The following is a 105,833-nucleotide window of genomic DNA, read 5'->3' on the forward strand; positions in this document are numbered from 1 at the left end:
TGTTAAGCAGCCCCAGTGAAGGAGGCACATCATCAGTGCAACTCCGCTGCCTCTCGGCAGACCCGCCCAGCCCAAAAGAGGTGAAGCAGCCAGCTAGAAAGGCTGAGTAGAAGTGATAAAGCACGCACAGGCCCAGAAGGCAAAAGATGGCCAATGTGAGTGGGGAAAGCCAGATCCACATTGGTCCCCTGGCTGTCCAGCCCAGCAGAGATGGGGGGAGGCATGCAATCCCAGCTGGGCTTGGGCAGCCATGGCACTGATGGGGATCCAGCTTTCCCCGCTCACAGTGGCTGCCTTTTCCCTGTTGGGAATGGGCGTGCTTTGCCTCCTTCGGGCTGGGCAGGTCTGGTGTTCCAGGTGGCAATGGCAGAAGCCTAATGGACCTGCGCAAGCTGCTGGCAGCCTCAGTGGTGCTGAGGTGCATCGGGTGCACAAGGGGAACATGCTCCATGTGTGGGCCAAGGACAAGATATGCAAAGGGACCAAGGAGATGACCAGCGGCGACCTGCTCTCCAAATGCAAGCAAAATAGACGGGATAGGGTAGGTAGGCCGATGGTGTCTGGCAGCAGCTGCCCCACATCATCCTTACCTTATCTTGGCCCTCATCAGCAGAGATGGGTGGCACAAGTGGGGCTGGTAGTGCGCATTACGTGCTTCTCCCCCATCTCTGCCCTCTGCCAGTGCTGATGCCATCATGCCTGTTTCTTGGAGGGCTACTTGTGGAGTCCCTGCTGCTGGACACCTCCTCCCCTGCACACACACTCCTAAAAGGCTGGTAAGTGTGGCTGTCCTGGAAATGGTAAGAGGCTGGCCCACATCACTTCAGCCCAGCCCATCACATCCCAGCAGGTGAGCATGTGCACAGGAGGAGGAGGGAGCACAAGGCACTTCGGCCTGGCACACGCCATCCCAGCAGGCATACATGTGTACAGGAGAAGGCGGGTGCACATACACATACACACATACCAACTGCCTCCTCCTGTGCACATGCATGACTGCCGTGATGGCATGCGCCAGGCCTGTGCGCGTGTGTGCCCACTGCCTATTTTGCTCCTGTGCACCTGCCAGGATGGGCTGAAGTGATGTGGGCCGGTCCCTTATCATTTCCAGGATGGCCATGCAGGCTGGATCCTACCACATCGCAGGCCTTGACTTTGACACCCCTGCCCTTAGTTTTATTCTAATAAGCAGACCCTGCATTTAGAGCCAGAAGAGATAAGGGGATATAGCAGCATATCACTTTGAGCTTGACCTCCTTTAAAGGCCTGACCTGGGCAGTGAATTAATCACTGAAAGGCCCAAATAAAAAAATCCATCTTTAAAAAGTTTTCGCTTGAACAGTACCAAGAAGGATATACTTTAATAACCATAAAGTAATACTAGAGTTATATAAGTAAATAAATGCATTAATATAACCTACCATAAGATCAAACTCTCCATTTTGGCCGGCAAAGAGCTGCAGGATGCCGTCCAGGCTGAAAACAGGGTGCAGGGATCACAGCAGGGTACTTCAGGAAGTGTCCATCCCATCTCCCCCCTCTGCTCCCCGTTCCACCACCACCCCACTCCCACCAGCCTGCAGAGAACTACAATGCTGATCCGGCCCTCAAAGAAATCCAGTTTGACACCCCTGCTCTAGATAGTAAAGGCAGGGCAGAGGGGGAGTACTCTCACACTTGCCAGCCTCTGTCTAAATCAGAGAGAGAGAGAGAGAGAGAGAGAGAGAGAGAGAGAGAGAGAGGGAGGGAGGGAGGGAGGGAGGGAGGGAGATTTGTGCACTCACCTTGGGTGAGGGATGGGTCCTCACTCACCCATGGGACCCTGTGATATAGAGGTGGTATTCAGCAGGTTCTGACCAGTTCTGGAGAACTGGTGACAGGAATTTTGAGTAGTTCGGAGAACCGGCAAATACCACCTCTGACTGGCCCCTCCCCCATCTAGAATAGAATAGAATTCTTTTATTGGCCAAGTGTGATTGGACACACAAGGAATTTGTCTTGGTGCAAATGCTCTCAGTATACATAAAAGAAAAGATACATTCGTCAAGAGTCAAGAATCATAAGGTACAATAATAATAGTAGTAGTAGTAATAATTACTACTAGTAATAGTAGTAATAGTAATAATAGTCACAGGGTACACTAAGCAATCAAATCATACTAGGAAACAGTCAGTATAAATCGTAAGGATACAAGCAACAAAGTTACAGTCATGCAGTCACAAGTGGGAGGGGATGGGCGATAAGGAGTGATGAGAAGTTTAATAGTAATAGTAATGCAGACTTTGTAAATAATTGGACAGTGTCGAGGGAATTATTTGTTTAGCAGAGTGATGGCATTCGGGAAAAATCTTATTGTGTCTAGTTGTTCGGGTGTGCAGTGCTCTATAGCATCATTTTGAGGAAAGGAGTTGAAACATGTCCAGGATGTGAGGGGTCTGTAAATATTTTCACAGCCCTCTTTTTGACTCATGCAGTATACAGGTACTTGATTGAAGGCAGGTTGGTAGTAATTGTTTTTACTGCAGTCCTAATTATTCTCTGAAGTCTGTGTCTGTCCTGTTGGGTTGCAGAAACCAGACAGTTATAGAGGTACAGATGACAGACTCAATAATTCCTCTGTAGAACTGCAGCTCAGCAGAAAATACATAAAAGAAAAGATACAGAGGAATACTTATGTATTCCTCTGTAGATCAGCAGCTCTTTGGGCAGTTTGAGCTTTCTGAGTTGGCGCAGAAAGAACATTCTTTGTTGTGCTTTTTTGATGACGTTTTTGATGTTAGGTGTCCATCTTAGGTCTTGTGATATGATAGAACCTAGAAATTTGAAGGTCTGTACTGTTGATACTGTGTTGTCTAGTATTGTAAGAGGTGGTAGTATGGGAGGATTTCTTCTAAAGTCTACCACCATTTCTACGGTTTTGAGTGTGTTCAGTTCCAGATTGTTCCAGTTACACCATGAGGCAAGCTGTACAACCTCCTGTCTGTATGCGGATTTGTCATCTTGAATGAGACCAATCACTGTTGTGTCATCTGCAAACTTCAGTATTTTAACAGATGGATCGTTTGAGATGCAGTCATTGGTGTATAGGAAGAAGAGAAGTGGAGAAAGCACACAGCCTTGGGGAGCCCCTGTGCTAATTGTACAGGTATCAGATGTGATTCTGCCTAGCTTCACTTGCTGCTTCCTGTCTGTTAGGAAGCTTATGATCCACTTACAAGTGTGTTCAGGTACCGCTAACTGGTTTAATTTAGTTAGAAGAATGTCTGGAATGATGGTATTGAATGCTGAACTGAAGTCTACAAAGAGGACTCTTGCATAGGAATTTGGAGATTCAATTCTATTCTCTGCTTCCCAAGTCCCTCCCCCAGGAGTGGGGTGGGAATGAAAATTTTCAGGGGAGTATCCTTCCCCTGCCATGCACACCAAGCTATGCCCACCAAGCCACACCCACAGAACCAGTAGTAAAAAAAATTTGATTCCCACCACTGCCGCGATACTTATTATACTATCCCTTCAATCTCTGACTGGATTTTGGCTCATTTCATCTCTAAGGATTGGCTGAAAAAGTTACCTCTCTTCTGCATATGGAAGGGAATGCCTTTGCAGAAATGGAGATCAAGTCAACAGCAGTTTCTGAAAGCATTGCATAGCTTCAATAGTTTGTCAGCTCAAATTGGAGTCAATATGTGTTAACACTTCAAGATAGACCAGACCAGGAAATCAAAGTTCTAAATGTTAATACTTTTACTATAAGGTTAAGTAGCATAATTTTCCAAGTCTGAATATGTTTGCCCACACCCTCCCTTTCTCTCCTTTAGGACTAGGGAATATCAGTTCTAAGATGCTTTTTTCAAATTACATTTCTGCTTGGATCCAAATTGGCAGCAGAGAGTTTCTGCATAGCTTTGCTGTCATCCTGTATCTACCAAGCTTGCCCACAGCTCACTTCTAGCATCTGTTGTTGAGGTAATTCCCTGTTAGGAGAATGAGCGCATACAGGGAGACGTATTTGAGAGTAGTGTTTGAATAATACACACACAGCACACAGATACACTGTACAGTAAATGTAGGGTTTTACTTTCAATAAAGGTTTAAGCAAAGTTCAAAATAGGCAGTCCAAAGTCATTCACAGGTTAAATCAGTCAGTTTTCCATCCAGGGATAATCCAGTAACAAAGTCCAGTGTCAAAAACAGTTCAGTATCAGACTTACATCAAATCCAGTAATATCAGTCAATTAGAAGAAATGGAGGAACGGCAATACTTTCCAACAGAAGGAAACAGATACTCACTCAGACACACTCTCTTCTGAGACTAAGACTAAGACAAACCAGGTATCTGGCTCCATCTTATGGCCATTTGAGTAACCACACCCAATTGTAGTTTTTAGCATGCTCTTAAAGAGACAGTATTAAAATGTCTATCCTGGTTTATATATTTCCATCCCAAATAGCTGTTAGGTTACTTACATTCCTAACAGCTGTTTCAGGCAAAAAGTGTTTGGTGCCTATGGGATGTTTACAAATGGATCCATCTGCTCCATTTCCAAGCATCCCATAGGTGCCCAAACATCTTTGCCCAGACCGAGAACTTACGCGGACCGGAAACTTCATTTCCTTGCAAAAGGGGTGCTTAAAAATGGAGCGGATAGCTTTTCACTTCTCCAGGTGAAAAGTGTTCTGGTGGGAGCAGAAAGGAGTTGGGGGGGGGAGCAGGAGAAAGGCGCCACAAACACTTTTCACGCTCGGAATGAAAGTTCCTGGGGTCCATGATCTTGTGAGAGTTCAGGCACCCAGCCTCTGCAAAAAAGGATAGGTGCCTGAACATGTGTGACATTATGGCACCTATCAACTGTTTTCCATCAACTCTCCTCTCCCTCAGGCACAGAAACCACAGCAGAGAGGAGATACAGATCTTGTAAGGTAAGTGAGTCCAGTGGCAGGATGGGAGGGAATTGTGGGGAGCAGGAGCAGTGGGAATAGGGTGAATGTTGCAGACCTCTGCAGTTGTTCGTAAGGGTGAACAACTGCCATGGTACTGTAACATTCGTAATTTCAGGGCTTGCTCGTAAACACTAGGGGGCGCTTATCTTATAAGTTCGAACAGGCACTAAATGAACACTTGTAACTTGGGAATTACCTGTAACTACATTCCTGAAGGCAGCCTTCTTTTAGAGTGAGGTTGTGTCCATGGCTGGCTGGGGAATTCTGAGAGTTGAAGTCCGCAAGTCTTAAAGTTGCTAAGATTGGAGACCTCTGGTCTAAGACTTCTGTGACTAGAAGTAGGGAGATCTGTTGGGAGTTAGGCAAGGGCACATCTTCAGCAAGGTGTCCCTAGATATGGAATTAACAATTCCTTGTGAGAATGATCTGAGCCTATCCCTCAAGTGGATATTTTTGTAATATCCTAAAAAGTGTGAGAGTTGAGAGTCACAAGTGCTTTGAGAGAGAAGCAAAATGGGATAATATAACTGATTAAAAATTTGGCACACGTGGCAACAATATCCACAAAACAGCCTTTCACTTCAGCAGAAAGAAGAGCAATTGGTATGTTGCTGACCAGTGAGAAATGTTAATTCAGTTTTCTTCCAGGATCATGCACAGTTTCTAAAAATACCATTGTTGAAAATCTTAAAAACTTTGGTGAAAAGACAGTATTAGTCAAATATTTTTTTAAAATAATGAGGTACCAAAATATCACTCCAGCTTTATTTAAATTCTACTTAGATATTTCAAAACATTTTTTATCTTTCAGAGAAAGAAAAACTCATTGAAACATGAAGGACACATCTCTGTTGCTTCTTTATGGGAACAGCACCTGACTTTAATGGATTTATCAAAGCTACAAACCAGTCCTCAGCCTTGGAAGACAACCTTAGCAATTAGAAATTCTATCCAAATTCTTTATGAGCAAGAACCTTAAATGTGCACTTCAACTATCCTGGCTAACCAGTTTTATATTCATGAATCTCTTTCTGTCACATTTATACTCTCCAGCTGAAATTGAGAGGCAGCACAAAAATGGTAAGGATCTACATCTTTATATCTGTTTTTCCATTATATGAAAAAAAAAATGGAATGAACTTTCCACCAACACCTTAACAATGTCTGAGGACTATATAGCAACACATTAGCAACTACCAGTAGTGTGGATGTGAAAAGAGTAGGTGGATGCAGTAAAAGTCAAATATTACTAAATCTCATGATAAATTATATAACAGGGCCTCCTACTTGATGTTGTGATCATTATTTATAATAAATGAAAGCTTACATTGTGGAGGGGGAAAAATCTACTTTAAAAGATAAGTCAAAAATCCATGAAAAGATTAGCCTCTAAGGCATTAGAGGATGAGTATAAAGGACTTGAAAAAGAGCTACAGATGTATTCTTTTCTTATTATATCTACAAAATGATTCTAGGATAGATTTGGGATGATAATAAAACAAATTAAGTAAAATATGATTATTTTGTAAAACATGAATGAATAAAAGTATAGTCAAATGATTAATAATGATATTAATGTATTTAATATTTGATTGAAAATACAAGATTATATACAATGTAATTGTAATTGAATACTACGAAATGGAAGCACAAAACAATCTGTAAACCAACCGGCACATTGTATGTATGTATGTATGTATGTATGTATGTATGTATGTATGTATGTATGGCATTCAGCTTTGTTTGGGTATTTTCCCACGTCATTGTAGTTGTGCTTTTAAAGTTGTAGCAACGTTTCGGCAGAATCTCATCTGCCATCATCAAGCTTCTGTATAGTATATATGGAAGATGACTTGATGTTTTTATGTTTTGTTTGTTTATGTTTGTTTTAAAAACCAATAAAAATTAAAAAAAAAGATAAGTCAAAAATCCTTTGGGAGAGGAAATTCAGCTTCATGTAATAGAAACAACTTTGATTTATCTCAGAATGTAGTCAGTGCATCCTGTAGTCAGAATGTAGTCATTATGTACTTTATTGCATTAAATGTCATTATTTAATTCATTAGAACTAATTTATTAAAAACTATAAAGAAAGTTTTTAGGTGTTTTTAGCTCCATGAGTTTTTGAATGAAAAACCCTTATTCTAATAAATTAGAATGTCTTAACTATTTTTCTTAATCCGTGTTGGATTGATTTAATAAAAACAACGAAATAAGCTTTAGTTTTATTAAATTAAGTAATACAATATGAATTTTAAGGAAAAAAATGACTGGGATATCTGAAAGAATGCTTATTCAAAGCTAGTCATGGATCTTTTGTAGCTGGAACTGTAATTTGGAGTAGGACCAGTCATATCATTTATTCAACTTTTGTTCCTTTTGATTTCAAATTCACATATTGTCATTATGATGCTAAATAATAGTGACTGCTCCTAATTAAACATGTACTGTTTAACACTAAGAGCAATTCTATAGCCACCAGTAATATTTTCCATCCATACAGAATATGTGGATTAGTTTATCAGTGCCTAACTTCTCTTTTACGGATTGTTCCTTTCTCATTGATCCCTGCACCTCTCCTTTCCTTTCCCAGATATTAGCAAACATTGATGCTTTCATCCCCTCCATTTTCCCATTATTTTCTTTGAAATGTAGGCTCCTCCTTTCTTCTTCCAACTTGTATCATTGCTGTGATGTTTCAATGATCAAAGTCAACAAACTGTCCTTTCTAAACTCCTCTGTAGAATCACAGAAACGTTGTACCAAGGGAAAACTGAGAGTGGAGTTGAAAAATACACAAGGAAAATGAAGGTGTAGGTTTAGTTATGGATGAAAGGGATGAAAAGTATGGCAATATTTATTATTAAATATTTATTAGCATCTCCTGGTTGCTGTGGGAAAATAAAGAAATACAAAAATGTAAAGTAAAATAAAAGTAGAAATATGCAGGCTAGCAATAGTTGCATGTTACATTTCTGTGATAGGTGATAATGGAAGAATCATGGATGAGTTTTAAGATAATCTGAGCATTATTCCCAATGAATAAGATAAAAGGTGAAGAATTATTTTTTTAGGTAGCAGTAACTGATGGCAGGACTAAGATATTGTGCATTTTGAATGCAAGAATGAATGAAAATGGTGATCATAAAATAAGCATTTGCTTAAGAAAAATATGTTTCAGATGCATGCTTTACTTATTAGCTTATTTATGCTTAACATATAAAAAAGAATGAATCAAGAAACATGATTAACATAAATACTTATGGTGAAAGATTACGATTATTAATGAACTCAGAATGATCAGAGTTCCAAACAGGAGCCTTGGGAAAAAATAAACATGGAAGAGAAATAAATAAATAAAAGAAATGGAATCAAAGTAGATTGAGAGAAACAATGGCTCCTGTATGAAATATTATTAGAATACAAGTTATTTCCCCAAAAGAATCACTAGAAAACAAAAGAAAAAAGCTACCTTTATCTCATATCCTTAATTTCTTTTGCTTATTATTTTTTATCCAGAATTTTATATTTGTTTCAAACAATTCCAATTAGACTTGGAAAAGACTACTTTGAAGATTTAAATAAAATTGTGTTGAATTATATATGGCAAGGTAAGAAAGCGAGAATAAAGTTAAAACTTTTGCAAGATGCTAGAATTAGAGGAGGATTTGGTTTGCCTAATTGGGAATTGTACTACCAAGCTACAAATCTGATGTGGGTTAAGGAATGGATAACACTAAGAAATGCTAGATTGGTGACATTAGAAGGACATGATCTGTTGTTGGGGTGGCATGCTTTTTTATGGTACAAAGGAACTAAAACACAGGGGTATTTTAGAAGACATTATATACGGGAGTCTTTGTGGTTAAACTGGGAGAAGGTTAAAAGACAATGTTATTTGAAAATTCCAGTCTGGTTATCGACTATTGAAGCATTTTCGTATCCTATAATATACAAAAAGTGCTTCACACCATATTGATTATATGTATGTATGTCTGTGCGCGTATACACACACCTATATACATGCATGCATGCATGCATACATACATACATACATACATACATACATACATAATGTCTTACAATATTAGATACTGAATACTGTGTATAGTTTTGGTTTTGTTAACTTAATGTCACTATTATTTAGTCCTTGTAATTTACTAAAAGTCTGACCTGCTGAATTTTCTATTTTATTTTATGCAGATTTTAAAAAGCAAGTAATGGAGTAAAAAAAAAAGTAACTCTATCTTACATCACCTGAAGGAAACAAATTTTCAACCATCAGTTCAAGTAACAGCATTGACAGCGGTAATAAGCTACAATCTAACATGGTATATGCAATTCCACCAATTTCAAAGAAACATATACCTCTAGGCAGTTTGCATTTTAATTAAAGTGAGAAGAGAAAGGCACAGCAATAGAACAGATCTGGAAAAGAAGCAGTCTGGTTACATTTAAGAGACAAAACAGTGCCACAAACAGAAAAATAAAAATAAGGCAAGATAGTCAAATTAATTATATTCTGTTCTTGGATTCATCGTAATTTGCCAAAGCTACTCTGACTAGGGCTGTGCCATGCAGTTATAGTACATGATATTGACTTCATTTGCAAAAGAAGAAGTTGTTGCTGGGGAGGGGGTGGAGGATTCTGCCCTCCATCGGCAGCTAGGAATCCTAGAATCACCCTGTTGAAAAACACAAAGAACTGCATCTTTGTGACTTGTTTTCTTCATTTCTATCTTGCACCAAATCATACTACATGGAAAGTGAAAACAACACTGGACTGACCTATTTCTACTTTCATCCCTTTTCAACCATCCCAGAGGTGAGATTGTTGATGTTTGTTTTTTTCCTAGTTTTGTTCCTGCTCAGTCTTTTGGTGAATCCTGCTGTCTTACTCGGTGTGCACAATGAACGCTCCCTCCACACACCCATGTATTTCTTCTTGTCGAGCTTGGCCATGCTGGAAATAGTCTATTCTTTTGTCCTTGCTCCCCTTACCCTAGCCAACCTCCTCTCTGCAAAGAAACCCTCCATCTCCTTGCCTGGGTGTGGCACCCAGATGTTTTTCTTCATCTTCTTGGGAAGCAGTGACTGTTTCTTGCTATCCGTCATGGCTTATGACCGCTATGTGGCCATCTGCCAACCTCTGCGCTATTCAAGCATTATGAGCTGGAAGGTGTGCACTGCCCTTGTAGCTGGGACCTTCACCATATGCTGCTTGTTTGGCATGCAGATCACTATCTTGATATTACGCCTCCCATTCTGTGGCAACCATGAAATCAATCACTTTTTCTGTGACTTCCCGGCTGTCCTAAAACTAGCCTGTGGAGATACTCATGCTCATCATGCCACATTCTTCATCATCTGTGCCATTGTCATGGTTATTCCATTTCTCCTAATTTTGATCTCTTACATCTTCATAGTGAGGGCCATCTTGCGAATTAGCACCACTTCTGGTCGGCAACGGGCTTTCTCTACTTGTTCCTCTCACTTGATGCTTGTCATTATGCAGTACGCCTGTGCCAGCGTAACATACCTGCGGCCTGGCTCCAGGTACTCATCACAGGAAGGTCAGGTGGTGTCTATATGCTATACCTTTGGCACACCCGTGTTAAACCCCCTGATCTATACCATGCGGAACAGGGAGTTAAAAGATGCACTGACCAAAATCCTGAGAAAGTATCTGCTGTGCAAATGAAGGGTGTAGCAATCCCAACTAGCACCACCGTGTGGTAGAAATACAATGCAAGATGTTGCAAAAGAACACAACGTATGGGACTGAAATACTTATTCAAGTTTTATAAACATAATATTTCCACTGATATTTCACAAGCATTCTGACTTATTGATCAAAATGGAATTTTAGTTTCTTCTAGGAAAAGTAAGAAATGTTGCTTACTGAAGCTAATGGGTCGTCTGTGGAGCTTGTTTTATATGTAGAAGTCAACATTTTATTTCCAGGTGGCAGTTTGAGAAGCATGCCAAAATGTTATTGCTTGCAGTAGATATTAACTGTCTTTTCTCCTTTTGTCATCAAATTCTGAAGAAAATAAGTGGGCCCCCCCCCCCCCCTAAAATGGATAGGAGACCAAAAAATACATGCTTGAAAAAGCAGCTCTCTGTATTGAGTCTGGAATCCACATTACGTATCTGATATTAGCACAATTGAGAAAGTCCAGAAATATTTCACAAGAAGAGTTCTCCACTCCTCTACTCGTGTAGAATACCTTATGCCACCAGACTTGAAATTCTAGAACTAGAAAACCTTGAATTACGCCGTCTTCGGTCTGACTTAAGCATGGTATATAAAATCATACATTGCAATGTCCTACCTGTCAGTGAATACTTCAGCTTCAACCATAACAACACAAGAGCACACAATAGATACAAACTCAAAGTAAACACCAAACTTGATTGCAGGAAATACGACTTCAGCAATAGAGTGGTCAATGTCTGGAATACTCTACCTGACTCTGTAGTTTCTTCCCAAACCCCAAAACTTTAACCTTAGACTGTCTACTATTGACCTCACCCCTTTCCTAAGAGGTCTGTAGGGGCGTGTAAGCGCACCAACGTGCCTACGTCCCTGTCCTATTGTTTCTCTTATTCTTTTATTTTTCATATATGTACCCATTTCATGTATTCACAACTATGTATACTCTTATACTTATTATCTTGTAAACAATTGGCAAATCAAATAAATAAATAAAATAAATAAATAAAATATAGAGAAACAGGGCAAAGGTATAAGAATTGAAAGTATAAGCCTGTTTAGAGATAATGGGTGAAAACTTAATTGTAAAAGGAATTCTGCAAAGGTACATAAGATAGTATTGTTATATTACAAATAGAAATAATTTTTGAAAATATGCTTAAAATGATGGATAAAATATTTATTGTAATCTAGTGGAATGTTTGTTAATAAACAAATGAAATAAAGTGAACGAGAGAATTAAATTAGGAAAGGATGGGAACATTTTAATTATTATTAATGATTTATAAAATATAAGTGAAGAGAAATATGGGAAAAAAATTAATTATGGAAAGTTTATAAGTGTTCCCAAGGAAGTATGATATTTAATTGAAAAGAAAGGTTAAAGATGTTAAGATTTTAATGAATTTTAATGATAGAATTGAATTGAAATGGAATGAGTGTTTTATTTACATATATAATCTTTTTTTAAGAATATAGTGTGTATTTTAAGAATGTACCAAGCAGAATTCAATTGGAAGTTATGTATTATATTGAATGTTATAATCTTAAAGGTATACATTGAAGCTTAAATAAGAGTTGAATGGATAAAATTAAAAGATATAAAGGTATCATACTCCAATTAGTAACTACAGGAGAAAATTTGTTTAATGAGAAAAAATAACATAAAATTGAAACAGGACAGACAAAAGTATAAATATAATGATTTGAATTGAGATAATCAAAATAAAGTTGAGAAAATTAAAAGAGGGGAAAAACTGTGTAGAAAATGTAAAACAGTAATAAGATATGGAATAGAACACAAAAATGAGCATGAAATTGAGTTTGTGTCTGTATAAAGAAGTATAACCAGGGACCATGCTATTTTCAAAAAAAGATGTTTTATTTGTATTATGTTCTTTTTGTGAAAACCCAAATAAAATTTTCAAAAAAAAAAAAGAAGAAAAGCAGCTGTCTAAAAACTGAGCAGACAATAGGGCCCACTGAGAATCAGTTTGTAGATTTGTTAATTGAAAAAAAAATTAAAAATTTCAATTACCACTAAAATTAATGTTTTTAACTGGATGTATTGTTATGTTATTGTTTTTTAATGAGATTTAGTACCAGTGTATAATTTTCTGCACTATATGCTTATATTTTGGCTTTTTCTGAAAATTTAACATTGTTTGAAAACTTTACTTATCTCTGCTTTTTGCAGAATCCTAAACCTTCCTGAATGGAGCTGGAAAAAAATTAAATCAGGAAGCTTTGAAAGCAATCTATTAGTTGATTTACTTCAAAAATCAGTATTAAAGATAGTGACAGTAGGTTTCCCTTTTATTAGTACATTTGAATCTCAGCTTTTAACTCTTTCTCAATTCTTTGCACTAAGTAAGGTAAAGGCAAAGGTACCCCTCACACATGCATGCTAGTCGTTTCCAGCTCTAGGGGGCGGTGCTCATCTCCGTTACAAAGCTGAAGAGCCAGTGCTGTCCGAAAACGTCTCCAGGGTCATGTAGCCAGCATGACTAAATTCCAAAGGCGCACAGAACGCTGTTATCTTCCCACCAAAGTGGTCCCTATTTTTCTACTTGCATTTTTACATGCTTTCGAACTGCTAGGTTGGCAGAAGCTGGGACAAGTAACGTGAGCTTACTCTGTTACGCGGCGCTAGGGATTCAAACTGCTGAACTGCTGACCTTTCTGATTGACAAGCTCAGCGTCTTAGCTACTGAGCCACCGCGTCCCTCTGCACTAAATAAGCACTGCCTTTTTTTTCTGTTCCTAAGCAAAGATAGCATCCCTTAACCAGAGCTACCTCTGGGTCTACCAAAGACTGCTTCCCGAAGAAGCTGAACCTGACTATCAAGCTAGTTATTATTTAATCCAGTGTTTCTCAGTTTTGGCTGGCATCAACTCCCAGAATTTCCAGCATGGGGAATTCTGAGGGTTGAAATCCCCACTTTTTAGAACATAGAATCATAAGGGTGGAAGGGATCTCAGAGGTCTTCTAGTCCAGGAGACATTATACCGGCAATCCCCAACCTTTCCAGCTTTGCAGACAACCGAGGGGTGGAGGGAGACGGAGTGGTTATGTGTGAGTTGCAGGCAAATGCTCATGCAGCTTCATTTGTATGAGCAGCAAGCACATGTGCAAGCCACTTGCACAAATTGAGCTTCGTGTATGCCCTTGCTTGCTACTGATGCAGGTAGAGCTGTAGTGGGCCACGGCCTGGGTGTTGGGGACCCCTGCCTTACACCATCCCACTCCAATGGTTGTTCACTCTATTTTTGAAAACCTCCAGAGCTGGACCACCCACAACTCCAGGAGGCAAGCTGTTCCACTGATGGTTCTCAGTGTCAGAAAATGTCTCCTGAGTTCTAGGTTTAATTTAATAAGTTTTTGCCATTTTTTTGATCCTGCCTTCTCGTGCTTTGCAAAAAAAAGTCAATCCCCTCTTCTCTGTGATAACCCCTCAAATATTGGAAGACAGTTATCATGTTCCCCCCTCAATCCTTCTCTCCAATAGGCTAGACATTCCTAGCTTCCTCAATCATTCATTGTACAATTTAGACCTCCAGACCTTTTTATCATCTTTGTTGCTCTTCTCTGCACACAGTGCCATTTTTGTATGATGGTGATCAGAACTGAATGAAATGTTCCAAGTGTGGCCTCACTAATGCGGTGTAAAATGGCATTATCACTTCTCGTGTTCTTGATGCTATCCCTCTATTCACGCAGCCCAAGACTGCACTGGCTTTTTGGGCAGCGGCAGCACATTGCTGGCTCAAACTTATGTGGTCGTCTTAAAAATAATCTCAAAGTCACCAAGGTTGAGAAACACAGGTTTAATCCGTTGAATAATTTTGCACTGTTACAGCCATAGAGCTGGACGTGTATTTTCAGGATTTTCAAGCCCATCTATCAAATAACTGGAGTAGCAGTCTAATTTGAAAGAGGTTCAGGCAAGGCCCAATCTTTAAGTGGAAGGATTGTTAGGCTTCTAACCGAGAAAGCCAGAAATCTTGCAGGTAGAGATTTAAGGACACTGCTTTCTAATAAACATGTTTATTGCAAGGACTAAGGGAGCCATTAAAAAGAAATCCAGCCAGGATCATGTAACATACAAGTCAGGTAATTTTATTTATGTGTAACATTTATATGTTTATATGCCCATCTTGTACTGAGCTCCGGGCGGATTGCAATCAACAAATTTCATGTGCCTTTTACTCCTGCCCCTGAGGCACAATGGTAGCCTTATTGTCTTGAATTGGAGGAGGGGAGCCTTATTCTTGTAATGGTCTCAGGCTGTTTGCTTCTTGCTAGAGCTGGCCCTCACTTTGTGTGCTGAAGGACTCTCCTGAGCTCTCCTTCTGGCACCCAATTAGCACCACCTGCCTTGTGGCTAGATAGCATTTACTACTCTGCCTTGAATCTGCCACTTAGGGAGTTGCCTTAATCCTGATCAGTGAGAAGGTTAACCTAGGGATTCAGTGGTGGGATTCAAATTTTTTTTATTACAGGTTCTGTGAGCGTGGCTTGGTGGGTGTGGCATGGCTTGGTGGGCGTGGCAGGGGAAGGATACTGTAAAATCTCCATTCCCACCGTACTCCTGGGGGAAGGTTACTGCAAAATCCCCATTCCCTCCCCACCCCACTAACCTGCTTTCCAGCTCTGTTCTCCTGTGCAGGGGAACAAAAGAAGACCCACCTGATTGGCTGGGACTCGGGAGGCAGAGAATAGATGGGGGCGGGGCCAGTCAGAGGTGGCATTTGCCAATTCTCTGAACTATTCAAAATTTCCGCTACCGGTTCTCCAGAACTGGTCAGAACCTGCTGAATAAAAAAATCTGGAACAGACAGCAGCCTACTAAAACATTCCATTTTTGTCCCTGATTATATATGGTCATATTTTTTTTTTTACTTACTGTTGTCAGATTTTCTATTATATTCTATTTCTATGACTTCTCAAAGGTTTGAATGGACACAGATTTTTAAATTACAATTGTAGCACTGTCTTAGATCCCGAACTGAGTGTACTTTAGATTGGGGCTGTTGCAGAGGAATAACCTAATAGATAGAAAGTGATAGAAAACAACTGGCAGGATAAGAATACACATTATTAGAATTCAGGATATTTGGGCTGAGATCAGGGAGACCCAAAGTGAAGCTGCACTTGACATGGAATTCACTGGGTGACTTTGGCCTATTTTTATCTCAGTCCAATGAGGGGAAAATAAAGTGTGGAGAGATTCTGCCGTGTACCCTCAAGTTTCCTCAAAAAAGATAGGGTATAAGTATACAGATAGGTCTAGAATTACCGCATTCTTTCTTAGCATGTTTCCTAAAAAATCCAGCTGGAGAAACTGTTCATGTCAGGCAGGCGTTTAGAAGGCTGAATTACTCTTGAAAGAGTCCGTATGGTTCATAAGCGGGAAGGAATATTTAACCACAAATGTGCTAGACAATCATGAATAAGCCACTATGGCTCATCTCCCAGGCCGAGGGAGACAATATGAGCCTGTCTTGTGAGGCTACTGCATGATGGAATGCTAAATCTGATCCCGCCCAAATGCTAAAAACAAGTTTATGCTTAATAGTCCTAAAAAAGCTAAAAGGGAAAAGCATAGCTGTACCATTTCAGAGGGGCTATCAGTGTTGATTGGCAGGGAAATGGATAGGATCGCAGGCAGCTAAGATGGCTTTTCTACCCTGCAACTGTACAAAGTCTATTTGTCAGCTAGCAATGGAATGCTGATCTTCAGGATTCCAAGGATCACTCTTGGAAGTAGGCAGTTCTCTCTAATACAATGGATTTTTTCTTTATGTAGTGTTTGAGGTGGCGGGGAGGGAGGATTTTAAATAAGGCAGGGGTGTCAAACTCATTTTCATTGAGGGCCGCATCAGGGTTGTGTTTAACCTCGGGGGGACTGGGGGGGCACGACCAAGGGTGTGTGACTTACTCGACATCCACATGCGCAGGGGTGGGATTCAAATTTCTTAAGAACCGGTTCTGTGGGTGTGGCCTAATTTGTGGGTGTGACTTGGTGGTCACGTAACTGGCTGGGCATGGCCTGTATGTAAATATTGTAAATATTTATGTAAAGATTGAATTTTTTATAAAAAAAGAGCAACTTTTACCCAAAATCAGGCAAAGCAGCCAGGCAGATTGAGTTGTTCACAGAATCACAGATTCACTCAGAGAGCTACCTTTCTGCAATCTGCTGCCTGAGTCTGCACTGAAAAATAGAAGCTTCAGTCCCAAGGAAGGTTCAGCTTTGCTTTTAGATTAGCTAGAAAGCAAGAAATCCAACAATTTCCTGCTTTTGAGCTTATCTAAATCTCCTGGCACAGCTGATAGTCGGAATAGCTGATGGTCAAGGGAAAAAAGGAAAAATAGCAACTTACCAAAAATTAGGTGAAAGCACAATGCAGGCAAGTTGGATGGCGCGCAGGCCAGGTAAGGAGTGAGTGGGTGGGGAGGGGCCAACCAGTGGCGCGATTTGCCAGTTCTCCGAACTGTGCAGAATTGTAACAACCGGTTCTATAGAACTGGTCCAACCAGGTAGAATCCCACCCCTGCATCAAGCTCCATTTTTGCTGGCATAGGGCTACAGGAGGCCATCACAGTCAAAAACAGAGCTTGGAAGGACTATGTGTGGCCCTCCTGAGCTCCATTTTTGCTGGAAGAAGCACCACAGGCCGGTCCTTCACTGTTTCCAGGGTGGCTCCACAGGCCAGATCTACTGTAAGCACCCTGAGCCTTGAGTTTGATACCCCTGCTCTAAAGTTTTCATCTTTCAAGAGTAGGGAGGTCTTTCCCAATTCCTGGAAAGAAAAGATGGCACTAGGGAACACAAATTGGAAAAATGTTTGCTGGGAGAACACAGAAGACTTTACTTTAAGGAAAGTGCTTTTCAAATAGGGTATACATGTTGTCCTCGACTTACAACAGTTCATTTAGTGATCATTCAAAGTTACTACTGCACTGAAAAAAGTGACATGACTATTTTTCACACTTATGACCATTGCAGCATCCCCAGGGTCATGTGATCAAAATTCAGATGCTTGGCGACTGACTCATATTTATGACAATTGCAGCATCCGGGAATCCTGTGATTCCCCTTTTGTAACCTTCTGACAAGCAAAGTCAATGGAGAAGCCAGATTCACTTAACAGCCATGTTACTAACTTAGCAACCACAGCGATTCACTTGACTATAGCAAGAAAGGTCATAGAATGGAGCAAAATTCACTTAACAAATGTTTCACTTAGCAACAGAAATGTCAGGCTCAGTTGTGGTCGTAAGTTGAGGACTACCTGTAAATTTAAAGGAGCCAGGCAAGATTGTGATGGACAATATGCCACTTCTACTTGTGGCAAATTTCAGAGATGCTAGCACTTATCCAGAATTCATTTTCCTTGGAAGAAGGTAATTGGAGGTTTTGACACACCTGTGGAATTATAGACATTCCAAGAGAATTCTATTCTCAACCCATTACATTTTTACAAGAATTCATGTGATTCCGCAGAAAGCAGTTTCTTATTTTTCTTTTCTATCTCTAGTATACATTTCTAGTTCCAGCTATAAACAGACCCTAGTGATACCTTTTGTTGAATCTTAGAAAGGGAAGAATTCAGAGGTGGGTATTCAGCAGGTTCTGACCAGTTCCAGAGAACCGGTAGCAGAAATTTTGAGTAGTTTGGAAAACCAGCAAATATCACCTCTGACTGGATATTTTACAGTATCCTTCCCCTGCCACACCAGCAAGCTACGCCCTCAGAACCAGTAGTAAAAAAATTTGAATCCCACTACTGGAAGGATTAGTATCCATTTTCTCACTGGCTGCTTCAGCTCCTATTGATCCCAGTTGATTGCTCATGTATTTTTGACCATCTGTTGTCATTTCTTTAATCCTCATAACAACAATCCTGAGTGATCAGGTTGATTTGGGAGAGCGAAGGCCTGGTGTAAATTCAACCAGTGAACATTCATGGGGGATAAACAACTTGAATACGTTGCCAGTATAACATCAACATTACGCCACACTGTTCCTTTTCTAACCGCTGAAACATAATCACGAGTATCCATGACTTAGCACAAACAGGAGTATCGGCTTTTAAGAGATAGAATTTTAAATTAGATATCATTTAGATGACTTTATTCAGAGAAAACTTTAGCTCCGAAGAATTAAAAGAAACCTTGAAAGATCACACATAATCCCACTTTACATTCATACAAGAATGAACCAATGCATACAGGTAGTCCTCAACTTACGACCACAATTGAGCCCAAAATTTATGTTGCTAAGTGAAACATTTGTTAAGCAAGTTTGCTCCATTTTATGACTTTTCCTGCCACATTCACTGCAGTTCTTAAATTAGTAACGTAGTTATTAAGCGGAGGAGTAATACCTCCTTTAAAAACCTTGTTCCAACAGAACCGACTGGTAGCACCTCGTAAGGGCCCCTTTCCAGAGTTACAGGAGAAGATGGTCAACAGTTTTGAAGGCAGAAGTGGGCTTTATGCTCCAATGGCAGATAAAATGGTAGAACCATCTTCTAGGAGAAAGGAAACTCTGATTTCAAACCTCCATTGCCTTGTGGCTATATCTATTATTGGAAAAGGCTTTTTAGGAGTAGTTTGTCGTGTACCACTGAATCAAAGGCTTTACAGAAGTCTATGTAGATTGCGTCTATTGCTTTGCCCTGGTCGAGTTCTAGGACCAACTCTCTTCATACTCTACATAAACGACCTCTGTGATCATATTAAGAGCAATTGCGTTCTCTTCGCTGATGATGTAAAGCTGTTCAATACCACAGACAATACTGCTACCCTACAAAAAGATCTTGACTATGTATCTGAATGGTCAAACAAATGGCAACTTCAAATCTCAACAAATAAATGCTCTGTCTTACATATTGGCAAAAAAATCAGAAAATAAAATACAAGCTGAATAGTCAAGATCTTGTTGATGACCCAAGCTCTGTAAAGGACCTTGGAATACTCACCTCTAATGATCTAAGTGCTAGAGCCCACTGCAACTACATAGCCAAAAGGCATTAAGAGTTGTTAACCTAATCCTACGTAGCTTTTTCTCTGGTAATATCACACTACTAACCAGAGCATACAAAACATTTGCTAGACCAATACTCGAATACAGTTCATCAGTCTGGAACCCTCATTACGTATCTGATATTAGCACAATTGAGAAAGTCCAGAAATATTTCACAAGAAGAGTTCTCCACTCTTCTACTCGTTGTAGAATACCTTATGCCACCAGACTTGAAATTCTAGAACTAGAAAACCTTGAATTACGCCGTCTTCGGTCTGACTTAAGCATGGTATATAAAATCATACATTGCAATGTCCTACCTGTCAATGAATACTTCAGCTTCAACCATAACAACACAAGAGCACACAATAGATACAAACTCAAAGTAAACCGCACCAAACTTGATTGCAGGAAATACGACTTCAGCAATAGAGTGGTCAATGTCTGGAATACTCTACCCGACTCTGTAGTCTCTTCCCCAAACCCCAAAAACTTTAACCTTAGACTGTCTACTATTGACCTCACCCCTTTCCTAAGAGGTCTGTAGGGGCGTGCATAAGCGCACCAACGTGCCTACCGTCCCTGTCCTATTGTTTCTCTTATTCTTCTTTATTTTTCTTATATGTACCCATTTCATGTATTCACAACTATGTATACACTTATACTTATTATCTTGTAAACAATTGGCAAATCAAATAAATAAATAAATAAATAAAAGGCTTCAGGAGTCAACCTTGAGGCAAAATCAGGAGCCAGAGTCCTGGAAGCAGTTCATGACTGTGTACAATCATGTTCTGGTAACTCCTGTGATGCAGCTGGAACTAATCGTATCAGCTCTGCTGTTCCATTAGACTATTTCAGTGACATGAAGAAGGGGGATCTGCTGCTTGGGTAACACTTTATCCTCCATATTAAATTACCCTGGAGAGGACACTCCAGCTTTGCATATAGCATTGAAACAACATGGAAAGTGGCAGTTACCGGTTTCATGGCACAATACCATAGCCTCTTGAGATTGAAGGATGTCAATTCATTATTAAGTGAATCTGGTTTCCCCGTTGACTTTGCTTGTCAGAAGGGGATAACAAGACTCCCGGATGCTGCAACTGTCATAAATCTGAGACAATTGTCAAGCATCTGAATATAAATCACATAACCATGGGGATGCTGCAATGGTCCCAAGTGTGAAAAATGCTTCACAAATCACTTTTTTCAGTGCTGTTGTAACTTTGAACAGTCACTAAATGTACTGTTCTAAGTCAAGGATTACCTTATTTACACAAATAGCTGTCAGTAACTTTAGAGTTGCTGGTGGATTTTACTCAAGGAAAGATTGTGTCACGAGGGGAAAAAAATTTGAGGAAAATTCAAGACAAACAAAAAGAAACACTTTCATATACAGTACATATAGAGCAGGGGTGTCAAACTTGTGTCATCACAGCATTGTCACATGACCAGTGGTGGGATTCAAATTTTTTTACTACCAATTTTGAGGGTGTGGCTTGGTGGGCGTGACAGGGGAAGGATACTGTAAAATCTCCAGTCAGAGGTAGTATTTGGTGGTTCTCCAAACGACTCAAAATTTCCGCTACCAATTCTCCAGAACTGGTCAGAACCTGCTGAATACCACCTCTGCACATGACGTATCATGACTCCCCCCCCTTCACTAAAACGGGTGTGGGCATGGCCAGTACATGACACATTTGGCCTGCAGGCCGCAAGTTTGACAGCCCTGATTTACAGCATAGTTAAGTTTTGAACTTTGTTGTTTTCACATTTTGATAACTGGAAATGGAAGCCAATTGGATTGAAATAGAAACCAACACATGGTGGACTTTAATTAAAGAATTGTGACAGTTAAAGAGCTGGTGGTAAGGTGGTAGCAACTGTGCACTTACAAATTAAGTGGGGTGCTTAGTGTAACATGTCCTTGAGAATTTTGTTGGATACTATTACTGATACCCTGAACACTGAAGTCCAGCTTATGGGTTTCCCATAACTTTTCCACTGGTGAGAATGATGTTGGAGTCTTCATTCATTGCTGCAGCTGCTAACAAAGAAAGAAAGAAAGTCATGAAGTTGGAAGCAACTTTGATTGCCCTTATTAAAAACTGAATAGCAAAAAAAAAATGGATTGGATATTGTTACTTTCAAATGTATTTATTTATTACTCAAATTTATATGCCACCCACCTCATAGAAAGTGACTTTGGGCATCATACACCAATCCAATAAAAACAGTAAATAAATATGACAATCATAGCTAAAACCATTATATAATAATTATTACAAAGAATTAGAAATTATAAAAGCAGAGCTAAAACAGGAGAAGAAAATAATAAATGGGAGGATGTTAATAATAAGGGAGCCACCTCATGAGTTTACCTGTCCCCTAAGATGTTGGGAGGCCAACCTTATCTCTGGGGACAGAAAATTCCATAATATGGGCACCACAGCAGAAAAGGCCCCACTGCCTAGAATAAATCTCTTATATTTTTATAAATAACATTGGGTTTCTTTTCATGAGGGAAAGTTATAAACCCACATTACTTTAAGTGGGACACAATCTGCTTATGTCTTATAAATGAGACAATATCTTATGATGAAATAACTGAACAGTCAAAGTGATAAATACCAAATGTATAATGCTGAAAAAGGAAGCAAAAACTATCAAGAAGCTTTCTGTAATTCAAACAGTTTAAAATTACTCAACTGTCACAGAGAAGAGGGGATTAACATTCTCCAAAGCACCAGAGGCAGGACAAGAAGTATGTGCCACAGTGGCGCAGGGGTTAGAATGGAGTACTGCAGGCTACTTCTGCCGCCTGCCTGCAATTTGGCAATTCAAATCTCACCAGGCTCAAGGTTGACTCAGCCTTTCATCCTTCTGAGGTGGGTAAAATGAAGACCCAAAATTGTTGGGGGCAATATGCTGACTCTGTAAACTGCTTAGAGAGGGCTGTAAAGTGGTATATAAGTCTAAGTGCTATTGCTATTGCTACTGGGTGAAAGTTTGTCAAGGAGAGATCCTACCTAGAAGTAAGGAGAAATTTCCTGACAGTGAAAACAATTAAACATTGGAAGAGCTTCCTTCCTAGAGTTATGGCTGTTTCATCACTGGAAGTTTTCAAATAAAGATTGTTCTGTTTCCATATAGGAGAAACTTCACCAATGATTACAGAATTCTGAGTGGGATTCAGAGGTTTCCCAAGGCCGAATTTGATATAACTTTTTTTGGAGGTTAAGGGGAGATAAACTATCTTACAAGTTTGGTATTTCATCTCATGATTACTCCTCTCATCATGAGTCATCTCATGATGACTCTGTCTGTAGGCTCCCCATTTCTTTAAGCAAGGAGAAATTCCAGAACTGGATTCAGTTTTAGACTCCAGGGGGATAGAAAAAGGTTATTGGGCTGGTGTCCCTTTCTCCCTCTTTTAAAAAATATTTTCCCATACACGATTACCCATGGTCCAATTTGATGTGCTGTATCTGATGTATGTATAGTTTTGGTATACTTAAATCATATACAGTTTTTGCTACTCGCCCATATTTTCATGGGAAGGTTGCAAGCTGGATGATTTTAGTATGTACTTATATATAGCATTATTCACTCTTCTTTTTCTAGATGGCTGCTTCTTGCCCTCCCATGACATCTCTCAGCCAAAGAGCAAATACGCTACAGGTAGTCCTTGACTTATTGAGCCCAAATTTCCATTGCTAAGTGAATTTTGCCCTATTTTATGACTTTTCTTGCCACACTCTGTTAAGTGAATTGCTCCAGTTAAGTTAGCAACACAAATCTGGCTTCCCCATCCACTTTGCTTGTCATAAGTTCACAAAATGGGATCTCATGACCCCAGAAACTGTCATAAATATCAATCCAGGGTTAAACATCTGAATTATGATCATGTGACCATGGGGATCCTGCAAGAGTTGTAAGTGTGAAAAACGAGAAGTCACTTTTTTTCAGTGCTGTTATAACTTTGAATGGTCACTAAACAAACAAGGATTACCTGTATCTCCATTCTGGCAAATTTCTTAAGAAGTTCTGCTGTTTCTCCTATTGCAGAGAGAAACATTGGCCTAGCCCTAGACAGTCCTCAGTCAGAAAGGCAGCTGGTGCAATTCTTCTCACCTTTGGGCTCCACAAATTACTACATGGGTGGGTAGTTCAAAAGCCCAAGGGGAACAGTTGCGTTCCGTCTTCTCTTGACCCATTTCTGCCTTCGGACCTTTAGGCCTGTCCGATGACCTTTCTCAACACTGGTTCTCTTTTAAAAACTTCCCAGATACTCACCTTTTTGGCTTGTTCCTGCAAGGTTGTTGTTTCTTCTTCTCCTCCTCCTCCTCCTCCTCCTCCTCCTCCTCTTCTTCTCCTTCTCCCTCCGTTAAAAGCCACGAAGCCAAACCGCACCTAGCAGATGTTCAGCCGTGTCCTCACTTGGTCACGGTGTGAGTTCAGGGACTTGCCGGTCGGCTTGTTACTGCTACAAAACAACCCAATCTGGAACATAAGGAAGTCGCGGGAGTCATACAAGCGTGTCGTCAATGCTCTCCTGTCGACAGAGCCTCTAGGTGCGGGCTGCTGTCTCTTTAAAAGAGCTTTCTGCCCAGGTGAAGGGGGCGGAGCCTCCTCTCTCCCACTCCCTCTTTTCCTTCCCTCCGCGTCTGTCACCGAGGATTAGCAGCTGCAGCTCGCTCAGCGCCGGAGGATCAGGCTCTCCCGGGGAGCGAGAGCCAGATTGAGATTGCGCGGGGTGGGCTGGGGATGCCGGCATGTATGTTCGCCCTCCCGCCCTGGTGCAACTCGGACGCTCATCTTAGAGAGTGAGCAAAGGAGGCGAAAGAGGAGGAAGCTCAGCTTTGGGCTTCGCGCTGGGATTCCACTTCCTGGAGGGGCCCTCCCGGTGCACAGGTCTCCTGGGTTCCCTGCTTGACCGAGGGACAGAAGCCGCACCCGACCACAATGAAGGACCGGCTGGAGCAGCTGAAAGCGGTGAGTATCGACCACCCGGTCACTGGATCTCCCACCCGGAGGACCTGCAGGGAGATTCGGGAGAAAGAAGGACCTGGAATGGAAACCCCCTTTAATTCTGCGGGCTTTTTACTTCCTAAACATACACCAGATCCGGCAGCGAGAATTCATTGACACAGAGGGTGGAGGGGAAAGGCAGCTGGATGCGCCTGTAGAGTCATTTTTGGGAGAGGGGAGAATATAATTCAGGGACAGTACAGGTAATCCTCAATTTACGGCCATAATGGAGCCCAAAATTTATGTGGTTAAGTGAGACATTTGTGAAGTGAATGTTGACCCATTTTATGACCTTTCTTGCCTCAGTTGTTAAGTGAATCACTGCAGTTGATAAGTTAGTAACCTGGTTGTTAAGCAAGTCTGGCTTCCCTGTTGACTTTGCTAGTCAGAAGGTCCCAAAAGGGTCTTGGGATATAGCAACGGTCATAAATACAAACCGATTGCCAAGCACCTGAATTTTGATAGTGGGGATGATTGTGGTGATACCAGAAAGGTGGTAACTGTGAAAAACAATCGTAAGTCACTTTTTTCCAGTTGTAAGTGTTGTAAGTCGAGGACTACCTGTATTGCACCACTTCTGAGGTAAAAGGAAGCTGAGAGCATATCTGTCTGTCTGTTGATGTCTCCATTAAAAATAGCAAAGGGGTTGTAAGCCTGTTAGGTTTTAAACTTGCTAGAAAAATGAAGGAAGAAGGCGTGGGAAGAGGAAACACGCTGGGCTGAAGATGGGCAATCAGGCCAATTCTGAATGAAGGCCAACACTCCTTAGCACCCAGGGTGTGCGGTACAACCTGCAGGGCACGCAAATCCTGAGGTGGGGGGCACTACTGTTATCAACCACCTGCTGTATTTCTGAGTTGATGAGAAGAGGGACCTGGTTGTAGCAGTGTAGTCCCATTAGTAACAAGCTTAATTCAAGTAGTTGGAGAAGGAGTGGCAACGTAATGCCTTGGTAGCCTTTAGAAGCTTGAGGAGAGTTAATAGAGGAGTGGCACCCATTTTTTTCCATGCCTGAAGAACATAAATAGAATCTGCAGCTTCCTCCTATTTGATTTCCCTCCTTGTGACACTCAGGTTTTATCTAGTAAATGTAGCCTTGCGGCTAAACTATGAGCCTGGGGAACAAAGCTGTACTGAGATGTCATGAGAGGGTTAGGCATATCATGAGCTTAGGTTCCTACTTTATTTTATCTCTTACATTGACTTATTGAATGACTTGCAGCTGCCGAAGGTCACACAATTTAGACAGTCTTTTCTTAAAGGTCCTTTAGAGCATAAGGAACGAGTGTTTTGTTAAAACGCGGTGCAACTAACCATTTTACAGTTTCCATTTTTAAACTGAGCATTTGCAAAAAATAAATGCATCTGGTTTGTAAGACAAGTTTGCTTGTAATTCTCATTAAGTACATCATTCTTGTGTAAGCTACCTGTTCTTAGCAAGGAGTGATATTATAAGGCTGGTCATTCAGCTCAGGTCATTGGCACAAGGACAGCTTCTTATTGGCTGCACTGCCAAAAGATATTCAGTATGTGTGCCAGGCTTTGCAGAGGCCTAGCTATTTTAACCTTCTGGGAAGGCCTTTTGTACTGTTAAATTCCTAGGTAGGCTGGTTATTTTCTAAGAATAAAGTTATATGTGATCTGTACTTGCTGGGATACAGAATTAGCCATTTCCTGGCACACAGAGTACTGCTTGTCTCATGGAATGAACCAGTTGCTTAATGCTGCAACAGACGTTGTGATTCTGTCACTGGAAGTAGGAAGTAAATTAGGATTATTACAAGCATGGCTTAATTTATAGAAGAAGAGATGTTCAGGTCATTTTGTGAATTTGCACTGTTTTTTTTACACGTGCAAAGCAGCAGTTTGCATAATCATGATTTATTAAAGAAACTACAATTTTTTTAATTCATCCCATATATTTAGCCAGAAAGGATTGTTTACATGTCACAGAAGCTGGATTTACATGTATGATAAAACCCAAGGAAGCAAACCATATTTCGGCTTGGTATGGTGTACACATTCCAATCCTGTGTTAAAGAAAAGGCTGCATCATAGGAAAGAGAGTGCTGGCGAGGTTACTTGGTAGGTGCTACCAACATGCATTTCTTTTACATTTCACATGATCTGAGATTAAGTTCTGACCATGTGACTGCAGATAATCTGCAGGAGATGAAAATAGGAAGGCAAAAAACCGACAGGAGAAATAATGCTGGCTAACAGAAAAAGAACCTGCAACACTCAGGCGTTCTGGCCAGTTATGAAGAATGCTGAAAATTTTAGTTCAGCAATATCTAGAAACCAAAGGCTTCCAACTTTAGACTTTGTGTGGGGTCATCTTAGTTTTTGAGTTGAGTTGGCTTGATAGCTTTCCTTGGGTGAGCTTAATTTATTATGGTAAATCAAATTTGCTGTAGTCTTTTTCATCAGGCTTGTTTTCCAGTTCAGCTGATAACATATTAAATAAAACTGTCAAACAGCTGAAGTTAGAATTCAGATTTTAGAGGAAGACATACAAAAGAAGACCAGTAACAGTTACCCATTGTAGAAATTAGCAATAATAAGAATTCTCCAGCTTTGATAATGCAACAACTAACTCTCTGGCAGAGACATATAATGTGTTGTCCCAAAATAACATTTGCAGCCTTAAAACTCTGGGTTCATTTTTCAAAGCTTCTCCAAAAATTGTAACCATCTGTAATTCTTCATGTGATAAAAGAGGAGATTATTAATTATGCTGGGAATAATCCTATTCCCATAACTAAAAAGACTTGCTTTGGTCCACTTTTAATAGTGGCACAGCATTAAACCACAATAGTGCTTCTTAAAAAGACTAAGTACCCTTGTTATAATGAATGAGAAATCCTGGTTTAAAATCTATGAAATGTTATGAAATCAAATAATTAATTACTTTTAATTAAACTGTTTTAGTCTGCCTTTTGCCTTGAAGATTTGCTATTCTTGCTGAATTATATTGATTTGGGGATGGGTAATCTAATTTCTTGGGTGAGTGATATATGATTGCTATTAAAATAGACATTAGATCTATGCCTACTTATTGTTTAGCTTGTAATCTTGTTTCTCCTCAGAGCAACCAAAGTATTGTAAGCATTTACTCAGCTTTCAACATAATGCGCTACAATGAATCTTCTGCTTACTGAAAAAGTGTGAAACAAAAGTATCTGTTGTCAAACAAAGTTCCTTTTTCAAAACAAATTGTGCTGTTTGCTTATAAAGATTATTTTTATAATAAAGTGGAATAATTATATTTTTTACAAATTTTAAACTAGTACCAATTCTGCAGAAATTCTGCATTTGCTTATAAAGATTATTTTTATAATAAAGTGGAATAATTATATTTTTTTACAAATTTTAAACTAGGCAACCTGAATTCTGCAGAAATTCTGCACATTTGCATTTTGTTTTCAATATGTGTAATTCATTTTTCCTGCTCAAGTCATTGAGCAATATAACCGACTGTGCTGCATATTAAAACCCTGACATTAGGAAAAGCAACTGAATTTCCTTCTGGTAAAACCTCCCAGGCATTTCAATAAATGTTTTTTTTTAACATACAGATTTTAAAAAGTAAAATAATGAATAGTCACCTATTTTGCCCTTGAACAGAATTTTGGAGCAAATATAGTGGTAATCTTTTGATTGGGAGCAAGTAAATTATTTTTCTCTTTCTCATTCTCTTTAATCTTAAATGTTTGTGAGTATGTGAGTGTTTTGAATTGTACTAAATTGTAATGGTAACCCTATGAGCCATAATACCTGGAATTTTGATTCCTTATACTTTCCATAAATTCTTCTTTCTGGATAGATCTGTGAAGGAATGAGGGACTTATGAATCTTTTATTTCAAGAGTCCCACCCCTGGTCCACAGACTGCTACTGGCCAATGGCCTGTTCTCTATGCCTCTATCTTGCTTTGCCTGGCACAAAAGTTAATCCAGTGGGGGAAATCGCCTTTTGTTTTCTCCTGCTGAATTTGAAGGGGGTGAACTCTGCACTTTCCTGCATTTGGAGGGTCCAAAGTCAATGGAACATTTTGAGGGAATGGACTACAATTATGATGACCTTGCACAAATGAACTACTACTTTCTCTGCCCAGCTTCAGAAAGAGCCTGGCAAAGGACAGAAAGGAGTGACAGATTTAATCAGGATTATAAAACTATCAATCAGGAGAAGAGAAGATAAAATGCTCGGGAGAGAGAAGGGGATTAATTTTATTTTTATTTCTCTGTGAACTTAAATTCCAAACAGGCAGTGATTTTATGGAGGACTACAATTAGGGAGGGAGTTTCTGGACAATAGTTGATGACATCCCCCCGCCCCCCTTCTTGATGGAAAAGGTTCCAGGTGGAGGGGGAACAGTCAGGAAGAGAAACATTCCAACATGGAGTTTTTTCCTGCTTCCTTGGCACAACTGCATATAACATTCCTTGAGTGTTATATCCATGACAGAAGCAGAAGCCTATGTCCTGCGGTGGTTTTGATTGTGGTCTCATCTGAGTGAGAACCTTGACTCTAGAGGGTATTCCTTCAAATATCAGAGGAAAAACCACATTGTTGAATGCTGTTTCTGTGTTTGGGGACCTGGGGTGGTTTGGATAAAGATTTAGTCTCACTATCTGGGCCACATAATTTTCTCTTTGTGTAATAGTTCATAGAATAACAGAGTAGGAAGGGATCTTGGAGGTCATCTAGTCCAACCCCCTGCTCGAGCAGGAGAGTTCATTTGTGCACTGTCTCCACAAGCAGGTAAATCTTTCACTATGTAATCTGAAATGTGAAATGATGTGCCCATAAACATGCTTTTTCTTCTTTTTAAAGGGAAAGTAAAATGGTTTTGGAGCACATATTACTATTCTGAATATATAGCTGTATCCCCCTCCCTCATATTTAGTTCCTGAAGAGGATGTATACAGCTTGAACTCTACAATTTGGATGTCCATTATAAGAGGATAGCTTAAATTTCCCCATCTCTTTACAATTTAGTAACACAACAAGGTTAGATGTGAAAAGTCCATTTCTTTCTTACATGAGAGCTGTAGATTTAATTGGAGGCTAATTAATTAATCTGACCCAATACCCAATTCAGAATATACAAACTGAGAACTAACCCACTAGCTTTGTTTAAATTATTTCAAGTTACCTGCTATTCTCTAAGACTGCCCCCACCACACAGACAAACAAGTCACCAGAATATAAACTGATAGCAAACCACACTCCTTACTAGCACTGATGTCGTTACCTAGTTTGGGTAATGAAATGTCTGCAAGAAAATAAGCAAGCTCAGAGAGCACCAAGGACCCCTCATGTCAACTCTGAGCTACAAATATTCTCCTTTACTTTTACCTGCTATTTACCATTATCCTTTTTATTGAAGACAGTTCTTGATTGACCACAGCCCAAGATTCATCCATCTAATACATCACTGTCAACAATAAAATCTTAATATATTTACAGTATTCTGACTTCTGGGCATGGAAAAGACACTGTTACTATGTTTTAGGTATTTTTCTCTGCTTGTAATCAGAAGCTCTATACTTCTGCTAGAGTTCAAAACTTATATTTTAAGAGTGAAATACTGTGCAACTATAATAATTATATTTACAACATAAAGAAGTATGTTCCTGATATGGCCCTTAATATCAGATCTGGAACTTATGTGAATTCCTTTTTCCCTTCAGTGCCCCCTCTCACCCTCACCCTTGCATGAGTGAAATCTTTCCTTTTAGAAATTATTTCAATCCTAAAATCATGAGAATATCTGATTTTCTGTGTAAAAAAGCAAAGCTCCTTAAACTTAAAACTCCATTCTTGGGGAAAAATAATCAGACAGAATGTAATGGCTTCTTATAATTTTTTTAGAGGAAATTTTTCTTTAAAAAAAATACCTGCCAACTAACAGGTGAAGTTTGTTCTATCAAGTGGAGTTTGGTTTTACTGCTTTGGCTCATCGGTGATACCACATGGATTCAAAAAAAATTCTATGAATCAAACAAAAAATACAGAACTTGTTATACCTCCAGGCAGAGTTTTGAATCATTTGATTGGTTATCCAAAGAAAACACTTCAGAATAAGATTTAGAAATAGAGAGAAGGCATTTCTTTTGACTTTGATTCTTCAACCTATGATAAATTCCATCTCTGAATTTAAACCTTTATCCTTTCTTCATTGGAATGTGTGTACCTTGCAAGTTTCCCACAAAATGAGCAAGTTACATTTTTATTAGACTAAACTACAAGTTACTTAAAAACGGAGCTGAAACTACAAAGGAAAGAATGAGTCAGATGGACAGGGGTGTCACTGCTCAAAACAAATTTATTTTTCAACATATTTAGAAATCTCTCTTTAAAAAACTGCTCCTCTCTTTAAAAAAAACTAACTATTAAAAGCAAAATAAACAAAGCTTCTTGGTGGATCTACCTATAATTAAAAGGCAGGTTTCAAACCTGCATTAGGAGGAAAATAATATCAGACTCATGATGTTTTAAAGAGATCTAGAAAATAAAAAAAAAGATAATTGGCACTGCTGGAAGCACCCTTTCATTTCCAAGGTCACCTTTTCTTTGGATAAAACTTAAAATGAAACAAAATCAATTCTGATAAATTTTACTGTAATTGTGTTGTCCTTTTCAAAAAAGTTCTTGCATCATTTGTGGTTATTGTCCTATTAATTTAAACCATAGGTTTAGAAAAATATAGCATCTGTACTATTCACAATAGATGGAAGTGCTAAACTGACTCTAACTGACCTCAACAGGAGTTGGACCAAGTTAAAATTATATTTGGATGGGAGACTATCAGGAAATCCCAAGTTTGCAGATTAGACTGGGACCTCCCCGCCCCCACCCCCAAAAAAACAACCCCAAAAGTGGCAATGGCAATTGGTTTCCATCAACTACCAAAAACTACATGAAACTCCAGGAAATGGGCTTGATTTGAGAGCATCTGTTTTCATTTTTTTTCCTCACCGGCTGTCAACAGGTTCTCTTCAGAGATACAGGTCACTCCAGACAGCTGAGCTTCTGGCATATATACTCTTCTCCTACTCAGGGAGTAGGGAAGAGTGCTCTGTACACACCAAGAAGTTCTTTTCTTTCTTTCTTTCTTTCTTTCTTTCTTTCTTTCTTTCTTTCTTTCTTTCTTTCTTTCTTTCTTTCTTTCTTTCTTTCTTTCTTTCTTTCTTTCTTTCTTTCTTTCTTTCTTTCTTTCTTTCTTTCTTTCTATCCTGCCTTTATTATTTTTGTAAATAAGGCAATGAACCTTGGTGGGATTCAAATAATTTAACAACCGGTTCTCTGCCCTAATGATTTCTTCCAACAACCAGTTCACCAAACTTCTCAGAAACTTAACAACCAGTTCTCTCGAACTGGTGCGAACTGGCTGAATCCCACCACTGCAATGAACACACCTACTACCTTCTCCTCCTATTTCCCCCACAACAGCCCTGTGAAGTGAGTTGGGCTGACTACCCAAAGTCACCCATCTGGCTTTCATGCTTAAGGCAGAACTAGAACTCACATTCCCCTGGTTTCTACTCTGGTGCCTTTACCACTAGACTAGACTATATTTTAAATTATTTTTGAAGGGATCGTGACAGCAAATGGTTAAAGCAGGTTTCACAAGAGTTAGTCTTTTTATTTACTGATACCACTGCAGTTCAGCACATGTAAAAGTTCCTACATGACAAATCTAATTACAGGTTCTTGCTGCAACAGTTCTGTAGCATACAGAATCTTTGTGCTATACTGTAGAAGTCAGCTTGCAAATAGACTAAAGGAACAGTTTGGATGTATGGTGTGGAAGCAAGGGAAACAAGAGTTACAGACTTTTTTATTTGCTTGCATAGCAACTCTGTGAGACAGTGAGTTGCTCTAAATCACATGGTTTGTCCATTCATCTAAGCAGGAACTTGACCTTTGAGCCCCCACTCTAACATCTGCTATTACGAAAGTTTGTCAGAATGTGTACTGCCAGTAACAGAACCAAATCTTTTGGGTAAATAGATAGATAGATACAGACAAATCCTTTATCTCTCAGCATATTCATTTATAGAGAAAATACAGGCACAATTAAATAGCATACATGTCCCTGTCAGATAACAGAATGCAGGCTGTTCCTTGTGGTTTCCTGAATTAAAAACTGTAGATGTACTTCCTTAAAAATATTTTTTTTAAAGTTGGGTTGTATGTAGAGAGTGTATGGACAGCTATTGCTGTGTGAACTGAAAAATGTGGAAGCTGAAACAGGGATAATCAGCATGAACTGGTAAACGAGGGTGCTGCTTCTTCCCAACTTCCTCTGAATGGGGAACTGGCTAGATAGCTGTTTGAGTAAGTAATGTTTGACAGAGTGTAGTGAGAGCAAAGGACTTCTGGATGTATGTCATGGATGAAGGCTGCAAGGAACCTATGCCTAAAGTCTCTGGATCATGACAGTACAGTATATTGTTTGAAAGGGTACAGAAGATTTTATAGGATTGTAAGATTTACGATCCTATAAGAACAGATGACAAATTATTTTACTTATTTAAAAATCTTAATCACCTAATAGCCAAAGGTCCCTGGACACTTTGCAATAAAACACACTGAACAATACAGTTTGAATAAAAACATCTACAATAATGTCAAATAAAATGGAAAATGGAATATCATATAGACTAGATAGAAGCAAGACAGTATCATCTAAAACCACGGGAATTAAAAATAATTAAACTACAGTTAAAAGGCAATTAAAAAGCCTGGGGAAATAGGTCTTCAACTGGTACTTGTCAGCCCCATTAAATAGACCAGACAATGAAATCAACTTCCCAGCGTGTCTACAACTATTTTTATTGAGACTTGTTAGAATAACAATGACATACAACTCTGATTTTTCTGTACCTCCCTCTAGTTTAGTGAATTAGGGTGGTGTCTATCTCAGCTGTTTCTGAATGTTACATGGATGTTCTGGATTTTAAAAATACCTTAGCCCAGAGGTCTCCAACCTTGACAACTTTAAGACTTGTGGACTTCAACTCCCAGAATTCCTCAGCCAGCAAAGCCAGCAAAGGAATTCTGGGAGTTGAAGTCCACAAGTCTTAAAGTTGTCAAGGTTGGAGACCCCTGCCTTAGCCCACCTTACTTGGGTCTGCTGATTTATTTATTTTTATTCATTTATTTTATTTTGTCAAGCGATTATAAGATCTTCCTCAAGATCATTTTCCTTATTCTCTAGACTAGAATGAGACCAATGCTGGCATTAGGCAAAATACTCCTGCATCCTTATTATTGTCGTGTCAGTTGAATCTTTGTTTCTTTTTGGAGCTATTTTCTTTCCTGTTGATACCTTCTTTACTGAAAGTAAGCTTTCTTTGCACAGTGTAAATTTAAATGTTGCTAAAGAAAATGCTCTATGATGATTGGCATCAAATAATTATCTTACAAGTCTTACCTTTCTTTCTAGAATCATAGGAATGCTTTGTACAACTTGATAGACAATAGCTAGGCTGAAATATTGTGTAAGGCATAGTATGGAATCATGATTTATTACAGTGGTGGGCAACCTGTAGCCATTGGGGCATATGCCCAGCATGGCCAGAATTTAGTGGTAAACTGATCTAATATTAGCATTGCAATATTTTGTGCTTTTGTTTCAAAATTAATGGGAGGATTGGGAGCAGGGGGATTTCAGGACAGCAAAGTACTCCCATTTACTTAACACCATGAAAAATAGCTATCATTTTAATGAAATGCATAATTAAATTTGGTTTTAGGAAACTACAGATAGTAAACTGCAACTGTCATACCAGGAATTCACAGTAATGACAACTTCATTCCACCCAGTGTGCTATGGATGGATTTGAGAGGTGGTAAATGCCAAAATTAATGTTAACTCTCAGGAAAGTTCATGAGTAAAAGTATGGATTAAAACTCATTATCCTTTTCAGGAAGTTCTTGTTTTAACCAGCTGTGGCACCTGTGTCATAACACTTGAAACTGATGGGAATTTCCATATAAATGTGGTTAGGTTTGTAACTGTAAGCATGAAGATGCAGCCAGCAGTTGTTTGTGCACATCAACAGCAAATTTGTACACAAGCAAAAGAATAAAGGAACCTCTAGGTGAAGGATGCATTTTGATCCAAAACTTTTCAGAAGCCTTCTTTGAGGAAAACTTTCGGATGGTAGTTGTCAGCTTGATGTGTAAATGGTTAGCTTTGTGTTTCCTCTCTTAACTTGTATGCAGTGACTAGAAATTTTAAACAGTATAGACTATGGATCCTGGTTCTGCCTGCTATCTCCCTTAAACAGAATGGGATCAAATGGCTGTGTGGGAAGAACCCAGCTTTAGAAAATTTGAGTTTGAAAATGGATCTCTGCAGAAAAAAAAAATTCCCCCAATTTTCCTCAATGCATCCCTATGGAAGAGGCAGTTAGGCAGTAACTTAACATGTTGCTGACTGTTCCAGTCTAAGACATTTCCCATCAGATGACCTGGAGCTGCACATATGCAGTCTGCCTGTGCTTCCCAGTATACATCAATAAATGAAATCACAACATGTCATTTCGTTATTCAGAAGAAAATAGAAACACTCCCACTGCTGGATCTTGACAGACTAGAACACTGGGCTGTATCTAACAAAATGAAATTCAATGTAGAGAAAAGTAAAGTCCTACACAGGCAAGAAAAACCAAAAGTACACATATAGACTGTGTGAAACCAGGCTCAATAGCAGTAACTGTGAGAGGGATCTTGGAGTCTTAGTGGACAACCAGATAAATATGAGCCAGCAATGTGCAGCCGCCGCCAAAAAAGCTAATGCAATCCTAAATTGCATTAATAGAGGGATACAATCAAGATCACGGGAAGTACTAATATCACTCTATAAAGCCTTAGTAAGACCACACTGCGTCCAGTTTTGTTCACCACATTATAAAAAAGATGATGAGACTCTAGAAAAAGTACAGAGAAGAGCAACTAGGATGATTAGGGGACTAGAGGCTAAAACATACAACGAACTGTTGCAGGAACTGGGCTTGGCTAGTCTAGTAAAGAGAAGGACCAGGGGAGACATGATAGTGCTCTTCCAATATTTGAGAGGCTGCCACAGGGAGGAAGGGGTCAAGCTATTTTCTAAAGCACCTGTAGGCCAGACAAGGAATAATGAATGGAAACTGAACAAGGAGAGATTTAACCTGGAAATAAGGAGAAACTTTCTGACAGTGAGAACAATCAACCAATGGAACAGCTTGCCCTTGGAAGTTGTGGGAGCGCCATCACTTGAGACTTTCAAGAAGAGATTAGACTGCCATTTGTCAGAAATGGTGTAGGGTCTCCGGCTTGGGTGGGGGGTTTGGACTAGATGACCTACAACAGTGATCCCCAACCTTTTTGACGCCGCGGCCCGGTACCGGCATCAGCTGGGCGCCGCGGCCCGGTACCGGCATCAACTGGGCGCCGCCATCTTTTTTTGACGAAAAAGTGGCGGCACCAGCGCTTCCGGTGAGCTTTTTCGGGTAGAAATGGCTTTCTACCTGGAAAAGCTCACTGGAAGCGCTGGCGCCGCCATCTTTTTTTGATGAAAAAGTTCTTCCGGTGAGCTTTCTACCCGGAAAAGCTCACCGGAAGCACTTTTTTACCAAAAAAAGATGGCGGCGCCCAGCAACCAGTGGCCCGGTAAGACTTGTTCCGCGGACCGGTACCGGTCCGCGGACTGGCGGTTGGGGACCCCTGACCTACAAGGTCCTTTCCAACTCTGATTATCTGTTATCTGCTGGTAAAGTGGTTGGAACAATTCCAGCAGTTGTACACTACAGTTGTACCCCTTTATTTTACAAATTTATTTTACAAAATAAATTTGGGAATTGGGAAATGTGGGTTGAGATACAGGAGCAAATAATTTCACTTTTTATTTTGATCATTATATTCCTGAAAGGAAAGGTGCTTTTTGCCCTCTCTAGCATGTTTAGGATGTGAGATATCCGAGGAATACGAGTGGGCAGGATTGCACTTCCACTGAACCTATTTTTCAATATCCTAATCATGGAATGCAGGAAGACTAGGGTTAGGGCTATACATGTTTTTAAATAACTCCATTGTTCCTGTACCAAATGATTTCCCCAAAGGTAGAAACATTACTCTGCCCCACAGAACAGAGTTTAAACCGAGAGCTCTACCTTTTGAATCTGTGTGACATTAAAAGTCAACTGTCTGATTACAGCTTAATAACAAAGATGGAAAATATCGGATACATTAAAAGCAACGCATCCCTTGAAGAATGTTTTTTTTTAATTAGCCTATTTTTAGAAACACAGAATAACTTGAGTGCTTAGTGTAATAATGGAAATATCCAGTACTTCCAGTTCTTATTTCCCATTGTCAGTGTTTCTCAACTTTAGCTCCCCCAGCTTGCTCATTGTTGTTTCTTTGATCATTGTCCTGTTCAGCATTCTGGCTGGGAGAATACTGGGAGCTGAAGTCCTCACATCTGAAAGCTTGGAAAATATTCACATTGTTCTGTTCAACCTTCCATCTTGCAACCCAGCATGTTGTGCTCTTTTCTTCCAGCTCTATGTCCTAATGTGTCCTAATGTGCAGACTGGTTAAATATGTGTTTAGCATTGCCTGGTAACAGGGAGAGGTCTGCAGTTTGTACCAAATAAACTCAATTTCAAGAGTTGGCATAGAAAGTTTTGCTATTAATGGCAGCATCTCAGACGTGGAATGTTAGACATTTATCAGTACTTTTGACCTTCAAAAAAAAAGGTGGAGGAGACTAGAAAACATTGAAGGATGTACTAAAATGTGAACCTGTAAAGCTGAATAAAAATATTGACTGCAAACCAATGTGACTGCATTGGTTTGCAGCATCTCCCCCCCCCACCCCCCGCCCCCCAAGATTTAAATACACTGGTGTCTCAGTAGAACTTCTGTATATTTGCTAGAAAAAAATCAGTAAATATAGTCTGTAACAATCATTAGCTGAGACATGGCTACTTAGTAGCTCCAAAGGAGGAACAGAAGATATGAAGAATATTTCAAGTTAATAGATAGAAGTGTTCCAAATCTTTTTCCCTGCATTTTTTTGTAGTTTTGGGAATACAGATGTTCATTTTAGCTGTTCTGCTGATTTTTTCTCATGCCAAAGTATAATCCACCTTTTCTCAATGATCTTTTCTGGTATTATAAACTTGGGATCAGTGCTCCATCTGGTTAAAGATATTGTCTTGGTGTTGCTTCCAGGCAGGAGAATGCATTCCCTTAAACATTGTGCTTGGCCTCACTCCTGCATTTTAGGAAAAGTAAAACCTTTTATTTGAAGCAGATTAGTTTGAATTAGTAGTCATTTAAAACATTTTAAATAAGATTTTAATCATGTAAGTTGCATGTTGTTGGCTATCTTGATTACAATCTAGGTAGAAACGTGGATATCAGTTGTGAATGACAACAGCCTTGCTATTTCTGTAAGCTTGACTGAATACAACAAACCAAAAAATCAATTCAAGAGGAAAGTTAAAACTATTTCTATTGATTGAGATCAGCTATAATAACAGAACCTTGGAAATCTGATTATGTTCTCTCCTTTTATTATTTATAGTTCAATGAATTAGGGAGATATCTGCCAGAGCCACTTCCTAATGTTATCTGACTATTGTGGACTTATAACTTATGTTATATTTCTTGTCAACTTGGCAAGAAAGCTTGCATATTTCTTCCAAGATCATCTTCTTTACAGGCTGTATAATACAGTTTTATTGATTTACTCAGGATAAATATATTTATTATGTGCACTTAATCTGTTACCAACTTGCTCTTTAGACCAAAGAATTCAAGAAGAGGGATGGTGTTGAAATACAGGAAGTCCTCAGCTTATGACTTAGTTGCTTAGCAAATAGAGTTATGACAGACCTCCCCAGAGTAACTTACAACCTGGTTTTGAAGTTCCAGATACAGATACAGATAATCAGAGTTGGAAGGGACCTTGTAGGTCATCTAGTCCAACCCCCCACCCAAGCAGGAGACCCTATACCATTTCTGACAAATGGCACTCCAATCTCTTCTTGAAAGTCTCAAGTGATGATGCTCCCACAACTTCCGAGGACAAAGTGTTCCACTGGTTGATTGTTCTCACTGTCAGAAAGTTTATCCTTATTTCCAGCTTAAATCTCTCCTTGTTCAGTTTCCATCCATTATTCCTTGTCTGGCCTACAGGTGCTTTAGAAAATAGCTTGACCTCTTCCTCCGTGTGGCAGCCCCTCAAATATTGGAAGACTGCTGTCATGTCTCCCCTGGTCCTTCTCTTCACTAGACTAGCCAAGCCCAGTTCCTGCAACTGTTCGTTGTATGTTTTAGCCTCCAGTCCCCTAATCATCCTGGTTGCTCTTCTCTGTACTTTTTCTAAAGTCTCAACATCTTTTTTATAATGTGGTGACCAAAACTGGATGCAGTACCCTAGGTGTGGTCTTACTAAGGCTTTATAGAGTAGTATTAGTACTTCCCTTGATCTTGACTGTATCCCTCTGTTAATACAATTTAGGATTGCATTAGCTTTTTTGGCTGCTGCTGCACACTGCTGGCTCATATTTAACTGGTTGTCCACTAAGACTCCAAGATCTGTGTCCCCCCCCAGCAATCATGTGATCATATTTTGGATGCTTGGCAGCCACCTACTTTTACAGTAGCATCCCTTGTGACCACGATTTAACATGGTTTTGCCTGAAACCAGCATTTACTTCTGGTTTCCAGAAAAATGCCATTTGGGTACAATGCATTCACTTAATCATGGTATTTGCTTAATGACCACCACAGGAAAGGTCATAAAATTGAGTGTGGTTGCATGATGACCTGCTTAATGACCAATATGACTATAATTCCAGGCTCAATTACTGCTGTAATTTAAGGACCCTCTGTATGTGATTTCTGTACTCGGCAATGGATTAATAACATATTCACAGAAGGACGTTCTGGTGGTTTTTCAATCCTACTGTTTAGCTCCTCAAAGAAAATAATTCAGTGACATGTAAGAAACATCATCCTCCCTTGAGTTTCTGGTGCAATGGATGGAGCCCAGGTATCTGTTTTCAGTACTAGGGATGAATCACTGTTGACAATTGCAACCTCTCCACACCCCATGCCCTTAGAGCAAAGGAAAATAGCAGTTTGTGTCTCTGCCAATGTTGACATACACACCTTCTACTTTTATGACTGGGAATGCCTTAAGAAGAATGCCCTTAGAAATGGGAAATCCTGTGCAATCCAGTCCAGTAACTACTAGAAGACATACACATTTAGAAACTGAAATTAATGTGCACGGAATGGTTTCCTTTTTTATGTGCTTGCACATCTGCATTGTTTTAACATTCTGCATGTTTAGTATTTAATATTTACTACAAATGTGACTGCATATATAGACCAAAATGGTTCCGTAGGCAATCTCATTTTAGTGGATTCTAAAATCCCTCAAGTGTCTGCATGTTGCCAGAATTGCCATCCTCCTTTACCCAACCTGGGGCATTCCTCTCTGTGCAAATCCTCTCTGTGCAACCCCCAAGCACCACCCACCCATTCATTAGCTTAAAGGCTTTCTTTGTCGAGCATGTTGGTGTAATGCAATTAGATAAGGACAGCAGCCATCTGGTCTGATTTTTCTCAGGCTGAGGAACGCAGGGTGCAAAGGCTGAGTTGGGGCATTTTCTCCTTTCCCACCCTGTTGAGAGCATGGGGCACTGGTGAAGCTCAGAAAGGGATGAGACTCTGTTAGCCTTTCTGTGTTGTAAAAAAACGTATGTTAGAGGAATAAGAATACTGAGAATCTCTGTGGTGCCACGTCGTAAAATAAATGTAGATTAAGATGAAGGAGAAAATGGAAGAAAGTTTTTAGCCCCTCTCACATCAGCTTTGTAAGAAATGCTCGAAGAGGGACAAATTCTCCAAAGGGGGAAGGTGATTATATGAGGTTGTTAGTGTATTCCTAAAAGTGGTGAGAGCAAACAAGTATCCTCCTCTAACCGCAGTCTGCTAATGCTGCTTGTTCAGTGTGAGGCACATTCAGGACTAGATGGGAGATTAGCTGTGCTCCTTTTGAGCCAGATGACTCAGTGACTGTTCAACTAATATAACCTCTGACCTCCATTTTGTAAGACTCTAAAAACATTTCATTGCAGAAACCAGACTTCTGCTGCTCGGAGAGAAGACTTTTTATGCCTGTCTAGATTATTACATTTCTCTCCTTCCTTTTTTCTGTAAAAGATGCCGGGAAAAGGGAACTATTCAGCTTGCTTGTTCTTGGATTCTTTCAGCATTGGATAGTCATGGGTGAGATGACATCTTGTCTTTCCCTTCTATTTCCTGGTAAATAGCACAGAACGGGTGTGGTTTTAGTGGTGCCAAATTACAAACTCCATGAGAAGGGTCATTGGTTAATATCTTTCCCCTCTTTACCTTACATTCCTGCTGTACTAATATTTTCTCTCTGCAAAACTCTCCAAAACAGCATGGATTATTTTATTTTTATCATGAAGTGAGATTTGATGGCAAGTCCAGTTGCAATATTACTAAAAACCCATTTCAACAGAGATAAAATGGTACATGATGAATTAAGTGAGATAAGAGGTTGGATGTGAAATATTTAATTTTTGGTCACTGACGCCTAACTGAAGAGATCCTGTTTTGTTTTTTTTAAACTTTATTTACAAGAATTAAAAACATTACAAATTTAAAAGTACAAAACCAATAGTGTATACATAACACATTCCTCTTTACAATTTGATATCAAATTTGATACGTCCTAATAGTCATTACTGATACTTCTCACATTTCCATTTACTATCACATCTTAATCACTAAGTAACTCACAATGCTCTACTAATCTTCTCGTTGGTTTACAACTATTTATTAATTAATAATACATTCATACTTTTTAAAATAATAAATAAAAAGATATAGTGAATATATAATGCTAATAATAATGTAGAAGAAAAAAGGATTTAACACCTTTGTTATTCTTATACATTTCATATAGACAGCTGAATATAATTTGTTTTTTGGGTTCATTTACATGTTTTCCCTTTACAGTCTACCTAGTTGTACCATTTATCCCATATCCTATAATAATTTGTGTCCTCCTTCCCATTGATTTTGAGTGTGAGCCTCTCCAATTGGGCACACTCATACATTTTTTGAATAGTAATATGTATTGGTGGTACATTTGGATTCTTCCAGTATTGTGCTAATGAAATCCGTGCCGCTGTCAATAAGTGGATGGTCAGATATCTTACTTTAGGGGTATAATCCCCTTTAATCATTCCCAACAGGAACAGTTCCAGTTTCCAGCCCACATTTCTTCTATCCACTCTTTTATTTTTAACCAATATTTCTTTGTCTCAGGACAGGTCCATCATAAGTGAAAGTAAGTACCAAATTTCCCTTTGCATTTCCAACAGCATGGGTTTGCTGTCAGAAATATTTTGGCCAGTCTAGAGGGTGCCAGATGCCATCTATACATCATTTTGTACAGATTCTCCTTATGTGCCACTGATTTAGTTAATATGAGATATTTTGCCAAATTTCTTCCCAGTCATCCAGATCTATACTATAACCAATTTTTTTCCCCAAGCTAACATAGGTCCTTTCACGATTCTCTTGGCCATTTCATGTTCTAATACGTAATTATATAATTTAGAAATCAACCCTTTCTCAGGACTTGAAAGTATTTTGTCTAAATGCGTATCTTTTACCTCAATTCCATATACCTTTACGTCTTTATTATATCTCAATTTTACTTGGAAATATGACCAATTATCAATAACTATCCCTAGTGCTTCAAGTTCCTGTATCATTTTAATTCTTCCCTCTTTAGCTAATATTTGATGGTACTTCAGTTTTTTACTGATATCCATTGTATTTAAGTGGAACATTGCCTCCATTGTTGAAAACCACCTTGGAACTTTGGTATAATGATTTTTTCTAATATCAGCCCATATTTTAATTAACAACTTTCGGAATACATGTCTAGTAAAGTATAGATTGTTTTGGCTATTCAGGTTCCACAAAAATGTGTGCCACCCTAATTGTAAGTCGTGGCCCTCCAATTTTAAAATTCTATTGTTCCTCAGATTAATCCAATCTTTTATCCATACTAATGCCGCCGCTTTATAATAGATCTCCCAGGCAGGGAGTCCAAATCCACCTCTGCTTTTGTTATCTTGTAAATATATTTTTTTATTCTCATTTTTTTCTTTGCCCAGATAAATTTCATCACAATTTTATCTAATTCTTTAAAGAATTTTTCATCCAACAATATCAGAATTGTTTGAAACAGATATAGTATTTTGGGTAAAACATTCATTTTGATTGTTACTATTCTGCCTAATAATGAAATTTGCATCTTATTCCAATTTTCCAAATCCTTTTCATTCTGTTTTAGTAATTTGGTGTAGTTGTCCTCCCACAGATTTAATGTTCTAGCTCTTAACCAGATGCCTAAATATTTGATCTTATTTACAATTTGTAATCCCATCTTTTCTTCCAATTTTTTTTTGTTTACTATTTGATAAATTTTTAACAAGCATTTTAGTTTTTTCCTTATTAATTTTTAATCCTGCTAGTTTACCGAATTTATCTATTTCATTTAGCAAAGTTGGTCCTGAGTCTATTGGATCTTCTATAACAAAAACCATATCATCTGCAAAGGCCTGTAATTTATACACTTGAATTTTAATTTTGGTTCCTTTAATTTCTTTATTTGATCTAATTCTATCCAACAGAGTTTCTAAAATTGTTATGAAAAGCAGAGGTGAAAGAGGGCATACCTGTCTGACACCCTTCCTTATCTTTAATGATTTAGTAATTTCTCCATTTAATAATACGTTAACCTTTTGTGTAGCATAAATTGCATTTAACATTTTTACAAAATTACCTCCAAAGTCCATCAAGTTAATCTGCTTCTTCATAAAGTCCCAATTTAAGTTATCAAAAGCCTTTTGCGCATCCAAGAAGACCAAGGCCACTTAGTTTCCTGGATGTTTTTCATAATATTCTAATATGTCTATTATTATTCTTGTATTATATCTAAGCTGCCTCGTGGGAAGAAAACCATTTTGATCCGAATGAATTTTGTTACTAAGTACTTTCTTTAATCTTTCCGCCACTATCGCCATAAAATTTTTATAATCTGACTTCCGGTTTGTCGGCTTCGCGAGCGGCAGGGATTCACGATACTGCGCGATCCCTGCTGCGCTAGCCGTTTTTGGTGCTCCGATCCGGACGGGTTCGGAGCTAAGGCTGCCCTGCAGGGGTGGCTGAAGATAGGGGGGATCCGGAGAGGGGTTTGGGGGTGTTGCAGACCCCCTCCCCGACCGGCAGAACCCCCTTTTCCCAAGACGGTGCAGCGGCGGTCTGTAATGGCCGCCACAAAGAAGCCGGCAGCTGGGTAAGAATGTGCAGGAGGAAGAGGAGAAAGCCTTTTGAGAGTGAAAGTTTTCTTGGTTGACCCAGGACTCTAAGACATATTTAACACAATTCCTGGAAATTATGGCTTTCTGAATGATTCTTTCCAGAAGAGAAAAAAAGCGGCAATTTTGAGGTGCTGAAAGGAAAGTTTACTCTCCTTCCCTACGGAATCAACAAGTGGATACTGAGAAACCTGTTTTTTTCAGGTAAAAACCAGCTTTATGTGATAAGTGGGAAGGGAGAGGACAAAAAATATATTTATATGTTAAGATTTTGTTGGAGGAGATGCCTTAAGGATTTGAAGACTGAATTATATTCTAACAAGGCTTTAACATACAGATTTGGACTTTCTTTTTTTTGATTGATACTACCCCAGGAAGAGAAAGTGAGAATTTTGTCTTGGCTTGGATTGATTGAGGACTTTGGGATTGTTCTATTTTTTTTGAAATATCTTGGTTGGTGCAAGAAGAAAGAGGGGGAAAAAAAGAAAAGAAAAGATTTATAATGGCTTTTTTTGCTGAGGAACTGAGAAAAGAATATGAGCAAACAAAAACAGATGGCAAAGATGGTGTGAAAGAAGCCTTCCTTTTTTTAGAAATGGCGCTTGCTAACTATCAACAAACACTACAACAGATGGAGGCAGCAGCAGCAGCAGCAGAAGAAGAAGAAGAAGAAGCCATCTTTAATGAATTTCAAAATTTAACTAAGAAAGAAGGAAGAAAAAAAGGAAGGAAAATGAAGGACTTAAGATTTAAAAAAACACTCAAGAAAGAGAAAAATAAGGTGCAAAATCAATATAATGATAGTAAACAAAAGAAAAAAGGAATGCAACGAGAGAGGGAAGCCAGTAAGGCAGAGGCTAGGAGAAGGGGGGGTAGAAAGGTCTGCTGGGGGAAGAAAGAAAGGGAAAAGGTGGAGAAAAGCCACAAAGTTTTGAAATTAGATGGGAAAAGAGGAATCTTTTTTAGGGACAAAGGGTAAAGTACAATTTCTTTAAAAAAGATTTTGCAAGGTACATAAGATGGTATTGTAGTATTTGTATCAGAAATAGAAAATTAGAATGGTTTAAGAGTTAATAAGAGATTAAAATGTTGAAATGTTTAGTAATGATTGATTTTAAAATTTAATAAAATATTAAAGGGAATGTTTAGAATATTGAGTTTTAATTAAAGAGTTTAATATGACTATGGTATTGATGTTATTATAAAATTATTATTGTAGCATTTGTCTTTGGAAAAGGCAATGGGAATGTTATAAGATTCAATATTTAGATCTATTATTTAACTATGTATTTAATCATTTTGGATTTGTTATTTTTCTTTTATTTAAAATAAAAAATTAATAGATAGAATGTACCAAGCAGAATCAGATTGGGTATTAGGTGTTATTTTAAATGTTAATCTAATTAATTTAGGGGGAAGATAGAAAGGCATCATACTCTGATTAGTGATTTCAGGAGAAATTCTTTTTTTTAATTATAAGGAATGAGACAGAGGGATAATAAAGAATGGACAAAAGATACAAATATAATGACTCAAATTAAGATGGATTAAATAAGATAGAATTAAGAAGAGTGAAATGTGTGGAGAAGCTAATATAGAAGACATAGAATGGTAAATAAAATAGGTAATGACATGTAAGATGAGCATGAATATAATTGAAGTCCATGTAGAGAGAGGTACCTGGGGCCAAGTTACTTTCCTAAAAGATTTTTTATATGTTTGTGTGTTGTGTGTTTATGTTTCTGGGAGAATTAATAAAACCTTGCAGAAATATAGAATGAGAATAATGGTAATCAAGTCAGAAAGAAATAGATGAAATAATAATAGTGAAATTGAATAAGAGTAAAGAGAAGTAAAGAGAAATTGGATAAGAGGTATTTGTATGCTCATATGGAAATGGTTTAAAATAGAATTATATTGTATAAAATAAGGTTTTATTTGACTTGTAAAATTTACAATGGAAAAAGGTTTAAGTATGTACTGGTTAATGATGATTTGTTTGTCTTTAAAATTAATAAAATTTGTTTAAAAAAAAAATATAATCTGAATTTAAAAGAGATATTGGTCTATAATTCTTTATTTGGTTGCCATCTGCATCCTCTTTTGGAATCAATGTTATGTAAGCTTCCTTCCGTGATTCTGGAATTTTAGCTTCCAGTAATACTTCATTGCAGATCTCTAATAGCATATTCTCTAGTGTGGCACCTGTCTCTTTATATAATTCATTTGATAACCCATCTGGACCTGGCGTTTTGTTTCTTTTTTGTTTTTGAATCACCGCCTTTAGTTCATCTAAAGTTATTACTTTATTAAGCAGCTCTTTTTTATCATCCGATAAAGGGTACAGAATTCCTTCTTTCAAATATTCTTCTATTTTATTTAAATCAACTTCCTCTTGTTTATAAAGATCCTCAAAATATTTCTCTTGCGATTTCCTTTTTTTTCTCCAGATCCATCTCTATTATTCCATTTTTATTCTCTAATTGATATATCGTTCTTTTCTGATTTTCTTTTCTTAATTTATATGCCAGCCACCTATTGGATTTATTTGAATGCTCAAAATAATTTTGTTTTGTATATAATAATTTTTAATTAATTCCTCTTGATCTAAAATATTCATTTCATGTTTAACTAGCACTAATTCATTTCTGATTTGCTCATCCCCCGGGGTTTCCATTTGCTTATTTTCCATTTTCTCTATTCTTTTTATTAGAGCTTTCCACTTTCCCTCTCTTTCTTTATTTCCATTTGCCGTAAAAGCTATCGATATTCCCCTTAAATATGTCTTCATAGTATCCCATAGATTCTGCAATAAGGTATCCTGTTTCTTATTAAATTTTAAAAAACTGGTCAGTTCTTCCCTAATTTTTTGAATATATTCTTCCTCCTTCAATAATTGAGAATTGAGTGTCCATCTACCTTTTTTTATAGAAGCCATTTTTCCATATTATCTGTACCGGATTGTGATCTGCCCACGTATTAGCCAAAATCTTGATATCCTGAATCTCCTTGCATAACTCACAATTTACCCAAGCCATAGCTATCCTGGACCATGATTTGTGTGGGCTGGAGTAGAAAGTGAACTGTGATATTCCTGGGTTTCTCTTCCTCCACACATCCACAAGTTCTAATTCTTCAAGCATTTCTAGAAATTTCTTAGGCAATGTATTCCGTTTCTTATATTGTCTTTGTTCACAGGCATAATCTTGACTATTGTTTGTTATTGCATTGTAATCTCCTATAATACAAATTCTTGAGTTACCAAATTCTATTAATTTCTCATATAAAGTTTTGTAAAATTCACTTTGATTTTTATTGGGGGCATATATCCCCACTAATAATGTCTTTTTATTTTGTATTACCATCTCTACCATTACTATTCTTCCCAATTCACCTTTATAAACCAATTTTGAGGCTATGTCCTCTTTTATATATAGTACTACCTCTCTTTTTTTCTCTTCCGCCAATGCTGAATACATTTTCCCCGGTTTTTTATTTACTAAATATCCTTGATCGCGTGTCTTAATATGAACCTCTTGGATACAAATCATATCAGCTCTTTATTTTTCTAACTTAAAAAAAAAACTATTTTTCTTTTAACTGGATCATTTAACCCATTAATATTTATAGATATTAAATTCACTCCTTTATCCATTTCCCTTCTTACTTCTATCCCTCAGTATTTTTGCTCGTCGTTTGACTTCTAGTCCTCACTCCTATTTCTTCTCTTCCAAGTATCTCTTCACCTCCTTCCCTCTCCTTCTCCTTCTCCCTCCCCCTGCTTCTAAGTTGTAACTCTTCTTGATTCGAGGTCTCATGATCATCTTTGCTGCTCGATTCTTCCTCTGTTCCTCCTATTTGATCAAAAAATTATTGAGCTTTAGTCAGACTATCTATTCTCACCCTTTTCTCCTTCCATATTACTAAAATGCCCTCTGGGATAATCCATCTAAAAGGTATGGTTTTTTTATTTAAATAATTCATGAGAAATCAATAATCTCTCCTCTGCTCGTGAATTCTTCTCAGGATCTGTTTCAGAACAATCACTTCTCTGTCTTTATATTTTATTCCTTCATCTCTTGTAATTCTATAAATTATATCTTTCACTCACCTCCTTGCAAATCTAATATGCACTTCTCGGGGTAGTCTGTGCCGTCTTGTGTAGCTCGTGTACACTCTATATACGTCGTCCAGCTCATTCACCATCTCATTCTTGTCTCTATTCAAAAGCTTTGCCAATATCTCCGCCATCACCAATGCTAAATTCTCACCCCTCTCTTCCTCTACGTTCTGGAACCTTAGATAATAGGAGGCCTTATCCATCTCGAGATGAGTCAGCGTCTCATTTATCTCTTTATTCTGTTCCATAATTTTTTGTTCCATGCCTTCCAACTTCTTTTCCATTTGAGCAGCTAATTTTTCAATCTCTTTAATCTTCTCTTCATTTATTTTAATCAATTCCTGTATCTGGCCTATCTTTCCATCCAAATTCTTAACTTCGCTTCTCGTTTCTCCTAACTCATTTTTAAATTCTTCTTTCATTGTTTCTCTTTTTGCTTTACTTTTCGTATGATTTTTAGACATTGACTCCTGCATTGCCTACATTGTGCTTTGAATAGTTAATAACGTAGTTTGAACCGATTGCGTATTGGTTTGGGTTGTGGATTTTTCTGGTGCCAACATCCCTTCAATCGTTATTTGGGTTGATGTTACTGTGGGGGTAGATGGTGTTACTGTTGATGACATTTTTCTTCCTGTTTTTGTAATAGTGCTAGTTGTACTCGTCATATCTTTGATAATTCTTTGTTGTTCCTTCACTATCCTAAATATATTTTCCCAGATTATATTGCCAACTACCATCAACCTTATCCATATTTTACGATTTAATTTTCTCAGTTATCTAATATTTTATTTTAAACTACTGTTTGCTTAATCTAATTTCCTAACACCGTCAGATTTAGGGAATTATAATCAATTAATAATTATGTATTCAAAATTCCAAACCCACCTATTACTCTAGATATTCCCTTCACCTTGTATTAATACAATACCTAGTCTTAATAAGTTCAATAACTCATCAGTTCTTAAATTGTCTAACAGATAAAGGAAAAAAGAAAAAAAAGAAAAAAATCACTCAGCTGTACTTAGATATATAGCAATAATATAACCTCAGTCACTTCTTTAAGTTAATTACTGTATTTCAGCTAATATTTCCCTAGATATATAATAAAAGTTTAAAATTCAAATTAATACCTTTTATATTCCAGTAAATCACAGTATCCAATATAAGGGGGATATGAGAAAGAGAGGTAGGGAACAATCAATTAACTCATTGTTATATTAATCAGTATATTAAGTTCATTAATCTATATTCAATCAATATATATGTAAAATAAAGAAGAGAAAAAAACTATAGAATATAATCCAAAGGGATTAAATATCACTTACTCAAGTTAAATCAATCTTATTTTCTTGTTACTTGAATGTATACTATAAATAAATACAAAGTGAGTCTATGTCACTTCAATCAGTTCCAAGAGAAAAATAGAAAAAAAGAAAAAGAAGAAAAAAAGACACTGGACGAGAGGAGGATTTACAGTCTCCTACTTTCCTGTCATTGCCTTGATATTCCGGTTATATCCAATAATAAATTGAGGTCTCAGTTCTCAGTTCTATCAGTCACTTCCACTGCCTTCCTCCACTCTCCTGGAATTGCCAGTTTCAATGGCCACCACCGCAAGTTGCACTGTCACTCCTCAACTCAGTTTCAAAGTTTCAGAGTTCTTGTCCATCCACAAAGTACTCGTCGCGATCTGTTCATATGGCTAGAAGTAAAACATTTTTTCGCCAACTGTAATCGCTCTTCTCTCCTTTTCACTTTCCTATTTAGAAATGAGTTTTACTTTATCCAGAACTGGGGGTAGGCAACTCAGTCCTGCCGCCATTTTCAGCTTTCCCCCTTTCACATTGGAATTTCAAACTTTCACCACTTACTTTCCCAAATTATCCACTAGTTATAATCCAACACAATTTTGCCTCCAATATCTTTCCTGGACTCAAATTCGATATCTTCTCTCCGTTTCCTTCTTAAGTTTGTTTCGTCGCATTTTCGGGCCAGCCTCAACAAGCTGCCCTGAGCTTCGGGCTACCTTCTTTGCCTCCGTGGTTGCAGGTCCTGGTTGGGCTCTGAGAGTTCTCCCTCACTTGGGTGATCCCGCCAGGATCTTATCCCACCTCAAACGGTCGCCCACGAACAAAAACCAGAGCAGAGTTCTCCTACATTGCCATGCCGCAACGTCACCCGAGATCCTGTTTTTAATATACTTCTTGCATTTAAAAAAAAGTACAGGTAGGAAATGTTTCTTCCTTGTTCCTTTCTTTGGGCCTTCAGTCTTCTGTACACACATTATTTTTGGCATGTAGGCAAGAAAAATATATGTATTTCTCAAATTTATTTTGTCATACAAATGGAAACATTTTAAAGTGGAATGAATTATCTGAAAAGAAGTTTGCCTCCTGGAGGAAGATTTGACAAACCCTCTCTTTCCAGTAGTAACATGGAAACTTAGCCTAACTAGGCCACAATACGTAACTATATTTGATTGATTTTTGGACCTGACTGGCAAGCAATCATCACCGTAAATTACCAGGAATGTTTATATTTATATTCCCAATAATTGAATAGTCATTGAGGTGTGCCTGCTCGTCACTATAGTACTGTATCTCTCACATATTTCTGAAGGCCTGCAGACACCCAAACAGGTTTTGTATTATCATCACTTAGTGCTTAGCTAATAAATTGCTGGGCATAGAAGATGCTTTATGTTCTCATTGGATATGGTGCTCATAGAGAAGTGAGAAGTGAGAGCAATGAATACAGAAAGGCAAAAAGGAGAGTGTGACTTGAGAAGTAGCTGAAGTGTTACACTAGGTTGAATATTGTTCTCAAGATATTGGTTTCTGTAAAAAGGACATGTAATCTTCTCCTCCAGCATCTCCCTGAAGAAGAATCATTCCAATAATACAAGCAAAGAAAGAAAGCCCATTATCAGACAAAGACATTTTGATAATTAGCAATATCTCTGGTAGCTTGTGCTTGGGCCCAAGTATCAATCTTTTCATTTTGCCTTCTTGCCATTTTAGATGCTGTTCTTTGCACTTAGTTCTTTTTCTCCAGCTTGTATACACATTTCTGCTTGGAATAAAGGACCAACATTTTTTTCAAGACTATAATTCTATATTGGAAGTTCCACTTTGCCTGGCCTTTGAAAGTTCTTGGCTTTGTGCCATTTGAATTCCCAGTCAACTGATTTGTGACTTAAGATCTTTTGACCCAAGAGCCTGGCATCCTTTTGCAACTTTTCTACCTAAGACAGCATAAATTGCTGTAAAGATGGAGATTGTTTGGTTAATATTCCTCAATGAACAACATGAATAATGAATAACAAACATGAATAACAATCACAAGATTGCAACCCAGGCACCGAAATGGGCATATCCTTTGATATTTGAAGTGTGACAAAATCAGATATAGCAGATGTATTGCCATTGCATGAAGAACAAAAGAGACTAAGAAATTGGAGCAGTGATAACGGACATTTTGAGAAAAGACTAAAATCTTTTACCCATCATCTTTCCACCAATAGATTGGGATTCATATTTTGCTATCTTTTTTATTCACTTATTTTTCTTTCTCTGAATAGTTAAAAATGAATGTTTAATGGTGTTTTGAATGTTTGTAAATCATGTAGAATATTGTATTGAGATGATACTACGTTAAGGTTGAAAATAAATAAAAATCCCATAGATTAGGGGTGTCAAACTCACAGCCTGTGGGCTAGATGTGTCACCTGCTGGCCCTGCTCCCGCCCAGTTTAGTTTAGTTTACTTTATTGTCATTGCACCTCATATAATGAAATCAAGCACCATCTTCAGTGCACATCATGACCATGACCATGAAAATAAACACAAACACACATCCTTCACCCTCCACACATTGAACTGAAAACCCCCGACACCGCACCAACACTGCACTATACAGCAGAATTCAAAAGAGCTACTGCCCTTGGATGGAAGCTGTTTTTCAGCCTATTTGTGCTTGTTTTTAATATTCTGTACCATCTATCAGATGGTAATTGTTCAAAAAAAGGGTTCCCAGGATGAGATGGATCTTTGAGAATGTTTTGAACTTTCTTAAGGCAGCGGGAGCTATAAAGCTTTTCCAAAGAGGGAAGAGGGCAACCAATGATCTTCTGGGCAATGACATTAACCCTCTGGAGTACTTTCCTATCTGCCACTGTGCAATTGGCAATCCATACAGAGGTGCAGTAAGTTAAAATGCTCTCTATGGTGCAGCGGTAGAAGGTCACCAGCACTTTTTCATTCAGTTGTTGTTTTCTGAGAAGTCTCAGGTAGTATAAACTCTGCTGGGCCCTTTTGACCAGTGCTGCAGTGTGAGCATCCCAGGCCAGGTCCTCTTTTATGGTAACACCCAGAAACTTAAACTGGCCACTTGCTCCACTCGGTCTCCATTGATAAGCAAGGGCTGATTTTCTGATCTGTTCCTTCTTTAATCCACTATAAGCTCCTTGGTCTTATTGGTGTTGAGGACCACACCACGAAAGCAACCACTCCACCTCATCTCGGTGGGTAGACTCATCCCCCCCGGAGATGAGTCCCACCACTGTTGTATCATTTGCAAATTTAGCAATAGTATTACTAGCATGAGTGGGAATGCAGTCATGAACATAAGGAGTATAGAGTAAGGGACTCAACACGCAACCCTGTGGTGTACCAGTGTTAAGAATAAGGGCTGAAGAGGTATGATTACCTAATCTGACCTTCTGTGAGCGGCCAGACAGGAAATCCATAATCCAAATAGCGAAGGGGGGAAAAGTCCCAGTACATTACGTGACACCGCCGTACGACACGAGTTTGACACCCCTGCCATAGATGATCTGCCTTCTCTAATTTTAGCTAATGAAAAACCTGGCCTCAAAGTACTTGTGAATAAATTATAAGGAATTGTGTTTTTACCACTTGGGCTTTTTCCTCTCTTAGAATGCAAAATGCAAAATTGGAGGACTGAAAAGCAAAATACATGTGAAAACTAATTCTGTAAAATGAGAAAATATGTTCAGAAGGAAATGCCCAAGTTTGTCTTTATCCCAACTTGATATTTGAACATCAAAACACATGGACTTGGAGTACTGCTCTGGGCAATTCCCCATCCCCCAAAAGAAAAAGAAAAAGCTTTCCTTTAAATGAGCCTTTTACAGTTGTTTAAATTAAGACTATTTCTTAATTGAGCAGATTAAGATCAAATGAACTTTCTTCCCCAATTGGTCATTCGTTTTTGTGTGCATGTTTAAGGAAATGAAAGCCACAGTAAATGCCACCACCCCTTGCTTCTACATTTTAACTGTGAAAGAAGAGCTAACGTATGTTAGCACAGGGCAAAAGAAGGGGTGATTATGGGTACAGAATGGATAAAAACTGGGGATGCAAGGGAAATAAACCCAAATCCAATTTCCAAACATCTCTTCAGCTTGATTACTGCATTGTCCAGATTGGTGTGGTGCTTTTCGCTTTGTTTTTTCATGCAGAGGCCTGGATCCCCCTTTTCTCAGACAGCACCAACGTAGATAGTGGGGTTGTAGCTACTGTTCCAATCCAGTGGTAGGATTCAAATTTTTTTACTACTGGTTCTGTGGGCGTGGTTTATTTGGTGGGCGTGGCTTAGGGGCTCATGACTGGGTGGGTGTGTCTTGGTGGCCATGTGACTGGGGTGGTCATATGACTGTGGGCATGGCTTGGTGGTTGTATGACTGGGTGTGGCCAACTCAATGTCACTCACGTCAAGGGGTGCCTCGCCTGGACCCTCCCCTCTCAGCCATTCCTTGTCACACCCAGCCTCAACATATCTATAGTTCTGTAAAAATGTTGTTCACCTTTTGTTGACTTTATTATCTATGTACTATAGATGTACTTTCATGGACCACTGAAAGGAGGAAATGGCTCACATGCTTTGCCCAAGAAGGTGATAGGCAACAGGCTTTTAGGGGGCTGCCAGAAAGAGGTGGGGGCATGTATTTTCCAAAGCACCAGAAAAATGGAAACTGAACAGAGAGAGAAGCATCCTAAAAGTAAGGAGAAACTTCCCGACAGTGAGAACAATTAACCAGTGGAACTGCTTGCCACCAGAAGTTCTGGGTGCTCCAACACTGGAAGCTTTTAACAAAAGACTGGACAGTCATTCCTCTGAAATGGTATAGAGTTCCCCCCAAGGTCCCTTCTAAGTGCTATTCTGTTATTCTGACACCTTTCCCAGGACCTCTATTCAGATTTTGGTACCCTCAGTTTTCCTGCCTGAGCAGGAGGTTGGACTAGAAGACCTCCATAGTCCCTTTCAACTCTGTTAAACGCACCTGTATTTATGCTCTGGACTATTGACATGTAAACCCTGAAAAATACTTGGGCAAAAGAAAGGCAGTAAAATCACTCTAGGTGAGGGACAGTGCAAAATATTAATATACACTGCTCAAAAAATTAAAGAACACAAAAATAAGACATCCTAGATCTGAATGAATGAAATATTCTTATTAAATACTTTGTTCATTACATAGTTGAATGTGCTGACAACAAAATCACACAAAAATTATCAATGGAAATCAAATTTAGCAACCCATGGAGGTCTGGATTTGGAGTTACACTCAAAATTAAAGTGGAAAAAAACACTACAGGCTGATCCAACTTTGATGTAATGTCCTTAAAACATGTCAAAATGAGGCTCAGTTGTGTGTGTGGCCTCCACGTGCCTGTATGACCTCCCTACAATGCCTGGGCATGCTCCTGATGAGGTGGCGGATAGTCTCCTGAGGGATCTCCTCCCACACGTGGACTAAAGCATCCCCCAACTCCTGCACAGTCTGTGGTGCAACGTGGCATTGGTGGATGGAGTGAGACATGATGTTCCAGATGTGCTCAATTGGATTCAGGTCTGGGGAACAGGCGGGCCAGTCCATAGCATCAATGCCTTCATCTTGCAGGAACTGCTGACACACTCCAGCCACATGAGGTCTAGCATTGTCTTGCATTAGGAGGAACCCAGGGCCAACTGCACCAGCATATGGTCTCACAAGGGGTCGGAGGATCTCATCTTGGTACCTAATGGCAGTCAGGCTACCTCTGGCGAGCACATGGAGGGCTGTGCGGCCCCCTAAAGAAATGCCACCCCACACCATTACTGACCCACTGACAAACCGGTCATGCTGGAGGATGTTGCAGACAGCAGAATGTTCTCCACGGCGTCTCCAGATCCTGTCACGTCTGTTACCTGTGCTCAGTGTGAACCTGCTTTCATCTGTGAAGAGCAAAGGGCGCCAGTGGCAAATTTGCCAATCTTGGTGTTCTCTGGCAAATGCCAAATGTCCTGCACGGTGTTGGGATGTAAGCACAACCCCCACCTGTGGACGTTGGGCCCTCATGGAGTCTGTTTCTGACTGTTTGAACAGCCACATGCACATTTGTGACCCACTGGAGGTCATTTTGCAGGGCTCTGGCAGTGCTCCTCCTGTCCCTCCTTGCACAAAGGCAGAGGTAGCGGTCCTGATGCTGGGTTGTTGCCCTCCTACGGCCTCCACGTCTCCTGATGTACTGGCCTGTCTCCTGGTAGCGCCTCCATGCTCTGGACACTACGCTGATAGACACAGCAAACCTTCTTGCCATAGCTCGCATTGATGTGCCATCCTGGATGAGCTGCACTACCTGAGCCACTTGTGTGGGTTGTAGACTCCATCTCATGCTACCACTAGAGTGAAAGTATCACCAGCATTCAAAAGTGACCAAACCATCAGCCAGAAAGCATAGGAACTGAGAAGTGGTCTGTGGTCACCACCTGCAGAACCACTCCTTTATTGGGGATGTCTTGCTAACTGCCTCTGCTTTCCACCTGTTGTCTATTCCATTTGCAGAACAGCATGTGAAATTGATTGTCAATCAGTGTTGCTACCTAAGTGGACAGTTTGATTTCACAGAAGTGTGATTGACTTGGAGTTACATTGTGTTGTTTAAGTGTTCCCTTTATTTTTTTGAGCAGTGTATGATAAATAATGGAACAATTAAAAATAATAGCACAGAGTTTTCTCTCTCCCCCTTCCTTTTTTTCTTTCTCTCTTTTTCTTTCTCCCCTTCCTCTTTCTTTCTTTCTCTCTTTCTCTCCCTTCCTCTTTCTTGCTCTTTCTTTCTTTCTCTTTGTTTCCCTTCCTTTTGCTCTTCTTTCTTTCTTTCTTTCTTTCTTTCTTTCTTTCTTTCTTTCTTTCTTTCTTTCTTTCTTTCTTTCTTACTTTCTTTCTTTCTTTCTTTCTTTCTTTCTTTCTTTCTTTCTTTCTTTCTTTCTCTTTCTTTCTTTCTTTCTTTCTTTCTTTCTTTCTTTCTTTCTTTCTTTCTTTGTCCCTTCCTCTTTCTTTCTTGCTCTTCCTTTTTCTCTCTTTCTTTCTCTCCCTTACTCTTTCTTGCCCTTTCTTTCTCTCTTTCTCTCCCTTCCTCTTTCTTGCTCTTCCTTCCTTCCTATTTTTCTTTCTTTCTCTTTTTTCCTCTTTCTTTCTTTCTCTCCCTTCCTTTTTCTTCCTTCCTCTTTCTTCCTTTCTTGCTCTTTCCTTCTTGCCCTTCCTCCCTTCCTTTCTTCCTCCCTTCCTTGACTCACATACACATATCTTTTCTGAGAAGAACTTATTGGGCAAACTCCAGAGCAGTGAGTGGCAGGACAATGAAGAAAGCAGCAGCCCTGGAACATCCATCCGCTCTCCCTTTCGAAGCACATGGGCAGCAGCGGTGGTGGGTGGGGGTGCCCCAAAAGGCAGGGAGAAAGCAAATGGAAAGGCGAAAAAGCCCCACCAACTCTTCGGACCTCTTAGTCCGAAGAGGTCCTCGGACCTCAATAAAGTATTAAGAATAAAAGGACTATTTGGAGGAAAGTGTGCAGAGGCAGAAACCAGAGAGAGTGGGATTTTTTGTTCCAGCTGTTCTATGTCAAGATCCTTTTCTTGATTTGGCTTTTGTGTTCCCATTTTAGTAATTTCAATTTTGTTATTTTCCATACTTTCAAAATCTATAACGTCTATGTCTATGTAAAAAAAAATAAGAGTTTTCTCACCATATACTAAACATACATTTATCTATTGAAATCTCTATTCTTTCTGAGATGTTAGATATTAATATTTCAGTCCAGTTTAAAAAAAACTCTTTAAAATAACACAAGGTTATACTGTAGCCAACTTAATCATTTTAATTCTTTGGTGCCTGGTTCTTTAGTTCCCTCTAGTGTCTATTTGCAATCTGTATACAACTTCAGTTTTTAACAGGTTTAATTCCATTTCAATTATTTTCATATTATTTATTATTTAATTACATATTTGCTTTACAAGTCTTATAGCAAAAATAATCAATATTCCAAATCTCTCCGGATTCCCAATCTGTTTAAAACCCCTTTTTTGTCTTTGGCCAATTGCATATTATTTTAAATTTTTAAGTCTCTGTTTAAAATTTATTTAATCTGAAGAAAGTGAAAGTCACTATGTGTCAAATTAAGCTTGCTGTTTTGAAGGTCTCTAATATCCATAAGGTGGTTAAATTGAACATTTCCAAATGTTTGGAAAGTGAGTTCGGCTGGGTTTATGTCCTTATGAAAGGCCTCACCTCACCACTGTGGAGAAGAAAGATGTTGTCTCCCCTAGCTTCTGGTGTTGACACCGACAAGAGACAGTTTTATGATTTCCTCATGAGGAGTTGCCATTCAGAACACTTCTGAGGATCTCCCAAATCTGTTCTGTCAGTCAGCCATAACTCACACTGGAAGCAGCTTCATTGTCTTTTTATATTTTCACTAAGTGGATATCTTTCTGTGGTTTAAAAATTAATATACTTGATTATTGTCATTCTGTCAATGTGAATACCACCAATATAGGTTCTGCATTTTTCCTTCACCAGGCCAGATTTAGGGAATCAAGAACCATATGATTCTAATTGGTGTTATTTGGCTCTTTACAGAAGCAAGGCGATGATGAAGCCGAAGATGAATTGGAAATTGCTATTGACAACACTGCTTTCATGGACGAATTCTTTTCAGAGGTAAACACTGCTGAGAAAAGAAAAAGCAGCTCTGAAATTAAAGTTGGGGCTTCAGAGTAATAAAATTGTGGAACACTGACATTTATTTAACTGTGCTGTGAAAGCTGTTGATGGAGGAAATGCAAACATTTCAGAGACCAGACTAATGCTGGAGCCATGGGCCGCAACTAATTTTTTATTTATTTATTTATTTTATTTTGTCAAGCGATTGATTATAAGATAACAGATATAAACATAGTTATGAATACATGAAATGGATACATATAAGAAAAATAAAAAGAAACAATAGGACAGGGACGGTAGGGGGCTTATGCACGCCCGCTACAGACCTCTTAGGAAAGGGGTGAGGTCAATAGTAGACAGTCTAAGGTTAAAGTTTTTGGGGTTTGGGGAAGAAACCACAGATCCACTTAATCCACTTAATCTTCCAGGGGCCACAAAAGGTCATCACAAAAAGCAATGTGGTGATGTGATCAAGAATGGCCCCCAAATTGCCTTTTTTTTCAGCTTGGGAAGCAGTTTATGAATTTTTTAAGGGTGGAGATATAAACATTTTGATTCTCAGTGTGTTCCTCTTCCCCTTTCTACTGCTAATTTTGGCTAACAGCCTCGGTTCCAGTAGTCCTGATTAAAAAAGAGATAGCCAATTCCAGCTTCTTAAGCACATTGGGCAAAGGCCAGATTTTTCCCTTGTAGCATGTTTATCCTGGTGTTTTTTTTTGCTAAAAGTCTCCAGAATGGAGTCCATACATTTAATGTAGTGAGAATCAGAGAGTGTAAGGCCTTCTCCACAGGTTTTCAACCCATTTAATTTTCCTGGGAGAAAAATTAAAGAAAGAATTGAACTTGGATACCAATTCTTAAATTTCAATTGCAGATCTTATATAATGTCCCGCTGGTTATAGTTCAGGAAGAAGAGACTTGGGAGAGCTATTTTATATTGATCAGACTTGGTGGAATGTTCCTGATTCCCATCTCATTTTTTATTTTGCTAAATGGAAAGGCTGTGGTCAATGTAAATAGCCATCTTATATTTCCCTGCTGTTGGAAGATCAGCAAGGGGCAGACAGACAGAGATAGGTGGCAGGAAGCAACAAAGGAAGCAGTGCAACTTCCATCACTTGCTATTTTCTTTAACCCAGTATTTAAAAAGGAGGTGCTGGGCAAAAGAAACTACAGTCACAGCTGCTGTTACCTTCCTTATCTCCAGTGACATGAAATAAAAAGTAGAACCTGGAATCTTTGACAAAAGAAAAAAATGACTGTGTCTGGTATGGCCTATCAAAGTTTTAAGCTTAAAAAAGGATTACTGGAGGGCCCTCATGGTCCACGAGCACCATTTTCCCCTCCATATCAACTGCTAATAGTAGGTCTGCAGCAGAGGTGGTATTCAGCAGGTTCTGACCAGTTCTGGAGAACTGGTAGCGGAAATTTTGAGTAGTTTGGAGAACCGGCAAATACCACCTCTGACTGGAGATTTTACAGTATCCTTCCCCTGCCACGCCCACCAAGCCATGCCCACAGAACCGTTAGTAAAAAAAAAATTGAATCCCACCACTGGTCTGCAGTTACCTATGACAAAGGAAACAACATCTCCTTTCCTTGAGTAGTTGTTGAGGAGGATAATTATGATAGGATGAAGTTATTAAGAAAATATTGGAATATGCAGAAATGAGTAGATTGACATTTGAAATTAGAGAACAAGAAGATAAACAATTTTATGAAGTTTGGGATCTTTTTTATCAATGGTTGGATAATACAATATAATAATAAAATATTTAGAGATCTAGGAAATAATGAATATACATTTTTTGGGGGGGGGTTGATAATACTTTTATAATACTTTATTAAGATAGATTTGGTATGATTTTATGATTTGTTGGGAAAAAAATTAACTAAACTATAGTTATCTCGCTTAAGTATGAATTAGTTAAATTATAGTCAAATGATTGTTTAATAATGATATTAGGATATATAATTGTTGATTGATAATATGAGTTATTATGTAATATAATTATTATAATGACTATGAAATGAATGCACAAAAAGGAGTGGTAAACCAACCGATACACTGTCTGTAAATTTATGAAGGATGATGATGTTTTTATGTTATGTTTTATGTTTTATGTGTTTTTTGGTTTGTTGTTAAAATCAATAAAACTTTAAAAAAAAAATTATGATAGGATGAGGCAAACTGTTGTAATGTTATAAGCAGTGAAGAGTGTAGGTCTGATTTTGCATTAGTGTTCATGGAGCAATAAAGAGTGAAAATATTGCGTTTAAGCATAAATGCCATTTGTATATGAGTGTGGAGTATATATATATATGTGTCTAGATTGGCAACCAGGGAAACTGATTCTACTGATAAGATCAAAATACCTTATAAGAGAGCACCTTTCTGTTGTATGAATCAAAAGCAAAGCTCACACATTTACTGACATTGCTGAAAATAATAAAACACTTCCACTGAATATTATTTTTTTCAGCTTCGTAGAGGGGATGGTGGGAGTAGATAGAAGATGAATTGTACTTTTGTTTGATGCAGAAGAAGGGGAAAGGTCTGCCTTGTTTTGTAAAATTTTCCTTTCAAGTCACTACCTGCAGAATGAGACAGGAACGTCATGCAATTGCCTCCAATGATAAGAAAGCCCTCTCCACCACATGCAGGATGGTCACGGCTGTTGCTATTGCTATGTTTCTATATGAATTCCTGTAATGAAAATGAGCTTTGAGCTTTGGACTGACTTAATGGAATCTGGTCTTCCCTTCTTGGCCTCTGGCAGTGATTCCTTCTCAGCATCTTTTCATAATTTGCAGATTGAAGAGACTCGGCAGAATATTGACAAAGTTTCAAAGAATGTAGAAGAGGCAAAAAAGCTGTACAGCATTATCCTGTCTGCTCCTATCCCTGAACCAAGTGAGTAGGATGCAGTGTTCATAAACTTTTGTTTGAAAATTCTGAGCTTAAACCCTTCGCCCCATTTAAAAAAAAAATTATCTCTATATCAGATAGAAGAAGAAAGATGGTTGCAGCTTCTGGAAGAGGCTAAAACTTTCCCCTTTTTAATACATGAGTGGATTCATCCATATTGGGGGTGCTGTTGCTGTTGTGTGTAGTGCAGTGAAGAAAATATCTTTACTGCTATTCTCCTACTAGAGGAAATCTATTTGTGTTCTGCAGAGACAAAGGATGATCTGGAGCAGCTGACAGCAGAAATCAAGAAAACGGCTAATGCTGTTCGAAACAAGCTTAAAAGTAAGAGATCTCTCCTGGGAACAGGCTGGGTTTATTTTATTTGTACAGTATTACTTAAACAATTACTAAATTTTATTTGTGTTGCTTAAATGTTGGTTGCTTACTTAATTGCCTTTACATGCCAGAGTCCTGTGAGCATATTATGAATTCTGTAGACACCTTCCCCAGTCTCTCTGTCCTCTGGATGTGTGGAGTTGAAAGCCAACCCCAATGAAGGATGCCCAGCTTCTGGAAAAGTTTTGTGGCCATTACATGAAGGGAGGGTACTATTCTCTTTAAGTACCAAAACCAAATCCATGCTCAAAGCTAAGAAATCACCATTAGGTTTGTTCTTCCTACCTGAACAACCTACCGCTCCAAAAGCTAACAAGTGACTTAAGATTTACAAGAATATAGAACTGGGTTTAATTAGAAGTCATTGTAAGCTTCTATTCTTCCCAGTTTAGATCTGCATTTTGTTTCCTTTGTTTTGAAATATCACAAATTCAGTCAATCTACACTAAAATTGGATTTTTTTCTTAAGCTTTCTTTGCTTTTCCCTCTGCAATTAGGTGTGTTGAAAAACTGAATATTTATTTATTTATGGCACAAAGAGAATGATTTTTATCCATGCCTATATCCCTATCTAGATATCTTTAAACTATTTTTAAAATTTTCTAATAACCTCTCATTGATAAAACAATCCCAACCTGGGGATACAACCATGAAAACAATTTAGATAAAAACATTTTGCTGTATAAACTTTCTACAAAATTCCCACATCTTAAAACGCTTAAATTAGTTTTAAATCCTGGTGAAGCAGGCCAGAATAAACAGAGTATCAACAGAATCAATGGAAGCTCCTTAAATACAAACCAAAGAAGAAATTAACTCTGCAGAATATAGCCAGAATTCTTTTCGGACTATGATATCTCCTCATTTTTCTTGGCTGCACAGGTATGGAGCAGAATATTGAGCAGGATGCGGCTCGATCATCAGCTGACTTGCGGATACGGAAGTCTCAGGTAAGTGGAGCTTTATGATGGTTGGATTAAAATGACTTCACCAGCTATTATCATGGACTTAAGTGAATGATACAGAATGATATGGATGAGACAGAACTGTATGTTTGAATATAGCAATAGTGAATTGCTATTGCTGAAGCCCTTGTCTGCTATGTACATAACCCTGTTTTCCAGTTGGAATTATGAGGATTAGCTCGTTCAGATTCCTAGGCATATTTCATGAGAAGCTCTAGGGTTTAACTGTTTCAATGTCCAAATTAAGCACTGAAACACAGCTCTAATTAAAAGGGAAATAAAGGAAAGTAATGGTTTAAATGTAGTAGGTGAATTACCAGACATAGCAGGTGAATTTCTTTTAATTTTGAACGATTGTGGGATTGGAGCTGTTTTTAATGCTTTGACAAAATGTAGTGATTTTAAATACCTTGAAAGCAGTTTTGGGGAACAAACAGAAATAGTGATTTTTCATGTTTTTCAAAATAAAAGGAAAAAATTAGTTAGCTAAAAGATATTTAGTAACTATTTTAGACACAAATTAAGGCATATTTAAACTTTTTATTTTTCTTATCACCAGCATTCAGTTCTTTCCCGAAAATTTGTGGAGGTGATGACTAAATACAACGAGGCACAGGTTGACTTCCGGGAACGGAGTAAAGGGAGGATCCAACGGCAGCTTGAGATCAGTAAGGCCTTTTCTGTTTGCCTTAGACATCACCTGAGTAATGTAAGATCTTGAAATCTTGGAAGAGAAATGATTCTGCCTTGGTTTTCAAAATTGAACTCTTCTGACAGAGGCATTGCACGGATTTGGGGTCTTCCAGAATATTCTTGTTGAATTCTTTTTATGATGTTTCCAGTCCTGGGAGTCAAAATACACACCCTTTGCAAGGGTCCAAGTTGAGAAAATGGCTCTGCACCATTTATTTGATACTGGCCATTCATCTCTCATGACATTTCAGTGGCATTGAATTTGGATACTCTCTTCAATATTGCTGGACAGGTATTAGCAAAAGAATGCCATGCAAACTTCATCTCAAGACTTAATTTTACTTACCTCCATCCTAAGCTCTGAGTTTTGAAAATCAGTTGGTCATTGCTCATGTTTTAAACCTGCCCTACTGTTTTAGCCTTAAGAAATAGGAATAGTTTTAAAATGAAAATTGAAATCCTGAAGATGCTGACTTGATAATATTAGTATATTATGTAAACCAGGAAAGTGGATGGATTCAGTTATAGTAGCAACAGATGCATCATTGGAAGACCTGAAGGTTTGGGTTTGGACAGACCATTATAGCAATAGCAATAACACTTCGACTTATATATAGCTTCACAGTGCTTTTATAGCCCTCTCTAAGTGGTTTACAGAGTCAGCATTGTCCCCAACAATTTGGGTCCTCATTTTATCCACCTCGGAAGGATGGAAGGCTGAGTCAACCTTGAGCCTGGTGAGATTTGAACTGCCAAATTGCAGGCAGCTGGCAGGCAGCAGAAGTAGCCTGTAGTACTCTAACCACATTATGGAGAAAAGCTGTGTGTGGCTTTGTCTTTAGTGCATTAATTTTTAGATTCATGATCCTCCTTGCATCATACAATCTAACATTTCCTGAAAATCATTTGGGTTTGTAACCCAAAACATGGCATCCCGTATAGGGTAGTTTTCAACCTACAACCATTTTTTGGGCAACCATTGGAAGTTATAATGGCACTGAAAAAAATGATTTATGGCTGGTCCTATCACTTAGAACTGTTGCATTTTATTTGTTTGTTTGTTTGTTTGTTTTCTATGCCACACATCTTCCCTATGGCTGGTCCTCTTACTTCAAACTGTTGCATTTTATTTATTTATTTGTTTTCTATGCCATCCATCTTCCCTACAAGGTAATTCTGGGTGGCCATTATCATTCCACAGTCACGTAATCAAAATTTGGGTATATGGCAACTGGCATGTATTTATGATGGTTGCAACATTCCAAGATCACAGGGTTGCCATCTGCAACCTTCTCAGCTGGCTTCTGACACGCAAAGCCAATAGGGGAAGCTGGATTCACTTAATGATTGCATGGCACATGTAACCATCCCTTTCAGTGATTCACTTATCAACCATGACAAAAACAGTCATAAAATCAAGCACAACTCACTTAACCATTGCTTTGCTTAGCAGTGGAAATTCTGGTCCTGATGTTGGTTGTAATTTGAGGCCTACCTGTACATGGTAACATACACACTCTATTCATGCTCTCAACCAACACACCCCTTGACATCATCAAAAGTATTCACCCATAAAAAAAACATTAAATAAACTGAGTGACAGCACACATTCTTCGTTGTCTTCTTGCTCAGTGCTGAACCATTTGCTAAGCCTTCTGTGTATTTTCTTGTGTGCTTTATTTTCATCGCAAATATCTCCTTTTACTTTCCTTTATCAACCTTTGATTCTGTTTATACAAAATGCACGATCATTCAAACCTATCAAATGTTTTCTGTACGCTAGTAAATGTATAACAATCATATTATTCTTCACATTAAAATTAATATTTTATCTGATTTTCTTTTTTATTCTTTTTATTTCATACACTTAGGATATGCCTTTATGGAACAATAAATTACAACAAAATAATGATTGTTTATAAGTCATTAGTGTAATTAAGAATTACATTTCCCCCTGCCTGGATCTGAGAACAGAAAAGTGTTATACTATGTTATATAATAAAGTTATATTCTGTTATAATAATAACTGAATATTATTATTGTGTGTTATTTCTTACCATGTGCATGGACATGTTCATTCATATTATAAAAATTGACATTCTGGTTTTCTTTCTCTCTTTTCCCTGGGGTACAGCTGGAAAAAATACAACAGATGAAGAATTAGAGGAAATGTTAGAGAGTGGGAATCCATCGATATTCACCTCTGGGGTGAGTGTGTATGTGAAGCAGGATGGCGGGGGGGGGAGGGGGTTCATAAGAAATAACTGTACAAACCTAAATGCTAATGATTTACAAGAAGGATGGTTTGGAGTTTTTTCCCTAATGGCATTGTTATTGATAATAGCAACAGAAGGATGAATGAGTTGGATGGGAAGTGAAAGTGATCTATCTATCTATCTATCTATCTATCTATCTATCTATCTATCTATCTATCTATCTATCTGAAGAAAGATGCTAAATTGGGGCAAAAGAAAGCATATGTTGAATATTGTTCAGGATTATTGCAGAAAAGGCATTTCTTCCATGCAATGGTCTCTGGATCTTCTCTAGATCATGGATTCCCAGATCTCGAAGCAAGCACTGAGTGAGATTGAGGGACGACATAAAGACATTCTACGACTTGAGAATAGCATCAAGGAGCTTCATGACATGTTTGTGGACATTGCCATGCTGGTAGAAAATCAGGTAACTGAGCCTTGGTGGAAGGAGGCTGGAAAAATAGCCAAGAAAATTTAAAGAACACCTGTTTCAGGAAAAAAATAACATCTTAGGGGACTGAAATGACAGATCCTTGCAAGAAGCAGGAAAGGGAGAAGACAATGAATATATTTCCTACTAATCCAACAAGGTCTTGTCACATTGCCAGTGCTCCAGATACCGTATTTGCCGGCGTATAAGACGACTTTTTTGCCCTGAAAAACATGCCTCCAAGTGGGGGGTCGTCTTATACGCCGGGAGGACTCTGACTCCCACTTCGAGCTTGAGTTGCAGCCGGGAGGAGGCTGGGGGAGCGGTGTGTGTGTGTGTGTGTGTGTGTGGCGGGTGTCACTGCCACGCGCTGCGCAACCTTTCCCCTCTTCCTTCCTTAGCGGTGTGGGGAGGAGAGGATTCAAGATCCTCACGTGCGGCGTACTTTTCTTTTTCTTTTTTTTTTTTGCACGCAGGTTTTGCATGCGGGCGGCTGTAGGTTAAGGATGGGGAGCCCCGGGTGGGTTATCAGGTTTTACGGTGCTTCCAACATGTGCGAACGGTGGGAGAGCGGAGAAGAGAGCGACGAGCGCCTCCTGTGAAATCCCGCCGTCAAAGCAACACTGGGGAGGCAGGGTATAAATTTACCAGGTTAATGTAGCAATGGTGATTAATGCCCAGAACATTGTTTGCGGGTATTGGTGTGTGTGTGTGTGTGTGGTGGTGGTGAGGAGAGGTTGTCCTTTGAATGCGGAAAAGTAGGTGTGACCTTGTGTAGGAAAATAAAGAGATCCTTTTTAGCGTGTTTGGCTTCTTTGCCTCCCCTCGTTCGTTTTGACGTGGAGATAATGGCCTTGGGCGGGGGAAGAAAACGGTAGCTGGATCATTTCAAATTTCACTTACTCTCCTGCCTCACTTCAATATGTCTGAGCGACTCCAGATACTGGAAGACTTTTTGAATGAAAGTGTTACCTCCATTTTTTTTTTTTAAAGAGGGCCACTTGGGAAAAAAAAAGATTCTAAGGAATTCCTTGTTTCTTGATTAAAGAGAAGGCATTGAATATACTGTTCCTTGGCAGCCTTTTCAGTGTCCGGTTTTTGGTGTGTGTGTGTGTGTGTGTGTGTGTGTGTGTGAGAGAGAGAGAGAGAGAGAGAGAGAGAGAGAGAGAGAGAGATCAGCTTTATTGAGAAGAGAACGTTTCCTGTGTTCTCATTTTATTTACAACATATTTTACGCTTAATGGTAAGCAATGAAAAATATTTTTAAAACTCATTTCTAAACTCCATAGCTATTTGCATATTCTTGGTTCAAAATTGGATTAGCTCATTTCAAAATTGTCCAAAGCAGAAAAGTGCGTCAAAAAAAAAAAAAAAAGTGCAAAAGTGGAAGGTGTGTGGAAGAGGGGTAGTCTTATACGGCGAGTATATAACAAACTCTATATTTTGAGTGGAAATGTTGGGGGTCGTCTTATACGCCCAGTCGTCTTATACGCCGCAAATACGGTATGTTGTTTTCTTTGCTGCTTAGAAAACAACAAATGTTTAACTGGCATTATCATTTCCAGATGAAGCAAAATGTGAATATAAAAAGAGCAATGTGCATTCTCCAAATAAGACTAAGACTTTTTTTTAATACACTAGGAGCTTGGGAAGAAAGAGGCATTCAATGGCATTGTCAATATAAAATAAGGGAGGTTTTAGGCATGGGACAGTGAAATCCAAAACAGACTGTTCAGAATATAAGGATTTAAGAAGGTATGTAATGGATGTAATGTTGGTCTAAACCTGGGAGACCTGTTTCAGTTATTCAGTCAGTCACAGAAACCCATTAGGTAATTTGGGGCTAGTCATTATTTCTCAGTCTAACCCAGTTTCTCAATCTTGGCAACTTTAAGCAACATGCCGAGTAGGGAATTCTGGGTGTTAAAGTCCACACATTATAAAGATCCCAAGGTTCAGAAACACTGCCCTAATCCATTATACATGGGGTTACGGGAATAAAATTGGAAAAGGAATACTCCTTCTTGAAGTGTTGGAGAAAAACTGGGGCATAAATTGACTGAAAAAGGAAATAGCTTCAAATTGAGTGAATGGATGGCAAAATAGCAAATGAGGTTCAATTAAGGTAAACTTAAGTATGTTTTTGGAATCAAATTATTCTAATTTACATTCCAACACTGGAATTTTTAAAGAAGAGATGGGACAATCATTTGTCCGAAATGGTATAGGGTTTCCTGCCTGATTGGATTAGAAGACCTCCAAGGTCACTTCTAACTCTTTTATTCTGTTAATTACAGCTTAAAAGACACGAGACAAGTCTTTTAAATTAAACTTGAATAAAAACTCTCCATTTTTAATGTGACAGAACAGAGCCACTCAAGTTTATTTAAGCATGGTTTTGAATGCTATATTATGTAGGAATGCTCATACTATAAAATATTGTGGCTTATTGATTTGCATTATGGTATGGTTCGCTGTGGATACATAACGGGAGGCATTAGCTGAGGTAATTTGGATATGGTATCAGAGGTAAGATTTGTCTACACTTTTGCTTGCTGCATTGCACTATTCTAATGAGTTATAATTAGATTTTTTTCAAAAGATCCTTCACGTGACGATGATGGTTAATATAATCCTTGTTAGAATCACTTATGGGTGAGGAGCAGTCTGCTTAATAGTATTTAGGCCTTGATGCCAGTCTTTAAGGGTCTTTTCTTGTTTTTTGCTCACAATGCATTGCTGAGGAGATGGCAACCAAGTCAGTTTATGGTGAGTATATTTTTAGACCATAAACCTAGTTTGGGACGAGGCAGAAAATGTAAGGGAATTTATGCTTGATTATTGTGGATGAAAGTCTGTGGATCTAAAACAAATTCTTACCCAGAGAGGCAACTAGCTAAAATGAAGAATTGGCATTTGGGGAGAGAGGTGACAGCTCTACAATGGAAGGATGGCTGGGTCAGAGAGAAATTCAAGTCAGTTTAGAGACAGGATGGTTGGGAAGCTCCTTCTCCATAAAACTCCATAAAACATTCTAGCCTGTTCACATTCCTTCTCTTTCTTTTTTTTAAACTTCACAGGGTGAAATTGTAGATAATATAGAACTCAACATGATGCACACCATGGACCACATAGAGAAAGCACGTGAGGAAACCAAGAAGGCTTTAAAATATAAGAGTAGGGCACGCAAGGTGAGCCTCTCCTACAGACCTCCAGCTTGGCACTCAGCCACTTTGCCAGTTTACACTTTTTGCTTCTGCCTCTTTCTTTGGCTTCTGCCATCTTCTTCCTCTTCAAGGGAGCCATGATTGACCGCATAGAGAGCAATATGGACCAGTCAGTAGGTTTTGTGGAGAGGGCTGTTGCTGACACCAAAAAGGCTGTAAAATTTCAGAGTGAAGCACGAAGGGTGAGAAGAATTACAGGAACCCAGCCCCATTTCACCTGCTTTAGACCCTTGTCCCAGTGTTTGTTGAACTCACCTTCTGCAGACATCTTTCTGTCAGCTTTGTGTTTTAGATTGAGACCCAGTTTTTTGTTCCTGCTTTTTCTGTACCTCAGCTTACCCTGCAACCACTTCAAAACCCAGCCACTTTGTCAATAAATGTTATTAGTTATTTTGCCAAGTGCAGCTTTGTTTCCTGAGCAGTCCTTTTTTGTTCCTTCACTTCAACATGAAGAAGATCTCTTCTTTCACAGCTTTTTAAAAAATGTTTTAAATGTCTTTGAAGTATGTGAGGCTTGAATTTCTCTCAAAGGCTATTCCGAATGTCTTCTGCTTTAAATTGTCTTTTCATTCTGTTATTGTGGTTTATGTGGAAACTAATCCCTGTTAGCTTTGGTAAGTTATATAGAGGGTATGGCACATGACTGCCAATAAACCAACTTCTAGTAAAATTCTCCCTCAACTTTAATAACTATATGATAGGCTCTTAGGTTCAGTCACCTAAGACTGCTTTTGGCTTAAGGAGTAGGTAAGTAGAAGATATTGAAAGTTCTGCAGCTGGTAAAAAATGAGGAGGTTTGCTCAGCTGAAAATGGCAAGGAGAACTAATTTGCTTCTAGTTTTTGCTTCCTGCTGTAAGAAAGTCAGAAACTGAAAGTAGTTGAAACCCATTGTTCAGTGTAGTGTCAAACAACAGTGTGTCGCTTATTTATTTCAATTTATATGGGCGCTTCTCTCAAATACATGGTTCTGTAAGGCTTACAATAATTAAAGAATAAATATTAAAGAATAAAATATTTTTATTACCTGGTTTGGGAAATGTGGCACAAGAAAGTCTAAGAATTACAGCTTTTTTGCATTCACCATGCAAAATGTGTTACATAAATTAAGATTGAAATTATGTCCCACCTAACCAGAGTCTGCTAGCATTTTTGTATAAAAAAAATATTAAAGCAGGTTTGTCCATATTTGTAAACCTGAACTTTGGAAAATGAGTTCGTTAAACTCTAAATTGACAATTGCAGGCACTCTGCTGGCCTGCTGGAAAGGATCCTCTTTATAGCTTTGGTAGTTGGCTGAAGAAATAACCGAGATTGGGTTACTAGTAACAAGGTTGTGCAGAACTTTTTGAGTTCTAAGGAAAATGGGTGTTTAGGAGCCCATATGAGCATGCAAGTAGCACCTGTGGGTGACTCCTTATCCTTAAATGATTCCAGGAAGACTCAACTGCTTTAAAAAGCTGCTGAATGGCGCACAATCCTGTGCATGCCAGAGCATCTTTTTAATGTTGATTCCAAAGTCCTGCATAACTCTAATTAACACACATTTCTGATTCAGGTGTGCAAGTTTGGACAGCAAATCCCATTTTAAAGTGCAAACTGGATAAGGATCTGTATTATATTGTAACCTTGCCTGCAGTATGTGTTTGTGTGTCTGTATGTAATATCTAAGGCAAGCTTTGTATTGAATTGAGGACCCAGGTGTCTTACAAGGAGCTGTTTTCACAATTCTTTAAAAACAAGATAAGGAGGGTATAGAGATCACGGTTTCTGGAATTCTTTCCCACACTTTAATATTAGTGCTACTGTGGGCTACAGGACCAGGAAGAAGGAGAGGTTCAAAGGGGAGACTCAGAACCAAGCAGTCAACAATATTCCTAGACACATTATGGAAATTTTTATGAAATATTTTTCCCAACAGCTTCTAGCCAGATTCCAGCCTATTTTAAAAACTTTATCTGATTTCTCTCACCATATCAAATTTGATCCCAATCTGTTCAATTTTCAGAATTATTCTGAAAATTAGTCCAGTGTCTCTTACACAAATTCTCCCCAAAATTCCATTGTATTGGAAAAATGATCCAATTTGGAATTTTTATTCTGCTTTACTAATATAAACAGAAGCCACCAAGTCCAAATGAAGCCTCCATCCTATTCCCTGTCATCCCGATCTTTCTGAACCCTGCCTAATAATTTGAAATAAAATCACTCTTGTACACCAGGGATTGTCCGTCTGGTTGGCTCTGATAATCCAATCTATTCTAAAAACTGAATTAAAGCTAATGTCACTTGTTCATTTGCACATTCAATCATACCCATCACAATGTAACTTAACCTTTCAACTTTTTACTTACATGATTACTTGCTTCTGTTGAATAGAACTGAATATGTATACATTTGGCAACATATTCAGTAGTTATTAGTTCATGTGTTGATTATACATATAGATTATCAATTCTAAGTCACAGAAATGCAAGTATCAGTCATGTGATGGTATGTGGAAATGACTTTGGGAGACAGGAGGAAGATCCACAGCAAGTGGAACTGTTAAATAAAAGGCAGCTTAGCCTGCAGAATTAATGGGGATATGGCAAACATCTCAAAGGGGACACGTCCTAGTTTCTTGAGTTGTAAAAACAAGAGAAGAAATGTACTTCCAGACTTGCAAGATTCTGTTAATATAACCTTACAATGAAGTATAATTAATTCATCTGGATATGCTTCCTGTCTGATCTACCTAATAGTACTACTTCAATAGTATCACAGAAAGTACACTACTACTACTAATAGTACTATTGAAGTAATACTATAAAGCACATTAACATTAACCGTCCAATTTGCTCAAACTTTACCTCTCATTTGTTGGCACACTAGTTAAACATCTTCCTTTTTTCACTCTTCTAGAAAACAATAATTATCATTGTGATAATAGTAGTCTTGCTGGGAATTGTAGCTCTCATTATTGGACTTTCAGTGGGACTGAAATAAAAGTAACCAACTGGGTTTCTGGCACTGAACCGTAAGTAGCCTGGGAAGCTGAATTATTATTTCAATTCTTGACTGCTTTTTCAGGATTAGTTTAATCTATCACTGCCAGAGAAAATTTTTAACATTTTCCTCTTGGTTTGAAGATCATAATACTTGGTCAGGGCTGATTGATTTGTTTAATCACAGTACCCAAATGTATTCCTTGGTTTATAAAAAGAACTGCATATACTCCAATATGGGTCCTTCTACAACATGTGGCACAAGGGTCTGATGGTCCAATTTGCATTTTTACATATGATTCTGAATTTTGGCTTCTCAGTGCTGGAAAGTGGTAGGAAAGAATGACCAGCTTCATGAATCAAACTAAGCCACTGTATGATTTATGTGGTTTCAGCTTAGTACCACACGCTCTTTCAGACATTGTTCTTTTAACAAACAATGGCTTAAGTTCATTATACATGAACTAGGTCACCATGGCTTGGTCAACTACTCTTAAAATAAACCTTGCAAATGTTTAACAGTCTGGAAAAGTTTGGGTTTTTCCACAAATGTGATACATCCTTTCTGAATAGGAATCTATTGTATGTTCCTTCACATAAATAAATTGTATTTGAGAATGGTATTAACAGTACTACTGTTTACAAGGCCATCTGTACAAATTAAGTTGATTTTTATGTTTGATTGATCTGTGAAATTTTCCCATGATAACATGATAAGTCCCTGATAACAGATCAGCTATTTTTCTTTTATTAATCCCATCACTTCTCCTCACCATTGTTCTCAGAGTGTAACTTTTGTTATACCTCAAAGATGATGGTGATGATCTCCTATTGGCTTTTTGTAGACTAAAGCTTCAGGGCTAATAAGGAAGGCCATCATGGAGGAAAAAAATAGAATTTTTAACTCATTAAGCATACTGAAAGCCAGGTAAGGGGATGATTCCTTTCATGATCTACCACTCTATAGGAGTTTATATTGATATATGACTTTAAAAAGTGGGCTGCTCTTTCCTTTTTGAGACCTAACTTTTCCCACTTTGTTCCTTTCCATCTTCCAGACATTCCCAAGCTCCTTCTAAGTCAGTAGCAAGATTTCCCTTCTTGAACCTCAATGCCATGGTTTGTGCTTTCCTTCCCTACCCTGCTTGGATGAAGTATGAATGGTGCCCAGCAGGATGAGTGCACTTGCACCCATGTTTCCTGTGAGAGCCAGACTCTTCCAGTTCCATAGCCTGAAGACCCTAATGTACCTTCCTGCAACCAGAACATCCAGAAATCTCATGGCATTCCAGAGAGGAGTTCCTATCTGATCTACTCCTTATCCACTCCTCCATTCCTTCCTGATTTACCTGCTTGCTTCAATTCAAGGATTTCTTCTGGAATGATCAACAACACAGTGGAAATGAACCTTAGAGGAATTTGGGGAGCCTTATTGCCTACCTCACTGCTTTAATTTAACTCTTTCAAAAACATTGTACAGATTATTGGACTTGTCAGACAATGCTATTTTCAAAAAGTCCATTTAGAACTAAGCCTTAAACTGCTACGTAACTCCTAATCTTCACCCCATTTTATACTCCACAGGCTGGAGCAGGTTTTGTATTTTTTACAGAAAACATAAGATGATAGACCAGAGGGAGTCCTTCAATCCACATCAAGTGAGGGAATGGTAGCTATGAACATGACAAATGAGTCTGCAGTAAGTTAAGTTATTGTTGGAAGACACAATGGATTTAGGCAAACAAGCAAAATTGAGGCACTCCAGTTGGTGTTCAATCTATGTTTTAAATCAGGCCAATATCTGTGTTTTACATTAGAGATGGACTATTAGCACTCACACCCTTGAAGTCTGAGTTGCTTGTGTTTTATTAACTACTCAGCTCAAATGTTTTGCTATAGCCATGGATATTCTATATTTTGGGAACTTAGAACAGGCCAGAGTAAGACCTGTCTTCAAATACTCATTAGCAAAGACACTCCTTGGGATATGTGTTACTTCATATTGGACAGCTCCTTTCACTTGTGAAAAGCAATTATATTTCTGAGGTGCTGTATGTAGTGGTGCATTCAAAGTGTTTTGAGTTGAAATAATCCAGTTTTGAGCAGTTGCTCTGAGTGCACTAAAATTGTCTGACCTTGGAACCAAAAAAGGAATATGTCACCTTGAGATAGGACCACTTCCAGTACACTTGAAACAGTCCATTTTAACCTAACATGTTTTGGAGAGCTCTATTTGCAAAGTTTAATTTCTTTCAAATCAAATACTGAAGGCACAATTGTATCTCATCTCTTTTTCTAATATAGAATTGTTTTTATGGTCTATCTCTTTGAGGACATGAATATTAGGGAAATTGGGGGCTGGGAGGGTTCTTTCTGTTTTAATATTTTAAATTTTATACTGATGGTTTCTGGTTGATAAATGTTGCACCCATTACTGAAGTTGCTGTTTGTTGTTACCTGATCAAGATTTGTAGGGCAGAAAAAGTGGTCTGGAGAAAAACATTGTGTTTAGTTGATGTGGCTTGGCAGCTGAGACCCATTTCTTCTAACATTTACAAATTCTGTTTATAGAAGATATTTTATTGCTTGGTAAAATCCTTCTATTTTGTTAAAGATGAAAGAGAAGCTTTCTCTTATGAATACAGTTATAGCATTGTTTTTCTGATAGAAATTCCCAACATTTTTTTAACTTTTATTTTTGTATATAAGAACATTTTGCTCTGATTAACAACTTGTATGCCCTTTGGCCTATCAACTACACCTATTCCATTCCTACAGTGGTATAACTCATGGAAATGGAAATATTTGTGTATTGCTTAAAAATGTGTGAATTTTTTTAGTTGACGGGGTACTTTTTTGTTTATTTAGAGAAGCTAGTTATATCATCAAAAGAGTGCCAGATTTTTCCCTGGGGGAAAAGTTAACACAGTTGTTGCCTTCAAAATCAGTATATTTGCTGTATGGAAATCTACCTCAGAGACTGAATCAACCAAATTCTCTGCTTACATCTGATCTTTGATGTGGAGCTGTAAACTCATTTGATGGCAGATTTTGGGGCTCTGGCAGTAGTATTTTATGCAGATTTAGAGATCAGCAGCATATTCAAATTCTATAGAGATTATTTACTTTCTAATTATATGAGACAAAATAGTCCTTTGATTGGAAGAGAAAGTGATTCCCATTTTGTCTGGGGAGAGATGACTACTACTAATTCCTAGCAAAATTTATCAACTTTTCCACCAGTTCCACTGTTTAGATTCTAGTTTGTCTAGCCATGGATAAACAATTTATATAACACTTTCAAGAGTACATAGACAGAGCTAAGAAAGTGTGGTGGGCTCACTTGGCTTTGATGTCTGTAACTTGTAAATGGGAGTGAAAGGACCATTTATGAACACTATCTGTAAAGATGAAAAACTGCACTTCAACATAGTAAGCTGCCTATGGACAGCGGAGATTCTACAAAATTGTTTTTGATGAAACTTTTTAAAGAAATGATGAAGTTTAAGAATAAATGAATTATTGGAACATCGGTCTGTAATTTTTGTGTCTGTTCACTTAACTCCTGAGGTAGTAGGTATAACCATACAATTAATTTTGAGGAACATGTATTTTCTTTGGCTTGTATCATGTTTGCCATAAGGTTGCAGCTTCTGTAGAAGGGTGTGGTAAGAATGGTTCCATGAACATAGAGGTACTCCCATGTATTTTTAGGACACCAACCTTAGCTGAATATTTTCCTCTCATTGCTAGTAATTATAGAGATGTCTGGTAAAGGAATGCACAACTAGAAATGGACTTTTGGATAGTACCCTTTCCATCTACAACAACTATGAATTGTACAAATTCCCAACATGAACTGGGCCCAACAGTGTTGTATAAAAATAACTTAGGGGACAAAAACGCAATGAAGCAAATTTTGAAATATCTGGGTCTGTGAAAGAATAGTTTGTACCTTCTTCAACTCCTCTGTGTTGTGTCTCAACCTTCCTATTGTACAGTCTAAAATCACACTGTTACAGGTAGTCCTCTATGTACAACCATTTGTTTAGTGACCAGTCAGTTACAATGGCACTGAAAAAGTGACCTGCAACCAGTCCTTGCACGTATGACCACTGCAGCATCCCCACAATCACATGATCAAAATTTGGAAGCTTGGCAACTGGCATGTATTTACGACAGTTGTAGAGTCCCAGGATCACATGAAGACCAGCAAAGCCAATGGGGAAAGCTGGATTCACTTAACGAAGAACATGGTTTGCTTAACGAGTACAATGATTTGCCTGACCACCGTGGAAAAAAAGTTTGTAAACGTGACCCACTTAAAAACCGCCTTGTTTAGCAATGGAAATTCTGGTCCCGATAGTGTTTGTAAGTTGAAGGCTTACCTGTACTATGTGACTCATATAAGCCCTGTTCTTCCTCCAATTCTATCACCTCCATGTTTATTAATACATCTGGGTATTTTTCCTCTTGCTGAGCAGAAGAAGATAATGATTATGTTATGCTGCATCATCCTCATCATTATCCTGGCTTCTACACTTGGGAGCTTCTTTATGTGAACACTCATTCCTTGTTCTTGGCCATTTGTTTCAGGTAAGTTGTGGGCAGCTTAGTGTAATCATTTTAACCAGCGCAATTGGGATCCTCCAAATTGCAGTTGTATTAGGCTGTATTTCTATTTTCCACCTAGACTAGTGCATCCCTAGTTGTGGTGAAAATGCTTCACCTGATACTTCTCTGCAGTAACTAATTGTTTAAAGAAAAATAGCTATCTACTTATATAAGCTTATGCAATTTAGGTAAGTGAGGTTAAATATCATATTTAACATCATAACTGCATCAAGTGAAAAGATAGAAGATATTTTATTCTAATCAACAGGAGGGAAACTATCTGCATATTAGGGTTGCAACTTCCAGGATCTTTTTTGTTTAATATGATTAGACACCACTTATGATCTCTATATCTTTTCATTTTTCTTCTCTTTCCTTTCAGGGTGGATCTGTAAGATGATTTTGGCCTTTCAGGCTTCCCCAATCCTTTATCTCCTGTTCTTCCACTTTTGGAAATGTCATAGCCAATGATTAACCTATCAAAATGTCTTAGTTGATGCAAAGAGGGGAAGAAGGAGCCAGAATAGAGCAATGCCTAGAAACTTCAGCTTGGAAGGGGGAAGTGAACATTACAACATAAGGGTCTTTTTTATAACTAGTACCAAAAGCCAACCAACCTATATCTTGACTGATCGATCAAAATTAATGCTTAGGTTGTATGGGACATCATTATCAGTTATGCTGGCTCCTTCTACCCAGTGTAAACTTTTTGGCATTGAAACCCAGTTCTTGGGAGACATTTTAAATGATTCTTATGGAATACGATAATAAGCTCCATATTCCCCTGCCTTATCTTTGCTATCAAAATCTATATGCACCTCCTTGCTTTTAAATGTGAGGTGTTTTCCCTGGCTGTACTTTCTGCTTGCGCTATATCAAATGTCAAAATAAATTATTTGTTCCAAGATTCCTCCCGAGACACTCTTAGCTACAATAATATGAAATTAGACATCCGGACAAAGATCTGTCCCATATTTTCTCACCTTCTGAATAATACCCAGAACAATCTTTGTTAAACCTTGTGATTCCAGTTACAGATATGTTTATATTTCTAGCTCATTTAACTGCATGACAGCAAATTTTGACGCAAGCTGCAGGCATCTGTAGTGGAGGCAAGGCTTTAATGTTCATGAAGATGATTTGTTTGGACATCAACTGTATCAACATATTTTTACATACTGTACTGACTTAATACATTTCTTACATACTAAAAGTTTGTCTTTTATTTAAAGAATTAAAACTTATTTATTCAAGCATGTAATATTTATTGCTTTGGATTGTGGCCCTGGTTAGGATGAGTGAGCATGGTTAGCATATGATTCATTTTATCCTGGTCCAATGATACCGATTTAGCTTCCATTTGGGTAAACATCTATTTTCCCCTTTGAAATGAATTCCTCATTAGACAGGGAAAGGGAGATATTTGCAACTATATAATGAACGATTCTAGTAATTCCAGATTTAAGTTATTCTGCTACTGTTCCAAAAGCATAGATATTAACAAAGGAATCTTCCTGAATAAAAAGTTTATTTCTCGAGAATCGTGTGATGGACTAAGTCAATAAAGAATTACTCAGATACAGTAGTATGTGGAGAGAAAAAAGAAATTTGGGTCTTAGAATCTCTTAGGATCTTCCCAGTTCAGTTCCAAATACTGGAATAACTTCTTTTCCATCTAAATTTATAGCAGGGGGTAAAAGTGTAAAAATGCACACTTTTAAAAAAATCTATATACTAATAAAACGTTTGTGTTTGTTTGTAACATTCAATTGGTCAAAGAAGTACATCACAGGACAATTTTTGAATCAACATACCTCAAATGGGCTAACTTACAGAATGCGACCAAAATCCGGGACCCATGACTCCTGTGGGATTGAAATGTGGCAAATTTGTGGCAACTTAGTGCTGCCATAATCAACTGCAGTTACATTATTGTCATTTCCAATGCTCCCTGCCAATTTCCCACAAACCATGTCTTTGCTTGTAGGATGCTGGCAGACAGTATCAGGAACAGGGAAGCAGGCAGTAGAGGTCGCATATTGCTCAGGTACATTTCCCCCATGTGTACAATCTCCCCATTCCTTTCTGTGCTCATGCCACACCAATCAATCATACAACTTTCCTGACCCATGCTGAATCCTGCACACACTCCCCAACCTAGAAGGTGTCTCTGCACATGTTGGTGCACCCTGCTCAACCTACACTACACTCCCCATGCCCTCCTTGATTCCTCCACTTCTTCTGCACCTTCTCCGACCTATGCTGTATCATGCCACACCCTAAACCAACTGGCACCATTCATACACCCTTGCACATACTTCCAAACCCATGCAGCACCCTCATGCATCCTTCCGGTCCTGTGTAACACCTCATGCAGCTTTGTGCCTCCTCCCCAACTCACGCCACTCTTCCCCGACCTGCTGAGCACCCCTTGTGCACTCCCATCTACTCTTCCTCATCCATGCTGCACACCTTGCTCCAACCCACATAGTACCTATTTTTTTATTGTCAATTGAGATGCTGGCAGAAAGGGGGAGAAAAAAAAGAGGGAGGGTAGGCAGGAAGGACAAGGAAGGAAAGGAGATAAGAGGGTGGCAAGGCTATTTCTCACTTCCTGCCAATGTCCCATAAGGAAACTGGGGAAGTTGACAGGAAATTGGAAATCACTCCTGCTCCCATTGATTTTCTTTGCCTTCCTGTGGTCATATTGTTTGTTTATGTAAGGAAATATCTCTGAAACGAGGACCCAATGGATTGTGAATTGTCCAGTTTTTATTAAAGGCTGCCTATACCATCTGACTAGTATTTGTTAGTCTTTTAATTAACACATAAGAGTAGCAGCAGCAAATGGAAGCTTTATTTTTACTTCTACATTGATCCCAGATACATTTTTTATTGTAGTAAATAACAATGGTGTGATGGCATATGGTATGTCCTTGGGAAACAGGAGGAAGATTCTTGCCTGGGCTGCAACTCTTCCTCCTTCTCCCAAAGTCATTCCCACATACCATTACAAATGATGAATAGCCATATCAGTGCTTTGTGTTTGGAAATGAACACTCACTCAAAGAAAAGGGTATGCTGGAAGGGTAGGAAGTACTTCACTGGTTACTGTCTGGTAAATTTCTACTGAGAAAGATAGCAGCCATTTTGTGAATAGGAAATAATTCCCATAAAATGTTCTAAAATGCCCAGCATGTCTATTGAGCTGTGTGGCTTACAGGAAAAATGCTTCCAGCTTATGAGAAGATAATTTGTTTACCAAACTCATTACACATCCAATTATTTAAACTGGATTTTGATAATTTTGTCCCAACTATTTTTGCAAATCAAAAGTGCACAGAATTTGTCAGATGAAAGTCTAAATATGAAACACTGTAACAAATTTCTATAATGAGTTTATTTACCCAAGTTCTACATCATTATCACCACTCCATCACCCTCCATACTTATTGGACTTCCAGATATATAGTCACTCATTTGATTCTTCACCCACAAATATCTCTGTAGAGAAAGACAAAGTTTTCAAAGAATTGCTGCAACAATTGATCAGGTTCCTAAAGTCTCCACTCACACCCTGTCAGGCAGGAAGAACTTTCCCCAGTGGCGACCCTTGTACTGTAGGTCATAAGGGCTCAGATATTTCCGTATTCCCAGCATATTGGCAGTAATAATGCGCTCAAATGTCCATGGATTCTGGTTATTACATCTCCTCTCCTCTTCTCTGTCCCGCATCTCTTGAAGGGTTTCCTTGCTGACTGCTTGGGCTTCGAAAGGCAGTTTCTTGGCCACTTGAGTGAGGAAGTATTTCACCTCAGTATACTCACATTGCCCACCAATTTCCACTATCAGGCGACCTGCTTTCACTGCTGACACATAGTGATCAATTGCACCTTTGCCACCACCCATACGGTGTCCTAGTCCTTTGCGAGTAATGGGTTTGTAAGGAGCAGGGACTCTCCACAGAGCGAACATTGTCTTGGGATTCATGTGCCGATTAATACTCAGACGCATCACTTCAAAGTGAACCCAGCGGAGATAGCCACCACTCATAGCCTGCAGGCCAAGGAAAGTTGAGGGAGAATTTTGTTTTATAATTCAAGTAAGAAAAACTGTCATTAAGTAACATTTTTGAAATTGCAAGAGGGGATCTCCTCTTTCACATCCAATTGCCACCATTTTATATTTGTTTTATACAACTAAGAAGATTCTTACTTACCAAAATACCAAATTTTCCTTCAGTAAATTCAGTGGCTTCTGTAGATGGACCTCGGATGTCACGTAAATTCTTGGGCTGTCGCCTAACCTTAAGCAAGTTTGGTTGTCTCTCAACAATTTTTAATTTGGGTTTCTCAGGAATGACAATTCCTAAAAGAATGGAATTGTAGACTCAGTTTTTCTCACAACTGCCTTTTAGCTGGACTACTCAGGAGAGTTGCTCAGATTTCTGAATTTCAGTTCATGAATTATGCTTGTGCCTTCTAACTGCCTCCCTACCCCAACTATATAGAACCACCATCACTATCTTTTAAAACAAAACATTACTTAGAAATTACTAAGTCAAGAGACCAAGGCATCTTAATTAAGAGTGTCCGGTTAAAGTTTTGATAAAGGTAGCTGATAGGTTGACAGAAATTCTGTCCTTTTAAGTTTTATGTAAGAACCAACTTTGAAGAAATATAGAGAAGGAAGAACATGCCAACAATTTAATCCAAAGTGATAAATAGAATCTACATACAGCAGGCAAGTACATGGCATTGACCAAAAGAGGGAGTACTAGAAGTGATTGCAAAAAATGTGTGCGTATTTCAGCTTTGCAACTACAGTAATCTAAATTGGCCTTAAATTAGAAGTAGATTTCCCCTTACATTTAAGTGGCACTTGGAGATATTCATATATATCAAACCTATTTTTATTCCCTTCAGTTAAATCTACAGTTGGGATCAAGGAAAGAGCCTATCGTGTTGTTAATGCTAAATTCAAAAGCAGCAGAAGACTGGGTGGTTTATCTACTGTCCACTGCCTTTTTTTGAGATTGCACATTTACTTTAAACTGAGCAAACTCTCTTGAGATTTTTTTTAAAGGCTCAAATCTACATTTGAAATAATATAAGAGGCTCTGTGGAATAAAGTTATAATCTAGGAGCAAGTTTTTATTCAGCCTTAACTAAAGAACTATCGGTGGCATAACTAACATGTTATAATTAGTTTGATTTCAGTTCTAATACAAAGAACTTTTAACAGATGTCCCAGAATTACTTTGCTAAGTAAAGTATATGAAGATAACCATGTACACTAAATGCATGACACCTCAAGGGCAATATTATAATATTAAACAATATGGAAATATTTTAGAAATATATGGCCCAATTCCATCAAAAGAAAATAACAAAGTAAAGGTGCTCAAATTACCGGTATCTGTTTATCAATCTGGAATATTCTCCCTTCTGAAATAAATGAGGCCCTGTATTATACTTTTAGGGATCTATTGAACACTTATTTTTCCCCTCATGTCTTTTATTCCTATTTATGTTTCTGTGTCTCTGTATTGGCTTCACTTGTATTCTTCCTTCTTTCCCTTGGTTTTCAACTATACTATTTTTTAAATTTATTATCTATATTTTGTATTTTGACTGTACTGTTACAAGATTTGTTCTTAAAATGAGAAATTATCTACAAACACATTAAACAAATAGCATTCATGGGAAATTATTTTATCTTTATGGTATTCAGTGATTTGCTGCCAAACGTCAGCAACTAAAGTTTGGATTGTTAAAAAGTACAAAATTGATTGGGGGAATGTGTTAGTATCAAACCAAAAGAACGGTATATTTTTCACTACCATTTTTCACATTTAAAAGCAATAAAAGTAACACCATTTCAGTAATATTCTCCTCGATCCCTTAGCATACCTGTATAATCTGGAAGCGGATCATAGCACCTGTAACCAGCAGTGAGAATTTTGATTCCACCAAAACCTAAAATAAAAAAAATGCACAAAAAGTTATTGCTATAAAGGAATTGGCCTATACACAACTCTGATAAAGGCATCTTCCATCTAACAAATCAGTAGCATATCCATGAAACATTTCTCTCATAGGAAGTTGGTTACAGTTATATTTCCTCTGAAGACATCAGGTTGTGTAGTCTACCAAACACGCTGACTGGATATGATGGGAATCATAGTCCTCATATTTCTGAAAGCCACAGCAGCTTATTTGAGACTGGGAAGAATGATACCCAACAGCACCTACTATACTAATAATGGGCAAAAAGACAGTTACAATATTGCATTAAAAAAACCATAAGGAATGAAATACAAATGTTGAACAATTAACAGAATAAACTGCTGTTTCTCAAGACCATTGCCAACCTATCTCCCTTGTCATCTTGCCACAACCAAGGACAGAAGGACTTCTATCTTAAAGATAATGCACCAGCCCTCCAAACTTTATTATCAATCAATCAACAGAATAAAGCTGGAAGGGACCTTCGAGGTCTTCCAATCCAAGCCCTTGCTCAAGCATGAGACCCTATACAATTTCAGACAAGTGACTGTCCAGTCTCTTCTTAAAAACCTCCAGTGATGAAGCACCCATAACCTCTGAAGGCAAGCGGTTCCACAGGTTAATTGTTCTGTTAGGAAGTTTCTCCTTCATTCCAGGTTGCTTCTTTCCTTGATTAGTTTCCATCCATTGTTTCTTGTCCTGCCTTCTGATGCTGGATAATAACTTGACCCCCCTCTTCTTTGTGGCAGCCCCTCAAATACTAGAATACTGCTATCATGTCACCCCTTCCTAGTCCTTCTTTTCGCTAGACTAGCCCTAACAATTCCTGCAACCGTTCTTCATATGTTTTTGTCTCCAGGACTTTAATCATCTTAGTTCCTCTTCTTTGCACTTTTCCCAAAGCCTAGACTTGCAGTGGGTAAGGACAATTTATACCGGTTAACGTTTGTCTCCTTTCACAATTATTATAGATACGAAGTAGCTGCCTAACCTGGTTCCTTTGAGTCGTACGCCTGACAGAGAGACAGGCACGGAACAGGAGCTCAACCGTTTCACTTCATATCCCTGAAAAGGGTGGTGTGTGTGTGTGTGCAATTGGCTCTTGTTGCTGTACGAAAGATTTAAGGTAGGGGTCTTCAAACCTGACAGCTTTAAGACTTTTGTGGACTTCAACTCCCAGAATTCCTCCTCCAGTCATGTTAGCACAGGAATTCTGGGAGTTGAAGTCCACAAGTCTTAAAAGTTGCCAAGTTTGAAGACCCTTGATTTAAGGGCTGCCCTGCAAAAGGCACAAGGCGCTGCATCCTCCCTCTACGATACGTAAAGGATACGGCTCTGACCTGTCGGCGTCGGCGTCCCCGCGAGGGCGCTTAAAGGGCAGCTAGCCAGCCTCCACATTCCCTTAATCCCGAAGACGAGCCACCCTTGTAGAAACACCACAGGCGGGGTGATCCCTGCTATCGCTCGAGTTACCACCTCTCTCCTCCGCTGTATTGCGAAAAGTGCGGGTCTAACCCGCCCGGGTAACAACGCTTCCGGTGGGAAGAGCTGAAGGCCATGCCCCCAGGAAACCAGTGCTGCGACATTTTGGTTCCGGGAGAGGCATAAGCGACGCCGCTGTGATGCTGGGGTGGCGGGGAGGGAAGAGAGATAGTCTGCTGAGAACGGGACCTTCGATTCATCCAGTGTTTCTTGTATATTTTTGATATACCGAATTAATTTATTTTCTGTGACATTATGGCGAATGGGGGAAGGGGGGGAGACAGTGAAATAACCAAGCTGTATTGAAATAGTCTAAATTTGTGGCAGTAAATCATCCTGCATCTTTAATATCAACAGATCGTAAGGCGCAGAGTATAGTACAATCTGTTGCTGTATGGGTATTTTATATAAAAAACATATAAATAATAAACTAAGCATGCCTAAAATATTCAGATCCAGCAAGTTCTGTCCATCATTGCTATGACCATCTTTCTAAAAATGTTCCGATGTCATTTAATAGGAAGTGCACATCTGGATAGCTTGCAATTAGGAAAGAATTTAACTCCAGCTTCTGAGGGTAATAAATGCATTTTAGAAAAAATGGGCAACTGCCTCAATTTTGATGCCTGAACATAGACATAACACACATTTGATGGAGGATATTATTGAATCTCTTCATGAACACTATTGTTGTGGGTGGAATCTCTATTGTATTAGCGGAAGTGCCCTTATGTGAGATCACATGTGATAAAATTATTTGAAAATGAAAAAAGGTGCATGTGTTTGTTGTAGCAGAGAAATGGAATGTTAAGTCTCTCTTTTTGTACTGTGCAACGTGATTGGAATTCTCCATTTGACTTTGTTGCAGTCTTCATCTAAGGTAGGGATTTTTCTAGCTAAGAAATTGCATTTGTTGCAAGGAATGATGGGTTCTTAATGCATCAGTTATTCAATCTCAAGATGTTTCAAAATACTTCCAGATGAGCCTTTTGCACAATTGTCTTCTCTCATCCATGACCTTACATGCCATATGTAATCTTGTTGATGACCCAAGCTCTGTAAAGGACCTTGGAATACTCACCTCTAATGATCTAAGTGCTAGAGCCCACTGCAACTACATAGCCAAAAAGGCATTAAGAGTTGTTAACCTAATCCTACGTAGCTTTTCTCTGGTAATATCACACTACTAACCAGAGCATACAAAACATTTGCTAGACCAATACTCGAATACAGTTCATCAGTCTGGAACCCACATTACGTATCTGATATTAGCACAATTGAGAAAGTCCAGAAATATTTCACAAGAAGAGTTCTCCACTCCTCTACTCGTTGTAGAATACCTTATGCCACCAGACTTGAAATTCTAGAACTAGAAAACCTTGAATTACGCCTGCCTTCGGTCTGACTTAAGCATGGTATATAAAATCATACATTGCAATGTCCTACCTGTCAATGAATACTTCAGCTTCAACCATAACAACACAAGAGCACACAATAGATACAAACTCAAAGTTAACCGCACCAAACTTGATTGCAGGAAATACGACTTCAGCAATAGAGTGGTCAATGTCTGGAATACTCTACCCGACTCTGTAGTTTCTTCCCCAAACCCCAAAAACTTTAACCTTAGACTGTCTACTATTGACCTCACCCCTTTCCTAAGAGGCCTGTAGGGGCGTGCATAAGCGCACCAATGTGCCTACCGTCCCTGTCCTATTGTTTCTCTTATTCTTTTATTTTTCTTATATGTACCCATTTCATGTATTCACAACTATGTATACATTTATACTTATTATCTTGTAAACAATTGGCAAATCAAATAAATAAATAAAATAAATAAATAATAATGCCACCAAATGTGAATAGTGGGAGCCAACATCTGGAAGCACCGTAAAATAATAATTAAGTTGGACAAGTGATCAGCAAACAGAAGGTTAACAATATAAGCCTTTGTGTTAGTATCTTGTTTGGAGAATTGCATTCTGTTGTCTATATACGCAACATAATCATGTTCAACATTTTATCACTTGCATTGATAAAAGAGGTGTAAATCAGGCTTCTATATGTTTTATTGCCCATCTCAATTTCTCTGTTTACCTTACTTCAGATGAAAAGTGTTCAGGTGGAACAATCATAAACATGCAGACAGTGCTTTAGAGGTATCGAATTTCATATTATTGATAATATGTTCAGTGTTCAGTGTTTTGTTACAGTGAACAAGGATCATATCTGCCATGATATGTTGTTAGCAGGAAACATGGGGTTAAAAATTTCAACGTGAAGAAAAATGTTTGAATGTCTGCTACAATGCTGTGAGTTTTTCTGTTTTGTTTCTTCTGCTCAAATGTACTTTTGTCGGGGTAATTTGTAAAATACAATAAATATGTTCATTTACAAATAGGTTGCCACCCTGAATTTAATAGGAATTCTGCTCTCTGAGAACAAAAGGCAAAAGATAATCAGTCAAGATGGGGGCTGATTTCTGCATAGCATTTTGATATTTTAGAATAACACTTAATAAATGTACATGAAAGATGCAAACACTTGTGATGGTATTTGTGGTTACTTGAATGTTCAGGAGAGGCCTCAAGGAGTATTACTGTGGATGTGAAAACCACTATTGACAAAACACCTGAGAATGAATTGAAGGTGTATATTTTGGCATATTTCTGCCTTAAATGTCACCCAGATGAATTGTAAAACTCCTGTGTATTAAAAGATAAATTTGGAAGTAGCAATGTAAACTGGAGAGGAATAAAGTAGGGAAATCATGCCCCCCACCCACCCCTACCAAGCCTTACTTACAAGTTAATTACAAGTTTCAACCTATTCCTTTGAAGGAATGTAAAAGAACGTCATTAACTGTTATCTTCTAGCTCAGGGCTGTCAAACACCCGGGCCCATAGGCCAGATGCATCCCGTGTTGGCCACCCCCACCCTCGGTTTAGCGAAGGGGGAGAAAGCCATTATACATCATATGAAGCTGCTGTGACTACACGAGTTTGACACCCCTGTTCTAGCTGGATATAGAATGTCTTGTGATTATGATAGCAATTGGGATTGGAACTTCCATCACTAAGTGATGCCATTGTAAAGCACAATTCATGGGACTATATTGCTTAGTGACAGCAATTTTGACAGACATGAGTGTCATTGTAGCCTCAGGACTGCATGGATCATTAAACAGGAAGAGGCAGGAGTCCCAAGCAAGAAATGCAGGGTAGGTGGGGAAGGGCCATGGACAGTCCTTACAGAGATAAATTATTTTTTTTCTGTTGGTTTGTAGTTTTATTTTTGCTATACAGTATTCTACACTACTTTTGAGTATTTTGAAATGGGGAGGCATCAAACTAGTTAATTTAAAAAAGTAATCTAAGATGCTTTGTCTCTCACTTTAGAGGGCAGACTTCTATTTCAACAACTATTATAAAATACAAGTATTTGAAGACCAGAGTTAAAAAGATAAAACATTTGTCCATCAGCAGTTAATGAAACTACATAGTCTTCTCCATTTCAGTAGGATGCATTTATGTCCATTTCAATTATATTATACATGCTAAATGTATATGCATATATGTAAGTCAGCATATGCAAGTGTTACTCAAGTCTCTGTCCATTTATTTTGATATGTTTCAGATTGCAGAAACAAAAATCTCTTTAAGATCTTTCTATTTTCCATGCTCATTTCTCTCTCTCTATGCTGAATATATCTCTGGCAGCATGTAATAAAATTGTCAGTCCCTTTGTAAGTATTTCAATATATCATGTCTTACAATAATTTACCTTTGTTGGCATTCAGTTATTAATTCCTTTTGAAACATACAATACATTGCTTACATCAGATCAACATTTTTATTGTCATCTTGACACATTTTTGACTGAAAAGGGGATCCTCTGATACAAAGCAGGCTTGAATGTTAGTCCTATCTTATATTGTAGGTGATAATTCAATATCTACTGAACTTAGCCACAATTTTCTCATTATTTTTCGGTTTGTAGCTGCCAACACCTGGAAAGATAAAAAAATACAATTTTAAAAAGTAAATCATACTCCGTACATTAGATATATTATAAGCCTTAATATGTGTAATGTTTGAAAACTAGTATTGCATTAGATAAATGCAGATACTCAGCTATACCTGACCACAGCCAGTCATGATGATGAAAAATAGTATGCATACAATAATATCCCAATACAACCCCCCCCAAAGGATGCATAAGCTGCAGCTGCCATGTAACCACCAAAAAGACAGCTGTTTTAAAAAGTAGAAAACAAGTACTGTATTCACACTTGTCTATGGAGATTCTCAGTCATCCAGGTCATGATTGTCCCAAAAGTTCTTTGTTCAAGAGGCAACTGGACATTCTTGTTTTTCTCTGAAGATGTTTTGCTTCTCATCCAAGAAGTTTCTTCAGCTCTGACTGGATGGCGGGGAATGGAAGGATTTATTTTCCTTGCTGACAACTGGTCATTTGCATTATTTTAGTCATTGAGGCCACTTGGAGGTTTATCAAACACATGGCACATCATAGGAGAACAAACCCACCAGGACAAGATTCAGCAGTCCATCTGCATTTGAAAGACAAAGGCCACTCTTTTGAAGATAGCAAAGTACTCATTTTGGACAGAAAGGACCACTGATTTGAAAGAGTGGTCAATGAGGCCATCTATGTCAAAACTGAACAGCCCTCTCTCAACACAGGAAGGGATGTGACATCGTCTATCTCCAGTCCACAACACAGTCCTTTCAGCAGTTCCAAAATGTCTCCACATTCATTTGTACTACTCAGGTGACCCTGAGGATACAGATAAACCTCCAAGTGGCTCAGTGACTCTCTAAAATAATGCAAATGTCCAGCTGACTGCAAAGAATATAAATCCTTCCATTCCCCACCATCCAGTCAGAGCTGAAGAAACTTCTTGGATAAGAAGCAAAATGTCTTCAAAGAAAAACAAGGAAGTCCAGTTGCCTCTTGAAAAAGGCACCTTTGGGATATATTCACACTTCCAAGTGCACTGAAGCATCTTTTTAGAATCAAATCCAAAGCACTGCATACTCCTATCCACTGTACCAGGCATGTCCAACACACAGCCCATGAATAGCATGCAGCCTTGAACAGTTAAGTAAAGCAACACCACAGGATAATGAAAAATATATTTTTCCTTGGTTCAAGACAATTCCTCTTCATTCAATGCGGCCCAGGCAAGCTAAAAGATTGGACAACTATGTTCTACTGTAATATATTTGTGTCAGCTTTATACACATCTATAACTGAACACCACTAGATAATGTTAGGCAACCATTCATTAGAAGACCAGCTACTCTTCTAAATCTTTAAGGTTCTGTCCCTTTGTTTTCATGGAATCTTCACTTTGGTATTGTACTCCTCAACCTTTTCTTCGACTTGATCCTTTGCCCGGTCTTTTTCTGGGACTACATTTCACCCCTAACTTCATTTGATTGATGCTCTTGTTAATGCAACTGTCTTCCTAGACTGTGTGCTGAACTGATTAACAACCTTGATTTTTCTTGAGTTGCCTATCAGTCACTTTAGTAAATGGGTAAAATTTGTATATTATGTTTCCTCTATACAACTTGTCCTTTGGGAATTGTGCATTTGAGTAGGCTCTCAATTAATTGCAGCACTTGGAAATCTTGTCTGGAATCAAAAGCTAAGTAGAGTCAAAGCTAATTAGTCTCTAGATAGGGTATTTCTAAGTCATGCCAGTACTGTAGTATAGACTGAGAAGTTGAAAGCTTATTCCAGGAGAGGGCAAAGACACATAATTTCAGTGTTTCACTGAGAAAACTACCTAGATATATCTATAAAATAATGAGGAGTTGAGCTCGACTTGAAGACTATGCCATTTGAACAGGCATCAAACTATTTTTGGGGCTTGTTGATTATTATTGTCCTATAGCTGCACATTCACTAATAAGTTAATTATAATTAAGATATGTGATAAAGGCCGCAAATATCTGGAGGAACTATGTTCTATCTTTCAGCACTTTCCTTCATCGCAAGAAAATGTACCTTGTTCAAGGGGTGTTTTGCCACTGAGGAACTGCCAGTAAGTCTTTTCATTGGTGCTGCCTTGGACGCCATTGATAGAGGTGACCATGGGGCCCCAAGAAGTCTCCTTTGTTTGAAAGCTGCAAGATGCCAAATTCATTAAAAATGTAACAAGAAGGAAGGATGAATACGAAAATTGTGAATTATATCATAACACTTTAAGGGATATTTAATATACACACAAGAAAAATTGAAAAAAACATAAAAGATCAGGAATGTTATAGGTAAAAATAGTTCATAGAAATCAAATATTCAAATTTATCCAGCCTCCAGCCCAAAGATAGTTTAAAATACATTGATAAAGGTTTAACTGAACTGAAAATAAGAAAAGTTTCACATCCTACGCTGAATGCCCCCCCCAAAAAAGTTCAGAGACATAATTTATAATGAATCTACCAGGAGTCTATTTACCTGAATTCCTTTGCATTAAATTGTTGAGCTGCTTTTAAGACAGTGAGCAGCACAGAACCCTTTGGCACTTGCACAGCTGTGGAATACTTGAAATAAGGTCCTATTAGATCATTGGTTACTGTATAATTCACTGTTACTACAAATGAAAGAGAAGAGACGGCAGGTAAAGTAAACTCATTATACCTTAATATCCTATGGCCGTTTCTAGATTTTCGCAGCAGAGAGTCAGCAATATGAACTAGACTTGGCAGCAAATTTAAAGATTGCTCCTTCTTGGTGCAGTGAAAATAGATCCATAGGCAAAATTAAAATATGCTTGTTATACCAGAGCTCCATATCTACATTACACATTTTTCCTTGCATCTGGTATAACTGCAATGGTGTACAGCTCTCCCATTGTACAACTTTCCAGAATCACAGTACCACAACTCCAGAACCAACCCTGGCCAGTATGACAAGAAGAATGATGCTAATAACCCCACTGTTTTCATCATTATGGATGAGCTATTGAGTAGAAGCTGTAGATCAATCACACTGAACAAATTGGATCATTACAGGCTGGGCAATCCATTGCATACCCACATCATCACCTTTGTTTTGTGGATCCAAGAAGCATTCAAATTAGATGAAAAATCTATTTGGCTTTGGTGGCATAATTTTGTGGAGGGTTCTGCAATTCTTTCAAAATAGGAACACAAGCCACTAATTTTAGTGTTTTAAACCTCTGGTAGCATAACATTTATTTTGAATGAAAATAGATTTGAATTAAAAAATGCTGAAAATTGTGCCCCATACCCTACCAGTGGCTTTAGAATGTTCCAATCGTGCAGTGGGGTGGATTTACAATTTTTTTTCCTACTTGGTTCTATGAACAGTTCCCAGAGAGCTCAAAGACCAACCTCTGTCAACGCTGGTGAGCTGAGCTGTTTTTTAGCTCAACTGAGACAAGGCAATCCACTCTGCTGTGTGAATCAACTGAACTAAAAATCAAGGGAATATAGACAGGAAAGGGTGGCTGCAGGTGGGGTGAGGCAGCCAGAGGTGGTATTTGCCGGTTCTGCGAACTGGTCAAAATTTCCACTACCAGTATGCCAGACCCAGCTGAATACCACCTCTGGTCAAATAAATACATTTTGAAAGTATGGCTAAAAAGTGCTTGTCCTTGTTTACCTTATCTGACTCTGGCGCCCTCCAGGGAAATATCCAAAATGCACCCAGGTGAAATAAATATTACCTGGAAATAGCACTGTTTCCTCCACCTCCATCATTCCCTTTCTTCCAGGATACCTGTTATGGGGTCCAGGAATTCCAGCATAACAAATAACTGCAAAACTGTACTTTTTTGTGGTGTGGAAATATAGTGATGGGAAAGGTGGATCTACAATGCAGGCCTCATTAAGCTGTGCCTCTATTTCTCTATTTTTCTCTCTTTGAGAGAACAAGGGAAGTGCCAGAAGAGTTTCTTTCCACTGAAGAAGCTGCCTTACCAGTTTTGGAGCTGCAAGTGAGACCCCTGACATCCAAATACGTTTTGCCCACCAGAGAAGGTAGGATCTGAGAAGAAGCAGCTGGAGTGCTAAAGGCTCCCTCGGTGATCTTACTCAGCACTTCATTCAGGGTCTTTGGGCAATTCCATGCATTAGCAGAGTAGAACTCAGAAGTAACACTGAGAGCCTGGAAATCAGAGAGAGAGAGAGAGAGAGAGAAGAAAGAAAGAGAGAGGGGGGGGGAGAGAGAGAGAGATGCTCAGTAAGATTCAAAGGGATAAAGACCAGATTGCTGGATTTTCATCCCTCCCAAATAAAAGGTCAGATGTACCTGGATTGCAAGGCCAGTGCTATAGATATTTCCAAGGAGGCCATTAGACTGCTGTTCATTAAGGATTTGCTTTGTGGCCAGGGCCAAGGCTTCTCGTATAGTTTCTATAAATTTGCTCTGTTGAGGCGAGATCTTTCCTTCATACACACAGAACAGTGCTAGAGTTGCTACAGCAGCAGTATCTGAATTACATCAAACAAAGAAGTGCACAGTGAGGAGAAAGTCAGGAGTATTTGCCAATTTAGAAAGAGTCATGGGTTTCTTTGGTATAAGAGCTGGACAATAGCACATATCTGAGAGAAGCAGGCCAAATTGGAAAAGGCCGTTTATTACAAGTTGTCATCGTGGATGATGCAATGGCTAATGGATTCCAAGCTTATCAATCACTTGCTCATCATAAAGTTCCATGAGGTTCTACTTGCCATCTCTCAATCCAGCCTATTTCCCAGGATCATTACAAGGTATCATTAAGACATCTACTTTGAAGACTTTCAAAGCTCAGAATTAAAAGGTAATTTAAAATCATATTCAAAATCATATATATGTTTGTGTCTCTGTGAAGCATTATCTTACCTACAGAGAAATGACCTTTGAACTGGAAACTATTAGCCAGCACTTCCTTGGCCAGGGCATTGGCAGCCCTTTCAAGTTCTGGACTTTTTTCTACACACAGAGCCAAAGTATCTAGAGCCAATTGGTAGTAGGTTGTCTTGGGAGTCCCAGTAGTTTCTGAAAAGTAAGCATGTTTATCAGTTACTTCCAGTGTGGTCACAGAAGATATTTACCCTCCATCTATAACTGTTTGGAGGTTGAGTTCAAAATGAGGCAGAAATTGAAAACTATTTCTAAACAGTACTATTGGAGAAGGAGGGATCTGAAATCACAAATCAGCTATACTTCCGTGGGATCCTCCTGAAATTTATAACCATAATGGTGCAGGATTCTAAATCACAAAAATACCCTTTTATCAACTAGCATTTTCCAGGTCTGTAGAAATCAATTGCAGAATTGCCAAGCTGGCATCAAAACTGAAGTCGTCTCATCTGGAAGATGTCCACATAGTTAGTGTATGGGGAATGATTGAGTTTATAGCTGCAGATTTTCCCCTCTAATGTGGAAGGCAGCATTCAGTCAAACAGACTCCCTGCCAATCTTTTATCTCCATTTCTAGCACTGTTGACTTTTTCTTTGCTTATCTCAATTTCCTCAACATTGCGTGGGAACCAGGGGAAATGATAAGAAGGGGCAGAAAATGAAGTCCCATTCTCCTGCTGCATGAGAGTTTATAATGCTATAGGGAGAATATCTCAAATGGTCTATAAACCTCTCCAAGGCATAATTTATAATATTACCTACCTGACAATACTGACTTTTGTGTAAAGTGTCTGTGAGATATATTGCTGGAAACTCAGGATGCAAAGATACAGATATTAAATACAGATATTGTTAAACTAGATTTTGTACTTTATGAGTTCTACTCTTTCTAGCACAGAACATATCTTCAGCCTGAACTAAGACAAATCTTCCCCACAAGTATATTACCGGTAGTGCAACATCACCTTTTCGAGATCTTGCAAAGGTTTTGCTGTTTTCAGTAGATGTTACGTAAAATGTTGATTAGCTGAGATATATAATGTGCTACATGGTGAAGTTTAGCTGTGGTGTCGGGTCTTTTGATTTTAATGATTTTATTGATACCATTTTATTTTTGAGTGGTGAGCTGCCCAGAATTTGGTTCATAATGAGTAGCTAGATAAATAATATTGTATAAATAAATAACTACATACATAATATTACAAAGCCATGATCTATTATCATCAGTATTGTAGATCAATTTTGCAGCTGTTATAAAAGTACATTTCCTTCAGAAAATTTATTTCTGCAGAATAAATGTGCGTGAAGATCAGAATGAATAGAAATTGTGAGGTATTGTATGTGGAGAACTAGATTCTGATAAAAATGTGCACTAACTAAGGGTTTAGTAAGGTTTGTAAGCAATTAAACTTGCATTTGTCTTTCAAATTCAGAAGAGAATATGTTGCTCATAAAAGGGACAAAGAACAGGTAATTGTCAACCTGACTAAGAGAATAATTATAGTATTGATTGATTATTTCTTTCCTGAGATAGATAGTTGAGTGCTAGTTTGTTGATGATCCCGGAACCGCTTGGAGCTATCTGAACTGCATAGATAACATTCCTAAAATATATGGACATTTCAATTCAACTGAATACCATCCTTGAAAGCCAATGGTGGGGGAAAAGTACACAGACAGTTGGATTAATTATTCCTTTTGTTTTCTAAGTGAAAGGCAGGAATCTAATGCCCATTTGTCTCCTTACGGATATGCTTAATCTCTTCCTTTGTTTTCTTCTCAAGGACTTGGACCAGGTTGACATGTTTTTCTGGCGTGGTGACATCAGCAGGATTCTGACAGGCGGACCGAAGAGCTAGAACATAAAGGGCCACTTTGCCAGAGGTCATCTCTGCAAGAAAGGATGAGAGAGGACAAAGACTGAATAAGCAATGCTTCGAAAGCAATAAAGAACCCTTTTGCATCCTGGCTGGAAGTCTAGACTGCAGCCCAAAACATTTGGGAGAGCTGCTTTAAAATTGGGATATAATTGGACACCCTCTCTGATTCTTTTTCCTTGAATACATTGCAGAACCATGTGGTTGATATTTTAAAGGCAAACCAGTGATAATATAAGGTTTCATGGACTGGAGTTCCTGGTGTCAGATGCTCTTTACTGCAATCTGTGAAAGTCTAGACAGATATGGCTGAATTAGTACAGACTCACAGTTGTTAATTTAATTTCAGCTCCGGGAAAAAAACATGCTTCTAATCAAAACTGTTTTGCTTTTGTCATGAAGCTCTTAATTTCTGTTTTATCATCATTAGAACCTACTGCTTTTATTCCATGGAAGGGATTTTTAGCTACAATTTAACCCACTCCCTTACATGGGAGCAGGCTTCTTTAGACTTTATGAAACTTCTGAGAGGACTATAAATAAATCAGTTGTATTTATGCCACCCAACAGACTGTGTGTTGTCTGGAAATTTATTTTAAATATGAGAGATACAAATTCTGAGGATAATATTCTGTTAACATTGATCCACAATGTGGTCCCACATGAATGGAGAATGATGATCCAGAGTAGGTTTAGGGTACAAAAGTGTGTTACATACATACATACATACATACATACATACATACATACATACTATTGTATCCTATACTTAAATACCAACTTTAAACCATGGAAGAATCACCAGTTAAAAGAGAAGTGAGAGTAAAAAGGGGCACCAGCCTGGAGTCACACCCTGGGAGGAAACATTATAAACCAGACTACCGAAGCCTTACCTACTGGTTCCCAAAGGAATGCAGTCTGGGAAGATTCTTTTAATACAGGTGATCAACAATAAAAACAAAACTGCTTTGGCCTATTCAAAAATTTGTTCTGATTCCTTGTGACGAATAATAACAGGGAAACATTTAGCAGATGAACTTTTGCCAGTGTGTACATATGACCATGATAAAAACTTTGCCAGTTGGTGGCTATTTACTACCAAGAAAAAGCTGACTGGCAATTATAGAAATAGAATAGGACATTTAATTTTATTTAATTTTGGGAAGTATATTGTGGTTAAAAGTAGAATGTACTGGTAAAAACAAAATCACAAACCTTCATGGTATTTTTCGTGATCAGGTTAGCTTTAGTAAGTTAGCTGGTTATTAAAAGTGACAGTTGAAAAACTATTTTTATGTTTCCCTCTTTACAAAATGGATCAAATGAAAAAGATCTGAACTGCTTCAGAAGTGGTTATAGAAACCAATTTATTTATGTGAAAGCTTCTCATTTCAAATACCATACCTGTTCCAGCTGTTTCTTTTATCTGTTGCACCAAATGCATTATCACACTAAGGTTGTGGTCCTTAGCCAGGTTCAAAGCAATCAGGATACTGGGGTCAGGTTTGCCCTGCAGGCTGGCCCAGTTTTCCAGTTGAGTCAGGATGCTGCTAACCAACCCTTGCTGATCATTTGGGACAGCTAAAACCAAGACAGCCAGAGATTTATCAAGAACAGCCTTTGTCCCTAGACAACTCTCATGTAACTTGTCAATGGAATTATAATTTAGCCTCAGATATTGTCGCTACAAGTAGTCCTTGACTTATTACCTCAGTTGGGCCCAAAATTTCTATGGCTAAGCAAAACATTTGTTAAGTACATTTTGCTCCAGTTTACAACTTTTCTTGCCATACTTGTTAAGTGAATCACTGCAGTTATTAAGTTAGTAACATGGTTGTTAAGTGAATCTGACTTCCCCATTGACTTTGCTTGTCAGAAGGTCACAAAAGCTGATCCCGTGATCCCAGGACACTGCAACCATCATAAGTATGAGTCAATTGCCAAGTATCTTAATTTTGAACACATGAGCATGGGGATGCTCCAAACCAGGGGTGGGATTCAACCGGTGTTACTACCGGTTTGGTGACTACGTTTTGCCCTGTGCATGCGTGTAAAACAACCTTAGGCTGTGCCGCACAGACAGCTGAAAAGCACTGTGCACAGTTGTGCAGCATTTGAAAAGCCTCTTTTTCTCTGCTTTTTCAACCTCAGCTGTGCCACGCAAAGCAGCTGAGGTTGAAAAAGCAGGAAATAAAGGACAGTAAGAGCCCAGGCGGGCGGGTGGGCCAAACAGCAGCAAACACAGAATTGGTTCTGTGTCTGCTGCTCTTCAGAGCTACCGGCTCTATAGAACTGGGCAGAACCGGTAGCATCTCACTCCTGCTGCAAATAGTCATAAGTGCAAAAAATGGTCATAGGTCACTTTTTTCAGTGCTGTTGTAACTTCAGACAGTCACTAACTGCACTATTGTAATTCAAGGACTTTCTGTATTACATTTTATTTTCTGCCCACCAAAAAGTTTTTGCCCGCTAGTGAGTTCTGTTATTACAACAAGGATAGCTTCAAATGCTATACATACAAGCTTAAGGTCCATTATTTTTCATAGAAACTAAGATCAACAAAGATAATAGAGATTAAAGATAATGACAGATTGGGTTTTATCCAATATTACATTTTAATTACTTTTTTACAGAACTATTTCCATGAGGCAAAGTTGGCCTGACATAAATGACCTATGCATCAATAATCCATGCAGTGCACAAATATTATAATGTTTCTAGGGCTGTAAAAGAGGTGCTTTGCACAGTACAGTAGTGCAAATGAAGCACTTATTTTCAAAATAAACCCCTAAGCAGGGGGTTGGACTAGTAGACCTCCAAGTTCCCTTCCAACTATTCTATTCTATTCTGTTCTGTTCTGTTCTTTTTCTATTCTATTCTATTAGGATAACAGAGTTAGAAGGGACCTTGGAGATTTTCTAGTCCAACCTCCTGCTCAGGCAGGAAATCCCATACCATTTCAGACAAATGATTGTCCAATCTCTTCGGAACACCTACAAGTTCTGGAGGCAAGTCATTCCACTGAGTAACTGTCAGGAAATTTCTCTTTAAATCTAAGTTGCTTCTCTCCTTGATTAACTTCTATCCACTGCTTCTTGTCCTGTCTTCAGGTGCTTTGGAGAATAGGTTGCCCCCTCTTCTTTGTGACAGCCCTTCGGGTATTGGAACACTCACTGCTATCATATCACCCATAGTCCTTTAGTATTTAGTATTTTTTTAGTATTTATTTGATTTGTCAATTGCTTACAAGATACAGGTATAAGAATAAATATAGTTTTGAATACATGAGATAGATACTTGTAAGAAAAATAAAAAAACAATAGGACAGGGACGGTAGGCACGATTGGTGCGCTTATGCACGCCCCCTACAGGCCTCTTAGGAATGGGGTAAGGTCAATAGTAGACAGTCTAAGGTTAAAGTTTTTGGGGTTTGGGGAAGAAACCAAGGTAGAGTACTCAGAATACTCAGGTAGAGTATTCCAGGCATTGACTACTTCTTTCCATTAAACTAGACATTCCAGCATCCAAGTCCTTTGCAAGGCTCATTTGGCTGTGAAGATCAGTCAACAGATCTTCAAGAAGCATCAATCTAAGGAAGGCTGATCGAAGAGGAAGAGTGATTCAAAAAACTTACAGCAAGTTCCTGAAGAAATGGAAGCCGCATTGGTGACTGTGCAGAACACATACAGGATAATAGTGAAGAGGAACATTTTGGGATAGGAATCTGTGTTTGTCCTTTCTTTTAGGCCAGGTCTTCCTTGATGTGGTAAAATTTTTGAAGTCAATGGTGAAAACGTGTTTTTTTCCCCCTTTATATAGACTCCCTGCCAATCTTTTATCTCCATTTCTAGCACTGTTGACTTTCTTTGCTTATCTCAATTTCCTCAACATTGCGTGGGAACCAGTTTGAGTAGGAGATGCCAAAGAACAAATCTTTTCAGAGAAATTGGTGGGGCAAATGTACATATTAGCAGAAGGAAGATGGCTAATGTAATTTGGCAAGATGTTGACACAATCTGTGAGAGAACAGCCACTTGCTAAGAAATCATTTGCTGAGCCATGCATCTAGCACATATTAATGGCTAGGAAGGGATAAATTTCATGGAAGAGAAGTTGGGTTGAGAAAAAGGAAATAAAACTGAACTGGACCTGTCCTTCCGAGCTGTCTTGACAATGAAAAATAGCACTTGTATCTTCCACCAGAGTCCTGACTCCAAACTCTCTTAGTTTGGGTATTTGTAGAACATGGTAGAAATGCTATAGATGAGGTGTATTATATGATTTAACCCAAAAAGCAGCCTATGGTTTATCCAAGAAGGGAACGTGAACCCAGCCTGAATATGTAGTATATCACCTCAATTGTCTCAAGAATGGAGGAAATGGCTTCCTCATTTAGGTAAGGAAATAGCTTATAGAGTTTCATTGGAAGAAGCCAAGGCACCTGAGTATTGCATGAGCTATAAATGAAGCCAATGAGAGGGCCCAGGACTTGGTTCTTACCTGAGAGAATTCTTGAGTAGTTGCTGTGAACAATGGAGAATCATCTAAGAATATGGGCTTTGTTGCTTTTAATCAGTGGTATTTCTACTCAGAACTCCTCAGGTAAATGCAGAGAGGGAATACAACTTGGGAGAACTGAAAAGAAACTGCTTTGGTTGATTGCTTTTGGTGTGCACTCTACTAATACTATGCCGTCAGAGGAACAGACTTAAATGTTCTCTTATTACAAAATGTTTCCCATTAGTAGAAAACTATATCAGTGCTATTATTGATGTAACAGAAGAGTTAACTTTTTCCTTTAATGTGCTCAAAATAGAAAACACCCAGCTCACCAGGCTAGTGAACCATTGTTGGGTTAGAGGAGAAAGTATATTTATTAGGACACCTCTCCAAGTTGTAAAAAGGGGAAACATTATGGAATCTGCCTCAGAATTAAAAAGAAAACCTAATGGTTTTTAAAGTTTTGGACATTTTACTAGATTTTCAGATTTAGAGTCAGATAATCAGAGTTGGAAGGGACCTTGTAGGTCATCTAGTCCAACCCCTGCCCAAGCAGGAGACCCTACACCATTTCTGACAAATGGTAGTCCAATCTCTTCTTGAAAGTCTCAAGTGATGATGCTCCCACAACTTCCAAAGGCAAGCTGTTCCATTGGTTGATTGTTGCTGCTCTTTCAGATCAATAGGTAAGTCTTGTTTGGAAGCCCTTAATTAGATTAGCTTGTGCAAAATAGATTTTCAGTTGCATGAAGGTTTGCTGAGTTAGAAGAAAGTGGTTGTTTCTTTTTGTTTTTAAATGAACTGATACAATCCGTAGATTCTGTGAGATAGAAGTAAAAAAATATCTAATCCTTCAATTTATTTAGTGGAACTTTTTAAATTGAAGTTTGACTGGAATAATACCCCATATTGAGGATATGTAGGTCCTAAAAATATGTATTATCGGCAGCTAGCAAATAGCACTCTACCAGGTTTTGGATCTACCTTTGTGTGATTAAATGTTTTTTTTTTCAAAGCTGGGCCAACAAGGATTAAAAGCCAATTAAAGATTAAAAAATAGAATCCACTTAAATGTCAAAGCACTGGGGCAGCTTTTGAATTCTCAAGAACTCCTTTGTCTAGAGCAGGGAACTCCAACCAGCTTTAAGAAGTGAGGACGCCAACTCCCAGAATTCTTCAGGCAGCAAGTTGAAGTCTACAAGTCTGCTCCAGAGAACAGACTTTGGATTGCTTACAAAATGGCTGACCTGGCATATCATGGCTCATTTCTTGAAAGGCAGTTGGACGAAACCAAGAAAAAGAATAGCTTGCTGAAGTATCATTTTCCTTGGCAACCATGGCGTTTATAAACCTCACCCTACCTTTCTGAACACCCCCCCACCAATGCTCTGATTTCCCCAGAGATCAATAGATAAAGTCAGCAATAAATAACTTGGCCAAGAAAGTGAGCAAATGGGGGAATGGAGGAGTAATAATGACCAATATTATATTATTCCCTCTCCCCCTCCAGTGCAAATAATGTTTTTCACAGCACACAATATTTTGATGTTAAAGAACACCACCACCCCCATCTCTAATAAAAAGGACAGAAAGAGGCAGTGCAGAAAGATAATAAAATGGATTATTTGTCCTTGGGTGTTTTCTGTCATTGTTAAATTCAATTCTACCCACACCATCAGAGTTAGATGTGTAACAGGCTGTCCTATTTATAAAATGGCTTGTAGAGTGAGAGGGCCAAGCAACATGGATTTTATTGCTCTTTTTTTTTTTTTACTTTTTATATTTGATCATAAAATGCAAACATTTTGTGCCTTAGCAACTAAATAATTATAACTTTCTAACTGCAAGATAAGAACTTTCTCAGGCTGAAATTATAAAGGTTAATACAGCTGTGTGTACTAACCGTTTCAATTGAAGACAACTGTATCTTTTTACAAACAACTCTGTAGAATTCTTAATGTCTTTGGAGATATGCACGCAAGGTAAATTTACAAACTGCTGGGACTGCAAACTACTAATTGTCTTTTAGATTTAACATATTGTAATTAGTTCAGGGTTGACAGTTGGGTCAATTGAATAAGTCATAATTTAGTTAAGCATGGGAAAGTAGCATGACATGTGAACATGGGCACAAAATGGCTTGATAGGACTGTCAAATCCTCTAAAGTTGAAGTCGTGCCAACAGAGGAGGCATGCTATGGGTCCCATCAGCCCATTTATTCTGACTGGCAGGGTCCAGGAGGAGAGCCTTCCCTGCTGTTGCTCTTTCCCTCTGGAACATCTTCCCCTCCCCCACGATGTGAGGTTGGCCCCAACCCGCCTATTTTTCGTAAGAGGGTCAAGTTGTGGCTTTGCCAGTTGGTTTGGTGCCCCAGTGGGGGAAACACTGCAATGGAAATGGTTGGTTGAATAATAACAGATCCCACCTGCCAACAACAAAAAATATACAGTATTTATGTTTTGCTCCTGACTCTTGGAGACACCTTGTGCAATTTGGTCAGAATTGATGTGAAGCAAAATATTTTCAATATTTTCATTTCAGCCTGTTGCTCAAACTTATCTAGTTCTGTTTGAATCTTCTGGCTTTCTCATTTAAAGTATTAGCCATCCTGTCCAGCTTTGGATTATTATTCCACAATTCTTGGATTTGTCCTACAGAGATAGACATTACTGTTGGGATAGTACTTATAAACTTACAAGCTAGCACAGTGTATACATTTCCTCTAGGAGTTTTAATTTTATTTAACACCAAAGCTCAAACAGAGAAGTGCAAATATAATCTAAAAGTTGGCATTAGATAAAACAGTTTGGCATGTAAAATAATTGGTAAATATTACATAAAACATTTAAAACTCTCTCTTATTGATGTGTTACTAGAGAACTTGTTTTTATTGCCATAGTAAAAATTTGTCTGTTGCTGTTATAATTTTAGGATTTTTATTTGTGAGTAAAACTTTAACACATCCAGAAATGTCTCTACCTGCCTTGATCTTAAAGTAGGTTTGATAACATCCTGCTGAAAATTCACAATACAACAAAATACAATCCATCTTGTGACAACTCTCAGATATAACATAGACAGATTTTCTCTGTAACAGTTGCCCCCAACCTTTTGGGCACCAGGTACTGGTTTGGTGGAGAGAGTTTTTTTCATGGACCAGAGAGGGAATGGTTTTGCATGCTAATCTGCATCCTGCAGATGGGGCTTCGCAGACCAGTTGCTTACATGCTTTCCATGGACCAGCGGTTGGGTTTTTCAGGGTTTCCAAGGCAAACCTATCATAATTGTAACTGAGTCCACCTATATTGCTACTGGTCGTTCTCTTTCCTTCCACTTTTCTCAGTATTAATTAAAGCCTTCTCCAGAGAGTTAGGACTTTGCATAATATGTTCAGAGTAGGATAATTTGAGCCTCATCATTTGTGCCTCCAGTGAGAAACCTGTGCTAATTTATTTAATGTTGCATATGTTTGTTTTCTTGGCTGTCTGTGGTATTTTCAGGAGTCACAAAAGTTCAAAAGCACCTATACAGTTATGGAAAAGAAATCAAACCTTCCCTAACATTCAATCTTCCCTTGTTCCTCAGTCCTAACCTCATAGACATTTCCAGGGCAAAAAGGTGAGAAATTACACTAAAACAAAAACTAATGGACTTGGACTTCCGGTTTGCAAGGCTTTGGCGGTGGCAGAAATCTGCTATTGTGCGCGGTTTCTGCTGCGTGCCCCCGATCCAGTTGGATTTGGGGGCTAATAGTTACCCCATAGAGGTAACTGAAGACAGGGGAGATCCAGCAGGGGTCCTGGGGAATCCTCAGCTGGATGAACTCCCTTTTCCGAAAGCGGTGGAGCGGCGGTCAGCAATGGCCGCCACAAAGAAGCTTTCATCCGGATAAGAATGTGCAGGAGGAAGCTGAAAAGTGAAAGTTTTTGGCTGACCGGGATAATAAGTAACATTTAAATACCCTGGAATTTTAATTTCATTAAAGATACATCGCTCCCAAAGAATATTGGAAAAAGCGGCGAATGAAAGTAAAAAGGGAAAGTTTGTTTTTTCTCACTCTCCTTCCTTATGGTGATAGCAGATGGAAATCGGAAAAACCCGTTTTGGCATCAGCAGGTAATTAAATTTGAAAATTAAAGCCAAGGGGACATTAAAGATTTCTGAACACTGGAAAAAAATATATATATATTTTGCTATAAGTGGGAAGGGAGAGGAAAAGAATTAATATTAAGATTTTGCTGGAGGAGGCTGCTTGGAACTGATAAGATTAGAGTTAAATTGTAACAAGACTTCTAAAAGATATATTTTGGAACTTTGCAACTGAACTGTACCCCAGGAAGAGAAAGTATTAAAAAGAAGAAAGTGCTAAATGAAACAGTTTGTGTGTATTTGGATTGCTTGGTGACTTTGGGACCTTTGGAAATTAATATTTGAAAGACTAAAAACATTTGGGTTGTTTAAAATTTTTTTCACAATGGCATTACTTGTTGATGAACTGAAAATGGAATTTAAAAAGCTAAAAGAAGAGGAACAAGAAGGGAAGGGCTCTTCTGGATCTGTTTTTCATTTCTTAGAAATGGCTATTTCTACCTACCAGAAACTACAAGAACAAGAAGATTGGGATGATGAAGAAGCCATCTTTAATGAACAAACAACTCTAGCTGGGGAAGAAAAGGGAAAGAGGGGAAAGAGAATGGAGAATTTAAAACTTAAAAAAACAATCAAAAAAGGGAAAAATAAGATGAAAAATCAATGCAATGTCAGAAAGCAACAGAAAAGAGGAATACAGAAGAGGGTGGAGATTAAGAGGGTGGAGATCAAGAGATGGGGGGGAGGTAAAAAGGCCAGATTGGAGAAGAAAGGAAGGGGGAAAGGGAAGAGAAGTTACAAAGGTTTGAAACAAAAACTAATGAACTTGACAAAGAAGTTGAACTTGGCCAAAGGGGGCATCCCATCCAGGTAAATATTTCTTATGTGAAGACAATGAGATGTCCTGGGAATCCCATTTTTTCTAAACACATCCCACAACTTTATATGACATAATCAAGGACTTTTCTATAATTAATACAGCACATAATGACTTCTTTTTCATGTTCTTTGGTTTTCTCAATTATCCAGCGTGCATCAGAAATAATGTCTCATGTTCCTCAGCTTTTGTTAAAGTCAATGTGAAACACACACACACACACACACACACACACACTTTCCCAGAACAAAATCTGAAGATCTTTTGAAAGCTACCGTATAGCATATTTGATGGCAACACATTTAATCTGGCTTTTGAAAAGTCTGTTTTGTATCTAATTAAATGTAAACATATGGAACTGAAAAGTATATTTGCAATTTATTCCAAAAGTCACAGGTAAACATAGAAGTTTAGCCTTTGCCATTCTGTACTGAGTTATTCCTCATTTTTTAAATAATACAATGAAATGCTGATGTCATAACCTTAAAAACAAATAATCAGGGCCAATGCCGATATGATTAATCTTTTGGGCCACCTGTTTAAATCATGTATCTGAATCTATTTCACATAGCAATCCTTCGTTGTTTTTCAGAAACATATTTGTGACCAAAACTTAATAATACTGTACATAGCCAGGTTGCTGTTCAAAGGACATTGTATAGTTTCCAAGGAAACAAGAGTTTGGAACATTACTTGGAACTTTTAAAGGAGATATTAAAACTTCTGCAATTGGGTTATGATATTCTTGACAACTGTGGTTCAAATGGGAGCTCCATATAAAATTTGAGGTTTAATCTTTGCATTAAAAACTTGTATTGCTGGAGGGACAAATTTCTCCCCTTTTGAATAAAAATATTGAAGCAAAGCCACTATAGTAGTTTTAAATATTTATGATAACAAGAAGTCAATAGGAAAGATAAAATAATCTGGATGATGGAAGTCGCAGTACCTGTAGACAGCAGACTAGAAGAGAATGAACTGGAGAAAAATCACAAAATACAAAGACTTGCAAATAGAAATGGAATAACTGTGGCAAAAGAAAGCAAAGATAATGGCAACAGTAATAGACACCTTGGGTGGAATCCCAAAACAGCCAGAGCACCACTTGAACACCATCAGCATTGATAAAATCACCACCAGTCAGTTGCAAACAACAGATTTACTTGGAATAGCTTATATCCTACAACAATACCTTCAGCATCATCAAACAACACTTGCTTTTCCCAGATCCTTGGGAAGCACTTGACACATTGATAAAAATGCCAAATCCAGCCTAAATATCTGGCTGATTGCAGCCAACCATAATAATTGATTAAATT

The 105,833-nt window shown here is 38.4% G+C and overlaps 4 protein-coding genes and 1 long non-coding RNA gene across 8 annotated transcripts; 2 read left to right on the forward strand and 3 right to left on the reverse strand.

The window, feature by feature from the left end:
* The first annotated feature begins 9,700 nt into the window (after positions 1 to 9,700).
* LOC113423824 (olfactory receptor 10V1) lies at positions 9,701 to 10,642 on the forward strand. Its single transcript, XM_026685382.2, has one exon. It carries the CDS (start codon positions 9,701 to 9,703, stop codon positions 10,640 to 10,642), a length of 942 nt encoding a protein of 313 aa, XP_026541167.1.
* A 10,863-nt stretch (positions 10,643 to 21,505) lies between these two features.
* Positions 21,506 to 24,306, reverse strand: LOC148133245 (uncharacterized). The gene is made up of 2 exons (XR_015746606.1): positions 23,992 to 24,306; positions 21,506 to 21,742 (listed from the first exon to the last, which is right to left on the reverse strand). It is a non-coding gene; the product is annotated as an uncharacterized LOC148133245 (long non-coding RNA).
* Positions 24,307 to 24,342: 36 nt separating this feature from the next.
* STX3 (syntaxin 3) lies at positions 24,343 to 80,839 on the forward strand. Of its 4 annotated transcripts, none has more exons than XM_026685369.2 (11): positions 24,343 to 24,690; positions 58,220 to 58,300; positions 61,118 to 61,217; positions 61,482 to 61,556; positions 62,493 to 62,560; positions 63,135 to 63,243; positions 65,403 to 65,476; positions 65,819 to 65,953; positions 69,037 to 69,147; positions 72,086 to 72,200; positions 73,227 to 75,696. In XM_026685369.2, the coding sequence occupies exons 1-10, from the start codon at positions 24,661 to 24,663 to the stop codon at positions 72,167 to 72,169; spliced, it is 867 nt and encodes a 288-aa protein (XP_026541154.1). In that variant the 5' UTR covers positions 24,343 to 24,660; the 3' UTR covers positions 72,170 to 72,200; positions 73,227 to 75,696. The 4 variants fall into 4 exon arrangements, with proteins under 4 accessions (XP_026541154.1, XP_087806686.1, XP_087806688.1 ...); XM_087950560.1 differs by lacking the exons at positions 69,037 to 69,147; positions 72,086 to 72,200; positions 73,227 to 75,696 and adding exons at positions 69,255 to 69,365; positions 76,653 to 76,764; positions 77,165 to 80,839 and having other exon boundaries at positions 24,344 to 24,690; XM_087950562.1 differs by lacking the exons at positions 69,037 to 69,147; positions 72,086 to 72,200; positions 73,227 to 75,696 and adding exons at positions 76,653 to 76,764; positions 77,165 to 80,839 and having other exon boundaries at positions 24,344 to 24,690.
* MRPL16 (mitochondrial ribosomal protein L16) lies at positions 80,165 to 84,304 on the reverse strand. Its single transcript, XM_026685370.2, has 4 exons — positions 84,131 to 84,304; positions 82,695 to 82,760; positions 81,002 to 81,150; positions 80,165 to 80,838 (listed from the first exon to the last, which is right to left on the reverse strand). The coding sequence occupies exons 1-4, from the start codon at positions 84,186 to 84,188 to the stop codon at positions 80,353 to 80,355; spliced, it is 759 nt and encodes a 252-aa protein (XP_026541155.1). The 5' UTR covers positions 84,189 to 84,304; the 3' UTR covers positions 80,165 to 80,352.
* Positions 84,305 to 88,110: 3,806 nt separating this feature from the next.
* On the reverse strand, positions 88,111 to 98,790 carry CBLIF (cobalamin binding intrinsic factor). Its single transcript, XM_026685371.2, has 9 exons — positions 98,682 to 98,790; positions 96,452 to 96,628; positions 94,918 to 95,061; positions 93,150 to 93,305; positions 92,577 to 92,758; positions 92,246 to 92,432; positions 90,759 to 90,894; positions 90,309 to 90,427; positions 88,111 to 88,281 (listed from the first exon to the last, which is right to left on the reverse strand). Exons 1-9 carry the CDS (start codon positions 98,755 to 98,757, stop codon positions 88,220 to 88,222), a joined length of 1,239 nt encoding a protein of 412 aa, XP_026541156.2. The 5' UTR covers positions 98,758 to 98,790; the 3' UTR covers positions 88,111 to 88,219.
* Between the last annotated feature and the right edge of the window lie 7,043 nt (positions 98,791 to 105,833).

Source organism: Notechis scutatus, chromosome 1, assembly GCF_049901735.1.
Source record: "Notechis scutatus isolate UNSWTSFEM ecotype Mainland chromosome 1, rNotScu1.2, whole genome shotgun sequence".
NCBI classification, from domain to species: domain Eukaryota; kingdom Metazoa; phylum Chordata; class Lepidosauria; order Squamata; family Elapidae; genus Notechis; species Notechis scutatus.

Bases quoted from the DNA above. Each gene is read 5' to 3' on its own strand.
- STX3 (XM_026685369.2), top strand. From the start codon at position 24,661: ATGAAGGACCGGCTGGAGCAGCTGAAAGCG. The intron at 24,691-58,219 runs GTGAGTATCGAC...GGCTCTTTACAG, and splicing joins GGCTGGAGCAGCTGAAAGCG to AAGCAAGGCGATGATGAAGC. The intron at 61,218-61,481 runs GTGAGTAGGATG...TGTGTTCTGCAG, and splicing joins TGCTCCTATCCCTGAACCAA to AGACAAAGGATGATCTGGAG.
- MRPL16 (XM_026685370.2), bottom strand. From the start codon at position 84,188: ATGTGGAGGCTGGCTAGCTGCCCTTTAAGCGCCCTCGCGGGGACGCCG. The intron at 81,151-82,694 runs GTATGCTAAGGG...CCATTCTTTTAG, and splicing joins TCCGCTTCCAGATTATACAG to GAATTGTCATTCCTGAGAAA. The intron at 80,839-81,001 runs GTAAGTAAGAAT...CTTGGCCTGCAG, and splicing joins AAGGAAAATTTGGTATTTTG to GCTATGAGTGGTGGCTATCT.
- CBLIF (XM_026685371.2), bottom strand. From the start codon at position 98,757: ATGTTCCTCTTCACTATTATCCTGTATGTGTTCTGCACAGTCACCAAT. The intron at 95,062-96,451 runs GTATGGTATTTG...CCTTTCTTGCAG, and splicing joins AAAAGAAACAGCTGGAACAG to AGATGACCTCTGGCAAAGTG. The intron at 92,759-93,149 runs GTAAGATAATGC...GATGTAATTCAG, and splicing joins CAAAGGTCATTTCTCTGTAG to ATACTGCTGCTGTAGCAACT.
- LOC113423824 (XM_026685382.2), top strand. From the start codon at position 9,701: ATGGAAAGTGAAAACAACACTGGACTGACCTATTTCTACTTTCATCCC.